Source organism: Mya arenaria, chromosome 7 (assembly GCF_026914265.1).
Source record: "Mya arenaria isolate MELC-2E11 chromosome 7, ASM2691426v1".
In the NCBI taxonomy this organism is placed as follows: domain Eukaryota; kingdom Metazoa; phylum Mollusca; class Bivalvia; order Myida; family Myidae; genus Mya; species Mya arenaria.
In genome coordinates, this window is record NC_069128.1 from 31,138,904 (window position 1) to 31,283,082 (window position 144,179).

General features: G+C 34.1%; 1 protein-coding gene across 3 annotated transcripts; it reads left to right on the forward strand.

Annotated features, from left to right (window-relative positions):
• The first annotated feature begins 53,125 nt into the window (after positions 1 to 53,125).
• LOC128239797 (dipeptidyl peptidase 4-like) lies at positions 53,126 to 114,209 on the forward strand. 3 transcript variants are annotated; one of them, XM_052956230.1, is made up of 26 exons: positions 53,126 to 53,374; positions 83,940 to 84,054; positions 86,044 to 86,139; positions 86,776 to 86,873; positions 87,851 to 87,925; positions 89,509 to 89,561; positions 90,651 to 90,726; positions 91,751 to 91,880; positions 95,323 to 95,483; positions 96,816 to 96,904; positions 97,402 to 97,531; positions 98,076 to 98,114; positions 98,977 to 99,078; positions 100,386 to 100,480; positions 100,995 to 101,045; positions 101,414 to 101,598; positions 103,509 to 103,607; positions 104,265 to 104,340; positions 104,977 to 105,171; positions 106,258 to 106,309; positions 107,805 to 107,904; positions 108,501 to 108,559; positions 109,977 to 110,049; positions 110,902 to 110,975; positions 112,476 to 112,566; positions 113,297 to 114,209. In XM_052956230.1, the coding sequence occupies exons 1-26, from the start codon at positions 53,282 to 53,284 to the stop codon at positions 113,380 to 113,382; spliced, it is 2,493 nt and encodes an 830-aa protein (XP_052812190.1). In that variant the 5' UTR covers positions 53,126 to 53,281; the 3' UTR covers positions 113,383 to 114,209. The 3 variants fall into 3 exon arrangements, with proteins under 3 accessions (XP_052812190.1, XP_052812191.1, XP_052812192.1); XM_052956231.1 differs by lacking the exon at positions 53,126 to 53,374 and adding an exon at positions 77,392 to 77,499; XM_052956232.1 differs by lacking the exon at positions 53,126 to 53,374 and adding an exon at positions 81,545 to 81,583.
• The last annotated feature ends 29,970 nt before the right edge of the window (positions 114,210 to 144,179 follow it).

Here is a 144,179-nt window from a genome sequence, read left to right on the forward strand (position 1 = left end):
ATGCGTTCGATCCCAAACCGAGAGACCCTTCTCATGGTCTCTCAAATGTACACCTGTACTGGCGTCTGCTCAGAAAACGTACAAGAGCGTGATTTTATAAGAACTCCGTTTTCGTCACAATGGAGCTTTAACAAATGAAATACTATAATTGATAGAGAATAGCGTTTTGATAAGAAATAAACCCGAAGTAAATACATTTTATTATATTCCTATGATGGCCTTTTGTAACAGTGCAGATTGAGGATAAACAACACATACTCTTCACTGTTGTCGTTACCTCATCTAGACATTTTAATGATGCAGTCTTCCAAATAACCATAATACAACACAAACGGGAAATGCTAAAACGAAGACAGTTTTGAGAATTCGTCAATATTGCTTTACGTACCCATCCCGACTTTTCAAGATATATAAACATATATATTATGCCAATGGAAACCACAGTGACAAACCAGGCTCGAATGCACTTTTAAAAGGAAGTTCAGTTTTAAGACAGTGCTTACATAGTTCTTACATCGCATAACAGATATTACAAGAACTTTGGGGCTATTTCATTGGCTAAAACTTTATTAAGTCGTTTTTTTGTAGACTATTACTTGTTTTTGCTAGTTTAAACTTATTTATTTTTTAACGATTGTAAAATAAGTAATTACAACATCATATTAATCACTCACGTTGGCATGACTTTACGCGAGAGTGTGGTCTTGTGTTGTTGGGGAAACCGGAGTACCAAGAGAAAACACACTTGTCCAAACTCATATGCGCCCGCGCCGGTAATCGAACCCGGGTCGCCTTGGTGAAAGGAGAGTGGGCTAGCCACTGCGCTTACCGGACAACCGTTTCTGTTGTTTAAAAAATGCTTTCTAAAATGTTCGTGTTTCATTTCCCCGGCCTTGATAAATTTGCATCCATTGCTTATGTTTACGCTTTTGAATATATTTAACTTGTTAAATTATGCCCCGTCATGTATTAATTTAATCATTTTCCGTAAAGCTCTGATGCTTTCGCGTAAAATATCAGATTACAGATAAACAACTCCAAATCTTTACTGTTTACATTGCATCATCGGATTAGTCCGTATACGTTATTTTAAAGACCCATTATTATAATAGTGTAATCATACTCGAAACGTTTTATTTATCTCCCTATATTTCCGAGCATATTTCAGTTCATTTTACTGGACTACTTAAATCAATTCTTTCCGATCCCAACAAAGCAAAACTCAAGGCAAAAATGAGATTTAATTCTCGACTAATTAATGGCATTTCCGTAACACAAGCATTAAACACTTTGAACAGCGGTAACAATTGATTATGATTTTATCACACAGGTCTATCGTATTGACAAAGCGTGCTTTTACACTCTACGAGTATTCGTTGTTTTTACTGTATTCAGAGTAGAATGCAATGAACACGTTGTCTTTTAGTGCCACCTCTTCACTTGTTGTCTCAAGGTTGTCCTAAATTGACACTAAAGGCATTAATGGATGTATTCCAAGTGTGTGTTAGTATCATAATGTCTGTACCTGATCAATTAAATCAGTCTTCTAAATCATTTATAATTGTGTCTGAATATTTAGGAGTTAATGGTAATTGAATGTGTGAACATAAGTACTTCCTACAATGTCTACAGGGAAAAATATGCGCACATAAAATAAACCGTGTTCCGTACGGTCAAAAAATGAGCCTAGTGGGTGCTTTTAAATGCGTACTTACATCTTTAAAATGTGAAATTATGGCATTATAACATTATTTAATGGAACCCCGAAAATGATGAAAATTCAGTTTAGAACAGACAATTCACTGTCATTGTATTATTAGTTTAGACTCTGGGAACCTCTCCAACATGTTGAATATACAAAAGGCAAAGCAAAACCGAAAAGGAAATGTATTTTGATTGAAATAATTTCAGTGTAGACATCCGAAGTCTTTATTATTTTACACTAATATATATTCACTAAAACTTATACACTATGAAAACCACAGGGTAATTTTGTGTTTTTGATTGCATACGAACCTAAGAACAAAACACGCAATGGTTAAGAGACAAACAAGACAATAAGATTTAATGATCCAATGTATTCTATGCACCATCTTAAGATATCTTAATTTCGATTCAATCTAATTCTGGATATGATAAGATATCTATTTCCAAAATAATCATTCGATTTGTCAGTTCAATTAAAAATGCTTTGTCAAAGTCATGTTGTGACACATGCAAATCGCAATTTAACTCAAGAACATAACAATGTTCGTTCGTACGCTCGTCAAGAAGATGGTCCCATATTGCATAATTTTTGTATGCAAATGATGAATGCAGGGACGTATCATCAAACATAAGTTGTTTACTCTTTGCCCATCACTGTATTTGTCTTTGAGTTGAAAATGCAATTTAAAGATTTCTTTGCCAAAGAATAATGTAATTTTAAAATCAATATAGCGTTTATTTCAATCAGTGCATGCGTAAGTAAAATAATGACATGTGTATGCTAGTAGATGTCAAATAACCTCAAGTATAAAATTATATATTAACACACAAATCTTCTAAAGCTACTAATCAATGAGTGCCATCATTTTGACTCTGCGTTATTGTTTCATGTTCGTGCATAATGTTTTATTATTTGAGTTTTCCTTGTTGTCACTGAGACAATTTCCTTAACATGCAAGCAAACGTTTTGATAATTTGTCTGAACTATTTCCAACACGAGAGCCACAGCAACGACCTCGCAGTATGAAATAACCAATTCCATATTTTGATAAAGAGATATTTGTTGCGTCAACTTCTTTCTAACATGGAAAGATATGAATGAAATATAAATATCTGTGATTTCACTGATAAAATATTATTTTACTAATACATACACGAATGCATTCTTTTTTAAGTCTGTTCTTTAAGATAACCGTTTATTTACTGAACGTCACTAGTATTGTTTAAGACAAGTCAGGTTCCCGTGAATAGCGTTAACGTATCTAATCCGGATTAGCAATTTAGTATGTAAACTTTATCGAACATGGATTACACAATATTATTAAGAAACCAAATTATCAAATAACAGGGATGATATCATTTTTCTAAACGCATCAAATACATTACAATAACAGTCCAAACTGGAACATGAGCCTCAAGGAGCTATATAACAAAGCGGTGAGGAAGTTTAACCAATGATGTGCAAGTGTTAAGAAACCGACGTATGTTGACCTGCAACTAATAAAATAAGGGATACTCAGTTTGTCATCATTAGAAATAAATACACCATGGACATTGTTGCCCTTGAGGTATGGTGTTTTTGATTGTATATGAATGAAATACATACAAAAGTAAAAGTGATAAATTAAAATGTTGATGAACTAGCTTCCCTTGTAATATTTCGGTCATTTCTTGATTAAGTGACAGGAAACTGATTCTGCTTATTTTTCAAGTGCACAACATATGTTTACCACTCACTTTTATATTCCTCTATATTTTAAGCACAATATCCCTTAACATTGGTATTAAAACAACATTTTTCATGTCTTGTGTCATCATGAAGATGGTTTGTGATGAATCAAGTGGAGGGAAATGAAATCATAACTATTGAATGGAAAACAATTATCAAAAAATGAACCATAGTAATTGTTGATAGTGTGTGACATAAAAATTAAATACGGTAATGCTAGACCGATATAAAGACCTTGAGATAGAATGCCATAACTTGCATATAAAATGGTGTGTAAACCATTAAAAGTTGTTCTCGTCGGGCCATATTTATGCAATAAATGTCATTACAAATATTTTATCACTATTTTTATGTAGTGGTGAATACATTTCAAAACCGATGCCTTGAGATATGCGTTATATGGAACTGGCATCAAGAATTCTTTCGTAAATGTGCTTATATCTCCATCAATCGTTGATGCTAGTGCCATGGTCAATTGTTGTTGAACACGAAACGCACTGATATCAGTTCGTAAAGAGAAATTTAAAGATAAATGATTGGTTATATTGATAAAAACGTAATTATAACGTTGTTATGACAGTTTAGCCATTAAAGACGTCATGCATCGACAGAAAGCGCAAATGACAATACTAAATAATTTAATGATAAGACAGGAACGAAGGGTTAACTTGACAATGATAGAAAACATGTCATTTCCTGTATAGAGGTTGAGAGTGATCTACTGGTGTCCACCTCTAGAGCAATAGGTGATATATTAAACTGACAGCAAAGGAACTTTTTGTCTTTGTCTCTCAAAATGAAGTTGTTTCTACCCAAAAACACGTTCGCGATGAATGACTCTATAAGATTTCCATTTTTGTCTTTGTAAAAACTACACCTGAAGAAAATTCATTTTATTATATTTATGTAGAACATGATGGCTTTTGCGAGTATTCAGAATGCAGATGAACAATTTGTGCACTTCACTGTTGATGTTGCTTCATCTAGACATTATTGTTCCAAAGTGATAATTCAAATAACGATTTTAATGAAACAGGGACTTGAATTACAGAACATAAAATGTCTTTGAATTTTCTCAATACTGATGTTCGTACTCATATACTTTATATTTTGTACAGACATAACCACATAATAAAATTAAAACCATAGAATATAATGCATATCATTTTTGTAGACTATTGCTTGTTTTTGTTGTTCAGAAAAATTGAGTTCTAAAATGATTGTGAAACTAACCGCCGAGCTTGGTGATATTATAGGTTCGTACATTCTGTGATTATGTTAACGCTTGTTAAAGATTTACTATACCCCTGTCATGAATTCATTTCATCATTTTCCGTAAACACATGATGCTATTACGTGAAACATCAGATTAAAGATAAACAACTCAAGTTCTCGACTATTGATGTTGCTTCATCTGATAAATCCGTCTTTGTTATATTAAAGATTCATTACTTTAATAGTGTAATCATGCGCGAAACGTTTAAGTTATATCTCTATATTTCAGGACAGATTTCTATTCAACGTAAATCAGTGCATTGTGATCATAACAAAGCTATACCCGCGGGTATAAAGCAGATTTAATTCTCGACTAATTCGTGTCATTTCCGTACCACGCTCATTAAACACTTTTAACAGCGGTAGTAATTGATATTTCATTGCGTCGGTCTATCGCGCTAACCTCACATGCTGTTAGACTTTACAAATATTTGTTGTAGCCAACACAATGTCTATGACTGCCAGTCCTCCACTGGTTAACTGAAGGTTATTTTACCGTGACTGTTAAAGCGTAAGTCGGGGTTTAATTGCAACAGCGGTAATAGACGTGCTGAAGTTTTGATAGCATCAGGACCGTACAAAAACACGAATTGGTCAAGATAGACCTACGATAATACGCATTTATGATCCCATATAACCAACCCAATATCGAACGCATTATTCTTTCTGAATCAATATATTTATGGAAAGATAATATATATTTTTTTTCAAAATAATAGTTAGATTTGGCAGTTCAAGAAATTTTACTTTGTTTCGGAATTAGAATGTTAAGTCATTTTGTGACACAGATATACAATTTAACTGATAATAAGGACCATAACATGTTTGTTCGTACGCTCGTCGAGAATGATCCCTTATTGTATATTTAAAAAAAATGATTCATGCAAGCATCAATTAAAAGTTATTTACTCTTTTAGCCTCATTGGATGTCGATCTATCAGTTTAAAATAGAATATTTTTCTTTCAAAACAATAATGTATGTTAATTTTAACATCAATATGGCATTGATTAATCGTAATCACCTGAAATGTGTATGCTTGTTAAGGTAAAATATCCTCAAATATGTATAGATATATCAAATACATCGATACAATTTCCTCCTTCAGGATTAAATCTATATTTTAATAAAACGATTGCCAAAATTTTGATTTTCAAGCATTGTTTTCTGTTCATACATCAGATTTTATCATAAGATGTTTAAATTTCAATTAGATTAAGTTGTTATGCTTATAAAAAAATAGCAACTCTTATAGAAATGTTAAAACATCAATTTGATGTAATTTATTTTAAGTTCCTAAACGAATCACAATGCCAACAAGATACACTTTTTGCTTTTCAAGCCCGCTCAAGACAAACAGTTAAATTCCATCGTCCTTTTCACGGCAACGACCTCGCAGTATAAATAACATAAAGCATGTTGTGATGATCGAGAGGGATTTGATGCGTCAACTTTTTTGCTTATGTGGACGGATACGACTACAATATAAATATCTGTTATTTCTCTGACATTTTTTTATAAAAAAGAAAATTACAAACGGATAAACAAAAGGTAAGATTTCAAAGTCTGCGTTTACCAATTATTGTGCGATACACGTTAGCTTGTCATGTTTGATCAAAACTTTTGAGACAGGACGGGTTATCGTGGCAAGGAACGGCGTTGTCGCATCTAATCTAGATTCAAAATCTAAACATTTATGACTTGTCGAACATGAATTGCAAAATATCATAAGGATCCAAATAATCAAAAAACTAAGATATCACTTCTCTAAATGCATCAAATAGAAAATGATTGTATATTAATGAATTACATAAAATAGATAAAGTGATCAATAAAAATATAAAGCTAGCATGACTTGTTATATTATGTAGAGTGCATATAAAATGTGACCACTCAGCCCTAAATCCTTATCACAGTATTCCTTAACATTGGAAGCAAAACATGTCGACATTATTTCATGTTGGTGTTTCATTCACCATAAAGATGTTTTGTATTATCAAACGTGAAGGGAAATGAGATTATGACTATTGCATGGGAAAACAATGATAAAAATAAAATTAAACCATATCAGTTGTTGGAAGTATGTGATCAACAAATTGATTATGGTTTTGCTTGACCGATATAACGAACATGAGCTATTCTGTCATTTATTAAATGCAAAATGGTGTGTAAACCATTAAAAGTTGTTCTCAAACAAGAACTTGGAGATGAACTGATGATGAATTGCTCCTCTGGATAATATGTTCGCCATAGCAAAAACCATTATTGTAAAATATCGCCAATCATATTACAATACCTCAAACAGAACGATGATATATGTACGGTCGTCGTGCCAGATTTATGCGATAAATGATCATTACAAATACTATGTCACTGTCCATATGTAATGGTGAATATATTCCGAAGAACACCGAAGCCTTAAGATGTACGTTGTATGGAACTTGCCACCAGTATTATTTTCTTAAATGTGCTTATTTCTTTATGATGCCTTTATGCTTGTGCCATGGTAAATTGGTGTTGAAAACTAAATTTATTGAAATCAGTCCGTAAATCGAATTAAGAGATAAATGATTGATTATTATATTGATGAAAATGTAATTGCTGTTACGACTGTTAAGACTGCTAAAGAGCACATGCATCGTCAGAAAGCGAGAATGAAAATCATGAATAATGTCATAAGACACGCAAAAAGGATTTAAATGAATATATAATAAAACTTAGTATTTTCTTCATAGGGGTTGAGGGTGATCTAGTGGTGTCCGCCCCATCCCAATACGTAATGGATTTCATCGATAGCAAGGGAGCTTTCTGACTTGGTCTCTTAAAATGAACCTGCCATGAAAAGCGTACCTACATCTCGAAAACGCCATGTAATGGCAATATAATACCATTTAAGGTAACCCCAATATTATAAAAATAAGATTAGAACTTTAAATTTAATTTACTCTATAATTACTTTGTACTCTGAAAACATCTCCGACACCTTTAAATAATTGTACAGGAAAACTTGAAATGATGTCCAAAATGCGAAAAGGAAACAGACAGCGCTTTCAATCTCTTGAATATATGACCAATAACATATAATACATTTGTACTTCTCGCAATTGAAACCACAGGGTCAAACTCAGCGGTAAAACATGTGGTGCACTTTTGATAGCGTAAGGATCGTACATCGAAACACTCAATGGTCGAGATAGACTCAAGACAATACAAATTAAAAGTCCCATATAACTGACGCAATAGCGAACAATCTTTTCTTTACGATTCATTTTTTTTTTAATATGATAATATGTTTTTCCAAAGTTATATTTAGAGATTCAGTTCACTTAAAATATCTTTTTTGTTGAAATTAAAATGTCAATTAGTTTCTGCTACAGAAGAAAATTATATCGTTAATGAAAATTTGATAGCAAGTCAAATAATCTTTAAAACGAATTGATGAGAAACCGACGGGAATAGAGTATTAAAGACAACAAACGAAGACAATGAAATTGTGTTGACTAAAAGGTCCTTCCTTTCATTACCTAACTCAAACAGTTCAAACGTACTACGTCAATATCGGTCTTCATGTAATAAACTTTACATTAGCAATACACTTGCGAGATGAAACAATGTTCAGTTATCCTAGTTCATCATATTAAAACTGTATCGGTTAATGTTAAGACTCTAGCTGAATTAAATGGATTGTATCTGTTATATTAAAATGCATATGTTTACATTACCCATTCAAGATAATAACAGACAGATATCAATAACAGTTTTAGGGCACTCAAAAAATAGATTTGTTTTTATTGTCTGAGCGGTGAACATCATTTTCAAAAGGTTAAATGACTGTGTCGGACTTGAAGCATTTCAACGCTTTTGCAATTCCATCTATTAGTGTTTTCTGTTCATGCACTATATTTTATCATAACCAGTTTGAATACCTTTAAGAAAATATAGAATCTTGTAAAGACACGGTAAAACATCAATTTGAAATAATTTATCATAAATTTCTTAGTTAATAGCATACACAATTGTGCTTTTCTAGCCCACCCAAGACTAATAACATCGTCTGATTCACGGAGACCATTTCCTTAACACACGAACAACCCTTTGATTAGTTACCTTATCTGTTTTCCACAAATGGCTTTGTATCCAAGAGAGTTACTGCAACGCCATCGCAGTATGAAAAAAACCAATAGCATATTGTGATCATCTTGAGAGATTTGTTGTGTCAACTTCCTTCTAATATAGAATGGTATGGATAAAATATTAATATCTGTGATTTCCCTGGTAGTTTTTATGAATTATATTTTGAATAACAGATACACAGAAGGCATGCTTTGTGGCTTAATTAACCGTATGTTCTAAACATAGAGCAACAGGACAAAAGTTAACAAGACATGTTTGATCAAAAGTGTTCATCCAGGACAGGATTTCGTGACTAAGAATAGCGTAATCGCATCTAATCTAGAATATTACAAGTATTTACAACTTGTCGAAAATGTATGACATAACGTCACAAAGGAGCCAAGTAATTTAAATAATTGAGAGGATATTTTTTTCAAAATGCATCAAATACATAACAATAAGAATCTTAACCCGGGCATGGGCTTCAAGGGACTAGATAATAAAGCACTGAGCAGGTTTAACCAAAGATGTGCGAGTGTTAAAAATCCGACGCATGTGGACTTACAACTGAGGAAAATAAGGGATCCTCACTTAGTCATCATCAGAAATAAATATACCAAGGAAATCGTTGACCTTGAGGTAAAGCTTTTTGATTTTTGATAATCAAATAAAATATTCTACTGTACTTTGAAAGTCTTAATCGTATGTAAAAAAAGGTCTTAGTTACTGAAATCAGTATCCCCTTAGAATTGGTATCAAAACAACATGATTTCATGTCATCTATCATCATGTAGATGATTGATTTTAATCACCAAACTGGGAGGTTATAAAGAAGATAGTTTTCATTGTATGACTGTTACATGAACTTTTCGTCTACACATCACTATAGCCATAGACTTTGAAAAGATGAGATCATAAACATATGATATAGCAAATTGTGGGTAGTATGTGACGTGCAATTTTATAAATATGATTTGCTTAACGGATAAATAAAGCTCGAATAATTCTAACATTTATTACACACAAAATGGTATGTAAATAATTAAAAGTATTCCTAAAAGATAATTTATCCTATGTCCTTATTTTTCAATAGCTAAAACTATGATTGTAAATTACCCCTTATCATATTTAAACCTTTGACAGAAAGAGAATAAGCGTACGGATGGCGTCGAGCCAGATAGTTGCGATAGTGATAATTATGTCTTTGTCCTACAAATGTAGTGGTCAATGCATTTCAGCACCTTTGCCTTTATTTTTTGTTATACGGAACTATAGTTCTTATATCGCATAACAGACGTTTATTGGCTTCAATTTTGTATAGTTGTCTTCGTTAACTACGACCTGTTGTGTTGTGTAGAAAAAGTGTTTTATGAAATGTTTGTGTTGGATATACCCGGCCTTGATCATTCTACATTCCTTGCCTATGTTAATTCGTATTCCATAAAGCTCTGATGCCTTTGCGTCAGATCAGGTTGCAGAACCACTCAAGATCTAAACATTTGACATAGCTTCATCTGATTAATCCGTCTTCATTATTTTAAAGACCAGTTATTATAATTATGTAGTAATGCGCAAAATGTTTAATTTATCTCCCTGTTTTTCCGGGCATATTTCAATACATTTTATTTTACTACGTTAATCAATTCCTTGTGATCCTAACAAAGCGAAACTCAAGGATAAAAAAAGAGTTAATTCTCGGCTAATTTAACTACTTTGAACAGCGGTAATAATTGATTGTTATGTCATCACATTGGTCTATCGTGCTGCCATAGCGTGCTGTTACACAATACGAGTATTCGTTGTTGTATTGTTTTCATATGAACGCGACGCACTATCATATGATCTTTTTTTTCCTTTCGATTTAATATATTTTTTGAATATGATAGTGTATTTATTTCGAAACTAATAGTGAGTTTTGCCAGTTCAATCAAAAAATCATTTTTAAATTTAAATGTAAAATTCATTTTGTGACCGATGCAATTTGCATTTTAACTGAAAATCCGGATGTTGCATGTTTGTTCAAACGCTCGTTAGTAGGGTGGTTGTAAACTATGCATAAACCTATCATTAATTATAAGTTGTTCACCATTTCCAGCTCGCTGAAATTGTCTTCGTGTTGAAAATGCAATTTTAAGGTTTCTTTGACCAAGAATATTGTATGATAATTTTAACTTCAATTATAGTCAATATACTATTTATTCCAGTTAAAACATGCTTAAGTAAAATGGTAACATGTGTATGCTGGTTTTAGTCAGACAAGCTCAAATATATATAGCTCAACACAATAACTAAAACAACATTTTAAATGATCGATTGTTATCATTTTACTTGTTGTTGTTTTTTTCGTGCATTGCATTTCATTATTAGGTGTTTAACTCTTCAACTAGTTTCACATGTTCTACTTCAGGAAAAAAAGAAGCGGATGAAAATCAATTTGATTGCATTTATTATGTTTTATTTAAAGAATACACTTTTGTTTCTTAAAGCCCACCCTAAACGAACACATTTTTTAATTAAATCATCATATTCACTTAGACAAGTTCCTTAGCACGTAAACAAACGCTTTGATAACTTGTCTGAACTATTACCAACAAATGGGGTTGCATCTACGAGAGCACAGCAACGACCTTGCAGTATGAAATAACCAATACCATATTGTTATTTTGAACAGGGATTTATTGCGTCTACTCTTTCTAAAATGGAAAGGTATGAATAAGATATGAATATCTGTGATTTTCCTGATTATTTTGTCTACATTGTTTTCATTACTTGCGTATACACAGAAGGCATGCTTTTAAAGTATGCGTTTGAAAAGCTGTATATTGATCAAACGTTCACTAGACTTTTTCGATCAGACATGTCCAGACAGGACCTGTTTCCCTAATTATGAATTGCGTTAACGTAAGTCAAATCTTTATTACTCATCAAACACGTATTACAAAATATCATAAACCTAATAATCAAATAACTGAGATGAGATCATTCTATAAATGCATCAACGCATCACAATAACAATCAAAACTCGGACATGACCTTTAAAGGAGGACCTAACGATGAACGCAAGAGTTTAATGAATCATGTGCGAGTGTTAAGAAACCAACGTGTGTGGACTTACAACAGACGAAAATCAGGGAACCTCAGTTAGTCATCATCAGGAATAAAAACACAAGGGAAATTGTTGACCTTGAGGTAAGGCATTTTGGTTTTATAATGATATTCTTATACACCAAATAGAAGAAATTATAAATGGAAAACCATAATGAAAGTGTTTGCCTTAAAGTATTTATCTTATTACTTGATAAAGTAACACACAAGCAGACGAAAATCAGATGTACAAAACTCAGGTCTCTGTGTCTAATATCCGAAAACACTTAGCATTGCTATCAAAACAATTTTATTCCATGTCTTTGTTCGTTTTGTAGATGTTTTGGATCATCAACATTGGAGAAATATTAGACTATTATTTTCATTGTATTATTGTTACATGAATATATTTCGTCTACATATTTTTTATGTCCTTTATGGCCATTGACTTGGGAAAATGAGAAAGATTAACAATAAACATAACAATTGCGGGTAGTATGTGACATACAAAATTAATTCGTTTTTTGATGAATTAATTCTGACATTTATTACAAACAAAGTGTTGTGTAAATCATTGCAAGTATTCCTCAGACAAGAACATGGAAAAGAACCGATGATAAATTACTCCACTTGGTAATAAGTGTTCCAATAGCAAAATCCATCATTGTGAAATATCGCCAATATATTACAATACCTTCAACAGAATGCGAACTTACGATCGGTCGTCACGTAAGATTTATGGGAATTGTAATGATTATGTTATTGTCATTGAAGTGGTCAGTGCCATTAAACACAAATGCGATGTACCTTAATTCCGTCAGTGTGCTTTTATCTTTATAACTTATGTGAAAAGCTACAGAAACAAGGTCAGTAGAAAAAAGTTTAAATATAAACCAGGTTTAATTGCACTGGGTAAACGCCAAAGACATAGAATACAAAAACAAAAAATCACAAACAAGAAACATGGAAGGACAGCATAAAACTCCGCAAACAGCACAGTGCATAATTATGAGAACATTAAATGTAAGTGCGTGGCGACGTTTCACAGCTTCCACACGGCACTCACAAAACTGCTATATCAATACTTATGTGAAAAACTACAGAAACAAGCTCTGCAACAAAAGGTGTAAACATTAACCCGGTTTAATGACACTGGGTAAACGCCAAAGACATAGAATACAAAAAAACAAAAAATCAAAAACATGGAAGAACAGCACAAAACTCCACAAACATAAAACCTTTATGTTACTGCCATAAACAACTAGAGTTGCATACAATATATATGGAAATTAATTTGGAAAACACATTAAGAGATAAATTATCGATTATAGAGATGAAAACAACGTTGGTGTTATATCTAATTTAGACATTTAACAAGGAACCATCGTCATAAATCATTTGAACTCCATACACTGGATACCTGTTTTCTACAACGGAAACGAACTAATGTTTGATTCGTGTATGCGTATGCACATTTGTCCTAATTGGGCTAAAACATATTAGTTTTAACTGATTAATACAAACAGGAGACAATATCGTGTTTATTTTATTTAAAAAAAAGAAATGAAATTCAAATTTTCTTTTGAAACCAGTGGCTTTCCAAGAAATATGCCTCTCAATATAGTTCACTTGTAGATCATCTTTGGATATTGATTCTCAATACCATGTGTTTGGACATAAAGGCCTAAAGTATTCCAAAGAATCATGACAATGCATGTTGACATCGATCGTTCTGATAGGTGTCCTCGGGATATTTATTATGTATATTTTCTAGAATAATTGCTATGTATGCCAAAATATTGACCTTTTATGTTTAATGTCGGATTGGAACTGCTATCTTAACAATTGCACTAAACTTCCTATACTGAAACCAAAAGTGTTCATTAAAATACCGAACACGTTTATTGTTCATGCCCATTTTGATTGATCATTATTTGATAAAGCCGATTTAAATCTAATCGTGTTTTTTTTTTAAATTAAACTCCTTTTTTATCTAGTTTTTCTAGATATTGTTAGGAATACATTCAATTTGCATCCCGCAATATGTTACATGGTATGGAGCAATTGCATAGCCATGTGTCTAGTATATTTTGATTGAAATTCTATGAGCTCGACAAGAATAAAAATTTTTTTATATATTCTAGGAGAGAATTCCTCTGGAAAGCAACAAATGACAGGTTTTTAGTGTGAACATGCACATTGACAACTTTATTTCGTACTCCGCAGAACCAAATAAAGCAGTCATTGGCTGTAAAGTTGTCCAAAATAAACGTTTACATAGAGCGAAAAGATATGCATCAACACACTCGAATGCACCATTTTATCCTCCCCGTAAGGTGTTGGAATGGTGTTCGTTTCGAATAAAGATGTTAAAATTCATATTTATTTATATACACCAGGTTAGCAAATGTTACATTTAAATCAGATAAAGCAAAATGCATCCAATGTCTGAGATATGTTTCAAATTGATTAAGTAGCATTGTTGTCTATGTTTGCGTCATTCGTTGTTACAATTTGTTATCTCTAATAATCAACATTTGTTCTTTAAGAATAATTCCTCTGAAATAATCAATGTCATTAAAATCCTAACAAATCCATACTCAAGGTCAAACAGCAGATAAGTTATAGACTAATTGATAGCATTTCCGTACCGAAATCATTTTGAACAGCGGTCATTATTGTTATTCATTCGGGTTTGACATTTGCGCTGACGTAACATGTTGTTATACACGACGATAATGCAATATCATTACCACATGGGAGTCAGATGGAAACGTTGTCATTATCTTTCACTTCATGACAATAGATTGCTTGACAAAGTCTTTAAAGACAATTGTTGGTTATTTGATTGTATGTACGTACCCTTATAACACTGCCGGGTCAGTTATATCAGTATAAAAGTCTAATTATAACAAGGTATTTTATGTTTGATGTACACAGAATATATACCGAAACAAGCTCTTTTTCTACGTCAAGTATCGCAAAATGGGTCAATTTCATAGATAACAACAAGACACACTGTAATAACATTTTCAAAAATCATCTCTAATTCATTTCTTTTACATTCTACTAAAAAGCAATTATGTTTTAACATATCTGAAACGTTTTAATTTTTGCCAATTGATAGTTCATTTAGTGCTTTATCATTATAAATAGCGTCTTTGTTACCTCGATCGCATTTATGTTTACATATATAAGTCAAGTTGAAAACAAGATGTCACTGTATGAACATTTTTGAAATATTATTGTTTGCCTCTTCAAAGGAAAACAAATCAACCTTTTTTCAAGTTAGTATCAATAATTTAAATTCACACAAAACATTTTTGAGGAAAAGCGAGGTGAGAACTGAACATTGATTCGTAGTAAAATGATTGACATGTTATTCTTATCCGCCTTTTATCCTTTATATTACTGATAAGCCATGCGTGCTGAAAGTTAACCCTCGGGGTGAAGTATTTCAAAGGGTGAACAAAATACTTCTTCTCCAAAACAACCCCACTGACATTTAAAGTTAATCCTAAGGACTCTGGTTAACTATAGTGTCGTTTTATTGAAAGTTATACAGTAAGTAAATCATTCAATCTTGTATAAGGTTTACAGTTTGATGCATTTTCTCAATTATAAATGCGAAGTTTGTACAAAATAATTTATTAAAAAATTGATGACTTAGTACGCGTAAAGGGACTCACGTTTGCCTTGAAATAATTTTGTTAAAGCCCTTGTGGCAAAACCATAAACACAATGATAATATTCAATGCTTGAAAGCTTTGAACATAAATAATGTATATTATAATGCCCCAATTTCTTGAACAATCTTAAATCAATTGTATTAGGTTCAAACTGAGCAAACTTTTTTGCTCATTTTGAAAATATGTGCGACTTAATAGTAATGGGGTGCATACCAACGCCGGTAAAGTCATGAAAAATTAGAAAACCGATGTCTTAACCACTAGGACCCATAAAATGGATAAATTGAAAACTTAAGAAAACGTTCAATACATCACGTTATAATGTCAATCAACCAATTACTTTTTAAGGAATCGCTAAATCCCGTGGAAAGAAGTATTCAAGATTCTGGTCTTCAAAGATCAATATCAGTATCTTAGTTTTGATACTCCTAATAATTTGCCGCACTTGATTTAGTCATAAAAAGTGCATCCTACGAAACATATGCGAGTCCTTTTACGCATATCACTAAAGGAAACTAAAACAATAATAACAATTTATAGTTCACTATATTTATTACCAATCTAACTAAGCTTACTAACCGACTGTCCTTTAATTCATATGTTCTTGCAAACCTCTGCCAAAATGCATAAATGAAGATATTAAAAGCCTTAATATCGTATGATTTCCCATTAATCGTTCCAATTGATCATATTCTTGAACCAAAGTGTTCTTTCTCTCAGCAATAAATGCATTGATTTCCTCAGGCGCCATATGATTATAGATGATAATTGTTTGTTTCAGGGTATTGATCGCATTACATTTCGCAGTGTGAGCACCAAAACCTATATTTCCAAATGGCGAATCTACCTTTTTGTAATATAAAGTTACAGAAAGATTGTCGTTTTCAGAAATGTGCTGCTAATTGTATGCTGACAAAATGAGTTTAAGAAATGACGTGGTTCAAATCGTGAAGACTTAAAAGGCGCGAACATATATAAAATGCGTAATTTAAATTTAACTGTTTATCTGTTTAACTTATATCTAGGAACTTTAACGAGGTACAGATCAAATAAAAGCGTGGCTAGAAGAATCAGAGTGTCAATGTGTTCTGATAAACTATTTATAAACAAGGTGTTTACTTTTTCAAACCCGTCTCAAAACGTTTACCACAACATTGACCTATTTCAAAGTATTTTCATGTGAATCGATTGGTTAAAGTTTTGGAACGAAAGAGACAAATTATAATGAGAAAGTCTTGATTTGTCTGCTACATTGTGTTTTATTATAAAGCTTCTTGGAACAACAACGATGTTATTGCATTTCACAAGATTATTATATTTACAAGAGTATTGTCATTATATTGTGGATATTTCTGTTACCCGGAAATTTAGAGCTGCTTTATCTGAAAGCTTAGGAGAATATCATATTCCTATCGCGTACTTGATATAAAATATTACAATTTTTTCATTCAGTGTTGCTAATAAAATCGTTGTATTGCGCTTGAAAATTGAAATGAATTGTTACTAAATGCCCAGACGCCTTGATATAGAGAAAAATAAGTCTGTTATTTCTTTCTGTATGTAGCTAACATGATCAAACTCTTTAAATAGTGTCGTCAACAAATGCCTTATTTTTATAAAGTAGTCGAATAATAAAAATGGGAGGTAATCCTCTTAATGCACAAGAATGTTCGCCACCATAATCAAAACGTGAACACGGACTTCAAAAGAATGTATAACAATGCATGACGAAGGTATGAAAACAACATTATTTCACGTCTTTTTTTATCTTTTAGATGTATTTTTGTTGGAATCATCTTGGGTGAAATGAGACTATACTGGGTGAGTACCTAAATCGGAACACTTTCAGCACTTTTTTGAAATATTTTTAGTTAGACTTGCACCAAAACTACAAAATTTCCCATCAGCATACTAGGATTTAAGACCGATTGGTTGATACAAATGGTATTTTTCAAGATACTACCTATCTGCCTGAAAAGTACTTTATTAACCGCACAATTAATGACTGCCAGTTTCGTCCTGGGAGTACCTAAAAATGGAACAGTTTTAATTTGTTATTTATTTGTATGTATTCTTTTAAAATTATTGCTCCATGATTTGTTTAAGTACATTAATAATTTATGTTATTCCCAGCTTGGTTTTTTGTCATTTTTGTCAGTAAAGTTTGATGATTTCAGTAAAAAACAGGCTGTACCAGTATTCTGTGATTGTGGCAAGCATGAAGTCTTTTCCCCGCGTGCCATGTATTGACGTTTGAACATGAAAGACTTTAACTGATAGCTGTATTTGAAATACTTACCGGAGAATCGTGTTCTTTGGAATTTATATCTAACACAAATGTCTTTATTGATTAAAATCGTAAATAAACTGATTTCGTTCGGAAAAAATACTTTTATAATGGGTGTTCCATATTTAGGTACTGTTCCGATTTAGGTACTCACCCAGTATGTTTTATTGATAAGCCATCAGTGATTTTTTTTTATTTTTAGCCGACTGATAAAACGAGTCTAGTACATTCTGACATTAATCACACACAAATTGGTGTGTAAATCATTTAAATATATTCCTCAGACATGAACAAGGTAAAGAATCAATTAAAATTGCCCCACTGGGTGAAAACTTTTCCAACAGCAAAGACTATTATAGTAAAATATAGCCAATTATATTACAATACATCCAACAGAAGGAGAATATACGTACGGTCGGCGCGCCAGATTTATGGGATAAATGGATATAATTTTGTCGTTGTCTTTGCAGTGGTCAATCGATTCTAACAACCTTAAAAAGAACTTGAAAAAAATGTTTATTCCGTCATTTTGCTTTTCGCCATCGATAATTAGTCCTTAGTATAAAACGTACGGAAATCAGTTATCAAGTATATTTATCAAATGCGTAGGTGGTGTTATGACTGTTTTAGACATCAAAGGGGAAAGCGCAAATGACACTCACGCATAATGTCGTAATAATATAGCCACGAACGATTCAATGGACAAAATAAGAAAATTAAGAAGTCTCTTCATACGAGTACAATTATCTATGCACATAGGTATCCGTCTCTAACCTAATCAAGTCCCACCAATGAAAAGTTTGCAGTTTTTCCAATATTGACACATGTAAACTAAAGAAACGGACTTGAGGGTGGTTCTATAAGATAACAGCTTTTGTCACAATCGAATAAAATAAAATATTGTTTTATAAAAAACTGGGCAAAAGTGAAATTCAAATTTTCTTAAATACCAGTAGCTTTCCGGGGAAGGAACTTCGCATTATATTTAACATCAAGCCCATCTGTGTATATTGGAACGCAATACCATATGTTTTGAACTGCAGGATCTGAACAATTTATTAAGTTTACTAATGAATAAGTATATAAGATCCGCCGTAACCGTTAAGTACATCTTAGATATAAAACAAGAAGTTTAGCTTTGATTGAAATGAATATAAAAGCGTTTATCTTTAATCGTTTTCATTTATTGTAAAGTATCGAGGGACGTGAAGAACATAATAAGTTAGTTAATGAACCGTTTAGTCGATGATATATGCTTCAGATTGATTAAGTCGGAATGTTTTCTATGTTTGCGTCGTTTGTTTTGACAGTTCGTAATCCCAATTGTTCAATTTGACGTCATTAAATGTCATGGTGCTCTTGTGTCTGTAATTGTTCAGTTGCAGTGCAATAGTTCATTGATTCAACCTTGATGCGGCAAATAAGCATTCTATATTTATATCAAAAAAGAAATGAAAGAGAAATATTTCCCTAAAAGCACATTAATAAGTTAACAATTTAGATGTTGATAAAAAATGAACATATATATAAAGTATCATGTATGACTAAGAGAAAATATGTTTGACAATGTAAGCCTAGTGAAGGATAATTATGTGGCATTATTATTTAATACCAAAACACCAGACACCCACAAAGACAAGCATGAAAACCAAATAAAGTAAAAATATGTTACATATTAATCAAAGACCGAGTCAACAAATATACCACAAACATACTATCAATGGAGTCTTTCAACTAAAGAATTCCTTTTTTTCAAAGGAATGAAGACAACGTTGATTTCTTCACATGCAAAACACATAACCAACTTAACTTCGAGAGTATGCGGTTGACATGCTTCATTGAGTTGAATAGTTTCAAGACAAAACTTGCTGATTCTAAAATACTGTCTTTTTCTCGCTGACATTTGAAGTGAACCTGACCCCTAGCTAAGCATATTTAATGGTATATAATTGCCTTTCCATACAAACAGAAACAACAGCTAAATTTTTATAGTTGTCCAATTTTGTTCAGAAGAAGACGCTTTATATCCCGAAGGTGCTTTTGATGTTATTAACCATATTGAAAATGGAGTGCTAAAGTTTGCAGTTGTTAAAGAATCTCGAAACATACGCCTATAATCTAATCATTTCATAATTACGTTCTAATCCTAAATTGGTTGACCTGACAAATATATTGCAGATAATCAACGCAAGCGATTCACTGTTGGCGTTGTCCCATACAATTATTTTGCCACTGTGATGGTGAATCAGTCAATACTATAATCATGTATTCATACGCATAAGCGTTTATATTTCCGGACATATTTTCATTCATTTTTCTGGACGACGTGAATCATGTCACTGTCATTTTATCAAAGCATCACTCAAGGAGAAACAGCAGATTTGTTACAGACTAATTGATGTCATTTCCGTGTAGCAAGCATTAAACAACAGCGGTAATTATTGTAAATTCTATCGCGCTGACGTAACATGTTTTTACACAAGACGATTACAGGGCATAATCACCACATCAAGAGTCAATTGAGATGGAACCGTTGTCCTTCAGTGTCACTCCTTTACTTGCTGACAATAGTTAGACTTCAATGACATTAGATACGTTATTCCACTGTTAATATGTACCCTTATAAAACAGCCAGATGAGTGAAATCAGTATAACATTAACATTAAAAGATTAAACCTCACTCTGAAAAAAAGTGTAACAATAAAGGATTCTGTGACTAGGAAATGTACAACATATTTGATATGGATTTGTAAAATGTGTACACATCTTGTCGTAAATGTATGCCAAAACATTTAAATCGGATCTATTATTAAATAAATAAGAAAATAGGTCCTCGCAATGCATAAAGTTCATCATCACCACGATCAAACTAGTGACATGAATTTTCAAACACTAAATAGCAAAGCACTACGGAGGTTTAACCAAAGATGTGCGAGTGTTCAAAAACCGACACATGTGGACTTGCAACTGAAGAAAAATGGGGATCCTCAGTTCGTCATCATCAGAAATAAATACACCAAGGAAGTAGTTGACCTTGAGGTTTGGCGTTATGTTTTTTTTAAGTTTCTGTAATTGACTTATATTTTGAAATATTCCAATATGAAACATCTTTGCATTGCTTGCTTCGGCAAATAAAGTATAATTATAAAAAACAAGAGTAACTCATAACATATTTGGACTGAAATTTAATAAACATGTTGTACAAAATAAATGAAACTGTTGATAAAAGAATGGACATCGAGTGCCAATTTACATTATGTAACATAATTTCATGTTCATTTTAGTTTTAATTGATGTTTGTGCTGTGTCGTTTGTGTTAACCAGGAATATGCAAATTACTAGCTAATGATATAATGTTCTGTACATTTAGTTAATAAATGATTGGACTTGTTTTCCAAAACGTTAACTTCAAAACCTTAATTAAATTAATAACGATACGTTTTGTTGTTTAACGTTTCTACATGTATTTACGATCCAACGTGTTTTATATGGTGTACGAATTTCGTATTTGAAATTTAATTTTAAGAGGCATGTATTATGTGTATTGACAATGTATTATGTACAAGTCGAACTACTCCTGTCTGCCTGTATTCATTTATGTTGTTCTGTTGCGTGTGTCTCCTTACACCTTGTGTCTCTAAACAATGCCATAGTCCGGGGTTCGACTACCTATGGTATTTATTGTACATTTGGATGCCTGGGGAACTCATAATGCTTTGGTATCTTTACAAGTGTTTCATAAGTAGAGAAATAATATATAGAAATAACACAAAAACGGACATGATTACTAACAAGCTTGTATCGACACTTAGTAGGGCGAAATTGGTCATTTCGTGTCGGGTTTCAATTGAAAATATAGTTACAAAACAAACTGCAATATCATGATCTTTGTCTATGGAGTTGTGTGCTGTTGTTCCATGTTTCTGGTTTGTGATTGTTTGTTTTTGTGGTCTATGTCTTTGGCGTTTACCCTGTGCCATTAAACGGATTTACGTTTAATATTTCGGCTACGAAGATTGTTTCTGAAGTTTTTTTCATATAGATACTATAATTTGTTTTGTTTATTTCGTTTACATATTACTTATCGATAAGAAATTATTTTCTTTCAAAATTTATTTAAACATTATGCTTTTGCCAATAGCTAGATTATTTATACTATTGGTCTCAACTAGGTAGCTTCTGTTGTATTATAAATAATAATAGTTTATTTTGTATATCAGTCGCATTTATATTTAAATAAATAGGTCAACTTGAAAACATGATAATTTTTGTTTTATCATTTTATGGATACTGTGGAAACATAATGTTTTGCTTTTTCAAACGATAACATCGACAACACAAACGCCACATTATTTAACTTACTGTAGCTTTTTGCATATATATTTACCATGATTACTAAATCACACAAAGCATAATGAGTAAAAGCGACATTGATTCGTTGGAAAATGTAGGACGTATAACTAATATCTTCGTTGTAAAATATGTGATATTTATTTCTTATCCATCTATTATCTTAAATATAACTGCTAATCAATGCGTGCTGAAAGTTAACCCTCGGGGTAGAGTATCTGTTAATGTTCTTACATTAAGGTCATTACAGGCAAAAACATTGATAAGGAAATAACAGTTCTGCGCTCCTTAAAACTTATGGGAATTTTCTTTGCAGCTTATACATGTAGGGCTTATTGGTATACTTTCTAGGTATTTCATTTAATTACTTTACAAAAAGAATTAACGCACACGCGAAAGATAATTTATAGAAAAACCTAAATACAGTCAAACCCTATTGGCCAGAACTCAGAACAAATACCACGAGCCTCTAAACATTTGATCCAAGTGAGAGTGCTTACCTTCAGGATAAAGAAATCGGTCATATACATCCAGTTCGAGCCATGTGAGTTCGAGCCAACGGGATTCGACTGTATGATATAAACATTTTGCGAAATACGATGCACAAACATTACCCTTAGCAGTACATCAATTTATAAAGAAAACAGTTCATGCTGACATTAAATATTTAAAGGATTAATCCGTGCCTTTGAATATTTTTGTTGAAACCTTTAAAGAGTTAAACCGCCAAAAAATAATAATACTCAATGGTTGATATTTTCTTATGCTCATACATCAGTTTATGTTGCTAATATGAATATATAACATTGCAAAATAAGGCTTTTGAACTGACAGGAAGTGGAGAATGTACTTCACAAACTATAGTATGAATAGATTTGTCATCGCCTTAAAATTAACTTGAACTATTTCCTTAGCACTAAATTTGAAGACAATCAAATATTACCAAATAACTGACATTTCATAAATTCATTTGTTCTGGTCTGCAGTGATGTTTACACTCTTACTAATCTACCAGCTGGTCTTTGATTGATATTGTCTTGCAACTGTGCCAAACGCATCAATGAAGACATCAAAGGTCTTAATATCGTCTGACTTCTCAAGATATTTCCAATATATCAAACTCTTGAACCACAGTGTTATTTTATTATTGATAACATGCGTTGATTTCCTCAGGAACCATATGGTATTTATTTCTTTACGAAGCAGTTTTTGGCTTTAAGTATAAATTAGTGAGAGATATAGACGATAATTTTTCAGCGTTATAATGCAATACAGTTCACCAAATGAGCACCAAAACCTATATTTTCCGAGTAAAGCCATATGTTTTAGTCTGCCATACCAATCTTACTAAGGTAATCTACCAGCTGGTTTATGATTGATATTGTCTTGTCAACTGTGCCAAATGCATTAATAAAGATATTAAGGGTTGATATTGTCTTATTTGTCAATTATATATCATATATATCAAATTCTATAACCAAGGGTTAAATTTATTATTACTAAATGCGTTGATTTCCTCAGTAGGCATCTGATTGTTTTTCATTATGAAGAAGATAATGACTATAATTATAATTTTTAGTGAGAGATATAGATGATATTTGTTCAGCGTTATATTGTCATACATAACACCGAATGCTTTACTTCCTCCGAGTTGCGACTTTATCTTTTTTATATTATACCTAATGAATATTTATAAAGTGACGAAACCTTCGTGTTTGATCAATGCGCTTCAAATTGTATGTGATCGAAGTGTCTTTTGGGAAATTAAGTCGTTCAAATTGTGTCCATCTCTTATACGTTTTGATGCACGCACGAATGGGCATATGTTTAGTACTAATTCCTTAAATCCTTATAGAATATAAATTTGGTAGGTAACGCTTGCAAGTTTGAGTTAGTTATGATAAGTTAGGATTAGTAGGGCATTAGTAGGGCATTAGTAGGGCAATAGTGGGTTTATTAGCACCTAACAAAGGTTGATATGTGAGAACGTCCATTCATTTGGACATGAAACCGGTGAACATTAAAAAAGTGAAAATATATAACAAAGTCCGTTAACAAAAATTAATGTATTTTGTAACAACCTATTTTCTAAGTTTCTGCAAAAATTTACTCAAGTTGAATACAACCTCCTGACTTATAAACCTCTGATATAACACAGAAAAGCACGACATTATAAAAGACTTAAAACTTCCTTTCCTTATTAAACTCATAGTGTATCATTTATTTATGATTTATATTGTAAGATTTTTTTTAACTTTCCTCGAAAACTGTAACTGTTTTTCATGTAAAACCGTCAAGAAAAAGCAATGATGTGTCTTTTAAATGTATCATATTGCACCGTTGTAAGATTGTTATCAGGATTACTTGTATTGTTATGTTATCTGAGACCTTAGAGCTGATTAATTTGACGGCTAAGGAGACTGTGAACAGCCTGGTGGTAATAAGAATTATATTCCTTATACAGTCTACAGTAAATATAAATTATCGATGTGACTTAATAATGGCTCGAATATTTCAAGAAACTGAACTAAATAAAGAAGTGTTAACTACTGGATGTCTTCATGAAATCTTATTAATATCATTGTATGTTTGTTTAATAAATGGTAAAGTCGTAAATATTTTTCAAGGAAAATAACTTGGGATAGTTTGTAGAAGAGTGTTAGACGTACCTCACTAGCAAGTGTCGGGAAGATAGCGGTCTATTTTATTGATATTTATATGTAAACTACAGAAACAGGTATGGTCGGTGCGACAAGCAAATTATCTATGATTTTTATAAACTTATTTTTATACCGCAGATTGATTCTGACAAATGCATCAACAATCATGTTTAAAACAGGGACATAATTATGCAATTCCTGCTTTAACATCGCACAATATACTTCATAAGACGTTTTTGGCTGATAAGATTGTATATAGATTTTGTTTAACCTTTTTTCTAGATTTTTTATTTGTGTTTGTTGTTCATAAAATATTCTCTGAATGTTGTTTCACCCTTGCCTGGTTAATTAATAGGACGCCCATCCAGGTTGACTTTAACCAAACACCTTAGTGATGTAGCAGGTACATGTACTTACATATTTTCTAGCGATAACACCATTTCGAACACTCATATTCGATATCCAGCTTGACTTGAACTGGAACCCGACCTCAGAGATATTAAGGTACACAGCGATAACACCATTTCGGACACTAATATTCAATATCAAGCTTAATTGTCAGAGGCTGATTTTGACTCTCTCACTCCTTAAATACTCCGATTAGAAACACCTCGGCTATTTTCCAAATAAAACAATCTCGGATGTATGCCAGTATACATATATCACTAGGAGTAGTTCGTAAAGTTATTAATTATAGTTTTAATCAATTATAGTATTTTACGTGTATTTTGTATTACTGGGATCATATTGTTTGCAAATGAAGTTAAATATTGCATAAATATTCTAGATTCCCAAAAGTAAATTCTTTAACGCGATCTTCTTGAAGCGTAGTTAAATCTGAAGAATTTTGACATTGTAAACCGTCCATATACATTCGAGGCTGTTTTCTATTGAAAATGGTCGAGGTGTTCCTGATGTTTATACTCTAACATATTCAATTTGATCAATTGTATGACTGTAATTTATACATTTCATGCCTTTTCTAAACCTCTGATGGTTTTGCGTGAGAATTGTTGATAAACAACTCAATTTCTTTACTTTGACGTTACCTCGTTTGATTTATCTATAATGCTCTCATCTCTTTCTTATATTACTTAAACAATCTACAGTAAATATGAATTATCGATGTGACTTAATAATGGCTCGAAAATTCCAAGAAACTAAACTAAATAAAGAAATGTATACTTCTGGATGTCTTCATGAAATTTTATTAATATCAGTGTATGTGTATTTCAAATATGGTAAAGCCGTAAATAGTTTTCCAAAAGAATGACTTGGGATAGTTTGTAGAAGTGCGAAAGACGCACCAGAATAGACGAAACTACACTGACCTCACTAGCAAGTGTTGGGAAGATAGCGGTCTATTTTATTGATATTTATATGAAAAAACATACAGAAACAGTTTATGAGACTGTTTATGAATAGGAATGGTCGGTGCGACACTTAAATTATCTATGATTTTTATACACTTATCTTTATACCGCAGATCCATTCTGACAAATGCATCAACAATCATGTTTAAAACAGGGACATAATTATGCAATTCCTTCTTTAACATCGCACAATATACTTCATAAGAGGTTTTTGGCTGATAAGCTAGTACATAGATTTAGTTTAATCTCTTTTCTAGACATTTTATTTGTTTTTGTTGTTCATGAAATATTCTCTGAATTTAATTTCACCCTTCCCTAGTAAATTAATAGGACGCTCATATCGAATATCCGGGTTGACTTTAACCCGACACCTTAGTGATGCAATAGGTACAAGTTAACATATTTTCTAGCGATAACACCATTTTGGGTGCACATATTGGATATCTAACTTGACCTTTACTTGACCCCGACCGTAGTGATATTAATAGTTACACAGCGATAACACTATTTCGGACACTAATATTCAATATCACGCTTAGTTGACAGATGCTGACTTTGACTCTCTCACTCCTTAAATACTCCGATTCGAAACACCTCAGCCATTTTCCATAGAAAACAATCTCGGATGTATGCCAGTATATATATATGTATACATATATCAGTAGGAGTAGTTCGTAAAGTAATTAATTATAGTTTTAATTAATTATAGGATTTTAAGGTGTATTTAGTATTACTGTGTTCAAATAGATTGCAAGTGAAGCTAAGTATTGCATAAATATTTTAGAATCCCAAGAGTAAATCCTTTAAGTTCAACTTCTATGTTGAAACCGCTACGCGATATACTTGAAGCGTAGTTAAATGTGAAGAATTCTGACATTTTAAACCGTCAACATACATCCGAGGTTGTTTTCAATTGAAATTCGCCGAGGTGGTCCAACATATTCAATTTGATCAATTGTATGACTGTAATTTATACATTTCAAGCAATTTTTGAATCCCTGATGATTTTGCGTGAGAATTGTAGATAAAAAAACTCAAGCTCTTCAATTTGACATTACCTCATTTGATTAATCTATCACTGTTCTCATTTGCTAAACGATTTTGTTCTCTTTATATTTTATAAGTGTTTCGTTAGGCGAATCAATTTAATGCAATTTCATACGATCAGTGCAAAGGATTACAAATGGGTAAAAAGTAAGATCTATTACAGTCTAATTGATGTTATTTCCGTAAAGCAAGCATTTAACTCTTTGAACAGCGATTATGATGATAATTTATTTGAGTATGTCTGTCGCGCTTAGGTAACAAGTTGTTATATTCTACGAGTATTTGAAGTGTTTTGTTTTGTGAGTCGAATGCAATGAACACGTTACCTTTGCGTGTCAGTTGTTCACGTGATTACTACAGGCCGTCCAACAATGACTGTAAAGGCGTTTGTCGGGCTATTACAACTGTGTTTAAGTATCCCAATAAATCAGTCAACTTAGTTTCAAATCCAATTATGGCAGTGTCAGAATTATAGGGAGTTTGGGATCAACTGTTTTGTGCAGGGAGCTGGGGATTTGTGTAGTATTGGAGTTAGTTTGGGCGTGAGGGGGCTCATAAACTAATCCGATAGAGAAAATGAATGGAATAATATTAATACAACTTTATGTAAGCCTTGTTTTTGTTATAACTTGTTAACTCTAAGGCCATTTTCTACATGTTAATAAAATTGTTTATCAATAAGAGGATACATTGCTAATAAAATGAAAAAAAAATGAAAAAGAAAACTTCTATAAAACAATATCCTTTTTTTACAACGATTTTCTGTAGTTCTGTATAACTGAACAAGACATTCTACAATTCATTTGAAAATCGTCCTGCCATAATATTCCTTATATATTATGTGTCTCCTTTGATGTTATAGCAGACCCTTCGCACGTTTTACCAACGAAACTGATTTTAGCATTGAAATGACGTAACCCTGAATTTTATTTCCGGAGACGACATTATTAATCAATTGCATTATTGAATTTGTGCATTTCCTCATACATAAACACAAATCAGCCGTTGAATTACTTAGGAATACTTTTTGGAGAAAAAGCAGAATGTACCTGACAAGGAAAGTAAATACCGTAAACAGTTGTTGCTTTTTAGTACCGGTGTATAAAATGCAGCACTCAACAGGCGACAACAGCATGATGATCAAAATACGACCTCTGGTGTTTTGACTGTTGGATATGGAAAAAATGGCCGGCATATAATAACTATACAAAACGTTACGTTCACCAAAGCGTTAAACCAAGCGGTCAACACTTATTGTACCTTTGTTTGATAGCATCAGGACAACGTTTAAAACGAATAATAAAAAAATATGGTCGTACGACAGGAAAGACAATACGGCTTTGTCCCGTATTATCAACGAACGTATATGTTTTTTAATCAGTGTTTCTGTGTTATATTATCTGTAAAGTATCTTGTGTCTGTTCAGATAAACTTAACTTGATATTCAAAATATATTTGTTTGTATCTCTTTTTAACAAGGTGATTCATACTTACTAACACTTTTTTATGTACGATTCTTAAATTACCCTATTTTTGCAAATTTTCATATAAGTTACTCAATTCTACATGTGGATATTTTTAATGTATTTCACCCAAGCTTAATTTTGTTTAGAGTGCAAACTAGAATATGTTGTGTGTGGATTTTTTTAAACTGTAAACTATACTGTATAATAAAACATAAAGAACATAGAATTCAATACTTTCATACTTTTAGGTTGTTTTTACTCTAAACGGAAACACTCACATATCGATATCATTTCTTAGAATTTCCTCACCACATCAAATCGTTAAGAGAAATGAATACACAACAAGACCTTCCCATGCAAATACTTTAAAGTCATCCTTTTATTCACGGATGCGTTTATATCATGATACGCCATGACACTGTTGCTGCACTATTTCCAACAAATGGTTCTGCATCCAAGACAGCCATAATGATAGAAGGACAGTATGAAATAACCAATACCATATTGTGATCTCCTATATAAGTGCTGTTTTGTGGCGCCAACTTCATTGTTATGTTAAAAAGGTGTTAATGAAATGTGTTTATATGTGATTTCCTTGTCATGACTGTTCTATAGACTATTTTGTTGTGATATGTGAATTGATGGCATGCCTTTAAAGACTTTGTTTGATACAATTGCATATGTACTGACCATATTACAAGACGACAGAGCTCACTAGATAGGCTTTGGTCGAATAGTGTTAAAGCAGAATTCCTTGACTATAAATTGTGTAACATATCTTATCTGGTTTCGTAAAATAGGCCTTCAACGTTGTTGTTATCGAATACCTAAAGGTAATACCCTGATAGAATAATCAAATAACTTGCAATGCATCAGATACATCACCACAACCAAAACGAGGACATGGATTTAAAAAGAATTGATAACAAAGCCCTGAGGAGGTTTAACCAAAGATGTGCGAATATTAAGAAACCGACATATGTGGACTTACAGCTGAAGAAAATAAGGGATCCCCAGCTGGTCATCATCAGAAATAAATACACCAAGGAAGTTGTTGACCTTGAGGTATGGCGTTTGTCTGTATATGATTTAAATGTACAATAGGAAAAGTAGAACACCTATGATAGTTTTTGCAACAATTACCCTAAAAGAACACTTAAATACACAGACATTTTAATGTGTTAGAAATATTAGAATGATTGAGAACATAACTACTACTACTTCAAAACAATAATGATGGATGACATTTCATTAGACATGTTTATAATACATTATAAGCACTGGTAAAAGAAATAAGCTCACGAAATAATAATAGCATATACCGAAATATTATTGACGGAAAAGTGGCCAAAAAGAGCCAAAATTAGATACGTATAGTAGAAGAAAGTACGATAGAAGAGGAGAAGTGAAGTGATCCGCATCGTGCGATTTTGGGCCTTCGGACATACATTTCCTATTATTATGTTTTAAGGTATTTGAATTAAATGACATTTCAGGAAGTAATTCTGAAAATTTCATGATATCACTTAAATTGCGTAAGATACGTGTTAACAAGTGACACCATGTATTGCGCATTTTGAATACTAAATTTGATATCATTCACATGACGTCGTTACGAAAGCAAATGACGTGCAACATTAACGTATCAATAAACAACTAGCTTATAATTTAAATCATTTTCTTAACACAGAATCTCTAAGGAACATTAATTAAGAAAAACATTATGATTCATTTTTGTATTTTTAATACATTGTGCCGATTTAAACACAGACTATGATGAATGCAATCAAAATTAGTCGGGACGGAATTCATAGTTGCTTTGGAAACATGAGTAAACTAATAGTCATAAATCGTCGAGAAAATGATGCACCAATGACAAACCTTTAAAAGAAAGAAGTTTTGAAGAAATTGATATACATTGAAAAAAAACATTATTTTGGCTTCGTTTGTAATTTCATTTGTAATAACAGGTGAAGGGTGGATAGTAATGAGAGGGGGGTGGTGTCTTTGTAACAAAAGAGTGGAGAGAGAAGGAAAAGAAGGGAAGGAATAAGGGATGATAGCTGGAGGGGGCAGAAGTGGAGAAGAAGGATAATAACAGAGGGTAAGGAGAGGGAGAGAAGGGGTGAAAGAAGAGGGCAATAATTAGGGATGAAATAAGGGAATAGTGTATGATAGAAGAGGAGAAAAATGTGGGATAAGGGGAGGGAATAAAAGATGATAAAAGAGAAAAAGAATGTGGGATCGAAGGTGAGAAGAAGGAAGGATGTAGGAGGGAACAAGGAATGGCAGAACAGGAGAAGACAGGAGGATAAAAGTGAAAGTGAGAACAGAAGAAGGGAAATTGAAGGACAGATGGGAGCGGATAAATAGGAAAATAATATAAAGCAGAGTTAAGAGGTAGGCAGGGGAGGAAAAGAGACAAGAGGAAAAATGGAGAAGATTGCTGATGAAAAGAGAGCTCTCAGAGTCAGGGAAAGACAGAAGAGATGACAGATCTCGTACCATGCACGACCACACGTACGAGTGGTGGCTCTGAGAGCCAGGCTCGAAAACCAGCATAGCTAGTTCGCGTACAAATTCGTCCCGGAGTTGATACCCAGGCAGTTCTTGTCACAATATAAATCTAATAGCTTTAAATTGCTGATTCCTATATCCCTTTCCGTGTAAATGATATTTGTATACATGTTCGCAGTTTTGCACAGAAAACAAACAGGTTATAATATCATATTTTTAGAGCATCGTTCTTGATCGATAATTCTCCAAAGTTCAGGGTTTTGTCCTATTTAAGCGATTCAGTTAAATTTGTATGTCTTCCGGTTTTGTTTTCGAAAGTCTATTTATAGTATTAATACACTTTATAAATAATCTATAAATAAATGTTATAGTAATAACAATGCCTTACTGTAACGCGTTTGGTCACTACAATAAATGGTGCGAAAAAATGGCCATGAACGAAAATAGCTTTGCCACTTAAGCTGAATAACGTTTATATAGTACCTGTTTATAATTAGGCCGTCTTTGAGACACTAGTCTGTCAACAACCTGAATGTCAACCAGTCATCAAATATTATCATGATTTTTTTTCTCTCAAATATACGCAAAATCATGGAACAATTTAAGACTAAACTTCACTTCATATTCGGCGCCTTAAGCAAGATCATGTGTGTAGCATGTCTCCATATAATGATAAATTATACATTTGAGTTGGGAATAAAATAAATGCTGCACGAACTACGTTGTTCTGTATATGGAAAACAAACTAATTATATTTCCGTCTGAGCGATACAACGAAATTGATACAGTTTGACACTCAAAGCACATAAAAGGGAGCATTAAGACTTTCTCAGACAAGATCATGGTAACAGAGCCGACTACAAATGGCTTCCCTGAGTGATATTCCTGCAGGTACATACGGTAAATTGCGACACATGTGTTCGATTTGATAGGGTTGAATATTTGAAATGGCGTCACAATGACACTATATTATGTGTCTCTCTCAATACTATAATTAACGCCTGTTAAATTCACAACATAATTCAACATAATTTCACAGAAATTATCCTAGATTGACCCTGTATCAAAATCACAAGATATTGCTTCATAAACAAGGATGGTGGCTTTTTACAGTAATTGAACTTAAAAATACTTAAACTTATTCACAGTAACAGAGTAAGGTATGAGCCTTCCTGACATTTTAAACAAATACATATTTTTCATGTTTTTGTACGCCCGTTTTAAAAACGGGTCGAATGTCAGTTTCACCTGTGGCAAACGTGTAGACGGCGTTCAGTATGTTGTCCGATAAATAACTTTTGAACCTTTTGTCTAATCATGTGAACAATATAGAACCACCATGACCCTTTTGTTTGATTTGATTTGTTTGCTTTCTGTGATCACTCAGAGAAATACATTTCGATATTACACTGTAAGGCCTAAAAAAATATCTTTGTTTCGGGTAACCCGACCCTACCTATAAAAATGCGCCGACCCTAACTATTTTTTTTTCGTTTCAGAGCAAAACAAATATTCGTTAGCGAATAGAGAGTTACGAAAGGCGGATAAATGCAGATTTTAATCAGAATTATTGTTTATATGATAAAACAAAGTCAGGCAATGACAGTAATGTGGGAAAGACTGCCATGTGCAAGAAAACACTCTGAACTTACGACAGATTTTGAAAAAAATAAATAAATAAATAAATAAAATAAATAAATAAAAATCCCTACCTGCCCTACCTAGAAATTTTGGGAAGGTTACCCGAAACAAACAATATTATTTTTTTGGCCTAATACAACAACTATGGTCTTTTTTAAACCCTGTCGAGTAAAATATTTCTCAAACGTAGTAGCAGTAGCAATACTAGTATTGGTTGTTATGTGATATATATAAATCATTTTAATGCTTGTCGACAATGTGCGTGCTGATAAATACCCATAGGATGCTCTTGAATAATTACTCCGTATGGTAAAACATCAATATAGCTTTTGATTAAGTCTCTTTAATGATAACAAATTACATTATTTCCCTTGTTCAACAACCGAAGTGCCATTATTTGATTACTAAACATTTCAATAGCGTATGCACGTAGTGGCCTATCAACCTCTATATGTCGGGCCTTACTTTATATTTCCTATCATCTATTTGCGTGTCCATAAAAACATTTCCTAAACGATGTCAGCATACGTATGTTTAAAATCAATATTTCGTAAACATTTAAATAGTTTTTAACATCCGTAAAATGATTGGTCGATTCTATCGTTTTTCATATCCTTAGTATTCTCAAAAAAACAAAGAAATCACTAGGGATTCTGGGAGGGAGACCCGTTGGATAACAAACATACACCTACAGATTGACAACAACCTTAGTTTAAGTATGTTTATATATAACCAGTTTAAACGTTTAACACGCCGTCAAACCAACTAAGTGGTAAATTGTTCAATAAAACACACAATAAGTAAACATTATCCTATGCAGTGATCTCCCTTGACCAACATATGTGATCTTGTGTAACAATTGCATGATTTCAACTATATCAGATTAAAAATGTTTATATATTTTTGTTTGCTCTTATTTATGCAATATTGTAAGTGTCTTCAATTAAGTAAACGTTTTTTATGTTCGTTTTTTGTTGTTGTTGTTTTTTTTTGTTTTTTTTATTTTCGAAAGGTATTTTAGACCTTTTCTATGAAGTCACGTGACTGTGATCATCTTCTTATCACGTGATTTGCATATTGGCAATAAATATTGTACGAAGAAAGGTATAGGCCACTGTGTGGAATTTGTTGGTCATATTCAATGACCACTATGATCCAACATGTATGCTATTAGAACATGGTCGTTATTCATTAGGCCTAAAAATATTGTTTGGTTAGGGTTACATCCTTTTCAAAAATAGGTAGGGTAGGAAGGCTTTTTTTATTTTTATTTTTTTTTATTTTATTAGGCTTTATATAAGAATGTCATTATGTCATTTTCATCATTGGAGAATGGTGTTTAAGTTATCTTCTATATAAGCAATTAAGGTTTTAAACTACATATTGAAAAGCAAAAAAAAAATAAAAAAAAATATTTTTTTTTTTAGTTTTTCATTTTTTTTTTCAAACTGACTATAAAAACGTTAGGGTCGGCGCCTATTCTGTAGGTAGGGTCGGGTAACCATTGAACATAAATGTGAATTTTTAAATTATACAAACCTTCATTAATATATTCCTGTCGTCAAAAATATTAACCAATCAATGTAATACAATTAATATGTTTACTTACATATTACAGGATTTTTAATCATCAAAAACATGTTTGCTCAGTTTGTGTGCACGCAAATAGTATAGATGATGCCTTTCCGCTCAGTTTGTATGTGAGCGAATAATATAATTAATGCTTTATGGCCGCCAAATACAAGATACAATGATCTCTTTTTAAAGTCGCGAATATGCAAACAAAACACATAAGCTCAATGAGCTGTTTTCCGACATAAATAACACACATACATAACATTTCAAAACATATCAATGACATGGTGAACTGGAATTTAAAAGCCTGGAAGTAAAAGCATATAGTTTTAGACAGGATCAAATCTGGAACAATTATTTATAAAAACCTTTTCGTAGTATATTCATGCAACAAATAATAAAAAGTAAAATAGAATATAATACTTTATACAATGATAACATCAACTAGTTTTCAACTGCCACTTGGCAGACAACGTTTATATTCTGTAGACACTGGCCATTATCACCATTGTTGTGGAAGAATATTATTTCACGGTGACATTATGTGACAAGCGTGTAATGGAAGGGGAGATATAAGAGACATTTACTGGAACAAAACACCAAAACAGGAAATAGTTGTTTATCTTTATAGCATAGGATTTCTTATGATTTCATATGCCTGTCATGGAAGTCCTTTCTTTTCGTTATTTATTGTTGTTTGTGAAATGGGGTTGTCGTTGCTGTGTACGTATTTATTTTTCTCTCTTTCCACAAATCTTGCAAATTGCAAAAAGGTCTTCATAATAACGGTATTAAATATAATATTGCATATTTTCGTTAATTTTTGTGCACTTTGCGGAAAAAATAAACGTTCATTTTTGACACGCATATTATTAACGATAGTTAGTCTTTAAGGCACACAATTGATGCAAAACAAATTAAATAAATGAATAAATCATGTTCAACTCGTTTGACTGTAATGATAAAAAAATGATTTTAGTACAGATTAAAAAATGTATGCCTTTATAAAATGTTCATTTTAATTGATAGCCTCAAATTCCCCAGTAAAATAGCGCACAAATATCGATTATATTGTTTATATCGGTTTTCTAAATCATATGCATTTCTTTGTTTTGATTATTAAAATCAAATGAAATAAACACGATAATTACAATTAAAAGAAACAAACATTTTTGGCATCAACTTATGTTGTGTGCCTTTAATAAAAATATTAAATTTCTAATTTCTTTATGTTTTATATTTGAGATTCTACTATACTGTTTGTGTTAAACACGTGTGACCAGTGTTAAATTTAACACATTTGAATATAAATGTGTGTGGGCCGATGGTCTTTAGCAAATAAACTACTGATCTTGAACTTGAAGTACCATCCCCCTCCAACCACAAATTGCGGAGCCACCCCTCATGGAAATGGCGTTTTTATTTGTTTCACTAGATGGGCTATCGTCCGCGTATCGTAAAAATATGCAATAGCGTAGGTGTCAGAACTAATGCAAAACAAAATAAAATAGATTAGAAATATGAAGATATCAATGCTCGATTATGCGGATGAATACAAATGAGTCGTGATGAATGATTTATAAAAGTAAAATGATTAATACGATAACACAATCGACAGGTATGTATCGCATGAGTTGTTTATCAGTACATTGAGGAGTTATAAAAGCAATCAGGAGATCATGAGACGTTATCAAACAATACTTATTTTAAATAAGTACTACCAGGGTATATTTATGTTGTAGAAGATAGTATAATCATGTGGTTGTTTGATCTTCGAGGTTTTTGCGACACATTTCGATGTCAATACAAATTAATGATCATTTGTTTAACATACTACACTATCAAACATCTTTTTTGAATAATATGTTGTGGAGTTCAATAAATATTTTAAATTTGTTTGCATAAAATATATTGAAGATGTAGTATGAAAAGTGTAAATCAAATATTTATGAGTATCTATGTTTTTTGTGTCGCCGTTTTTACATTACAAAACAACAATATACTTTACAATGCCATCGTTCATTTACCATTCTTTAAAAAAACAATCCAATCAACAAATGTTTGGGTCAATTACTTGAATATCTGTATATGGCATCGAGGTGGGGCGTTGACAGTGTAAGATGCCAATTAGGCCAAAAAAAATGTTTGTTTAGGGTAACCTTCCCAAAATTTCTAGGTAGGGTAGGTAGGAAATTATTTTTTTTCAAAATCTCTCGTTAGTTCAGAGTGTTTTCTTGCACATGGCAGTCTTTCCTACATTACTGTCATTGCCTGACTTTGTTTTATCGTATTAACAATAATTCTGATAAAAATCTGCATTTATCCGCCCTTCGTAACTCTCTATTCGCTAACGAATATTTTTTTTGCTCAGAAACGGAAAAAGATAGTTAGGGTCGGCGCATTTTTATAGGTAGGGTCAGGTTACCCGAAACGGACATATTTTTTTAGGCCTTATGACTATACCAGGTTTGTTGAATGTTTAGTGACCAGTTCCCGTATCGTCATCTACCTTCCCAGCAGAAATAAACAAAGTGCAAATTAAAATAAAAAGAAAAGTGTTATTATTCTTACATTTTTCAACACTCCGATTTTTTTAGGCGTGAGGTGGTTATTTTTTGTTTACTTTTAATTAACATAAAATCAATTTAGCATGGTCTTACATACAGCTACATATAGCTATCGTCGGCAACCACGGTGCTTTCTTCCATTTTACTCAACAAATATCATTTACAAAAATATGCTTGGGGCAAGAGAGACACCTCTCCTTCCAATGAAATAGCATGTTACAATTGCATACCCTTCAATAACCCGATATCGACTGTCTAGGCAGGCGAGCGATCAGTTGCAGTTTTAGTATGTGCAGTAAACTTGCGGACTTTGTCCAATTCTAGCTTTGACAACGTGAAAACATACCTATGTGTGTCTGTAGATTAGGGTGTGCTAAGTCATTTTCGTTGGCACGATGTTTCGAGAGAGTGTTGTCTTGTGTTATGGGGGAAACCGAAAAACTCGGAGAAAACCCACTTGAACGTATTGGTGACCACCAACCAAACTCACGTGTGGCCAATAACATAACATTTTGCAACAATAAAATTTTACCTAGCAATGTCTTGTAGTACTGATTGATGGATTACCTTTAATTAGCTTTGACGTTATAGCTATGACTAAGTATATTTAGGAGTGATTTTTATTTTGTCAGATAACGTGCCTTATCCCCGAGTAAAATACATTGATTATACCTTAAAATAGCTGTGGAAATAGCTCCCTCATTGCCGACAACATTAGACGTTATATTGCTTAAACAGCCAAAGGCTTTTGTCATTAAGAGTACTTAACAGTTTATCCTCTGGATCAACGCATTGATAATGTCTAAAAATAGATCTTGAAATTGCTCCCTTAATGCCTGCAACATATGACGTTATATTGCCTGAGCAGCCGAAGGCTTTCTTCATTAACCAATATCTCATATTCAGGAAACAAAATGCCATTTATATCAAGAATCTGTTTTAGTTTCAGTTTATGACCAAGGTCTTCTCTTTTTGGGGTAATCAGTATGTATCATAAAACGATTGGCACCAGTCTGAATTTTTATTCTATAGACACGTTTTCTTGATACGAGTTTGTTTTTTGTTTTTTTTTTAAATGTGGCAATCAAACATAACAAGCTCAGTTAACCTAACACTTTCTTTGTATTAAAGCTCAAGTCTCCAGTTAAGGAAAATGCTGACGGATTCTGTTTAGTTGTTTCTCACGTGTTTAAAGAAAGCAAATGCAAACTTTCCATATGTTCAATAAGTTGTTTTATAAAGTTGATTATTTTGATAGTGTAGGTACTTTTACGCAAACCATGGGGAAAGTTGTTTTTATTGCTTAATTAAACGATTGATACAGGTAGCCGGGCTGTGTCCGGCTTACATTGAATTAATGATTTAGTAAAACAGAAATAAACAATAACTTTTCTCTACGTGATCGTGTTGTTCATGGTTAAACGGCTTTTGAAAGGCAATTGAATATTCATTTCTCAGATTTATGCTTATATAGCACGAGATTCCCAGACGTCCTGTTGGAAATACACTACAAAGGTCTGTGGGCCAACATTTGTGTTAGCTTGTTAGACTGCGTGCCACAGTACATAATTACGGGAAGTGCTATAAAATAGCTTGAAATTAAGTTTGAAGCCAGCGGGTAGAACCATCCATCTTGCTAAAATGAATAAAGGAAAGGCCACAGGAGACTTATAGTATGATGTATAGATGAAATCAAATAACATGTTTTTTTGTATGATTTAAAATTGAAGTATTGGTCGAATGGTGCATGCCTATATACCAGCGAATACATTAAAGATGAGAGACACAAGATTGTTCAAAAATCGCCAAAAACAGTATTTTCTCAAAAAAGCCTACAATTGACAAAGCGAGCTCGTAGGAGGCCGATGATACATCACATTTTATGGTTGAAATAATAAACGAAACAATCGCATTGCTATCTCATTGCTGTTTCCCTAAAATAGCAGATAAAGCTTTCCCAGTTTAAATCATATCCGTTTATGAGAACAGATAAATATACCTACGCTATTTTTTTAAACTTACTGTGTTTTGCGTGGTAGACAACCCTAGTAAATTTCGAACTGCAAAAAATGCGCAAAAACTGCGAAAGTTGCATGTGTCGTAAGCGATATGATACATCAGTCAGTAAGATTCGATGCGTTGTACACAACGATGTCAATTTTATGTAAGTTTTTGACAATTTTCTTTTTCTCTTGCAATTCTTGTACCTGGTGTCTAGTCCCTTTAATATGCGTTAACTTCGCTGCCTTATTTGACTATATTTTCCAGAGACACATTGACGTTTATTAAGGAAGCATAACCATTACATTGTGCAAAGTAAATGGAATCTTCCGATTGCCTAACGATATTATATCATCAATTTGACAGGCGTGTAATGGATTTGTTGATATAAGAGACACCTAATCATACGAAATAGCAGGAAATGAAATAGTTGTAGAACATACATGGCAGGTTGTCATGGATTTCCAAAACCATGATATATTGTCAATGCGTTTTAGTGAAATGGTGTTATTGAAATGTTTTATAATTGTGCACATGTATATTGTTTTTCATATAAACATTGTCGAAGAGTTATGCTTTTGACGACGTTTTAGTAGGATGCTTGAAAATATATATTTACGAAAAACAGCATATGTATGTAAGATATGGATTATTTAAAAAGAAATATAATGCATATTTTATCTTTAATACTAAGTCGTATTGTTTCAATTTGTCTTCTGTTGTCAGTTGAATTTTAGTCAAAATGATATCCCGCCGTATAAAGGATTAGCCTACGTCTTTTACGAATAACAGAACAGAACAGAACAGAATGTTTGATTAATCATATACTCAGTATAGCTCATCGTTATAAACACAAAAACAAATATACACATTGCATGCTTGAAAGAAAAAACTGCGCAATTTTGCAATATATCATTTAAAAACAAGTTCTACAATATCGTGAAAAACTAAAGCTTATTTTAAAGCGACTGTATATGAAGATGTAGTTAAGGGCGATTTCATACATTCAAGTCTCGTATTTTCAAAAGCTTGGAAAACAACTGCTCGAACATACTTTTTATGTTATATAATGTATCAAGTATATTTTAACTGTCTGACTTTGTAATACGCACTTCACAGAAAAATTCACACACCTGACAAACCAAATTACCCCACCACGCCTGAAACGTAGCCAATAAAGAAGCGTCATGGTCTTCTCTCTTCATCTGGAAAACAACCAGTCTTTACGCAAAACACACTGAACTCTGCTGACAGTGAGGGGTGATTGAGAATCAATGTCTTGGCCAAAAATGTTTCTTAACCAATGTTAATTCAAATTTGACACGTTCGACCATTCGAGATGGTCACCGAGTAATGGGCGACCAGTGGAATTTGGTCATATGTTCATGCCCTGTTCAGTTAAAAAACAGAACAAAAAACGTGCATTAACTGTTATAATTTGGAGCTAAATGTTCATAAAGAGTTTGCGCTAAAATACGAGTAACTTATTTCTCCAAGCACAGGCGAATGAACGATGGTCTATGTCATTGGTGATCAAAACTTTATGAAGAGGCTCCCACGGGACGCTGGGTTTCAATGGGTGTTCCAAAAAGGGATATAAGAAAAGTAAAGTAAACTTAAAAAAAAAATCGATATAATCAAAATTTGTACAATATTCACGTGATTTTCTAACACCAAATCAGCGCCCGGTTGCCGTGTGCAATAAAATGTATTTCTCCCACCTCAGATAAGTAGATCCCGTAATTTAACAATGCTAGAAATTTTCATCTTGCCCACGGGCGAAGATAAAATGCCCGTATGGAACTCCTTTTTTATGGTCGCCGCATAGTAATTACCTCCCTTGTTGAAAACTGTCGTCTGTAGCATCATGGGAACCTTGTCTTATGGCAATATTTAGAACGCTAATTAATTATTTCTCGCTTCAAATGTTACCTTAAAACAGTTTTCACGCACCTTTCAAGAAATAATGCCTCACTCTACTTACAACTATTTGGCTATTAACATAATGTGTATCACTGTGCGCATATCCATGACAACTACGAATTATCGCATATCCATACGCAATTACTTTCACTAAGAGTTCCAGCGAAAAAAATACATTTTTACTTTATTTTGATTAACTGAGGTGGGAGAAAAGGCATCTACCATAGCCGCTCGTGTAAGATAGGTTCATTCCGACCCTTGCGCAGGGTGTTTTTCGAAAACTCGGTAAACCTCGTTTCGGCAAAACACCTTACGCTGGGGTCGGAATGAACCTATCTTACACTCTCGGCCATGGAAGATACAAATAGTCTCCATTAAGTACAAGCAAACGACATCATGTTTACACACTTTATATATATTAACAATAAAAACATCGTCAAATGAACAATTGATACGACCTAGATGTTACATATATCTGAATTGATTACTGTTTTCCTTTTTAACCTCTAATTGGCTCGACCGAACCCAAAACTTCAGTGAAAAGTTGTTAAATTGTTCGTTTTGATACAACCAAATTATTTAACACAAACGAGCAATACACACCATATGCTTAAAATGGAAAACATTATTATGCAATATTTGACCTAAGACAGTGAACCATAAATATAACGTCTCCTATCATAGATCTAATTAAAAGAACACACCTCCCATAAGAAATGTTTCATTTCAGTTGAGGCGCAAATAGTGGTAGCTTTCGTCGCCGCAAACTCAATATAACCCAGTGTATATTTTTTCGCATCGCGGTAATTTTGGTTTAATTTACTGTCGTTTTGCATGACGTTGACCAGTATATTATTGAACAAATCTCTTTTCAACTTGGTTACTTTTCATCGCACTCTCATTTCACAATTACAAACGTTTTTCGATAATGATTAATAGCTAATTTAAACAGTATTTTATTACCATATAACCTGACGATGAACCCTTAATAACGAAACCTTTGTCAACATGTCTGGTCTTGAACGTTTTTTAGCATTATAGTAGTTATGTTTTATATCAATATATTAAAGAAAAATTTCACTTCATTATGGTGGCTTTGTAAGCTTGTTAATGTAGGATATTCTGTTGTCACATTGCCATTTATTCCCGTAATGAACTCTACTTTATTTTTGATAGCTGAGAAATGCAATCATAAAGGACAAAATAGTTAATCAAAGTGCATGGAATAATAATAAATATAATCATAAATGTATATAATCGTTTAACAGGTGTGCCAATTATGTAGTAAACATTAACAGGTGATCCATACTAAAATGAACTCTGCTAATATATATGTTAGCACATCTGTAACGTTTTGCTAGGAAAGACATCATTTGAAAGCGCCTCAAATCGACAGTAGATAAACATGCCATTTAATGGCATTTGGTTTTAGTGGTTGGTTGGTTTGAATTACCTACGCTTTCTTCGTCAGTTATCAAACGTGTCGCTTCATACGTTTACCAAGTATGAACAACCCATGGTAAAACAGTTTAAATAAGAGATTATATCAGATACAATGGAGTGTGAAGGATTTGACAAGGAAGCACTGAAGAAGTTCAATGACAGGTGCAAAAGCTTAAAGACGCCAGCATGCCTTGACAGGAGGAAGATACGAGATCCCCAGATGGTGATTATAAGGAACAAATACACCAAGGAGATAGTGGACCTGGAGGTTGGTCATGTGTGATGTTCTGGAAAATTTGTATTTCACAGTTGTCTGGTAAATTGTCAGTCATTGTTGATTGGCAAGCAAACGGTATTATTTTTTCTTATAGGGGATTTGATTCTACCAAAATTGAAGGACGTTTGTGGGCGTATATTGAGCATAGTACATTCTTATTTGAAAATTGTCCTTCATATGTAAATGTTTTCTGTTCTCTAATTCCTCTGTGTAGATTAAACTCATATTGAATAGCGTACAGTTTGTTATGATATTGTTGTAATTTCAAATTGCGCTTTGATTTTAATAGCGCGACGTCATTTCATCAATGGTATTCATGGCCAGCACTTATTGCCAATTACGCTTTTTGACCAATGATTGTAGAAGTGCATACTATTTCACAAATTTTATAACGGGATAGTTACATATTTTTATTCGTGCAATCTGTAAGAAAACAGGTGGACACTCTTATAAATCACTCATAAATTCTTGAAAAGCATACATACATACCTTCCTGTGATCATGCAACATGAACATCACTCGGAACAATGCGATCAACCCTTAAATGGTATGATACTAATGCATTAAAACCTACTGGACAAACCTAAGCAGCCAAACACTGACTGTTTTTGTGTTAAAAATCACACTTTGCAGGCCGAAGCAATTATAGACAAGCATTTACTTTAAAGAAGTCGATGTAAAAATCTCGATGGATAACGCATAATCACGTTCAACTGCTTGCTAAAGGTTAAAAACCCGTCTTATTTGAACTGCACATTACACTGACACTGAAAAATAACAATTTTGGATGTACCACTAATAAGATTGACAGTCCTCAACAGACACAACTGAGAAAGCTTACGCGATGCATTGATTTCAAAAGCGATTGAAACCTTTTATTTTTATTTTGGGTGTGACTGTCCTAGTTTGACCAGTTTGAAAATACCTCTTCATCGGAGCAAAATTGCAATGTTAACATGTTACTGATTTCTGAACATTTCAGGGACGGCTTGCTCATTCACAAAACAAGTATATAACATCCAGATAAACACATGCTATTATGATCATAACTGAGGATGTACAATACTCGTCATTTAAAGAGAGAATAAATGCGATTAAAATAGACATTAAGGACAATGAGGTTAACTGACCCCTGAAGGAAATTAATCTTCAAAGACTTAAACATGTAAGAGACCGTAAACGGAGAATCTCTGATGCTTGGATTGTCTTGTTAGAATGAAAAAAACGGAAGTCTTTGTTCAGCAATGTTTATTATATACATTCGCCTAGTCCCTTTATAGATGAAACTTGACGTACACATCGAACAACACGCAATAAGTAATGACGTCATTATTTATATCGATATTGCGCTCCGAATTGATTAGCGCGACGTCATTTAACAAATTATATACCATGTACTAAATATCAGCTATTATTTACACACAAGTATGTTGGGGTTACAGTCCTTTAAGAACAAATACTATCTTGCAGGGGATATTCTTTAAGTTTAATCGTCATGGATGATTATTTAAGATGTAAGTATAGGTATTGATCGCATTTTCTCTTGCGTCTGTGCTGTATGAACGCAATAGGGCAAGCTCGCGCGCTTCATGGATTCGCTGACTTGCCCTATTGCGTTCATATAGCAGACACGCAAGAAAAAAACGACATATCCGTAAATATTCATGATCATTACTGAGGATGTATAATAATGAGGTTTTACAAAGTAACAGAATTGTATATGCTGTGCAAAACAGAGCAAAACGCCAGAAGATGTGCCCATTGAAAGGAAATTATGTATCAAAGAGGCAGACTGCAATTTCAAAGGAACAGTTGCCTTCACTTCAAATAAAAGGGATCCATATGATTGGATTGATCTGGATTATTCCGTGGCATTGTTCCTTGCTATAAATCTCCTGAATTCTTGATCAAGGCATGTTTATTTGTCCCTTAGTTAATAATCATCTTGTCTTTATGTGACACTGGTGACCAAACGTGATGTAAGAAAGTTTTGATTAGGTCCCTGGTGACATGACCTTGTTAACTATCATAATGATGAGAAGAAAAATTGCGTTATTTGCACTGCATTTAAATCCAGGTCCTAATCCACCGGTTTTTTTCCTGAAAAAAAAATGATAAAAAGTTTCTACTTACTGTTTTGACGGCTTTCTAAATGGTTGTAAACAAAACAAGATATTTGTTGTATTACATTTAACTTTTTCAACCGATATAAGTTCTTTAAAGTTCTGAATGTTTGCATTTGCCAGTTATATCTATTGACACATAATATTCGTAAATCATTATAATAATAATAATGGATATATATATATATATAAGCGGAGATGAAGTTTGTCCTTGAGAAACTTCACGCATATGATATTTTCGTTCATATTTTGGTATAATTTTTGGTTTATGCCATCTGCCAATTTTCAATTTTAATTAATATGAAGCAACAGGTAATCGTGTATATGTTGTAATTCCTTAGTTTGTATTGTGGTATTCGAATCAAGTGGGGTTTGTTTTTCCAGATTCATATTTACGAGGCGGGATCTTATTTTAAAAAGAAATGCATGGGAGACGAATATTACATCTCGGATCTAAATTCATTTATTATGTGCATGACTGTACATTTCACAAGCAAGATCTTATGGACCAGGCTCCTGTTTTTTTAAATAGCTTTGTCATCAAATTAAATTGTTTAAGTGTCATACTTCTTTGTGATTTATTTGTTTGAGCTAACATGTTGTCAGCTTCTGCATTGGGAACAAAGTCAGTGAAATAACAATGCTCAATTCACTCATTTAATTCTATGATTTTCCATAAAAATCCATTGATCAAACAGAGCCTTGGTTTTTTATGTCCATCACTTGCTTATTGGATAACTACAACAGTGCTACGATATCGTTGTACAGTTAAATTAGACAGCATTTTATCACCAATTTATATGAAATTGGGCCGATTTTTATGAGCTTCATTGCAATTCAAAATATTGTTTACAACATCTATTTTTAACAGGCTTATATATTTAGATGAACACGTACAAATGAAACAAGTGCCTCAAACGTTGTAAGTAATTCTGAAATAAGAATGTATACAACTTTTAGTTACAAAGCAGTTTAAATTTCAAAGTTAACAATGGTGACGTTGGCGTGGTTGTTAACTCTAACAAAGTTCTGACCAATCGGAACAATGCCTCATAAAAAACACACTTTTAATTAAAAATAGGTATGGCCTAATAATCGATCTAAATTTGATGTCAAATTCTTATAGTAAAGTTTATTTTTAATTGTTGCATTAACAGCTTGTTAATAGGGATGTTTTTTATTTAGAAACTGAATAAAAAAGAAAATATTAAGAATACAAATTTAGACAGTGTGCGCTGACTAATTAAAAGAACATAAAATGATACTCAGGATGAAATGATGTGCCAAATAGTTATTTGCAAGCACCTTATGTTACGTCATATAGACAATGCTATGACGTATAATAACACAAGTGTGACAAGTCCGCTATGACAGAATAATAGCAAAGAGCTTAAAAATAACATTCAAGATTTCAGTTTAAGCAATAGGCAGGTGCTGTTTTTGTAACATTCATTAATTCTGCATTTGTTCAAGATTTATGAGGACGTTGGTTTTGTCACATTTATTGTGAACAGTGATTTGTTTCATATTTTGTTTGATTTCTTTGGCTTTTTCGGTTGATTTCCTTAATGGGCAATTGTCGGTGATCATTCTTTACAATCACGACGCAGGGTAGGTGACATATTTGTTCTATCCAGTCAGGGAAATAGCTGCAAATCTAATTTTATAAAGCACGGAGATAACTAATTCCGTGAATAAAGAAAAGTTAGTATTCAGTTCACAAAAGGTTAAAAATGGATTATGAGAGATTAGACGGGGAAGCATTGAAGAAGTTCAATAAAAGGTGCAGAAGCCTAAAGAGGCCAGCATGCCTCGATAGGAGGAAGATACGAGATCCCCAGATGGTGATTATTAGGAACAAATACACAAAGGAGATAGTGGATCATGAGGTTGGTCATGTGTGATGTTTTTGAAAATGTGTAGCTCACAGTCTGGTAAATTATCTGTCATTGTAAATTGGAGAATAACGGTTAAATATTTCTTATAGCGGATTAGATTCTACCAACATTTTTGGACGAGTATGGGCGGTATTGAGTCTAGTGCATTCTTGTTTGAAAACTGTCCTTCATATGTAAATATTTCCTATTCTCTTATTCTACTCTGACGTTCATATTGTATGACATTGGTTAAATTCGTCATGTGTGATGTTCTGGAAAAAATTGTATTTCGCAGTTATTGCGTAAATAGTGTTATATTTCATATAACGGGGGATTGGTTGGTGTCTCTTATGCGGTCATATGGAAAATCTTCTTTGAAGTGTTATTGGGGACATGGTATAATAATTCTTATAGTGGTTTTGGTCGTAAGAAAATTGGAGGACGGGTTTGTTAAAGTCTTGTTCGGTCTTATTTGATTTTTTTTTCATATGTAAATGGTATAGTAATAAAGCCATGCCATATTATTGAAGCGTCATAGGGCGGTTCAGAATAAAACATTATATTAAATTTAAAAATAAACAAAGAAACTTGATTTTATAGAGGTCGACTGTTAGGTTAAAAACACTTTGATTAAAAAAATTGAACGTCTCTTTGTCAATATTATAAATCTTACAATTTGACTTTCAATTTTCTAAATGTGTGGACCTGAGAAAAGACTCCTTATAAAACAGACGAAATTAAGTATTCATGAATATTACTGAAAGAGTATAAATATCACCATGTTTTCAAGAAAAAAAAGTTTAAATGCAATTGCAAGCTGACATAAAATGCAAAAAGATATCCCCTTGAAGGAAATTATTCTTCAAAGAGACAAACTACAAGTTCAAAGAGACAGTTTCATTTTCTTCGAACATGAACATCTCAGAGTATCGATTGACTGGAAGAAAATGTCCCGCTCAATTGTCAAGCCATGCTTATTTATTCCTTATTTCAAAACATAAAAGCATACAATTTGTGAACAGATAAAAACAATAAAGTTAACAAATGTTTGTTTTTAATTAATAGCTACGTGGCCATATTTTTCTCTGTTTAAAAGTGCCAAAATATCGCTCATATTTTTAAATTTGTAGACAAATCATAAGCTGTTGTTTTTTGTTTTGTTTTGAACATCAAATTGAAATGAGTTTAGCATAATAATTAGGGATGCAAACGAATGGCAAAATTGATATTCGAATATTCGGTAATTCTTTCGATCGAATATTTGAATATTCGATTACCGAAATACATATTTTAGAAGATGAAGTAAACTACCATTTTACCACTGCAATTTTACCATACTTTGTCGTAGCCAGTACGCGCGGCGGACCCTGTTTTTCCCCAACTGAGCCTTCGAAATTCTCCATTTTTAGGAAGAAAAAAGCAATACATTATTAACAGACAAACAACAAAATCAAATATTTTCAATTCCGCCGCCTTTATATTTTTAAACAATGTGAAAGTAGATGGATTCCTTGTCAATTAATAATTCATAAAAATGATTTCGCGTCAACCTATACTGTGCGTATTTAACACGTGTCTTATCCATGAGGTCCAAGATGGCATGACATGATTTAAAGCAATGGGGTTAATGGTTCCAGCTTGAATGGAAACGTCATGAGGCAAAATCTGAGTGACATTGACATCCTCGAGAGTAGGGTATTACCTCCCGGATCAAAATTCAGGAGAAAGTGCTGAAGCAGTAGCCCTAATATTTAATTATTTTTGAACATGGGGTATTTGTGTTTTAGTTTTGTTGTATTGTAAAGTTGAATATTTCTAGTTTGTTTTTGTTTGGCCTTTGTGCTAATTTTGTTGAACATTAGGGTTACTTGTATTTCAGATTCCATTGTTTCATTATCAGTTGTAGGTTGCGAAAAATGTAATTGTTTCATGAAACAGACACTTTTTGTATGAATTTCTCAAGCTCAAGCGTACATGCTATGACTATCTGCGTTCTTTGAATACACTTGGAAATTTGGAAAACGACACTCAAATAACGAACTCTCAATAAAACGGAGGCACACTCGATATAAGAAGCTGATTACTTCTTCAAAATATCAATAGTTTTTTTAGCAATACTTTATGTATCTTCCATTACATTTCTTGTTTCATACAACAAATACAACTCAAACATATTGGTTCTTTAATAGCGGTTTGTTGTCACCTTATCTCAAAATATTATACCTCACATAAATTTGTCCCTTCTTTGTATATATAAACTCGATCGGTCCGTATATCACTGTATTTTGATTAAAATACAGTTTTGTGACGTCACCGGTCCATATTATATTTTTGGCCCGTCCGGACCTCGCCAAAAATGTGATATGGACCGCTGACGTAATACATTTGGTAAGTGCGGCTTGCTATTTTCACAACGGCGAAAAGTTGTGGCAAGAAAACATTATTAGCTTTGCTCAATAAAACACATTTAAATCGCCGCTTTAAAAATATTGAATTGTTGTGAAAAATGTTCGATATAATATAAGAAATATAACACACCACTTCACGCCATATGACATTATATGGACCGGTCAGTCAGCCCCCGAAGGTCCATAAACACCTTCGGTGGCTGACTGGCCGGTCCATATAATGCCATATGCCCCTGAGTGGTGTGTTATATTTCTTAATTATAGTATAACTACCGTTGAACACGTAATCAACAAACAACTAAATGATACGACAACCACAAGATCAGTTCAACAGACATCCATTATCGTTGACTGCTTTAATAGAAATTATTGTTTAGCCAATTAAACCGCTCATTCTGAAGAAATGTAAACCACTATTTAATTTGATAGGAAACAGTGTCAATGATAATGTCTCAGTTTCCAATTCCTAAACGAGTAATAATTAGTATTTTTGGTTGTATGAGAGAAAAAGCGTTGCTCAACATAAGGTTAATGATTGACAATCAGTATACATTACATATTTGTTCTCATTTAATTGGCAGTATTATCCGTTTATGAGGTTTCTTAGTGCCCTTTTGTGTTATCTGGGTTTTTATTATAAACTGTACCTATCTAGCTTATCTCCTGTCGGTCATCAATAATTACCCGTTAAGAATTGGAAAACAAATGTGATCTGTATAATTACGGTTTTTAATCGAGCACTTTATAGGACATAGTTTAGTGACGTATATAGATGTATAAATGTTCCTATATAGTTGGAAATCATCCTATTGTATTAGCATTAATATAAAACCATTATTTAACTGATTTTTTTAACTTTATGACATTTCCTTTTTACTGAAACTCGAAATGTTTCATTAATTTGAATCTTTATAGTGTCATTTAAATGTAGTAACATTGTCCTCGCCTAGTGTTTTAATATTATAAGTTAATAACATATATACCGGAAATTATATACGATACCCTCACATGTATACTCATTTGCATGGTTCAGTATGCAGTTGCAATGAATATCGCAAATGCAATTAAGGTTGTTGTTGCTGTTGTTGTTGTTGTTGTTGTTGTTGCTGCTGCTGCTGCTGTTGTTGTTGTTGTTGTAAAAACAACATATATACGGTATAACGGTACGTTACCTGAGAGCGATGCCTCTCAATTTTGATTCAGGTCATTGCTCAAGAAAGGAGCGCTCTTATAAAACGCTAGGTAGGATGGTGTGAATCTCTTAGTCCGCCCGGTTAGCTCAGTCGGTAGAGCGTTGGACTGTTAATCGGCCAACCCGAGTTCGATTCCCGGGCGGACCAGGTCACTCCTGTTGTGATTGGTTATGAAATCCTTTCTACGACCATTCGCACTGTACCACTGCCCCTGGCATGTACAGAAGTTGTCAGTTCCTTGCAGAAGTGAAGGCACCTAGGTACTGGTTCACCGCCCAGGATAGGTGTGCGGTGGTTGAACTGTCACTCTGGGACCCTTCAATGTGCTCACGCCGGGACCCGGAGTATAAACTACTAACACCACCATGTGAATCTCTTAACTTAAGCAAAACGCCGCTTGTGAATTACAAAAGGCATTGATATCATATTAGATACTCTTACTGTCTACGAAAAGGCTTGCTCACTTCGCACGCTTTAACCTTTATTATTAAGAAATAACCTGTTAATGTGTTCCACCTGTTACTTGTCAATTGCGAATATAATGAATATTTAAAACCGAAATTCTAAGAAATCGTGGGACACTCACACATATTTAATAATAAATTAAACATAACAATAAATGTGAGATCAAACAAGTGTGCAGCCAAATATAGGAAGTTTAGATTATGAAAGAGCACCCTTGTATGACTGTCAAAATACTAATTTGACAAAATACGGGCTTAATTTTAAAGTGTCTAGAAAAATAACTGAAACCAATAGCAGTTGTTGAAAATTTGTTAAATTTAGCAATTTGTAGAAGTTCTTAATTAGACACCCGCATTAGAGTTCTTTATTATAATATCGTTGCAATAGCATCTTCTTAGTTATATAGGTATACTTTTCCAAAGGTTGAATTAATTCATCTAAGGGTATTCGTGTATTTCTAAATGTATTATGGTTTGTACTGTATTATAATGAAACTTTGCGTCATTTTACAGTCATTATTTTATTTTTTCATTTGCTTCCCGGTGATTTATAGAGTAGTAAATAGTAATATAAAAATGATATTTCACTGTTTCAATCTGCGAAATAACATTTCGATTTTTTTCACTGTTTTGAAATTTGAACCCACTCTAACTTCAAAATCAAACATCATCGCGCATGTTGGACACAATTTCAATGACGTCATTTCCGAAATGAGGTTACGATCGTATACAATTTGACGCACTTGTCTGAAAATCTATAATTTAATGTCATTTTATATCCTTTTAGGCATATAATGTAAAGAACAATTTATGGTTTCAGTGTAAGATGACAATGTATTTCATCAGTTGATATCTAACTCGTGGCTACTCCTCTCGTGAAATATACCTTTTGGTAATCGTTCGGTGAAACATATTACGATATAACCCTGAAAAAAATATATAATATTTTTTAAACAATCCTTCTAATCACTACCGCTAACTGATTTAAGTGATTTAAGTGATCGGGCGTCGGAAACAAAACAAACATCAATACCAATAATATCTGTCATGTGTTCCCGTTCCGGATAGAAAAATCCGACCTGAGGGCACCTGCGTTGCCGGGTAACGAGGCTTGGTTACATGTAGTGTTTAATAGAAGAAATTGAAAGTATTACGTCACAGCGCGTGACTCATCTGGCATGGGGGGATGCCAGATGGAGTTTTCCAGCACGGCTGAATTCACCGGAAATGCCTATTCGGTGTGCTAGAATGATTTAACTTGATAGGTCAAAGCAAAACAATGTTGTAGAAGATAGGCAGGTGGGTTTCGATATCAAGGATGCCTAAAAATGTTCATTGGAAATTTGGGTACCAACCACACTTTCAGTTGAAAACTGTTAATCGGTTCATTGTTCGGGGTACCATTTCCAATTTCACGAGAACACTTAATTCAAATTCAAATTCAATCAATTGTCTTTCAATTACTGTAACGGATATTTAAGCAATAAAATGTGTGAATGCCTTGTAATTTCTCTTAAAACGCTGGAATCATTTCCGATAGTTTGTTTTTTTGCTTAACGAATAGAGCATTGACCAAATTGAAAGTGCTAAAAATGATCTACGAAATGCGAAATGAACTACATGAAATGAGCTAGTGTATCTTTTCTTTTAATTCCAACTGTTTTAAAGTTTTCGTGCGACTAGATTGTAGGCATGTTTTATGACGTTCGAACCTCTTCTTTTGAAAACTATACATATTTTCTCGTCATTATATCATATGTTTATATACATGTTTTTGACAAGTTGCATTACACATGCATGTCATATTTACTTATGAATAAAAGCTGTTATCATATAAAAACAGTGTTTAATCCGCTTAATTAAACCTTCGTTTGCTGCGGCGATTTTCTAATGACTAGTACCAGACATTGACAATTTGTTATAAGAACGTTTTTTCAAGATATATATATACATCGCAAAATATATAATCCTTTTAAAAAAAATACATGTATAGTCATAGCGATGGAAACGAAAGTGCATGTTAATTCAATTTTCATGTTCATGTATCAAATATTATAATGTTTATAATATAAAATATGAATACTTCTTTTTTGAAAAATATTTTGTACATTTAACTAATGTTTTAGCGTTACAGCTCAACAGTCATAATTTAACTTATAATTGGATTGTCAGGGAAAATAAAAAAATAAAATTGCATTGATTTGCTAATCAAAATATTATACTTGTTTGTTAAAAGTATGGAGTGTTATACACTAAGTCATCGTCATAGCCTACTGCACCTGCACATTTGAGGCATATAAAGAGGAAGTTTTATGGCTAATATAATGCGCTACTTAAAGCTGTTTATACCGGTAATGGATAGTCTTTAAACGTCTAGTGTGTGAATCGTGAATTCGATTCATATTTGTGTAAAATAAGATCATAACTTGAAAGTTAACGTTAGTTTTAAAGATCCTTATAATGGATTCAGGAGCTCTTTTTTGAAATCGTTATAATGGATTCAGGAAGAGTTGAAGGAATTTCGAACACATCGTTTAGTGATGGTTTAACTAAAGAGATAGCTGAACCACTTCACGAAGAAGATCATGTATGTTTTTCGTAATATCGATAAACTCATTGTTATTGCTTTAAATGACACACTTACTAGTATTATTGTTATTAGACAAACTATTGCTCTGGTTCGTGGGTTTGGTTTCGTTTTTGATGTATTTTTTTCTTAAAGTGACACTCTTATTCAAAATCAATAGATGCACATGTTTAACAAACATCAATTTTGACTGATAAGCCTTTAACTACTTACTAAATAATGAATTTATGGAAAACATGTTTAACTGATAACAATATTGTAACCGTGTATTTAATAGCTGAAAACGCACAAATATCAAATAATTGATGAATGCTAAAGATTTACTGTGAATAATTATCGTCTCATAGGGTAGAAATACCGTGTTTTCTGCACATTTCTTTCAAATTAAACTCGGTATCCTTCATAAGAACCATTGTTTTTGGCATTAATTCACCTTTTATGGTATATCTAAACAAATGTATTAATTGTGGTAAAAATCTTATTTAGGTGTAATAGTGCATCTTTAAATGACACACTTCCTAGTATGATTGTTATTAAACAAACGAAGGCTCTGGTTTGTTGGTTTGGGTTTCGTTTTTCATATATATTTTCTTTTCTTAAGGCTAGGCTATTGCATAAGCAATACTCAAAAGTTATAATTTTACCTTTTTTGTAAACTGATATTGAAAGTGGACAAAATTCATAAAATAAGCGTCCTATTTCAAAGCTGCACTCTCACAGATTTACCATTTTTACAACTTTTTTAAGTTTTGCCTTGGAAATAGCAAATTTTTGCGTAAAATTCTGCAAACCAATGATATATGATTGCTGACAAAAAATCAGATCGTAGATTTTCATATTTCCGTTCGGAATCGATCTATTTTTTTGTCAGCAGTCTTATATAACTGGTTTACATGGAATTTCGCAAACATTGGCTCGTTCCAAAACAAAAAATAAAATAGTTGTCAAAACGTTCAATCTGTGAGAGTGCAGCTTCCAACGGGCACATTTAAGATGCATGCCAAGCATTTTTGTGCATTATTGTTCTTAACTCGTTGACTTTTAAATGATTAAATAAAACAAGCATATGATTTGTATACAGAGAAAACAATATCAGTTTTTATATAAATAAATATAATAGATTTGTTTCCATTAATAGCTACGTGGCCACAATCTCCCTGGTTAGAAAAGCGCCAAAATATTGGTAATACTTTGATTATATAATAGTTAGATGGCATGAAGTAACATTTTAATAATTTAGAATAGGCGTAGTGAGCGTGACGACCGAGCTCTTCTTAATCATTTAAATAGTACTTCAGGTCACCCAACTGTCTTAAAATACACTCTCATTGGCTGACACATTGTCTTTGCAAAATTTGACGCAGGAAGTGTGTATCGGATAAGTGCTAGCAGGCGGACACTTAAACAACCGCGAAAGTTGAAATTTTTAATGACTGGGTCTAGTACTTAATGATTGCTTATATGCAATTCTGATTCTGTAAATCAGTGTATGTGTATTAAATCAGTGTATGTGTATCACGTGATACATGACGTCATAAATGAACCGTCGGAAAGCAATATTTTGCTTCAAATTAAGACTTTAAACAAAGATAACTTTATTCACCATTTTAAATGAAACATGGCGCAGTCTACGCCGCTAACGGAGCCCCGTCTTCAGTTTGTTTTTTAGACTCTTAAAACACTTCGACAAACCCTTTCACAAAACCTAATCAAACTACGGTAATAAAACGAAGGTGGAGCTCTTTGAGCGGCATAGACTGGCATTTGTTTCATTCAAGATGGTGAAGAAAAAGACAAGTTATCATTTATCGTTTTAAGTCATCATTGGATGCAAAATATTGCATTCCGACGTAGCATTTATGACCTAATTTATCACGTGGTTTACACACACTGTAAATGTAGGATGTATTCTAAATATGAATAACTATACTTCGAAACTAAAGATTGTAACTTATTGATCGTCATAGCTTACTGCACCTGTACTTTTGAAGCACGTCAACAGGATGTAATTTGTTATGCTACTTAAAGCTGTATAAACGTGCATATTCCATAAACGTTTAGAGTGCGATTCATTGATATCATTTGTTTAAATTTGAATTATTAACTGAGCTTAATATTAAATTCTAAAATCGTTTTGAATTCAGTATTGATTTAGGCAAGGATGAAGGATTTTCAAATGCAGCGTTTGATGGTGGTTTAAAAGAAGACATCTAGCTCTGAAGTTCTTCAGGAAGTAAAATTTGGTTTTTGTTTTCAAAATAACGTTAGTCTAAGTGTTACAGTAACTGTTTTAAAGGATATAGTTTTATTATGATAAAACAGATTTATAAACTGGTATTTTACTTTTTAATTTCGTTTTGGATATGCATTTCTGTAAGCTGTTATATAAGCAATGTTAACTCGAAAATCGTAATGGTGAAGACTAGAAAATCGTTGTGGTATACGACTATACCCCCAGCAGAGCTATTGAAAAAGTGTCTTCTTACTGTCGTAAGCGGACCTTGCACGAGAATTTCGAGTAACCCCACTAACCGATACATTGTATTTAGAAAGGCCATACTAATAATCTGATGTTTTTCTCCCACGTCAGATAAGTAGATCCATTAATTTAACCATGCTAGAAATTCTTATCTTGCCCACGGGCGAAGATAAAATGCCCGTATGGAACTTCTTTTAATGGTCACCACATTGTAATTACCTCCCTTGTTGAAGACTGTCATCTGTAGCGCATCATGGAAATCTTGTCTGGTGGCTATATTTAGAACGCGAGTTAATTATTTCTCGCTTCAAATGTCACCAGAAAACAGATTTCACGCACCTTTCAGGAAATAATGCTTCACTCTTTTTAGAACTATTTAAAGACCGATCAGACCATTTACATACTCTGAATCACTGCACGAATATCCATGACAACCACGAATTATCGCATATCCGTACGCAATTATTTTCACTAAGCACAAAAGAGTTCCGGCAAAAAAAATACATTTTTACTTAATTTTGCTTAACTGAGGTGGGAGAAAAAGCATCTACCATAGCTGCTCGTGTAAGATAGGTTCATCCCGACCCTCGCGCAGGGTGTTTTGCGGAAACTCGGTAAACCTCGTTCCCGCAAAACACCCTACGCTCGGGTCGGAATGAACCTATCTTACACTCTCGGCCATGGAAGATACTTATAATCTTTCTGAAAAATATTCCTAGTTATCTATTTACAAATCTGTATTTATTTATTTATGAATGCATTTATCTGCTCACTAATATATGCAATACACTTACCGTCGTATGTATCGGAATTATACGCGTTTTTTCCTTGTACTGTATCTTTTAAATATATAGAGGGTGACATACATTTCGATACGGTTACATTACTTAAAGATACTGGAACTGAGACTTTAAACATAAAAGGTATTTGTGGTTAATTTGAAATAAATGAATTAATATTACTATTGTTTCTATGCTAAAGCAGTACAAACATATTATGTTCTAACATGATTTGGGATTATTTATTGCAAATATCTAAAATTTACTTAAGATGCATCTGTAATACGGGCCCTGTTGTACTTCTAACATTCTTCTCAAAATACAGTCCAGCTTGTTATTCAAGCCACTGTATTCTTGGTAATTGTTGAGTATATAATCTTGTGAATTTTGTTATAAATAACATAATGCTCATTTTTGATAATAAATACCATTGGAATTGTAATAATTACTTTGAATTTCTTTTCTCATATATTCTCCTGTTTTATTATCTTTCCTCTTAAAAACTGACAGAGTATAGAATATCCATTATTCATCCAAAGCTTGTGTCACATTTACTGTATAACTTAAAACGTTAAACCTTTAGTTTATAATTGTTATTATTACAACACCTGGTATTTGTATGCCCAAAAGAGAAGTATATAGTTATCTGATCATCTGTCGGTTCATCCGTCCATTCCAACGGTTTCCGATCAATATCTGAAGAATGCTTAGGCTTAGGATTCTTAAACTTTGTAGGCAAGTTGAACATGACCGGCAAATTAAGCCTTTTGATTGTGAGGTCAGTTGGTCAAAGGTCAATGTCGTGATGACCTTCAGATTACCTTCAGCTGAAAATCGGTTTCCGATCAATATAAGAAGAACGCTTTGGCACTGGGACCTTAAACTTTCTGGGTAGATTGGTCATGGCCATTTAATGAAATATATTGAAAAGGTCAATGATTCTAAGATCAGGAACGTAGAGATCTTCAGTTGAAAATCGATTTACATTCAATACCTCGAGAACGCTTTGGCTCAGTGACCTTAAACTTGGTAGAATGATTGGTCATAACCAGCACAGGCAGAAGCAATAAAGCAAGATGTACAAGTAAGAATGCACAAATGTACAGATCAAGCTGGTGTAACCTTAAGAAGAATGATATGGCCCGGGGACCTCTTGTTTGCAGGTTGGACATGTTTAGCAGATGAATAGTATTGCTTTTGAGGTATGTGGGTCAAATGTCAATGTCGTTGTGACCAGAAGCAGAAAATACGCAATTTTCTATCAATAATTTAAAAAAAAAACCGCTTGATTAGACCTAAATAATTAGAACTTGGAAGAGATTCATCAAACATGACCAGCAAGCTTAGTTGTCGTCAGTTGATCAAAGGCCAAGGTCTTGGTTACATTGATATCATTCAAAAACATTCGAGGAATCTTTGATGCTTTGCAACAAAATTAGTCTTGTGTTCATTCGGGTTAAAAATACATTTCGCTGCTGCCCACTTATACTGCTCATGACCTATCGGGCATGGAAAGCATAAATAATGTTATCATATATATACAGTATTTGGTCTGTCATGTCAAGCACTTTTATCTTATATGATGAAATTATAGTCTTTGCTTGAGAGCACTTGTACGTTATAGCGAAAAGACAAATATCTATATATCATTCTTTTCTCCATACTTGAATATTTACAAATAGTAGAAATACATACTATGACTTTTGTACGCTTCTGTTTCGGTCAATATGTAGTTTTGCTTACGGCTATTAATCGAGGACGGTAATCAACAAAACTCACTAGCGGATTTAGATATGGGCGCTTCCGGCGCGCGCCCCCTCTAAAATCGTCAAAGTTTACTTTTTATGTCAATTTAGGAGATAAAAAATAATAAAATACGCATATAATGCATCATTTCCAACTACAAATTGTTATTTTTTCTTGATTGCTTAACCCCAATCCATATGCAAACAGTTTATGCCATATACTTTCGGTTCAGAGGGAGGGGTGCATGTCAAAAGGTTGCGCCCCTAAGTTACGCCCCCTCTAACGTTGATTCCTGGATCCGCCCCTGAAACTACATTTAGAATATAACCTATATTTTTTGCCAATGGAATTGCAGATAAGCAATCATAAAGTACAAGTCTGTATCATTAAATATTTCACCTTTTGCGGGTGTTTTAAGGTCCGCCTATTGTCATTTATCCGATAAACTTTCACTGCGTCAGATTTTGTGTTTACAATTTGCCAGCTAATGAGGTCGTGTTCTAAGTCACTTATATGGCCTGAAGTAATATCTTAATCATTAAGATTTTACTACATGTCATCTAACTATTACATGAATCAAACAGAAAAATGTTAATTAATTTGCAAATACAGTAATGTACATGTTATAGAATGTTTACATCCAAAAGAATCAGCGGCCAATCTAACTTGAGTGAACACAGGTAATTAAACTTATATAAAGTGAACCTGAGCTATTCGATGTACAATGATGTGACCTTCAAACGCCTGCTAACTCCATAATATTTTGACATAGAGGAAAAACATCAAAATATTTAAGAAATGAATTACGTGATTCGTGTCAATTTTGGGATATGAACGCAGTTGGGCTGATTCAAGTATAGTGTGTCCGAAGGACTCCATAAATGCATTATTTAATGAGTAGCGAAAGGTTTTTCACTCAAAATAATGTTTGTAATACATGCGTATGTTTTGATTTTAAATACGAGTGTTTCATAAAGTAGTTTCAAGCGCGACATACTAGAAGCTTAAAGATATGTAATAGCATTGATACTTTATGTAAATTAAGTTCATGATGTATTCACGAGCAGGAGTAATCTGCCGATGGTGTGGGTTTTACGTCATCTTATTTTACTATAATTTTACTATTACATGTAATTCTTTGAGATATTTTAGTTTATTGTAACACTGAAAAAATCAACCACAAATTTACCAGTATCTTCTTTACCTAAAGTAGCTGCAACTCAACACATTAAAACCTTCTACAAATCAATGCACCGGTCAATTGTAAAAACGGTCCCCAGGTCCTGGGGTTGAACGGGGGAATGGGCCGTGTTTTTACCTTCCAGTTGGTCCGGAAGTGTCAATTGAATGCGGTGGTTTTGTTTTCGCACCGAAAATAGCGGGATATGGTCCTTACCTAGGATGTCCCCGGGGTGCGAAGGCATTTGTCCCCGTAGCGGTTTGTGTCGGGGATTTTACCAAGGATTGGCTGGACCGAAAGTCAAAGTCACCGCTATTCCTGGGAGGGGAGGGGCATTGTAACATTTGACTAGTGTACGAACTTAAAGTGTTATAACGCTTAGGCCTAAACAAAAATATGTCCATTTCGGGTAACCCGACCCTACCTATGAAAATGCGCCGACCCTTACTATTTTTTCCGTTTCTGAGCAAAAAAAATATTCGTTAGCGAATAGAGAGTTACGAAGGGCGGAAAATGCAGATTTTAATCAGAATTATTGTTTATATGATAAAACAAAGTCAGGCAATGACAGTAATGTAGGAAAGACTGCCATGTGCAAGAAAACACTCTGAACTTACGACAGATTTTGAAAAAAAAAATAATAAAAAAGATAAAAAAATCCCTACCTACCCTACCTAGAAATTTTGGGAAGGTTACCCGAACCAAACAAATTTTTTTGGCCTTACTATAAATGCTATTCATGTGTATGCCATTGACAGTCATGTATGAACATGTTCATTGGTATACTTACCACACATAAATACAAATGATGTTTCTTTCAAATAATAATAATAACTTAAAAACTGCAGATTATGTTAACGTTGATACAGATGATATTTATAAATTGGAACATCAATATCCACCATCATTAAATGTGCAAATCCGCTTTTACTTGTACAACTGATCCAAGTGTTATATAGAAGGCTGCAGTTGTTGTATTGCTTTTTTTTATCCAATCTTAGGCCACAACAAATTGATCATTTGTTCGTCGGATTTGCCGCACCTAAAATTCGAAAAACGAAAAAAAAAAAAAAAAAACACTTTTTTTTTTGCGCCCGCACTTACTATTTGGCCGCGCATATTATTTATTTTTTTACTTCTGAATTTCCTCTATTTTCTGAAGTTTTTTTTACTTAAAATTTGAACCTGCAACGTCGACTTCGCCTTTTTTTGAAGGTATTTCCATGCTTTACATTCTCCGCGAGCAAACTTTCCTCGTGTCAGGACAAAATCAGGCCCGGGTAACCGCAAAACAGCCGATATTTGTTGACAGTCTTTTTTGTCGGGAATATTTTGCAGGACGCACCATTGTTATCTATTTCCGGTATTAATTTGCAGGATACTTTCAGTTTTCGTTAATGTAAAATGCACATTTTTAATTGAAAATCAGTGTCATAGTCAATGGATTATAGTCTTCAGTATACAACAACAGTTTCACAGCGTCGAAGGCAATAATTATTTATGTGTGTTTTAAGTAATTCATTGTTTTGTACTCAAAATTCAGTGTTAAATAATAACTAAATCAGATTTTGAGTGCAAAACTTATATTAAAATACACGGACACTCGACTTACAACAAATGAACATGTTTTCGTGAGTTATTTTTTAAATTCTAAAATGCATTTCTCAGTTTTATACTCGTAATTGATAAAAATAAAAGGACTTGTAAATGTTTCAGAAACAGTCTGTATTTATGCACCATTCAATTGTAACCATGACCCCCCCCCCCATAACCGGGGGTATACCGGAGATAGCCGGTGAAATGGGCCGTGTTTTCACCTTCCAGGTGGCCCCGCAGTGCCGTTGGTTTTACACGGGGTTGGCTGGACCGAAAGTCAAAGTCCCCGCTATTCCCCGGACCATGGGGGTCGTGGTTACAATTGACTAGTGCATTACACATACATGTACATGTACAGTATAAAAATAGCATCAGTAAAATCAGAAAATAAAACCTTTTATAAGTAAAATGACTGTTTTAATTTTCTCAATTCTTTGTTCTTATCCATTTGTTTTGTTTGATCGATTTGTAGTAAAGTGGCCTGTTATTAAAGTGGCCTGTTTCTTACGGGCATTGAAGCTATGGAGGGTGTCATGGTAAAGGCGAGGTCTTGAAAGGGAAACATCTTTATTCCACCACCTGCTCTAATATAATGACCGGTGCCACATTTGCAGATTTGTTTAATACTGTTTCAATTGTGTTGTCCCGCAATTTAATCGGCAGTGTCTTAAGTAATAGTAAAGCACTGGATCTTATTGCCATTTGTTATATATTGAGACAGATTTTCATGTGATACAATCAAAACCGTTTCATTTATATTTAAACTAAGAACCTGTGTTTGCAATTAAAAAAGCATTTCTTGACATATTGCATGATAAATTTAGTAAGAAATAAACTTTTTAATTTTTATTTTATTTTTCGCCTTGCGCTCGCCTCTGAATTGCCTTAAATTTAAAAAAAGAGTATTTTAATTTTTTTTTCGCTCGCTCGCTCCTACTTTTTCGGGGCAAAATCCGTAGAACAAATGATCAATTTGTTGTGGCCTTATGTTTATTCTGCAAAAGTCGTAAACCACCCACAGAGTATCTAATATATTTGTTTGTTGTTTGTGTTTATTTTATTTTTACCTTTAATTATGGGATGTCAATATTTTTTTTTAATCTATCGTATATTTAATTTGAAGAATCTGCAGTCAGACTATAAAGATTGTAATAATATTTTTTAGTATTTTAATTAAAACTATGCAAGTATACAAAATATAATATCGAACACTAAGCTAGTTAAGCGTTATTACTTATAAGTGTCCACTTAGCGAAATAAAATGCTTATGCAGCATTTCCTCCGCATTAAACAATTAACTTTGGTTAATACATACTGATAACCTCTAGTTGATATTACCTAACCACTGTAATTATTCCCCAGGGGTTGTTATATCTTTATCAATCCAGGCGCGTGTAGTTTGGTCAAAATTTGGATTACGCAGGTAGATGAAGGACACATTAATAACCCCTTCGCCCCTTACCCCACCCCCCCCCCTCCCCTTCGGGTTTAATTTCAGATTCGGAGGTTTTGGTATGACAAAAACTTTGGCCTGCCAAAATTTCATTTCGCAACTGCGTGTTTGTGTATAGGCAGCTACGCGTCTGAACTCTTTTAGGCCAATAAAAGGAAATGCTAGATTGTCATCCATTTTTTTAAATGGGGCGGGGTGTGACTTTTAAGTTGACTGTTTGACCGTTAAATTTGTGTTTATGTTCTTTTTTATTGCATAAAGGACCGTAATTATATTTGAGTTTTAGACGAACGGCGATCGTAACAAATTTGCTTTTTTTCACGTGAATGTAAAACATGGACACGGAAAGTATGAATTGACGCTGCTTTTTTAGTCAACAAAATTTAAGGGGCAAGGGAAAAAGAGTATGGGAGGGGGGGTGCGGGAGGGATGACAATCTAGCATTTTATCTATAGCCGCCTTAGTAGTAAAGATTACCTAATAGTCCACCCATGTATACTGAATGAAAAAGTTGCGATGTAAAATTAACAATTTTAGAATCATACAAGTGACCTCACAGCCTCCTATCACTTATGCAACTGATATTACAAGCGTTATCTAAATGCAAATAAACAACACTTACATTAAAGTAATAATTATCGGCCTGGTAAGCTATTGTAAAAGACGTATTGCTAGATATCTTGAAGATACGTGAGATATGTTCATTTTACGTAAATGGGCACAGATAAGACGATCGTTGGAATACTAGCAACTCAAACTTGTTTAAGCAATAAAATACCATCTCGTGTAAATAGAAAGGCTAAATGTGATAGACTTAAGAGCAGCTGTTATCGGGGGGTTCATATATTTTAAGCTAGTACTTTAACGCCTGTGTATGCACAGACACTTGCCAGCAGACGTTCATTGTGCTGGTTGGAGATGTTGTGTATATATTGTATTTGATTTGAAAGAAAGTTGGAAAGTTTTGTGTGTTTTTTTACATCAAAATGGCTAATGACAAGGATGAAGGATTTTCGAATGCAGCTTTTGAAGTTGGTACTTCGCAACCGAAAACTGAAGGGAAAGGGAATGTCAAAGTAATGTTTTAACTCTACCTTCATTTATAAAACACATCACAATTGCGTAGTAAAATTGGCAATTGTTTTTGAAAGGATTTGCACATAAATACCACAACAAAATAAGATAGATGTATTTAGAATTCATGTAAAGCTTTCGTTTTGTTTTATTACTTTATTTCATACCAGACAATAAGGCTGTATATAATTGAAACAGCTATTATTTTGTATCTCTGTATTTCGTCAGGGAATATTATATTATTAGTAGTAGTAATATGTTAACATTTTCCATGTAAAGAACCAAACGTAACCAGAATTCCTTTGTCAATGTTTTTACAGACTTTTAGGACAAAAAGTCTTAGGAATGAATAAAACTCAAATAATAGTATTTAGTGGTTCTAGAATAATAAATACCGCCGTTGGTCCCATACTAAGGTCTGGTTAGGTAGGCTACAGTGTTGCACCTATTATAAGGTGCAAGAAATATTTGTTTTTCTTTCCGCTTCCCGACCTACCCTTTTCTGACCGGCTCTTATTTTGTAATGACTATTCGACCCCCACCCCACCCTCCCCCCCTCCCCCCAAAAAAGAAACGTTATTTTTTTTCTTAATGTATATGCATCTCTTCGGTAGCTTATTGATTCGGTTGGACGCTTGTGACTTCGATTGAAATGCGCTGTATTAACTTTTAAAGGGACTGTACACCAGATTGGCACCAAAAAAAGTTGTTTATTTCTGTAACGAATCTCAGGACAATTATTTAATAAAATGTTTTACTCTTTGATATCATAATTGTAAAAAAACATACCAAAATGTAAACAAAAAATCGAGTCGGAGACCTGGGTTGGAACCGGTTTCGCCAACATTGCAGTCCAGTGTCGTATCAACTGTGCTACGAAGGATCACTCTGGCAATCTGGTGTACAGTCCCTTTAAAGTTGTACTGTGTCTTGAAAAGGCGAGGGGATATAGTAATGGTAGGCGCGATTCCGTGTGTGTGTGTGTGCGTGCGTGCGTCCGTCCGTCCCACATTCATTTCTTTTCATCTCCTCTTACATTTCTCATGCGATTTCTACCAAACTTTCACAGATTGATGATCATAAAGAGAAGCAGCGCATATTTTCTGGCTTTTGGGATTCGACCATTTTTGAAAGAGTTACTGCCCTTTGCTTATTTTACATTTAAAATTGGTTTCTTCGCAACTCCTCTTACGTTTTTCATGCGATTTCTACCAAACTTTCACAGATTGATGATCATAAAGTGACGCAGCGCATAATGTCTGGCTTTCGCGATTCGACTATTTTTGAAAGAGTTACTGCCCTTTGCTTATTTTACATTTAAAATTGGTTTCTTAGCAACTCCTCTTACGTTTTTCATGCGATTTCTACCAAACTGTCACAGATTGATGTCTATATAGTGATGCAGCGCATATTGTCGGGCTTTCGCGATTCGGCCATTTTTGAAAGAGTTATTGCCCTTTTCTTGCATTTGAAATTGGTGTCTTCACAACTCCTCTTACATTTTGTATGCAATTTCTACCAAACTTTCACAGATTGATGACTATATAGTGACGCAGCGCATATTGCCGGGCTTTCGCGATTCGGCCATTTTTGAAAGAGTTATTGCCCTTTTCTTACATTTGAAATTGGTGTCTTCACAACTCTTCTTACATTTTTCATGCAATTTCTACCAAACTTTCACAGATTGATGACTATATAGTGACACAGCGCATAATGTCTGGCTTTCGCGATTCGACCATTTTTGAAAGAGTTATTGCCCTTTCTTTATTTTACATTTGAAATTGGTGTCTTCGCAACTCCTTACATTTATGGCTATATAGTGACACAGCGCATATTGTCAGGCTTTTGCAATTTGACCTTTTTTGAAAGAGTTATTGCCCTTTCTTAATTTTACGCATTTCTTATGTTCCTGAGAAACTACCCAGGGGGGAGAATCGAGCTTAACCTTAGCATTCAAACAAGATGGCGGCGCCCATGTAAAAGGTGAGTTTTTCGGCGATTTAAAATTTTGGAAGCCAGTTTAGACACTGGCATATTGTGAAAAACCTGCTAGAGAAAATTCCACACCCATTGGTACTTAGATCTCCATGAAACATGCTGTAGTTTTGTCAAACATTCGGACATCGGCATCGACTCGAGAGGAAAACGAACTAAAAGGCACGGCTAAGGTTAGGATCCCTCGATAATATTGGCCTGTTTTGACGATTAGCAACACTATTCATGATTGTTGTGTCAATTGGTGCAATAAAAATGTGTATTGATCAAAAGTTATCCGTCTAGAAACCCGTAATGACGTATTTGCTTCAAAATTAGTATTTATGCACAATGCTAAGGAGCAGCGCACGCAAATAAGTGGCTAAGGTTAGGTGTCATTTATTGAGAGAGGCGTTCATTACCTACGGTAATTTTGTTTCCTGTTTGTATCAGTTCTTTCTGAGAGATTAAAGGTTTCCGTAACACTGTGCGACATCATCATTATCCAGATGAGGTATTTTGAAACTGCCAAATCTGATTTCGCTGTGTTTTCATCTAGATACAGTTGAGAAAAAACTACAGTGACGCGATGTTGTGGATGAAAATCGTCTATTTTGTAGTTTTTGGTGTACCTGTTTAAATTTGAGGATGCATTAAAACAAGTAATAAAGAAATATTCACATTCATATTTAATCAATCGTTACCAGAAGCGAAACTGATCGCACTTAATTAGTACTTAAATTGTCAACGGTAGATCGGTCTTGTCAAAAATGTTGACAAAATATTGTAATGATGATAAAGGTTTAAAGTAGATGAATGATGTTTCCTGTATACTCGTATTTGAAAATAATGTCTGGCTCGATCAAACATAGTTTAAACGGTTGCTGGCATAGGACGAATACTTTACAGGTTGTTAAATAGGGCCGATCTAGAACTGTTATGTTTGTTGTGTCACTAAACCCTAGTTTCTCCTGACATGATAATACTCTATTGTTTAGATCTTCATTTGTGATTTAAGACAGTCTTGCTGTACGTAAACGCAAACATGGCTAACGCTATTTAGCAACCCGAGACACAGCAGGATCCAGATGGCTCAAGACCACAGTTATCTGCCCCCCCCGTTGACCCAAGACCACAGTTATCTGCCCCCCGTTGACCAAGATCCGGATGTGAATACAGAAAAAAGAGTGCTTGTGTTCAAGTATCAATATTTTATTAAAATTGAATGAAAAAGAAGCAAAAAATGTTCTTTTTGCAGAGAACTTGACTGAATTTGACACTCTATTGCAGAAATTGATAGTATTCAATGTAAATATTGGAAAAATCATAGCTTGTGGAAGTCTGAAAATTAGTTGTTTGTAGCCGATTGACTCCCTGGCGGAAGGGTTATGTATTTGAACTCAATTTTGACAGTCGGGTCAATGGTCAACATGGTGTTTTCTTGTGATTATATTTTGTGTCTTGAATTGTTCTAGAGATGCCATGTTCTTGTTTTTCAATTGGGGTGTGTATAAAGTCAAAAGCCAGGTTAGTGTCTATATGAAACATATAGTAAAAATAACTGTGGTCTCACGCCAGATAATAAGATTCTAAACTTGTCTCGGAGGCAGAATCGGTAAATGCCACAAGTCGAGGGAGTGAACTGAATCTCCTTAGACCGAGCCTGGTACTGAACTGTTTTCCTCTGGCAGATTTGGCAAAATTAGTTCAAGGTCGGCATTATCCATTGATGAACTTTCCGCATCTGTCTGGCATTCAGGAGACGGTCCAAATAGAGGACGGGCGACATTCACTTTTTTCTTTGCAGGTGAAAAATGCCGAGCTGTGTATAACGGGCTCTTGTAGGGAGACTTAATTGGTGTTTTGGTCCATTTGCGCTTAGAAACATTTGATAGATTTAATACATCGCAAGTATATACCTGATGTCCGAAACCGTCGATGTTTTGTTTTTCTGGTATACCGCCCAAGAGACAACTTCTGGCGCACCATCTTTTACTTGTGTTTACACTGCAAAGAAAAAAGACACGTTTTAACTTATGAGGTTTGGTAACTTTTTTATAGTGTTACATACAAATAAATTTAAAAGGTGGTCTAGGAAGATTAATATTATTTGTTCAAGAGTCTGTTTATTAGATCATTAAGAACCTTCTACTTAAACATTACGGTTCAAAACAGACGATTTTCATCCACAACATCGCGTCACTGTAGTTTTTTCTCAACTGTATCTAGATGAAAACACAGCGAAATCAGATTTGGCAGTTTCAAAATACCTCATCTGGATAATGATGATGTCGCACAGTGTTACGGAAACCTTTAATCTCTCAGAAAGAACAGATACAAACAGGAAACAAAATTACCGTAGGTAATGAACGCCTCTCTCAATAAATGACACCTAACCTTAGCCACTTATTTGCGTGCACTGCTCCTTAGCATTGTGCATAAATACTAATTTTGAAGCAAATACGTCATTACGGGTTTCTAGACGGATAACTTTTGATCAATACACATTTATATTGCACCAACTTGACACAACAATCATGAATAGTGTTGCTAATCGTCAAAACAGGCCAATATTATCGAGGGATCCTAACCTTAGCCTTGCCTTTTAGTTCGTTTTCCTCTCGAGTCGATGCCGATGTCCGAATGTTTGACAAAACTACAGCATGTTTCATGGAGATCCAAGTACCAATGGGTGTGGAATTTTCTCTAGCAGGTTTTTTACAATATGCCAGTGTCTAAACTGGCTCCCAAAATTTTAAATCGCCGAAAAACTCACCTTTTACATGGGCGCCGCCATCTTGTTTGAATGCTAAGGTTAAGCTCGATTCTCCCCCCCTGCTACCCTTATCATTGATTAGCTTTCGTTACAAAAATGTCCCCATGAGGCTGGGGATATAGCTGTCTGTGACCGCTCTTGTTTAAATAGTAAACAAACACTGCACCGCGGGTTTATAACTTCAATCACAAGAGTAGTGGGTGACGTACCATGTTGTCAAGGACATCAGTTCTATATATAGTGTGTTGTATAAATGAATAGCGTCGTGAACGAGCACTTCGAAATTTATCCGAACGATAGTTTAATCACGGTTATAACGCTCCGCCATATTGTAACAGTTCCTTTTTGATAGTAACTATATAGACGAAAACACTTTCAATCATAGTATAACTAGTTCTCTTTGGGCCAATTGTTCAACACTTTGTTATAGTTAACAACTTTGTTAACGTCATCGTTGTTAACTTTCAAATCAATATTGTTCTGTCAGTTTCACAGGTACTCATATGATCTGCAGTGTTCCTAACAAAAGTTGAGGCAACTGTTTCAGCTGTATTTGTTTCATTGAAATATGTGAGCACATCAGCAAACAGTTCACCTTTAAAAGTTACCAACAATGTGCCGTTAATCCCGTTGTTAACTTTAACAAAGTTTTGAACATTCGAGCCATTTTAGTGACTTGAATATACTGTTGCTCCTTCAAGTTTTAGACCAACAGCGATCGTAACAAATTTCCCTTTTTTACGTGAATGTAAAACACCAACAAGAAAAGTATGAATTGACGCCACTTTTATAGGCAATACAATTTAAGGGGCAGCAGGAAAAGAGTAGAGGAGGGGGGCTGCGGGGGGATGACAATCTACTATTTAATCTATAGTCGCCTTAGTAATGAGAGTGAGAGTCATTATCGAATAATCCATGTATACTGTATGAAAAAGTTGCGATGTAAAATTAACAATTTTAGAAACATACAAGTGACCTCACAGCCTCATATCACTTAGGTAACTGATATTACAAGCGTTATCTAAATGCAAATAAACAACACCTATATTAAAGTAATAATTATCGGCCTGGTAAGCAATTGTAAAAGACGTATTGCTAGATATCTTGAAGATACGTGAGATATGTTCATTTTACATAAATGGGCACAGATAAGACGATCGTTGGAATACTAGCAACTCAAACTTGTTTAAACAATAAAATACCATCTCGAGTAAATATAAAGGCTAAATTTTATGGACTTAAGAGGGGCTGTTATCGGGTTCATATATTTTAAAGCTAGTACTTTAACGCCTGTGTATGCACAGACACTTGCCAGCAGACGTTCATTGTGCTGGTTAGCGATGTTGTGTATATATTGAATTTGATTTTAAAGAAAGTTGGAAAGTTTTGTGTGTTTTTTTACATCAAAATGATTTTCGAATGCAGCTGTTGAAGATGATACTTCGCAACCGAAAACTGAAGGGAAGGGGAATGGCAAAGTAATGTTTTAACTCTACCTTCATTTATAAAACACATCACAATTGCGTAGTAAAATTTGCAATTGTTTTTGAAAGGATTTGCACATAAATACCACAACAAAATAAGGATGTATTAAGAATTCATGTAAAGCTTTCGTTTTGTTTTATTACTTTATTTCATACCAGACAATAAGGCTGTATATAATTGAAACAGCTATTATTTTGTATCTCTGTATTTCGTCAGGGAATATTATATTATTAGTAGTAGTAATATGTTTACATTTTCCATGTAAAGAACCAAACATAACCAGAATTCCTTTGTCAATGTTTTTACAGACTTTTAGGACAAATAGTCTTAGTAATGAATAAAACTCAAATAATAGTATTTAGTGGTTCTAGAATAATAAATACCGCCGTTGGTCCCATACTAAGGTCTAGCTAGGTAGGCTACAGTGTTGCACCTATTATAAGGTGTAAGAAATATTTGATTTTTCATTCAGCTTCCCGACCGACCCTTTTCTGACCGGCTCTTATTTTGTAATGACTATTCGACCCCACCCTCCCCCCCCAAAAAAAAGAAAAAGAAACGTTATTTTTTTCTTAATGTATATGCATCTCTTCGGTAGCTAATTGATTCGGTTGGACGCTTGTGACTTTGATTGAAAGGTTCTGTATTAACTTTTAAAGGGACTGTACACCAGATTGGCACCAAAAAACAGTTTTTTTCTGTAACGAATCTCAGGACAATTATTTAATAAAATGTTTTACTGTTTGATATCATAATTGTAAAAAAAAAAACATACCAAAATGTAAACAAAAAATCGAGTCGGAGACCGGGTTGGAACCGGTTTCGCCAACATTGCAGTCCAGTGTCGTATCCACTGTGCTACAAAGGCTCACTCTGCCAATCTGGTGTACAGTCCCTTTAAAGTTGTACTGTGTGGGAAGGTTAAGTGAATGTCATATCAGGCGTTTGACAACGCTCCGGCTAAAACTTGAAGTAGTAATCAAAGATGCAATTTCTGCAATGTTATAAATTATTGTAGCGGTAACAACAACACACGTTTTTTATCCCCCGCCTTGAAAAGGCGAGGGAATATAGTAATGGTAGGCGCGATTCCGTGTGTGTGTGTGCGTGCGTGCGTCCGTCCGTCCGTCCGTCCCACATTCATTTCTTTGCATCTCCTCTTACATTTCTCATGCGATTTCTACCAAACTTTCACAGATTGATGATCATAAAGTGAAGCAGCGCATATTGTTGGGCTTTTAGGATTCGACCATTTTTGAAAGAGTTACTGCCCTTTGCTTTTTTTACATTTAAAATTGGTTTCTTCGCAACTCCTCTTACGTTTTTCATGCGATTTCTACCAAACGTTCACAGATTGATGATCATAAAGTGAAGCAGCGCATTATGTCTGGCTTTCGCGATTCGACCATTTTTGACAGAGTTACTGCCCTTTGCTTATTTTACATTTAAAATTGGTTTCTTCGCAACTCCTCTTACGTTTTTCATGCGATTTCTACCAACGTTCACAGATTGATGATCATAAAGTGAAGCAGCGCATATTGTCGGGATTGTCTGACTTGACCATTTTTGTAAGAGTTATTGCCCTTTGCTTATTTTACATTTAAAATTGGTTTCTTCGCAACTCCTCTTACGTTTTTCATGCGATTTCTACCAAACATTCACAGATTGATGATCATAAAGTGAAGCAGTGCATATTCTCTGGCTTTTGGGATTTGACCATTTTTGAAAGAGTTATTGCCCTTTGCTTATTTTACCTTTAAAATTGGTTTCTTCGCAACTCCTCTTACGTTTTTCATGCGATTTCTACCAAACTTTCACAGATTGATGACTATATAGTGACGCAGCGCATATTATCGGGCTTTCGCGATTCGGCCATTTTTGAAAGAGTTATTGCCCTTTTCTTACATTTGAAATTGGTGTCTTCACAACTCCTCTTACATTTTTCATGCAATTTCTACCAAACTTTCACAGATTGATGACTATATAGTGACGCAGCGCATATTGTTGGGCTTTCGCGATTCGGCCATTTTTGAAAGAGTAATTGCCCTTTTCTTACATTTGAAATTGGTGTCTTCACAACTCCTATTACATTTTTTATGCAATTTCTACCAAACTTTCACAGATTGATGACTATATAGTGACACAGTGCATAATGCCTGGCTTTCGCGATTCGACCATTTTTGAAAGAGTTATTGCCCTTTCTTTATTTTACATTTGAAATTGGTGTCTTCGCAACTCCTTACATTTATGACTATATGGTGACACAGCGCATATTGTCAGGCTTTTGCAATTTGACCTTTTTTGAAAGATTTATTGCCCTTTCTTAATTTTACGCATTTCTTATGTTCCTGAGAAACTACCCTTATCATTGATTGGCTTTCGTTACAAAAAATGTCCCCCTTGGGCGGGGAATATAGCTGTCTGTGACCGCTCTTGTTTAAATAGTAAACAAACACTGCACCGCGGGTTTATAACTTCAATCACAAGAGTAGTGGGTGACGTACCATGTTGTCAAGGACATCAGTTCAATAAATAGTGTGTTGTATAAATGAATATTGTCGTGAACGAGCACTTCGAAATTTATCCGAACGATAGTTAAATCACGGTTATAACGCTCCCCCATATTGTAACAGTTCCTTTTTGATAGTCACTATATAGACGAAAACACTTTCAATCATAGTATAACCTGTTGTCTTTGGGCCGATTGTTCAACACTTTGTTATAGTTAACAACTTTGTTAACGTCATCGTTGTTAACTTTCAAATCAATATTGTTCTGTCAATTTCACAGGTACTCATATGATCTGCAGTGTTCCTACCAAGAGTTGAGACAACTGTTTCAGCTGTATTTGTTTCATTGAAATATGTGAGCACATCAGCAAACAGTTCACCTTTAAAAGTTACCAATGATGTCGTTAATCCCGTTGTTAACTTTAACAAAGTTTTGAACATTCGAGCCATTTTAGTGACTTGAATATACTGTTGCTCCTTCAAGTTTTAGAAGAACAGCGATCGTAACAAATTTCCTTTTTTTTCACGTGAATGTAAAACACCGACAAGAAAAGTATGAATTGACGCCACTTTTATAGGCAATACAATTTAAGGGGCAGCAGGAAAAGAGTAGAGGAGGGGGGACTGCGGGGGATGACAATCTACTATTTAATCTATAGTCGCCTTAGTAGTAAGAATTAGGGTCATTATCTAATAATCCATGTATACTGTATGAAAATGTTGCGATGTAAAATTAACAATTTTAGAATCATACAAGTGACCTCACAACCTCCTCACTTATGCAACTGATATTACAAGCGTTATCTAAATGCAAATAAACAACACCTATATTAAAGTAATAATTATCGGCCTGGTAAGCAATTGTAAAAGACGTATTGCTAGATATCTTGAAGATACGTGAGATATGTTCATTTTACGTAAATGGGCACAGATAAGACGATCGTTGGAATACTAGCAACTCAAACTTGTTTAAGCAATAAAATACCATCTCGTGTAAATAGAAAGGCTAAATGTGATAGACTTAAGAGCAGCTGTTATCGGGGGTTCATATATTTTAAGCTAGTACTTTAATGCCTATGTATGCACAGACACTTGCCAGCAGACGTTCATTGTGCTGGTTAGCGATGTTGTGTATATATTGTATTTGATTTGAAAGAAAGTTGGAAAGTTGTGTGTGTTTTTATACATCAAAATGGCTAATGACAAGGATGAAGGATTTTCGAATGCAGCTTTTGAAGTTGGTACTTCGCAACCGAAAACTGAAGGGAAAGGGAATGGCAAAGTAATGTTTTAACTCTACCTTCATTTATAAAACACATCACAATTGCGTAGTAAAATTTGCAATTGTTTTTGAAAGGATTTGCACATAAATACCACAACAAAATAAGGATGTATTAAGAATTCATGTAAAGCTTTCGTTTTGTTTTATTACTTTATTTCATACCAGACAAAAAGGCTGTATATAATTGAAACAGCTATTATTTTGTATCTCTGTATTTCGTCAGGGAATATTATATTATTAGTAGTAGTAATATGTTTACATTTTCCATGTAAAGAACCAAACATAACCAGAATTCCTTTGTCAATGTTTTTACAGACTTTTAGGACAAATAGTCTTAGTAATGAATAAAACTCAAATAATAGTATTTAGTGGTTCTTGAATAATAAATACCGCCGTTGGTCCCATACTAAGGTCTGACTAGGTAGGCTACAGTGTTGCACCTATTATAAGGTGTAAGAAATATTTGTTTTTCTTTCCGCTTCCCGACCTACCCTTTTCTGACCGGCTCTTATTTTGCAATGACTATTCGACCCCCACCCCCCTCCCCCCACCCCCCCCCCAAAAAAAAAGAAACGTTATTTTTTTGTATATGCATCTCTTCGGTAGCTTATTGATTCGGTTGGACGCTTGTGACTGTGATTGAAAGGTGCTGTATTAACTTTTAAAGGGACTGTACACCAGATTGGCACCAAAAAAGTTTTTTTCTGTAACGAATCTCAGGACAATTATTTAATATAATGTTTTACTGTTTGATATCATAATTGTAAAAAAAAACATACCAAAATGTAAACAAAAAATCGAGTCGGAGACCGGGTTGGAACCGGTTTCGCCAACATTGCAGTCCAGTGTCGTATCCACTGTGCTACGAAGGCTCACTCTGCCAATCTGGTGTACAGTCCCTTTAAAGTTGTACTGTGTGGGAAGGTTAAGTGAATGTCATATCAGGCGTTTGACAACGCTCCGGCTAAAACTTGAAGTAGTAATCAAAGATGCAATTTCTGCAATGTTATAAATAATTGTAGCGGTAACAACAACACACGTTTTTATCCCCCGCCTTGAATAGGCGAGGGGATATAGTAATGGTAGGGGCGATTCCGTGTGTGTGTGTGTGTGTGCGTGCGTGCGTGCGTGCGTGCGTGCGTGCGTGCGTCCGTCCGTCCGTCCCACATTCATTTCTTTGCATCTCCTTTTACATTTCTCATGCGATTTCTACCAAACTTTCACAGATTGATGATCATAAAGTGAAGCAGCGCATTTTGTCTGGCTTTTAGGATTCGACCATATTTGAAAGAGTTACTGCCCTTTGATTTTTTACATTTAAAATTGGTTTCTTCGCAACTCCTTACATTTACGACTATATAGTGACACATAAAATGAAGCAGCACATATTCTCTGGCTTTTGCGATTCGGCCATTTTTGAAAGAGTTATTGCCCTTTTCTTACATTTGAAATTGGTGTCTTCACAACTCTTCTTACATTTTTCATGCAATTTCTACCAAACTTTCACCAATTGATGATCATAAAGTGACGAGCGCATAATGTCTGGCTTTCGCGATTCGACCATTTTTGAAAGAGTTACTGCCCTTTGCTTATTTTACATTTAAAATTGGTTTCTTCGCAACTCCTCTTACGTTTTTCATGCGATTTCTACCAAACGTTCACAGATTGATTATCATAAAGTGAAGCAGCGCATATTGTCGGGATTGCCTGACTTGACCATTTTTGAAAGAGTTATTGTCCTTTGCTTATTTTACATTTAAAATTGTTTTCTTCGCAACTCCTCTTAAGTTCTTTCATGCGATTTCTACCAAACTTTCACAGATTGATGATTATAAAGTGAAGCAGCGCATATTTTTAGGCTTTCCTGATTTGACCATTTGAAAGAGTAATTGCCCTTTGCTTACATTTGAAATTGGTTTCTTCACAACTCCTCTTACATTTTTCATGCAATTTCTACCAAACTTTCACAGATGGATGACTATATAGTGACGCAGCGCATATTGTCGGGCTTTCGCGATTCGGCTATTTTTGAAAGAGTTATTGCCCTTTACTAACATTTGAAATTGGTGTCTTCACAACTCCTATTACATTTTTTATGCAATTTCTACCAAACTTTCACAGATTGATGACTATATAGTGACACAGCGCATAATGTCTGGCTTTCGCGATTCGACCATTTTTGAAAGAGTTATTGCCCTTTCTTTATTTTACATTTGAAATTGGTGTCTTCGCAACTCCTTACATTTATGACTATATGGTGACACAGCGCATATTGTCAGGCTTTTGCAATTTGACCTTTTTTGAAAGATTTATTGCCCTTTCTTAATTTTGCGCATTTCTTATGTTCCTGAGAAACTACCCTTATCATTGATTGGCTTTCGTTACAAAAAATGTCCCCCTTGGGCGGGGAATATAGCTGTCTGTGACCGCTCTTGTTTAAATAGTAAACAAACACTGCACCGCGGGTTTATAACTTCAATCACAAGAGTAGTGGGTGACGTACCATGTTGTCAAGGACATCAGTTCAATAAATAGTGTGTTGTATAAATGAATATTGTCGTGAACGAGCACTTCGAAATTTATCCGAACGATAGTTAAATCACGGTTATAACGCTCCCCCATATTGTAACAGTTCCTTTTTGATAGTCACTATATAGACGAAAACACTTTCAATCATAGTATAACCTGTTGTCTTTGGGCCGATTGTTCAACACTTTGTTATAGTTAACAACTTTGTTAACGTCATCGTTGTTAACTTTCAAATCAATATTGTTCTGTCAATTTCACAGGTACTCATATGATCTGCAGTGTTCCTACCAAGAGTTGAGACAACTGTTTCAGCTGTATTTGTTTCATTGAAATATGTGAGCACATCAGCAAACAGTTCACCTTTAAAAGTTACCAATGATGTCGTTAATCCCGTTGTTAACTTTAACAAAGTTTTGAACATTCGAGCCATTTTAGTGACTTGAATATACTGTTGCTCCTTCAAGTTTTAGAAGAACAGCGATCGTAACAAATTTCCTTTTTTTTCACGTGAATGTAAAACACCGACAAGAAAAGTATGAATTGACGCCGCTTTTATAGGCAATACAATTTAAGGGGCAGCAGGAAAAGAGTAGAGGAGGGGGGACTGCGGGGGATGACAATCTACTATTTAATCTATAGTCGCCTTAGTAGTAAGAATTAGGGTCATTATCTAATAATCCATGTATACTGTATGAAAATGTTGCGATGTAAAATTAACAATTTTAGAATCATACAAGTGACCTCACAACCTCCTCACTTATGCAACTGATATTACAAGCGTTATCTAAATGCAAATAAACAACACCTATATTAAAGTAATAATTATCGGCCTGGTAAGCAATTGTAAAAGACGTATTGCTAGATATCTTGAAGATACGTGAGATATGTTCATTTTACGTAAATGGGCACAGATAAGACGATCGTTGGAATACTAGCAACTCAAACTTGTTTAAGCAATAAAATACCATCTCGTGTAAATAGAAAGGCTAAATGTGATAGACTTAAGAGCAGCTGTTATCGGGGGTTCATATATTTTAAGCTAGTACTTTAATGCCTATGTATGCACAGACACTTGCCAGCAAACGTTCATTGTGCTGGTTAGCGATGTTGTGTATATATTGAATTTGATTTGAAAGAAAGTTGGAAAGTTGTGTGTGTTTTAATACATCAAAATGGCTAATGACAAGGATGAAGGATGTTCGAATGCAGCTTTTGAAGTTGGTACTTCGCAACCGAAAACTGAAGGGAAAGGGAATGGCAAAGTAATGTTTTAACTCTACCTTCATTTATAAAACACATCACAATTGCGTAGTAAAATTTGCAATTGTTTTTGAAAGGATTTGCACATAAATACCACAACAAAATAAGGATGTATTAAGAATTCATGTAAAGCTTTCGTTTTGTTTTATTACTTTATTTCATACCAGACAATAAGGCTGTATATAATTGAAACAGCTATTATTTTGTATCTCTGTATTTCGTCAGGGAATATTATATTATTAGTAGTAGTAATATGTTTACATTTTCCATGTAAAGAACCAAACATAACCAGAATTCCTTTGTCAATGTTTTTACAGACTTTTAGGACAAATAGTCTTAGTAATGAATAAAACTCAAATAATAGTATTTAGTGGTTCTAGAATAATAAATACCGCCGTTGGTCCCATACTAAGGTCTGACTAGGTAGGCTACAGTGTTGCACCTATTATAAGGTGTAAGAAATATTTGTTTTTCTTTCCGCTTCCCGACCTACCCTTTTCTGACCGGCTCTTATTTTGCAATGACTATTCGACCCCCACCCCCCTCCCCCCACCCCCCCCCCCCAAAAAAAAAAGAAACGTTATTTTTTTGTATATGCATCTCTTCGGTAGCTTATTGATTCGGTTGGACGCTTGTGACTGTGATTGAAAGGTGCTGTATTAACTTTTAAAGGGACTGTACACCAGATTGGCACCAAAAAAGTTTTTTTCTGTAACGAATCTCAGGACAATTATTTAATATAATGTTTTACTCTTTGATATCATAATTGTAAAAAAAAAACATACCAAAATGTAAACAAAAAATCGAGTCGGAGACCGGGTTGGAACCGGTTTCGCCAACATTGCAGTCCAGTGTCGTATCCACTGTGCTACGAAGGCTCACTCTGCCAATCTGGTGTACAGTCCCTTTAAAGTTGTACTGTGTGGGAAGGTTAATTAAATGTCATATCAGGCGTTTGACAACGCTCCGGCTAAAACTTGAAGTAGTAATCAAAGATGCAATTTCTGCAATGTTATAAATAATTGTAGCGGTAACAACAACACACGTTTTTATCCCCCGCCTTGAATAGGCGAGGGGATATAGTAATGGTAGGGGCGATTCCGTGTGTGTGTGTGTGTGTGTGTGCGTGCGTGCGTGCGTGCGTCCGTGCGTGCGTGCGTCCGTCCGTCCGTCCGTCCCACATTCATTTCTTTGCATCTCCTTTTACATTTCTCATGCGATTTCTACCAAACTTTCACAGATTGATGATCATAAAGTGAAGCAGCGCATTTTGTCTGGCTTTTAGGATTCGACCATATTTGAAAGAGTTACTGCCCTTTGATTTTTTACATTTAAAATTGGTTTCTTCGCAACTCCTTACATTTACGACTATATAGTGACACATAAAATGAAGCAGCACATATTCTCTGGCTTTTGCGATTCGGCCATTTTTGAAAGAGTTATTGCCCTTTTCTTACATTTGAAATTGGTGTCTTCACAACTCTTCTTACATTTTTCATGCAATTTCTACCAAACTTTACAAATTGATGATCATAAAGTGACGAGCGCATAATGTCTGGCTTTCGCGATTCGACCATTTTTGAAAGAGTTACTGCCCTTTGCTTATTTTACATTTAAAATTGGTTTCTTCGCAACTCCTCTTACGTTTTTCATGCGATTTCTACCAAACGTTCACAGATTGATTATCATAAAGTGAAGCAGCGCATATTGTCGGGATTGCCTGACTTGACCATTTTTGAAAGAGTTATTGTCCTTTGCTTATTTTACATTTAAAATTGTTTTCTTCGCAACTCCTCTTAAGTTCTTTCATGCGATTTCTACCAAACTTTCACAGATTGATGATTATAAAGTGAAGCAGCGCATATTTTTGGGCTTTCCTGATTTGACCATTTGAAAGAGTAATTGCCCTTTGCTTACATTTAAAATTGGTTTCTTCACAACTCCTCTTACGTTTTTCATGCAATTTCTACCAAACTTTCACAGATGGATGACTATATAGTGACGCAGCGCATATTGTCGGGCTTTCGCGATTCGGCTATTTTTGAAAGAGTTATTGCCCTTTACTAACATTTGAAATTGGTGTCTTCACAACTCCTATTACATTTTTTATGCAATTTCTACCAAACTTTCACAGATTGATGACTATATAGTGACACAGCGCATAATGTCTGGCTTTCGCGATTCGATCATTTTTGAAAGAGTTATTGCCCTTTTTTATTTTACATTAGAAATTGGTGTCTTCGCAACTCCTTACATTTATGACTATATAGTGACACAGCGCATATTGTCAGGCTTTTGCAATTTGACCTTTTTTGAAAGAGTTATTGCCCTTTCTTAATTTTACGCATTTCTTATGTTCCTGAGAAACTATCCTTATCATTGATTGGCTTTCGTTACAAAACAATGTCCCCATGAGGCGGGGGATATAGCTGTCTGTGACCGCTCTTGTTTAAATATTAAACAAACACTGCACCACGGGTTTATACCTTCAATCACAAGAGTAGTGGGTGACGTACCATGTTGTCAAGGACATCAGTTCAATAAATAGTATGCTGTATAAATGAATAGCGTCGTGAACGAGCACTTCGAAATTTATCCGAACGATAGTTAAATCACGGTTATAACGCTCCTCCATCTTATAACAGTTCCTTTATGATAGTAACTATATATACGAAAACACTTTCAATCATAGTATAACTAGTTGTCTTTGGGCCAATTGTTCAACACTTTGTTATAGTTAACAACTTTGTTAACGTCATCGTTGTTAACTTTCAAATCAATATTGTTCTGTCAGTTTCACAGATACTCATATGATCTGCAGTGTTCCTAACAAAAGTTGAGACAACTGTTTCAGCTGTATTTGTTTCATTGAAATATGTGAGCACATCAGCAAACAGTTCACCTTTAAAAGTTACCAACAATGTGTCGTTAATCCCGTTGTTAACTTTAACAAAGTTTTAAACATTCGAGCCATTTTAGTGACTTGAATATACTGTTGCTCCTTCAAGTTGACTGTTACGGAGACCCCGAAGTGACATAAAGACGCAATTATTTTCCGTTGAAGTTATTATTTTATTTCGTAATACGTAGTTCGTTATAACGAAAACTTATTTTGTCATTACGGATTATTATCTTGATTAAATAGCCTAACATTTCTTTATTTGAAATGACTAAAATAGGTCGGGGCTCCTTAAAATGTTATAGGAGCGGATGTTATAAACTTTAACTTTAAACTGGGTATACCCTGATTTCGAGGGTAAGTAAGCCCCCCTCCTCCTCTCACCCCGTACTTAAACATAATCAGCAAATATAATATTACTGCCGATTGTCCATAGCACAGCTGTTGACGTGGTGGTAATCGTTAAGTTGTATTTACACTATTTACATGAAAAGGATTGTGCAGGTTTGCATTTGACATATATACTTGCTGTCTTTGTCATATTGTGTTCTGACATTGATAAGTGATATACTTGATCCTGATAAGAAACCGCATGGCATGGAAACGGCGTAAACTTATTTCAGAAGTAACAATCATTCCTGTCTGTTGTGTTAGATAGATAACGCAATTTTGAAATTACGGAAGTACAGTTTTCATTTTGTGTATTAACTATTGAAATATGAGTTGCGTATTATCTATTGAAATATGAGTTGTGGATAAACTATTCAAATATGAGTTGTGGATAAACTATTGAAATATGAGTTTGGTATTAACTATTGATATATGAGTTTGGTATTAACTATTGAAATATGAGTTGCGTATTAACTATTGAAATATGAGTTGTGGATAAAGTATTGAAATATGAGTTGTGGATAAACTATTCAATTATGAGTTGTGATTAAACTATTGAAATATGAGTTTGGTATTAACTATTGGAATATGAGTTGGGTATAAACTATGTGTTTTGTAATCTCATTTGCTAAGGCTTGTGGGTGTATCGTAATACGTTAACGTATTCCAACCTTGTTAAAGCTTTTTTGATAATTATAATTGTGTGAATTTATATGATGCCCTACTTCAGAAACTTTCGAAATTTGCGTAGTAACAGGAAATACGGGTTACAAATGGAGCGACTCGACGAAAGTAAGGTCAGATGATAGGATTATTTGTACTGCGTTTTGATCCGTTCGGAATTCCTTGGCATTTTTTTATCGAAAACAACTTCTGATGTTTGCCGGTACATCAGTAGAAGTAGTTCGTACAATTTTGAATTATATTATCAATTAAATGTGGTGGTTTACCGTGTATTTGTTTATCTAAGTTTAAATTTCTTGCCAGTGAAGTGTATTATTGCAAATATTTACGATTCCCATGAGTTAAGTCATTAAGTTTCACTGCTAAATTGAAATTACTACGCGATCTACTTGCAGCGTAGTTAAAATGTACAGATTTCTGACATTGTAAATCGTTCATTTACATCCGAGGTTGTTTTGGAAAGAAAAAGGCCGAGTGGTTCCGAATGAGTGGTGGACAGAGATATGTTATGATGTAAAAATATCCCATACACATTGTTTTACGTATAGAAACTGACCGAGAAGTTCCGAATGCGTGTTGATCCGGGATGTTGAATTCGACTCTAGTGTACTCTCTCAGATTCTGATTTCAAGAGGAGCTGGGTAAATGATATCAAAACCTGCAAAAATCTACGAGAATCGAATACGACATTTCGATATTTCTGATCAAAACGAAGAAATAATAATACTTTTATTATATACCGTAGTTGTTTAAATCATGTAAAATACGCATGATTTCGTATTAAAGGTCATTTTACTGACGCACTAATTTGTTTAATGACGTCATTTGAACATCGTGTAATGGCGTTATGTCAGAAGAGCGTAATACGGCCGTATACCTCGTGAACATCAAAAGTGAATATTTCACTCGTTGCTACGTCACTCTCGAAATATATTTTTTAGTGTTCACTCGGTGAAATATATTACAATCTTACATTGAAACAAACAATTATCCTATATATATTTACATCCGTACTTGATTTTCTGAACGATAAAAATTGAGCTCATTTTGCATGAACCGGTCGACCTTCGTGACCTATGTAGGCGGAGTTTGGCAACAAAGCAACGCTCTGATTGGGCGTAGTGATCTTACTACGATCTACTTTATTGCTAAATATAGCATGGCACATGTTCTGTTGGATGCCGGCTTGTTTACATGTTTCTTTTGATGTTTTACGAATAATTTAAATGAAAGCCATTATTTTCTAGAAATATCATTTGGAAAATGCTTTATTTTGCATTTGATAACCAAAGAACACGCATTGAACAAATAATAAAGACAAATTAAAATTGACACGGTTTTTACTACGGTTCGTCTGTAACAACTGTCAAAACAAACATGGCTGATGATTCTATATTCGGCGATTTCTTTCAAGGACAATTGTATTCGTTCGAACAAACATCTTAATATTGACAATTCGAGAAGACTAGCACATCACAGCACTTCAATATCTTTGCGAATGTTAAAAGACAACAAAAAAATGAAATTATGACGCTATAATTACCTTGAACTGGAAGTAATCCATAAAATCACCATGACCACATTTTTTATGCCCAGTCACATGGGTCATGCATATGTAAAACATGAGTTAAAATGTATCGAAAATTTCTTGAACATATTACAACAAAAATCATTATTACCTTCACATATTTTACAGAAACTACCAAATGATAAAAATAAATCTTTGATTATTTATTTCTTTCGGCAAATTACTTATGGAATATTTATTATGCGGAGGATAAAAAGAACGCCCAGCTAAAACACCAAGGGCGACAAGTGCTCTTACCATTTTCATTCGCTCTTCACGTTTTGTTCCCCTTTGTTGTAATTAAAGGCTTATTCTCAATCGCTATTAGGTCGAAAAAAAAAACAAATAAGAAGGAAAAATGTAAATATAAGTATTGATCCTTATTTTTTGTGCGGTCCATGCATATGCAAAATCGCGGCCGAGCGTTCATTCTGCATGAACGCACAAAAAATAAGAATCAATCCTTAAGTATACACCCTTGGTGGTGTTGACATTGGTATTGTTTCAAACGTGTATCTTCGGCAAAAATACGTTTAAGGGAAACAAAACACACTTGTCATTTGCCTACCAGACAGACAATGTAACAATTTCAACAAAAAAATAACACATACATTAAAATATTTCTATTTGAGTTTTCAAACACGTTTATCAGAGAAACGCAACAAATCTAGCGTGCAGATGACGTAAATTTCGTGATTTGGGCATTCGGTCATTGATATGTTGTCCCGTCAACACGGGCCCATATTTCAAAAATGTGATTGATATTCAGAAGTTATTTCACTGTTTTAAAAAGTGAGATATCAACTTACGTCGTGTTGATAACGACCCACGGTGAGATATCTTTAATCTTTCAGAACATATCTAGTAAACTTATTAATTACTCGTTTTTGTTATATTTTCAGGAGCTTGTGGGTCATACAGTACAGAAGAGAAACTGGAAAGGAATAGTTATCGCCCTGGTCGTCATCATTGCCGTGTGCGCGCTTATCGTTGCTACAATAATACTTCTCAATCCAAGTAAGTCCCAATTGAAATGAATCTTAGATAGGATTATTATACCTGACGGGACCTGCCAAAGTTAATTTATCATATACCCAGCTTGGGCAATTTCATACTGCCACACACTGACAGTACGGTTTTGACTAGATGACATAATTTTGTCACATAGCACGCATGTCAACATGAACTTTGACTTTAAAGTATGCAGGTTAGGTGTTTATAAAAGGAAGAAAATTCTTATCTCTATTGAAATGTGAAATGCTGAACGAAATTGTATCTAAAGTGCATTTTATTCCTCTGTTTTCTTCTTTCCACTGCATTACAATAAATGGAAACATAGGGGTTTGTAGCGAATCAAATATACATTTAGTAATGCTGTACATCGTTTAAAATATAGCCAGGCTTGATGTATTGCATAATGGTTAGCCGAAGATATTTTCTGTAGAAGAATTTCAATACTTTTTAGTATTTGCCCTACATTTTCAGCCAATCAGGGGCGCTGGTTTTTTTTTTAAAAGTCTAGTCTCTTATTTATGAAGAATCGTAACTTATTGCTGAAGACGACTCTTCATTATAAAGTAAATTGCTAAAACTGCGCATGCGCATATAGCCACGCCTACTATTTGCATATGCAAAGGCACAATTTCAGTGTCAACGCTGATTGAAATTACGTCACAATATCTTGCAGTTAATTGACAGGGTTTTTTGACAGACGCCTGAAGCTGATGCAATTTTGAAGGGGTTAATACTAAGTCGGTTAGAATTTACCCTTGAGGTCACACATGTCGCTGCGCTCAGCTCCCTAAGGTTACTTATTCACGCAGATATTACTTAATGAACTCAAACCCATACTTAAACATGTCTTATATTTGTCTGTTATGATATAATTCACATTCATCTACGGTTCACCTTTGTATGTTATCATGTTGAGATACTCGAAGTTTATCTGCTGTAACTATTTTGTACAACTCGCCGTGTGCGGGCATATCGTTACTGCCATTAATCTCGTGAGAACATTAACAATCTTCATCTTAAATGCCTAGTTCAAGGAATGTTTGGCATGGCAATTACCTGCTAATTGCACTAATGTCACAGTAGGGGCCAATTTCCTGTGTATTTGGTTATTGACTCTCGGTCATTTAGGGACCAATTCTATAATAAAACATCCAAACCTGCACAGCAGGACACTCAGATCGGAGATCTGATAAGAAAATTAGGCAATTAGATTAAGATCAATACACAGAGGTTTTGTACCATACACGATTTTTTTGAGGGGGGGGGGGGGTCACTTATAGAAGGATTATACTCGGCCTTTAAAATAACAGTGCACACGTCATTACTATGTTGCTGGTTTTAATGGAACGTTTTTGCTAATGCGAAAGGAATTTATTAATTATTGACAGTGTTATCAGTACCATTCCCAACTAATACATACACAATATGGTGTGCGGTAAGTGCAGTGGTTAGCACACTCGCTTCTCACCAATGCGTCCAGTGTTCGATTCCCGGCCTGGGCGCATGTGAGTTTTGCTTGTTGTCGCCAGGTTGGCAAGTGGGTTTCCTCTGGGTACTCCTAGTTTAAACACAACACAAGACCACATTGTCGTGTAGCATCGTGCCAAAGAAAGTGTTTAGTGTAATGTTGTATCACATTTGATGTAATACATGAAATTAAACTTAAACAAATAAGCCAGATTATATTTTGCTATTACATATACGAGTATACTCGTCTTTTCGATGAACGTCATTTAAATCATGGAGCCAACTTATCAACGAGTACGATCAAATTTTTCGAATCCTTTTATTTTTCGTTGTAAACAGATACATGTTCCATTCAAATATTGATGGTGGAAATATGTATACATTAAGTTTATTCAGTTTAAGAAGTTAAATATGTGGTGTTATTTTTCTGACACTCTTTGTATTTCATTAAATCCCGTGATTTAACGATATATATCGGACGATCTTTGATAAGATTTATTTAATATGTACTCTTTCTATTGACAGAGAATTCAAATGATCCACCGAAACCAAAGTTCACATTCGAAGATTTCATGTCGAAAAAATACGCTCCGAAGTACTTCTCCTATCAATGGATGAAAGGTATGTAGAATAATTGATCAAGTATGCATATTGCATAAATAGATGATTATTAATTATGGTACCTTATTTTATAAGTGACGTCTAGAAACAAGATCAATGAAAATGGGTAAATAGTGTAATTAATAAACATTTTTTATCAATAGTCTTAACCTGCCGGGTCTATCATTTTGTCATATCGCAAAAGCGTATCAAAAGTCAAGGGGCTGTTCCAATTAAGTTTCGCATTTTATTCGGATCTTAAATTATCTTCAATCTGTATATACGTAACAAAATCTTATACACTGATTCTTTCCTCAACTTCGTGGGCATTGTTTAAAAAAATACTTTTAGTTAAACGCACACAAATATCTAGCACAATAATGAGATTATTACAGAACGCAGTAATGATAAAAAAAATATTGTAAGCATTACTGAATAAATCACTTAAAGACACTTGTTTTCATAAAAACTGTCATTTCAATGACGCACTATTTTGTTTTATAAAGTCATTTTAATATCGCGCAATGATACATTTATGATGTGACATCATCAGAGTGCAATATGTCCGTATTGCACTGGTGTTGAATACGGACATGTATATGATACGATATGTATTGCTTGGGGATTTATAATGGGTATATAATAATTTTATTACAGGGGCTGCTGCATTATACTTCCGCAATGACGATGGTGCTGTACTACGCTACAATTGCTCAACTAATACGTCCGTCATGATAATGGACAACTCCACGTTTGTATGTATTTTTTCAACGAAAGCCCCCTCGTGATAATGGACAACTTCACCTTTGTATCATCAATAATGCAATAAGGGAGTTTGATTGATTTCCGCAATGAAACTTCTCCAGAAATCTGATTCTCACATACGTGCAGACACTTAAACTAATTTTTCACATAGAAAAAATATTCGATTTTAAACTGCGGAGGCAACTGACAGGGTTATTGAAGAGTATTTTATTGTAACATGCGATTTCGTTGTAAGAAGAGCTGTATCCCCTGCCTTATATTTATCATCGGAGCTCCTCGGCCATTTTATCGAAAACAACCTCGGATGTATACGGGTGTATATGTCTAAGTCCGTTGCAAGTAGATCGCGTGGTAATTCAATTTAGCAGTTAAAGTTTTTAATAATGACTTAACTCTTGGTAATCTTAATTATGTTTGCAGTAATAGACTTCACTGGCAATCAAATTTAAACTTTGATCAATACATACAAGATAAAACACTACATTTTAATAATGATATACAACATGTAATTCAAATATTTACAAACTACTAGAACTGATGTACCGGCATACATCCGAGCTTGCTTTCGATACAAATGCCCGAGGAGTTCGGAATGCATACGGATAAGAAATTCGGCGGAAGAATTGTTTTCATTATAGTACATTTTTAAAAGGGTGTTCCAAGTTCTTCATTTGTTTTATAAATTTTCATTATTATTTTATTCTGATAATAAGACTCTGTTAATAAGAGTATTTTCTATATCAAGACTTTGAATACAAGACAATTAAATGTATAAAATCCTCATTGTCAAAATAATATTTTGTCTTATGCTATTGTAAAAAAAAATTGTAAAAAAAAATATTGCACATTTGTTGATATTTTCTTTCAAATGCATGCATGTTTTTGTTTATAACGATGAGCTTTTTATGTTGAAGTTACGTAAACATATGTTCTGTTATGTTTTGTTTATTTTTCTCTTATGTTTCAGAAACAACTAGAAACATCAAGTTATACAATCTCACCCGATGAAACATTCGCCTTGCTGCCTTATGATATAAAACAAGTGAGGAATACGTAGAGATTTACACTCAAACCCAGTTGGATCGAACTCACATGGACCGTCGATAAAACCTCGAGCTTCGGAAAATTCGAGCCTAGCAGGAATACTTATATTCTTTAAAGAAAAAATCGGTCCTTTAAATCTAGTTCGAGCCAACGAGAAATTCGAGTCAAGCGAGTTCGAGCCAACCGGGTTCGACTGTATCTTGTAATTTTAAATTTAAATGTGTTTGTGTATTCGTGCTATAAAGAGTTCTTTGCTTTTAAAGGCATACAATATGGGTAAATGCAAATAATAATAATAATAATAATAATAATAATAATAATAATAATAATGCATTGTCTTGTTTAACTCATTTGACTAAAAAAAGCATATGATTAAGATACATATAAAAAATATTCCTTTAATTATTAATAAATTTAATATATAGCAATGTAGCCACAAATTCCCAATCTAAAATAGCACCAAAATATCGCTAATAATGTGTATCTGTACCTAAATACTATATAATTTTGTTTTGATTATTAAGGTCAAATGATTTAAACACGAAAGTGCATTATCATTAAAAACAACAACATTTATTGCATCCACCTAGTGTGCGCCTTTAAAGCTGCACTCTCGCAGATTTACCATTTTTACAACTTTTTTATTTTTTGTCTTGGAAAGAGCAAATTTTTGTGTAAATGTTTGCAAATCAATGATAAAAGATGGCTGACAAAAGATCAGATCGCAGTTTTTCATATTTCCGTTTGAAATTTAATGTTTTATGGCTAACGGTTTAAGTAAAATGCATAAAACATGAATTTTGAGAGGAAATATATAAATCTGCGATCTGATCTTTTGTCATTAGTCTTTTATCACTGATTTTCTGATATTTACGCAAAAACTACTTGTTCCAAGACAAAAAATAAAAAAAGTTGTCAAAACTTTCAATCTGTGAGAGTGCCGCTTTAAAAACAACAACATTTTTGTTTTTGCATCCACCTATATTCTTCGCCTTTAAACAAACATTTCCTAAAACAAGTGAAAAAGACGGAACACAATGCGCAACGTGGATTGTTTTGTAAAACGCCAAGACTTAATTAAGATTTTAGCACGGGTGGTGAAACTTACTGAATGACGTATTGCATCGTAAATGCAAAGATAAGGTATGATAGAACTATTTGACCTGGCCAACAGTAAAATGTAAATCTTTATTTAAGGGACTCACTCATGTTTTGTGAAATGCACTTTTTAACGAAATCAAGTGTGGCAAATCATTAGGAGCGTTAAAACGAAGATACTGACGGCTGGAACCCTTGTTCAAATATTGTCTTTGAAGTCCACGATTTTGAATAGCGTTAGTAACTCTTTTCAACAAAAAGCCTTGTTGGCCAGCGGTTTTGTTGTAAGTTTTCTAGACTGTTCCGGCGTAGGTTTGCTTACTACTAAGATCAGGTTTTAGTTATACTTGTGTTTGTAATTGTATTTTTTCGGCAATTTCGGTTTCAAAGTGTAAAATAAATATCATTCCAAAACATGAGCGAGTGTCTTTAATTTGTTTGCTCTTGTCGATGTTAAGTTTAATGTATATTTTGCTATTCCAGATATACAGACATTCTACAAAGGCTAAATACAAGATCTTCAATATAACTTCAAAGTAAGAACACATTCATATCATTCCTGGAATTCTTTAAAACATTTTGTTATGAATATGTTCGTAAACACTTATTAAAAATAACTTATTTCTCCATTTAGCTATGTATTTTGTTATTCTCCTTATTTTAGTATCTAACTGTTCATATGGTGTTATTGGCTCTATTAATTCAGACAATTCAGACAATTTGATTAAAAAACATTTGTTTTTAAATTTTAACCCAAGTTTTATTATGTCAGCGGTCTATAATAATATGTTTTGCCCGTCTGGACCTGTCCAAAAAAGATCGCACACGTCGTTCAACTGCTAAGTGCGGCTTTGCGATTTTTACAACGACGAAAAAAATGTCACAATTAAACAAAAACACTTCTAATGCGATTGAAAACATATTGAGTGGTAATAGAAATAGTGTTGATATATTGTAATATATATGACACACCACTACGGGCTATATCGCATTTAAAGGACCGGCCAGTCAGCCCCCGAAGATGAATGGACCATATACACCTTCGTGGGCTGACTCACCGGGCCTTATACTGTCATTCACTTATATATTTATCTATACATAAATATCATATACTTGTAAGTTTTACCGTTAAAGTCAAATGAGTTACACCAAATAATTCATTGAAAATAATACATTTCTTTTGTACATCCATCTATGAGTCGCACCTTTAAACCTGCACTCTTACAGATTGAACGTTTTAATCACTTTTTTATTGCTTGTCTTGGATCGAGCCAATTTTTGCAAAAATCCATGGAAACCAGTTATATAAGACTGCTGACAAAAAATTAGATCGCAGATTTTTATATTTAAGTTCAAAAATTGATGTTTTATGCATTTTTCTTAAACCTTTAGTAACGGTTTAAGCCGTAAAACATTAATTTTTGAACGGAAATATGATAATCTGCGATCTGATCTTTTGTCAGCAATCTTTTATCATTGGTTTGCTGATATTTACCCAAAAGTTTGCTCTTTATAAGACAACAAATAAAAAAAGTTGTAAAAATGGTAAATCTGTGAGAGTGCAGCTTTAAACATTAGCTATGAACGAATGTATAATTGACGTATTTATTACTTATTTTTTTAAGACAAGATACCAATCTTGAAGGACCAGATGGCTTAGAGTTCCAATATGTGTCCTGGTCTCCGACTTATAATGGATTAGTAAGTATTTTAATAATCTTAATCCATATATTAGTATATCATTTATGCATGCATCCTGTCTGAAGAAAGTGGTCTAAAATCTGTGTACACATCTTATGCAAAACATGTAATTATATGTAAATTAAATGTGTATTTTATTACAATACTTGTTATTAATAACAAGAACCTCAATTCAACAAGTTATTTCTACTTTGAATTGCTTTATTTGAGCAAATAAACTCTCAATGGCCAACCGATTATGTCCCTTTAATGATTGCAGACCTGTCTGTGTTGAGGGATAGCTTAGATTGAACGTTAATGGAATGAGGCTATTTTGGATAAAAGAATAGATGATGTAATTAGAGAACACTACTTTTCTGAACAAAAGTTCCAATCCATGTCATACGAAATTAACCGAGCTGCACTCTGCTGTCCACAAGTGAGAAGTTGATGTCTGTAAGCTCGTAAATCGGTATTAAAATCTAAATGAAGAGCGCTAAATTTAATGCTTATTAATTGAGTTAAAAAGGTTTAGAGTACATTGAAAACCTCTTAGTGATCGAAAGTATATGTTATCCAATGGGATGGCGATTTATTCTAATCTGTCGGAAATGAATTTGGGTGAAATAACTGCCAACCTATATCGATTTTTGATCAGGCAAATGGGTATCTTTAAACAGGTTGAATACAAAAGACAAATTATAATTTCAAACACTAATCTGGCAAGAAGATTCGAGACTTCATTTCCACTTATTTTGGTTGGTGCATACTAGTAGCCTTAAACCATTACGTTCTGATGCATTATAAATTCGTCAGGCGTTGTTCAACGTAATAGTGTATAATACTACTGACGTTGTTTAACGTGACGGTGTAATAAAAATCATCAGGCCTTGTTTAACGCGGGGGGGCGGGGGGGGGGCGGGGGGCGGTGGGGGCGGGGCAGAGTAGGTCAGGGCAGAGCAGGTCAGGGCAAGCAGGCAGGCAGTTGAAGAGACAGACATACAGACGTTGTTACCACACTCATTCACATATAATATCGTTGTAGGTGTTCGTTCAAAACAACGACATTTTCTACCGGCGAAATATGGACTTGTCGATTAAGGAGGCGTTTCGCGTGACCAACACGGGCGTGGTGGATAAGATATTCAACGGAGTCCCTGATTGGGTGTATGAAGGTGGGTTTAATGACGCATTTATAGTAAATGCTATTTTGTTTGTTTCCGATATAGGCCATGCTAAAAATTAAGATAATAGACCTATTGGTCCTATTTATGGTTTTGTTTTTATGCTATAAAAATATCACAATTATTTAAAATAAAGATTTTTGAATCACAGTATTACATACCTTATTTCGATATATCGTATTGTATCTCTCGGGTGGTTTTCAATATGCCACTTAAGTCAGTTTTATGATCATGCATCATTGACTACATTCACGGTATATGTCCATTATTTATATCGAGTAATCCGATTAGCTATATCGTTCTTAGATCCAATCAAGACCTGTTCTGAATTCCACCCCTGGCTAGTTTGGTATACAATATTACCCTAGATAGGGTTAAGATAGATATGGTGATTTAAGTTTTCCCTGATAAAATCAGCTCAAAGCCGCCATTACGCTTTAATTGCCTAGTGTAACCTTTCTGTATACCCCCCCCCCCCCCCAAAACAAAAAAAAAAAAAAAAAAAAAAAAAAAAAACACCACCTCTATCCAATTCCAGGGTATGACACACGGTTGTGTGTTGGTCATAACCGGTGTTGCCCTCTAGTGTCTATTATAATCAACCAGTTTTAAGATAAACGAATGTTGGCCAAACAAATAATGCTGACGTGTAAGTATGATTATAATCGCACTCGGGCTAGGCTCATTCGGCGAGTGTTCCGATAAGGCCTAAAAAAATAAATTGTGTGGTTCGGGTAACATGGTTCCCAAGAATAGGCAGGGTAGGTTGGGATTTTTTTTTAGTTTGGTACAGGTTTGTTTGCTTTCTTTTGTCCTTTTTCAACAGAATTTCAGTTATATAAGGACATTGCTGAGCATCGCTTCAGTTAGGTGGAGTGTCATTGCCAGTTTTGTTGTCATTCGTCACACACCTTCCGAAAACAAAACATATTTAAAATTAAATGTGACAATACTGACCAGCTTCAGCATCTCAAAAAAGTTTCTCTGCCATTCTCCAAGAAGTAAAGTAAGGAATAATTTATAATCTGTACAAATGGCATCAGACCCAGGTTTCAGTCCCAGTTTAAAGTCACATTTTGTCAGGCACCAGCCTATTTCAGAACTCCCAGTGTTTTATATTTCCTTTCAATATTAGTAGTAAGTTTGCCCTGCTGCTATTTTATTTAAACATTTTTTATGACTGCATCTGACAACATGACAAGTGAAATGAGTCATGCCTTGTCCTGCAGTGGTGGGTGGGGTATATTTAAATTAGACCGGCATTCAATCTTATGTGTGGGAAAAATTATACTATTATCCAGAGACATTTTGTTCCATTGTATATACCTTACTCTGAAGAGCGAAAAGTCGGAGAATTTCCCGATAAATTGTACGACAGGAATATCGTACAGCTGTTATTCATACAAACGGGTCCATGCCCCCTTGTCGGATGTTGACATGTCAATCTCGGATACAGATCCCGGCTCGAACAAAACATTATCACTACATCTTCGAAACTCATCTTGGGTGTTATGAGCTTAAACTCCCGACGTTCTGGAGTGGGTTTTTTTCGCAAGTCGCACCAAAAAAACAGTAGGGTCGGCGATATTTTCCAGGTAGGGTCGGGTGACCCGAACCACACAATTTATTTGTTTAGGCCTAAGAGTGTTAGTCATATTAGTTTGTTTTTTAGCATAGTGCACAGACAATCACAGGTTAGAGCTAACCTGTCTCTTGAACGTGCACCAGTGTATATCACAGTCACACGGGACGCCCATTTAACGTCCCTCCCGGACGACGATTAGTATTTGTTTAGTGGTGCGGCAGAGAATTGAGCATATGACTCCTGGATTGATAGTCAAGTATGTTACCACAAGACCACGGATCAGCCACGAACCAATGAATGACCGATGCAGCCCCTTTTATCAGAACAAAGTCCTAACAAACTATTCTTAAATTTGACTGCATACTGTGGATTTAACAAATACTAGTTTTGATTTAAAGGGACTATACACCAGATTGGCACCAAACTTGTCTGTAGCAAATCTCAGGATTATTATTAAATAAAATGGTTTACTCTTTGAAACCGGTCCCGCCAAAATTGCAGCCAAGTGTTATATCCACTGTGCTACGAAGGCTTACACTAAATCGTTGGAATATTTAAGCTATATACCTAACTTGGTTATATCACGTGATAATATCGACTAGCCAATCACGGATAAAAATGAATTCTACTAGGAATACATAGCTAGTAATCTTTTTTAGTGGTAAAATACACAAAAAAATGCGAATTATAAATTAATTGTAAACTATTTGGTACTTCAGTTAGTTAGTTTCAATGCATTGAACACAACGATACCAAGGTCAGTTTTCGACAATTTTCTCTTTCGTTTCGCTATTTCATCATACGGTGTATAGCGCCTTTAACAACCCAAACTTTCCTTTAACTATTTAGGGTTTGACATCCAGAATTTTTTAAACTAGGCCTTTAACCGTTCTTCTAAAACCTACTCTATTTTACCTCATTAAAATCACGATTTTCTCATATTTTCTAATTTGAGTTCCATGTTGCGCTTATAAAACTGTAATACCGAGGGACCATAGTCTCCATTAGCTGCTCTGTTACTAGATTTTGATAACACATTAAGTAATAATTTTACGTCAGGGACACATTTACAGTGATTGCAAGTGAGGCTGTTTTTGAGGTCAGATTCATGATCCTTTTGGGAGTAATTGTTGCACTATGCACGAAACGATTAAAAGAAGATCTGATATGCATGGCTTTTTAATACGGATTTTATTTGTTTGTTTTTTTGTAAATCAGTTTAAAATTTTGTGTTGAATGACCACGATTATGTGATCCTCTGTAGTTACATAATATTTTTGTGCTAATTTACAGCGCTAAATACATAAAATGTCGTTATATAGCGAAGCCAATTTCAACACTATTTATTAATGACGTGACGTCACATCACAGTCCAAGGTTTTAAAGGATGGACGGTGGGCTGTCACAATGGCCTTGAGGTCTGAGTGAGGAGAATCTTCTTTTCGAACGAGGTGTGAACGCAAAAAGCTGGTTCGAGACCACCCATCAAAAGGGTATTCCTGGGAAACTGGTTTACCAAGAGGCCTACCGCAAAGTTCTAGGTTATCGCACCCGTCTCTCTTTTATCTCACTCCGTTTCGCTAGTCTTTGAAGTGCAGTCACTTCTATCTCATGCCACTGGAATTTAACACAATTTAGGTCGTGATGGCGTCACGGGAGGGGTAGGGGGGGGGGGGGGTTCAAGCCAAAATGCAGCAAATAGGGCGGGCAGACCTTGATAAACTCAAATAAACAAGAAGTTATTTTTAGGCCTAATGATTTGTTACCATAACCACAAAGCCAATATCATTTGCTTTTCTTTGTTAGTACCATCATGATCATATTTACAATACGTTCTTTTCTTTTCAGAGGAAGTGCTTTCCATAGATAACGCCATATGGTGGTCACCAGACGGTGGCCATTTCCTGTACGCGTCTTTTAATGACAGCCAGATCGGGTTGTATGACCTCACGTATTATGGTCCGTTAACACAACAGTATGTCACAAACAAGCGACTGTTATATCCGAAGGTAGGTTAAGTGGGATTATATTGACACCATGTTCATTATTTTGACAAAGCACGTGTCACACGTATATACAAAGTCCCGAGAGCCGGACAAAACATCCAATGGACAGACCTCCAATGTCATTTTTTGACAAGGTTGACAAATCCTCTCAGATAATTTTGACGTGGTTGCTAAAACCTCAGAAATCATTTTAACAAGATGGACACAACATTCCGGATCTTTTTGTCGTGGTGGACAAAACATTCCTGATCTTTTTGTCGTGATGACCAAAACATTCCGGATCTTTTTGTCGTGGTGGACAAAACATCCCAAATCATTTTGTTACTTAACAGTTGTTAATTGTTATGATATAATTAAGATAAGATGTTGTGTCTCGATCACCTCATTTAATCCCAAAGCATTCCTTATCCTCGTAAATTCAAAAGAAATTTCTCAAAGGCAATGCAGTAAATTTAAGACATTATAAGAACTTTACCATCAGCGTTCCTTTAAATGTCAGGATGCAAAAACATTCGCAATGGTAACGTCGTTTGAATCTGTCTTGGAAATTTGCAGATGGGTTTTGAACGGTGTTGTTTGAGAATTCTAAAAAAATGATTTAAAATGTTCCAATTGTTTTACTTGCTTTATCTCAGGAGAATTAATGCTGTATTGAATTACTGTAAGGAGGGTTTTAACATAGTTGTGCTTAAGTGCATTCTCCAAATATCATTTAGAGAACGACATAATAATTCAAATTTTAGAATATTTTCTATTATTTTTGTTTTCTTATTGATGGTTAATACAAAACGACATGATAATCCAAATTTCGGAATATTTGCTAATAATTGTTTTTTTGTGATCCTATGATACTTTTAAAGATTAATACAGAACGACATGATATTTCATTCTTCTTCTTATTATATTTTGCTCTGACACTTTTCAAGTTTAATACAGAAATACATGATAATACATTTCTTCTTCTTCTTCTTCTTCTTCTTCTTCTTCTTCTTCTTCTTCTTCTTCTTCTTCTTCTTCTTCTTCTTCTTCTTCTTCTTCTTCTTTTTCTATGACACTATTGAAGGTTAATAATCCAAATTCTAAAATATTTTTCATTATTTATGTTTTCCTTTGACACGATTGAAGGTTGAACTAAATAAGAACATATATTTTGAAGTTGAATAACAATAACAATTGGATAAATTTTATTTTTGGCGCAAGATGATAATCACTGGTTTTCTAGATATATTTAAGGTGGCAGAAGCATGCGGAAACGTTATTTTTACAAGATTTAAAACATGCGATTTGCCATTTAATATCTGTATCGCATGAATACCTTTTTAAACTATTTTTCAGGCGGGCACAACCAACCCGACATTCACATTAAACATCTTCAACACCAACAACAATTCATCGTTGGAAATTCAGCCACCACAGATATTGCAGTAAGTATTTGTTTGCACAGTCCTACACATAAAAGAGATTGCTTAACATTACGTGTACGAAGCATCGGTTCACCTCGGCTATTTTCCATCGAGAACGACCACGGTGGTCATCTCCTACGAAGTGATCTCCCCTGACAAGCAGAATAGATTACTGCCTCCATGACCAAAAAGCCTAACCCATCTTATAACTTATATCCAAAATAGTCTTATACGATCGAACCCCGTTGGCTCGAACTCCCATGGACCAGCGTATATATCTCGAGCCTCGGAACTTCGAGCCAAGCGGGAAAGCTTACATTAAGTTGAAATAAATCGGTCCTTTACATACATTTCGAGCCAATGAATAATTCGAGCCAAGCGAGTTCCAGCCAACGGGGTTTGACTGTATATAACTATCAATATAGTCCTTCATACAACCATCACATCATTCTATCCTTTGTCTTTATAACTTGTCGAAACATCCCAACAAAATGACCCATATTTTTATATCTATACAGGGACCAAGACCATTATTTCACAACGGTCACGTGGGGGGATAATGACACGGTGTTGATCACGTGGATGAATCGGCATCAGAACATGACGCTCTTTACAGCATGTGACGCAGTAAATGGAACTTGCAAGGAGGTGAGATTGACCATGATATCCTATACATTGATATATTTGTAGTCTACATTCGTTATGTCGAAGTCCTTTGGAAATCGGAAAATACGTCGAGATAACGATAATTCGATATAACCAAAATATAAACTGTCTTATTTAACCACTTATATTTGAAATACGTTTGACATAACCTAAACATCGGAAAAACAGAGCTCGACATACCGAATTACGACTGTATTATACATAGATCATCGTAAGAATTGCGGATGTAAAAACTACGTGTATGACCTCTCCGTATTTGCATTTCTGAAGAAGTAATTCAAAAACATCTTAGATGTTGGTTTGTGTTGGGTTGATTTAGACATGTTTCTTATTTCGATTACATCGAATGTTCATTATCTCCAAGTATTATGGTCCGTATGACTTCGACATATCGATGTATCTGTCGTTTTATTGTATTTTCATAAAATAAATCATTTATTTTTATTAAATGTATGCAAATATAATGTTTTAAGACAAATACACTTCTCTTACGTTAATCCTTTTTATTATTATTATTAATTTTCAGAATTACCGTTTCCTGGCACCGTCTGGATGGTGTGAAGTGGTAGGTAAAATATGAATATTAAAATTATTCAGGGTGTGTAAGTCTATTTATACTGGCACTCGGGCAAGCTCCCTTCGCGAGTGTTCCGACAAGCGTGTAAGTCGTATTAGGTTTTTTAGAGCATAGTGCACAAACAGAATGTAAGCCTCGTTAGAGCTACCCTGGTTCAGTAACTTGCACCAGTGTAATGCACTGTCGAACGAGACCCTAATTTAACGTCCCCTCGGAAGACGATTAGCATGTGCATTTAGTGATGCGGTGGGGAATCGAAACAGCGACCCCTAGAATGACAGTCAAGTGTGTAACCACTAGACCACGTATCTGCCACCAATTTTTTCAGTCCGTATTTTGCCATTTTATTCCACAAACGTTTTATTTGAACTGAATCGTCCAATGAAAGAACGCCGATAACCATGTCGTCACATATTTTCCGAAATAAACTTATTGATACGTTCTAATTATTTCTATATGTAACTTTTATATTAATAGCTTGTATTGCCTCGACCTTCGTTCATCTAAAAAACAGTGTATGTATACCACGTGATAAATTACGTCATAAATGGGGCTCCGTTAGCGTAGTAGACTGCGATATGTTTTATTTAAAATGGTAAACAATAGTAAAGTTATTCTTGTTAAAAGTCTTCATTCGAAGCAAAATGTGCCTTCCGACGCAGCATTTATGACGTCATTGATCACGTGGTATACACACACTGAAACAAGGTCATTGTTAAAAGTTTGCTTATTTCTCTTGTCTTTGAAGTTGCCATTTGGTATGTGAGACTGTGTTTTATGTATCGTTACATATATGTTAAGTATATATTTGTAGTATTAAGACGAAACTGATAGTTTCGTTTCGTTTCAGTTCACCTCCCCCGTTTTCACCTCCGATGGACAAAACTTTTTCTTCATTTCGCCCCAACTGGAGGGCGAAGCTGGCCCGTTTAGACATGTTACTATGGTTAATGTGAGTATAGTTGGTAAACATGTGCATTAAAATGGCGCCGCTGTGAAGTGTGGGGCCTACACAGAATGAAATTTCGTTTCAGCTCATGGAAGGAGCTGTAATTAAGAAATTCCTTTCCAAAGTATTCTTTGTTGTATTTTTTCATACACAGTTGAACCTCGTTGGCTCGAACTCCCAGGGGCAGGCGAAACTACCTCGAAAAACTCGAGCCAAGCGGGCATGCTTGCCTTCAGTTAAAGCAATCGGCCCTTTATACCCTGTTTGAGCCAACGAGGTATTCGAGCCTAGTGAGTTCGAGCCAACGGGGTTTGACTGTAGTATATTTTATAAATGTTTTGTGTTTTAGTAGTTTCATTTGAGGTACTCGTTACATGCTTATGAACAAATCAATGGTATTTTCACTTCGTTAAAAGATGAATTCATGTACGAATCAATATGGGAATAAACGATTAGTACCAATATGCGATCGTATCTCAAATATCTATTTCAAAAGTAAAATATGTAATTAGTTATCTGGGATGGTATTCACAGAATTGCTTTGCAGTACATTCAGATCTGAGATCTGATCGACAGCAGATAGCGATAAAGATTAAGATCAGTACACAGAATATTGTATACTATACACGGATGGGAGGGGGGGGGGGGGTCTCACTTATAGAAGGCTGAAGTTAAGTCAATAGTTATACATCATTGGCTTTATATACAGTATAAGTCAGTTATTAATATCGAGTAATCCGATTAGCTACATCGTTCTTGGATTCAATAATGAGTAATATTGAATACAAGCCCTGGCCAAAATATCAGGAAATTACTCAATCAAAAGCTCAAGTCCCTTTATCAAATTACAGCATCATATGATTCAAAGTCGTTTATTTTTTACCCTTTTTCAAATCGCATTTTCTCATTCATTATGTTGCTAGAAAATTATAAATATTTTATAGAAAAAATTGAGAGCAAAATTTGTTCTAGAGTCCATTTTATTATTTTTAAAGTTTACCAAAGTACATTTTGTGCTCTAGAAATATTTTGTTTTAGAATATTGAGCAATCATGTAAATCAACATCACGTATTTGAGGATGTGCTTTTAAAAATGGTAAAGATTAGTAAATTTTAATAGTGTCATACTGTAATGTGGAAAAATGAGTTGAAATTGTGATTGAGATTTGACTTTTATATATAAGTATTTTCTTGATATTGGAGCCTGATGATGGTTCTGCAGATAATGCCTGTTTTCGACAGTAAGCTAATGTCACTCAATTAATATGTCAAAGCCATGGAAATGATGATTGTATATTTCTCTCCCACAGATACAAAGTGGCGGCTCCGTGTCACCAACATTCATAACCACTGGTCTGTTTGATGTGATATCGATAGTAAAATACATTCCCGCGACAGAAACAATGTAAGTTATACAACTCATCCAAAGTTCAAATCAAATGTTTTACCATCATTATACGGATAACATTTATCACATTACTTATGAAATGTTTAAATTTAATGATACACATTGTGTAGTTAAAAAATTCGGTTCAGCTGTACTATCATACTTTAAGGCCTAGTTTAAGGAATGTTTGGCATGATAATCCCCTGCTGTGCATCTCCTGCTAATTGCACTGGTGTCAGAGTAGGGGCCAATTACCTGTGTATTCGTTTCTTGGCTCAGGGCCATTTAGGGTCCACTCCATAATGAAACCCCTGAAACTGCACAGCAGAATACTCAGATTGGAGATCTGATAAGACAAAAAGGCAATAAGATTAAGATCAATTAACAGAGGTTGTGTACAAATACACGGTTTTAGGGTAGGGGGTCACTTATAGAAGGATTAAACTAGGCTTTTAAAGGTGGACTCTTTTAATTCCCAAATAAGATTTACCACAATCAATACAATCGTTGAAACATTGCATTTTATTTGCAGGTATTACTTAGCATACAGAACCGGCGATCCGACTTCTCGCCATTTATATAAGTAAGTATAATCACAAAGCCATCGAAAAGCCAGAATTATTAATAAAATATTTATTTTATTTACTTTTTGATTGGAAAAATGGTATGAATTCAATCGATATAGATATTTGGAGAAAAATTGTTTGTTTTAATTTAAGACCGTATTTTCATCAGTGAGCAGAAAAAGCTATAGTTCACGTGTGGCGTAACCATAATTCAAATACATGTAGTTACTTTTGGTGTTTAAGAGGTGAAATGTATTACAATCTAACACTGAAAACAACATGTCTCTCTTTTTATTATATGCCTTAAAGGATTATTAAATGACATTAAATACTTTTTTTATAAAAAGTAAAAGTCTACTTGTTATATATCATGTATTGTTTCAAGGATAACAACAGATACTGATGCGTCAAACTTCAAAAAGCCTGAGTGCGTCACGTGTCATCTAGCGCCAGATTGTGATTGGTTGTCAGCAAGTTTTTCAGACACCAGTGGCGGAGAGTTTTTCATGCTTCAGTGCCTTGGACCTTCAGTCCCAACAACACGGCTCTATTCCACAGCATCTGAAACAGGTTTCTGAGCATAACATCATGTCGATAAAAACCGGACAGTAACTTTTACTTTCTAGTCAATGAACGTGAATTTATTTTTCTGTTGTATTTTTCAAAAAACTGATTTAAACACCAGTTTTCAAAAGTGCTTATCTGTAGTAAAGTAAATTTCTAAATTAAAAATCAAATGATCACAGTCATGTTTAATTTAAGGAGTTTTATAAGGCCATTTTCTTACATTAATTTATGTTCCAACTTGAGTACAACGAAATGGATTTTTTTAACAATTACTCAAGTATATTTTGGACTCTAGATCTAGTATAATTTTTCTTTGAAATATTGTCAAAATCTAGATACCTGTACCAACTACTCCTTTCAAGTCATTTAACGTCAATTTTCAATGGGGTAAATATGAATATATTTTTCTTTTATATATTTTGCCCACGGATTTAAGTACCAATTTTCTAAAAGTGCTTATCAGTAAAATAAATTTCTAAATTCATAGTCAAATTAACACAGTCATGTTTAAGGAGTTTTAAGACCAATTTGAATACAACCTATTACAGCTAATGAAATTGCAGATACGCAATAATTAAGAACTAGTCTTAATCATTAAGAATTTCAATTTTTGCGGTTGTTCAAAGGCCACTCATCCGACACACAATCTTCAGATTTGGCGTTGATAATGCGTCAGCCAATGAGGTTGTATTCTAATTCTACGCTCACTCCGTCCATTCTTAATCATAAAAAATTAATTCATGTCATCCTACTATTACTTAATATGTGGAAAACACAGAAGTCCAAAGCCAGTCTTCGGGTAAGCTGAAGAAGAGCTTGCATGGTATATTTAAAACCAATGTTGCTTTCATGCCTTTAGATAAAAAAAACTGCGTTTTCTCAGTGAAATAGCCAAATTAAAATGTAAAATTGATGTTTTCGCTGTAAACTTAGGAGCGAAAATAACAACTTTAGGAACTAGTTTTAAAATCAATTGTAGTTACTTCACTTTGATCAACACTAAACTCATCACTTTTGAACACTATCATTTAGCCAAAAATAATAATTTTATATTCAAAAAGGTTGCATATGTTTAAATAACTTTATTTTCGGAATTAATCAACTGACCGTTAATCAGAAAAATGTAAATCATGTTAATCCAAACTTGAAGCTGAGATTAAGGACAATGGATTTCGTACAAAACATATTAAAGACGGAAACAACTGCTCGAACATATTATTATATCATACATCAAATATCTTTTTAAACTGTTTGACTTTGTAGTAGGAACTTTCCGAAAAATAAGGACAACAATAAACTGGTTTTTTCTCACCACGCCTCAAAATTTGGCATGAAACTAGTGTGGTCTTCACTCTTTATCTGGAAGAATCAGACTAATCTCTGACAATGAGGGGTGATTGAATATCCATGTATCATGAAACAAACACGAAAACCAATTTAAACATTTGTTTTTCAACAACAAATCTTTGAAATAAAATACGATCTTACACTGAAATAAACAAATATCATCTATTATACATATAAATCATGTTGTTTTTTTACGATTGTATTGTATTGAACAACTGAAGTGGTATAAACAGTAAGCAGAAAGCAAAATAAAAATAAATTATATATTTTTTCTCATATATTGTACTGTATTGAACAACTTTAATGCTATTTTCAACACGCAAAGACCAACATACATATTAACAATTTGTTATTTTCATATACAAGTATGCTTATGTCGAACTGTTTTCGTTGTTGTCGGTTAAGTTGTACACATTTTGTTTTTCGGCTATAACGAATGTTGGCTATCTCGAAGTATTTTACGAGGTCCCAACGACTTCGACATAACGAGTTTTGACTTTATTCGTATTGTTTTGAACCACTGAAATGTTATTTACATCAAGCAATAAATATTGAATGTTTTATAGTGGTATCCTTTGAGGACAATAAAGCAGTAGCTGAGGGTCTTGCCAAGTTGTCCATGCCGCGACCTAAGTACGTGAGAATACCCCTTCAGAACGGAGAATGTACGTTATATTTAATTATTGAAATTATATATTTAACAACGATTGTGCAGAAAGTTATGTTAACTTATACTAAGTCACTCTCGTTGGCACGATATTTCGCGAGAATGTGGTCTTGTCTTGTGGGGGAAACCGGAGTACCCGGAGAAAACTCCACTTGTCCGGCTTGGTGACCACAAACCAAACTCACTTGCGCCCAGGCCGGGAATCGAACATGAGTCGTCTTGGTGAGAAGCGAGTGCGCTAACCACTGCGCTAACCACTGCGCTAACCGAACAACGTATAATGTGTGTATTGATTTACTTGCTCTTTAAAAAACTAGATATAGAATTAAGTATCTTCTTCTTTAGGCAAATTAAACAGATGGGTTATCGAATTTTCATATGACTATTTAATCGCAAATCTACATTTGGTGTATTTTTTCCTTATTAAGGAAATAATACGATTGATTATTCAGTAAGTCATGTCGCCCCAATTCGAATTATTAAAGTTGTCGGCTTTTTTAATGTGCAATCGTATGTTCGAGGACCACTGTCAAGAACACATGTTGTTCATACTGGTCTTAAATTATACAATCAAGTGAATTATTGACTCCTGCTTTCTACAATTATGCCATAAAATGTAAGCTTGTCTTATGGAATAAATATTTCTATATTTCAGCCATGTGGGGAAAACTGCTGTTACCCGAGGGTCTTAAAGAGGATGAAATCATAAAATACAACATGCTCACAAACGTGTATGTGACCTTCATGCTATTTTTTGCATTATTTAGAATTCCACAAGTTGAATAAGGATATCGCATTTGTGACAGCTCTTATTTCTGCTGGTTATAGCTGAAGCAATTAAAAATCAAGGATATGACTTTAAATGTTTAAAATACAAGTTACAGTAGCTCAAATGGTGCAATCTGACGGGCTTTCAAATTCTAAAATATTATTTTTATAAACATTCCTACCAAATTTGATAAAGATTGGATAAAATGACTGAATTATGAAGCATACATTTAAGACGAGGATAATTTAACCATTTACAATTTAAGGGGCATGGCACTGGAACGATATGTTGTTATCTGGCTGTTATTTTGGAAACAGTCGTACATGTAATAGCAAACATACTTCGAGAATTTGAAACGTTAAAGGAATTTTTGTATAGGTGATAATCACGATAAACTATTATTACATATAGATCAAACTTAAGCAAGTAATTATAAGATGCGTGTTTGACGCTGAGGATAGTTCAAGCAATGGTTGACATAAGCACTACCTTACATGCATATTACATAAACTGTGATTTTCCGAGTCGTTTTCCCGACCGCGTATCAAAGTTGTAGTGAAGCCCTAATAATGAAGAAAAAAACATCTTTGTAATCCAGGTATGGTGGTCCCGACTCCCAAAAAGTTACCAAATCGTTCCAACTTGGATGGGAGGATTACTTGTCAAGTACTCACAACATTGTGATTGGCTTTCTAGACGCCCCAGGCTCAAGTGGGCGGGGCGATAAATGGCGACATGCTAACTACCGCAACCTTGGGACGACAGAGGTGGATGGTACCATTACTGCTGGCAGGTATATTTGAGCAATTTCAAGATAACGAGTATCTTCCATGGCCGCTCGTGTAAGAATATAAGTATCTTCCATGGCCAAAAGTGTAAGATAGGTTGATCCCATCCCGAGCGTAGGGTGTTTTGCGGAAACGAGGTTTACAGATCCAAATATTTGGCCATGCTTGTAATTTTTACCTTTGTTAACGGGCAAACATAAAAAGTACCTGTATGGAACTACGTGTTGTTGTCATTACGCAATTACCTCTCTTGTTGAAGGCCGTCGTCTGTAACATCAAGGTATAAGCCTTGTCTTGTGGCAATATTTAAAATCCGTATCAATTATTTCTCGCTTTAAAGAAAAACGCACAAGAAAAGTTTTCACGCTGCATTTAAGAAATAATTATGCGCTCTCCTCAGAACTATTTAAAAAACAATTTGACTATTAACATATTTGAATCACTGCACGCAAATATTTAAAAGCCACTTGTAATCACATATTTTAAAAGAATTATTTTCACTATCCACATAAAGGTTTCAGCGAAAAAATACGTTTTAATTTTGTTTAACTGATGTGGGATACAAAAGCATCTACCATGGCAGCTCGTGCAAGATAGGTTAATCCCAACCCTGGTACACAGTAAACTCGTATCCGTAAAACGCGCTGCACTCGGTTTGTGATGAACTTACCTTACACGAGGGGTAATGGAAGATACTTATTGTCTCACAGCCCAGAAAAGCAAATCCATACTTGGCCATGCTAGAAATCCTTACCATGCCAATAGACAATGATAAAGATGTACCTGTATCGAACTTTTTACTACGCACAAAAGAGTTCTAGCGGAATAAAACATATTTACTATATTTCGTATACTTGTGATTGGGAAAATCATCTAACATAGCTGCTCGTGTAAAATAGGCTCATACCAACCCGAATGCAGGTTTGGATGAACCTATATAATACAAGCTGTTATGGAATATATTTATAATGTTTATATTAAGTTATGCATGTATGACAAAAATTCTCTTAATAATTGTATTTCTTTCCATTATGGCGTTCGAAAAGTGTTCAGAAAAGTACATAATGAAACGTTATATTATTCTCTTGTAGATACTTCAACAGTCTTCGATACGTCAGTGATAGAACAGCGATATGGGGCTGGGTAAGGGTTTAGCCGATTTTGCAGAGTTTGAAATCAATCGCATTGGCGAATGTTGCATTATTTGAAGTCAATCGCGTTGGCGAATGTCTGTATACATGTAGTTTGAAGGTAATCGCGAAGGCGCATGTCCGCATAGTTTGGAGGCAATCGCGAAGGCGCATGTCCGCATAGTTTGGAGGCAATCGCGAAGGCGCATGTCGGCATAGTTTGAAGACAATCGCGTAGGCGCATGTCCGCATAGTTTGAAAGCAATCGCGAAGGCGCATGTCCGCATAGTTTGGAGGCAATCGCGAAGGCGCAAGTCGCGAAGGCGCATGTCCGCATAGTTTGAAGGCAATCGTGTAGGCGCATGTCCGCATAGTTTGAAGGCAATCGCGAAGGCGCATGTCCGCATAGTTTGAAGGCAATCGCGTAGGCGCATGTCCGCATAGTTTGAAGGCAATCGCGTAGGCGCATGTCCGCATAGTTTGAAGGCAATCGCGTAGGCGAATGCCCGCATAGTTTGAAGGCAATCGCGTAGGCGCATGCCCGCATAGTTTGAAGGCAATCGCGTAGGCGCATGCCCGCATAGTTTGAAGGCAATCGCGAAGGCGCATGCCCGCATAGTTTGAAGGCAATCGCGAAGGCGCATGTCCGCATAGTTTGAAGGTTATCGCATGTCCGCATAATTCGAAGGCAATCGCGTAGGCGCATGTCTGTATAGTTTGCAGGCAATCGCGTAGGCGCATGTCAGTATAGTTTGAAGGCAATCGCGTTGGCGCATGTCTGCATAGTTTGAAGGCAATCGCGTTGGCGCATGTCTGTATAGTTTGCAGTACATCGCGTTGGCGCATGTCTGTAAAGTTTGAAATCAATGGCGTTGGCACATGAATGCATAGTTTGAAGTCAAGCGCGTTGGCGCATGTCTGCAAAGTTTGAAATTAATGGCTTTGGTGCATGTCTGCATAGTTTGAAGTCCATCTCGTTGATACACATTTGCATAGTTTGAAGTCAATGACGTTGGCACATGTCTGCCTAGTTAAATTCAATCGCATAAGCTTTGTTTATATTTGCATGATTCAAAGGCAATCACGTTTATTTGCATATTTATTTGCATAGTCTAAGGTCCATCGCGTTGGCACATTTCTGCATAGTTTGAAGAAAATCGCGTTGGTACGTCTTTTCATATTGGAAGTTAATCGCGTCTGTATGTTTTTGCATAGTTCGAGGTGAATCGCCTTGGTATATGTCTGCATAGTTTGAATTCCATTACCTTATTTAAAAAAGGTTATTTCCCCTTAATGCCTTCCAATTCCTAACACCGCAAGGGGTTCCGTGGGTTCTTATTCATAAAACGGAGCTAAACAAAAAATAAAACCACCACCACGATGATGCGTGGTCATTGGTCAAGGGTTTGAATGAGGGTTTCATATATTGAGATAATGGTAAACTTTTTATGTTGGGAAGTTTTATTTGATAAAATTGATTAAGTTGGTATTTCTTTACTTTTCAACAGTCGTACGGCGGATTTTTGACCTCTATGGTGCTAGGTCAGGGGACGGGGACTTTCGACTGCGGAATGGCCGTGGCTCCCGTCACTGATTATAGATATTACGGTATATATCTTATTATTTTATAGATATAACGGTATAGAGTTCTTTTCATAATGATTCAGGTTTTAAAAATAGCATTATTGCTGTGCCTGGTCAAATTTTCATTTTTCTTTTAGTATATTATTAATACTTATGAAGTAAAAAACAACGTGTTTATCTATAGTTTTAAGTTAAAGATGCACTCTAACTCCCAAATAAGATTTACCACATTTAATAATATTGTGTTAATATTCCAAAAAGAATGAATACATGTCAAAAACAATGGTTCTTATGAAGGATACCGAGTTTAATTTGAACGAAATGAGCATAAAACACAGCATTTCTACCTTATGAGATTATAGTAGATCACAGTAAATCTTTTAGCATTCACCAATCATTTAATATTTTTGCACTTTCTGCTATTAAATACACGGTCACATTCTTCTTATCAGTAATTCATAAATGCATGATTAAGTAAATAGTAAAAGGTTTAGCAGTCAAAAATTATGTTTGTTATACATGTGTATGTATTGATTTTGAATAAGAGTCTCACTTTATTAAATTTCATTGAAATTAAATTCGTAATAATCATATTTTAATTCACAGTTAATTACTTTTAGATTCAATATATACGGAACGATATATGGGCCTACCCGATGATAATTTGGAGGCTTATAATGTAAGTATTAGAATAACCATAATTACAATTACATAAATAAAACCATTCTGATTGTTTCTTTGTCAAAACTCTTATGTTATGCACCAGTCGATTGTAACCACGCCCCCCAGGTCCGTGGAATAGTGGGGGATTTGACTTACGGTGTAGCCAAAGTAAAATACTCGCCCTTCGGGGACAAACTGCTGATAAAATCCCCGCCAAATGCCCCCGCTCTCCTGTGACATCCTAGGACAGGCTATTTCCCCCGCTATTTTCGCGAAAACAAAATCATCGCATTCACTCGACACCTCGGGGACACCTGGAAGGTAAAACACTGCCCATTTCCCCCGCGAATCCCTGGTATACCCCGGAACCCAGGGGGTTGGGGAGTGGTTACAAATGACTAGTGACTTATGCAATGTGAATATTTACATGTTCACACACATAATAACTTTACTGACAGCTAAATGGTAAATAATACAATTAATTGTCAGGACAAAAAAAACCCTGATACAACAATACATCATATGATGCTATTATTGCCTATATACTTTTTGGTGTTCGCTCGATTAAGTATTATAAGTATCTTCCATGGCCGAGAGTGTAAGATCTTACACGAGCGGCTATGGTAGATGCTTTTTCTCCCACCTCAGTTAAACAAAATAAAGTAAAAATGTATTTTTTTCGCTGGAACTCTTTTGTGCTTAGTGAAAGTAATTGCGTATGGATATGCGATAATTCGTAGTTGTCATGGATATGCGTACAGTGATACACATTATGTTAATAGCCAAATAGTTCTAAGGAGAGTGAAGCATTATTTCTTGAAAGGTGCGTGAAAACTGTTTTATGGTAACATTTGAAGCGAGAAATAATTAATTAGCGTTCTAAATAATGCCATAAGACAAGGTTTCCATGATTCTACAGACGACAGTTTTCAACAAGGGAGGTAATTACTATGCGGCGACCATAAAAAAGGAGTTCCATACGGGCATTTGATCTTCGCCCGTGGGCAAGATAAGAATTTCTAGCATTGTTAAATTATGGGATCTCTTTATCTGAGGTGGGAGAAATAAGGTGGGAGAGTGTAAGATCTTACACGAGCGGCTATGGTAGATGCTTTTTCTCCCGCCTCAGTTAAACAAAATAAAGTAAAAATGTATTTTTTTTCGCTGGAACTCTTTTGTGCTTAGTGAAAGTAATTGCGTATGGATATGCGATAATTCGTAGCATTGTTAAATTATGGGATCTCTTTATCTGAGGTGGGAGAAATAAGGTGGGAGAGTGTAAGATCTTATCTGAGGTGGGAGAAATTGCGATCCTGCAATGCAACAACCAATTATCCTCAATGCATAGGCCTTTATTTTTGAGATCGAGTAAAAAAGAATACTTTTTTATATATTATCTGTTTATTGAATAAAAATGCAAGTTCTATTTTCAGCGTGTAAATGTCTCCAGATATGCAGACAATTTCAAGAAAAGTAAATTCATGATTGTCCATGGAACCGGAGATGGTAAATATTGTGTTTGTATATTTGTTTGTATATTTGTTTATTAATTTGTTTGTATATTTGTTTGTTGTTTATTGTATTGAAAATATGACAGTGATAAAATATAGAAATATAAATGAAGCCAATTTGTTAAGAACAATTTGCAACGTTATTCCTACCAGACGTTTTTAAATCCCACCCAAATTTATATGAAGACACATTGCACGGTTAAAATAATACAAATGTTTGGTAGTGTATTTTTAGTAGGCATATTTTATTTCAAACTATTTATGATTTTTTTTGTAATTGTATAAACATATGTCAGTTCTATTTCAATTACAATATTTTTCGTAAACTGCGTACCCTTGTTGGTAGCTGGGAAGAGTTATTGGTCCCAGTTGGGAATGTACTTATTAGTGTAAATTGAACTTAAGTCAGGCATTTTTAATTTTTCGACCAAACCGGCCGACCCTTTTTGGCTGCCGACCCTACACTATTCTTGCTGTAGTGTTTTTTCATAATTTCTTATAAAAAATGGTCATTTCGTGAGTGAACATTGTAGAATTTGACCATTATAACGTAATATACCCGGATATAGGTCGGCTTGGTACATAATGCCGGTTCTCAAATATATATATATAATATAAAGATCAATTTTTGGCGTTAGTATGAATAAATGTACCAAAGGTTCATGAAGTTACGATAATCAGCGTATTGCCTTTATGAACTGTATACAGATATAATGCCACTAAAGCTACACCTAAGATAATTTAGTGAACCGAGACCCTGAAACAAATTGACGACTCTTCAAACAGAATTCTCCGTGTACAATGATGCAAATGAACCGATTCTGTTATGTTCTTCTTTTTCTTTCAGACAACGTTCATTTCCAAAACAGTGCTCAACTTGTACGTGCTTTAACGGAGGCCAATGTGTATTTCAGATCACAGGTTTGTACGTGAATAAAGCTGCACTCTCAGAGATTAAACGTTTTGAAATTATTGGTTTTTTTGTCTTTGAACGAGCCATTTCTTGCGAAATATCTGAAAACCAGTGATATAAGACTGCTGAATATATATCAGATTGCAGTTTTCATAATTACGTTCAAAAATTAATGATCTATGACTTAAAGTGATACCAACGCTTAACTAAGAAAAATGCAGGAATAATCATTTTTGTTATCTTAAATATGAAAATCTGCGATCTGATTTTTTGTCAGCAGCCTTTTATCATTGGTGTTCAGGTATTTAGTACTATTTACGCAAAAAATATACAGTCAAATCATGGTTTCTTCAATTGTTTATGATATGGAGGAATCGAATGCATTTTATTTAGTGTCCGATTTACTTATTTTATCAACACATTTCACATTGACTTTCATACACTTGCTGTGTATTCTATAAACGGAAAAAACTGACCTTTTTACATACAAGATGGCGATTTTTTTTTCAATTTACATGGTACATTGTATGTCGGTTACCCGCTCTGCAAATGCATGCTCGATATTAACGATATTTTCAAACTCAACGGATATTGTCAAATAGCATCATTTAGTGTGTGTATACCAAGTGCTAAATTAAGTCATAAATGCTACGTCGAAAGGCAAAATTTTGCTTCAAATATCTTTAATCAGATAACTTTACTATTTATTAGGGATGGCAACGAGTAGTAAAATTAATACTCGAGTACTCGGACAATCGTTCGATCGAGAGTACTCGGGTACTCGGAAAATTGATTATGTGTTCGCAAAGTCAATATTGTGTATTCATGTATCGTTCATGACGTATATTGTGCGTTGGTCGTATTATTGGTCATTTTCACCTTTAAAGTAAACTTTCATTACGTATTTTAACAAAAAAAAATATATAAAAAGAAAACACATGTTGTTTCAGGCTTTTAATTTGTCTTATTCGTTTTATTTTATGCAAGTTTGCACTGCAGAAATAAACAACAACCAGAAATACAATGTACGATTATTAATAGCATACATAAAAATAGTGAACAAAATTCAATACGAAGTTCAGTTGTTTACTCTACATGATAGTTTTTCGTACTGTGTAATTGTTGTTTACCCTGTTGTTTAAATAGTATTTATGCATCATTTTAAATGAAACGAGGCGCCGTCTACGCCGCTTACATAGCTCTGCCGTCGGTCTTTTACCATAGTTTATTGAGAGTTGAGTTTCTTAAACCACTTCGACCAACCTTTTCACAAAATCGCCGCCTGATGTATCACTGTAAACATTTGTTTGGAAACAAGTTTGTTAAAAGTGTTTCGGGAACTATTCACCTAATCAAACGTTGGTAAAAAAACGAAGGCGGGTCCTTTAAGCGGCATAGACTGCCCTTTGTTTCATTTGAAATGGTCAAAAAATGAAAAGTTACCTTTGAATATGTGTTGTTATCACATGGTATACACACACTGCCATTGCTATACACTATATTCACAGTTTTACACCGACCAGCAGCACTCTATAAACGGAGGCAACTCCCGCAAACATCTGTACAATACGCTAGAAGATTTCCTCCTCCAGTGCTTAGGTAAGAATTACACAATCGGAACACCTCGGCCATTTTCAATCGACGAGGAGTTCCGATTGAGAATGACAATGATGGATGGCAATGCATATGTATATGAGTAACAGGTTTAACTTTGTAAACATTGATAATTTTCGGGACAAGTTTAAGGTTTTGCGCATAAAAACTATGTTAACCTCCCGTTAAAATCGTATTCCAATATATCACGCCTCTAACATAAATGACGCAACGATATTGATCCAGGACTGGTCACGTGGTTACCCCATATGTTTCCATATTGGGTCACCAAATTTATATCGTACCAAAATGGCGTCTATTTTCCGATTTCAATGAATATTTCGATGAATAAATGAAACATTTAAACATGTAAATAGGTGATATATACATTACGGGGTTAGTAGATGACCCTATGTAGGATATATGGGGCAAAGGAAACCATATCGGGTCACCTACTAACCGAGTAACTTATAGTAACCTATGCAACCTCAACCATAATGGTGATGAACTTCACAATATCTTCAAATGTACCCACTTCAAAACTGAAAGAGATCGATTATTACCTTTAATAAGGAGAATACCTACTTATGTAATTTCCTTTAGATATATTATGTCAGGAAATGATTAAAAAAAAAAACTTTTGTATTTGAAACAGTGAAATATCACTTTTAGTTAAATAATAAATCCCTGTAAACCACCGGAAAACATATAATGACTACAATTTCACCATTTTCAGGCGGAACGCAGTCTCATATTGATGATTTGAACAACAAGAACGCCGCCGATTCCTCGACAAACACGGAAAAAGACGACTCCGAATGAGACAACAAAACGTATTTGGTTGTAGAACGTCAATCGTAACAACTCGGCCATCTCCGGCAAGCTTCGGATAATGACCGAGATGTTCCGATTGGTAAAACCGTGACAACTGTTACTCCATAAGTAATGAAAAGATGCAACGCCTAATAATGTTACGAAAACAAATTCATATAAAACAATAAACATTGATGAAATGAAGTATTAAAGCTGTTCTGTTAATTTTCATGGTGAAAATTTGCATTGAACAAGTGATCCGTGATTTCATATAAGGTTGTAGATGTTTACAACAGAAACATAATTATGTCATTTTAATGGTTTGCCGTATTTGTATGATTCGTTTTGTATCTGGTAGAAGTGAACTATGAAGGGTGCCTTTCACATGACTATAGAAAAAGAGAGATTTTTTTGTTAATAAGTATAAATAAGTTTGAAATTGTTATTTACAGTCGAATCTCTCTATGTCGAATTCTGTTATCTCGATGTTCTGGTTATGTCGATTTTTTTCGATTTATTTGGGTTTAGTTATACACTTTTTGTATTTCGGTTATATCGAATGTTCATTATCTCGAAGTAATTTCTCCGGGGTCTCAGCGACTTCTACAAATCGAGTTTTGACTGTAATTCATTATAAGGTAAAAACATGCATGTATATTGCATATTTTTAAGGTAATGTGAATTTTCAAGTTTGGTCAGCTTAAAAAGGTTGACTTAATAAAAGCATTCATATGTTAAATATATACGTATTTTTGTAAATTTATGTGTATAAAACAATAATCATTATATCATTTAACGTTTGTATAAAAAGTCGTTCATAAAATAAAACACATTCAAAATAACGTGTTTTTTATCAATATATTATGATGAAAAGGGATCTATGGTTTATCTACAAATGCACCATTGAATTTACGATGATGTTGAAGGTATTTACGCTGCTTTGGAAGACAAATGTATTGCGAAAAAAATATCGCAACTGAAATACATATCGATGGCCTTACTTCAAAATGCCGAAGCTGCATTTTTCTGTTTCGGAATTTTTGCATCACTAAAATCATCAAGGGCGACCCGCATCCAGTTGCAAAACGCCGGGTAAATAGTCCGATGAGAAAATGGTGTTGTCTCGTGCGATCAAAATTTTGAGCAATGATCGGACATCTCACGGAGAAGCAAAAAAATGCAAAACCGAGATCAAATACTCAAAACGTTGCTACTGAAAACATGGAATTTTCTAGCTTCGTCATTTGGAAGAGAGGCCATCGATATGGAAAAGAAGATATAGTTGACAAAAGTTGATAAGAAAAGTATTTTATATTTTGATATTCAGAATCCGAAAAAGAAAACAGCTCCAACTTCCACAAGGCGTTTCGACTTTATCTAGTCTTCATAGCGCGAAAGCAACTTGAACTATCATAAGATAGTTAACACTCTCGATGCAGATTGAATAGCGTTTAATACACCTACTAATTTTAAACCGGTGGTGGTGTGTGACCTTATTTATACTCACACTCGGGCCATGCCCATTCGGCGAGTGCTCCGTTTAGATTGTTAGTCATTTTAGTTTTTTTGAGCATAGTGCACAGACAAAATGTAATCCTGGTTCGTTAATGTGCACCAGTATATAGCACTATCACACGGGACCCTCATTTAACGGCCCTCCCGGAAGACGATTAGTATTTTTTAGTCATGCGACGGGGAATCAAACTTGCGACCGATGGATTGATAGTCAAGTGTGTTACCACTAGACCACGGATCCGCCACGGGTCCGCCACGAATTGCAATCCTGCTGTTGTTGTTGAGTTTATAAAGGTTTGCCCGCGCCCTATAGTGGCTGCATTATGGCTTGACCCCGTCACATCCACTAGTGTGACTGAAATATATTTTTGATGCTAAAGTAATTTTAATCCTAAGTGCATATTTGCAATTTATACCTGTCTGTATGTCTACATATCTGTCTACATTCCTTTCTCGTCTTTTTACACATTCGGAACACTTCTGCCATTTTCAATCGAAAACAACCTCCGATGTTTATGGAAGATTTACAATGTCAAAATTCTTTACATCCACATACGATGTAAGTAGATCGCGTAGTAATATCGATTAAGAAGTTAAATCTGAGGACCGATTTTTTAAAGTTTACGAACTATTTCTACTGATGTATCGGCAAACACCCGAGGTTGTTTTCTTTGACAAATGGCCGAGGAATTCCGATTGCCTTTTGCAGTGCGATCAGACAATAGCAGCAAATTTAATGACATCAGTGTTTCAATAGTAGTTTATTTGAGCCTCATCAATACACCTTAAAACGACATAATAGATATAGCTTTTAAAAAAAGGAAGTATTGTCACTCATTACACGAGTTATATGAGACTATATATCCACTAGTGTGACTGAAATATATTTTTGATGCTAAAGTAATTTTAATCCTAAGTGCATATTTGCAATTTATACCTGTCTGTATATATATATACACACACAACATTCAGGATCGATATATGTTCAACACACAGTATTGCACATATATATAATAAAAATAAAATACGACAAAAGAGTTATAAGAAACCTAGTAAGCATCTATATATTAAATTTTCAGTGACTTAAGAGATGCTAAAGTTATTAAAATATTTTATACAAATTATTTAATATCTAAAGCAAGGAAACAAGTCATCTATACAACAGTGTTTGAACTGAAAACTGTCATACTCCAAAATAAGGTATCCACAATTAATACAATTGTAAGTTACTGAATAAGATGAAAATATAAATCGAAAACAATGGTTCCTATAATGATTACGTGTTTAATTTGAACGAAAAGTGCTGGAAACACGGTATTTCTACCTATTGAGTTGATAGTTGATCACTGTTAATCTTTTAGCACTCACCAATCATTTAATATTTGTGTTCGGTTATTAAATACACGGTTTTAATCATTGTTTTCAGTAATTAATATTTTCCATAAATGCACTATTCAGTAAGTAGTTTAAACGTTTATCATTCAAAATGTATGTTTGTTATACACGTGTATGTATTTATTTTAAATACAAGTGTCACATCAAGAACAACTGCAAATAATGACGATAACATTTAACAGGAGTTGCATCATATTTTAATTCCTTTAATTCTTGTACTTAAAAATTAAAAGATATTATATTTCAGATGAAAAGCAAAGAATGGCGTGTTTATGCTTAGGTTTTATCTTTATCTTTCCGTAAATATATGGTTGTGCGTGAGAGTAAAGAATATTTTACAAAGGAATAATAGAAAATAGTGAAACAAATCAGTTTCACTTTTAGAAACAAATTATACTAATATTTGCATTTATCAGATTCAGGTAGCAAAATGTTCACAACTAATCAAACACTAATTGATTCAGGTACCCAAATGCTGAACGTTATCCAAATAATAATTGATTCAGGTACCCAAATGCTGAACGTTATCCAAACAATAATTGATTCAGGCACCCAAATGCTCAACGCTATCGAAATAATATTGATTTAGGTACCCAAATGCTCAACGCTATCGAAATAATACTTGATTCAGGCACCCAAATGATGAACGTTATCGAAAAAATACTTGATTCAGGCACCCAAATGCTAAACGTTATCGAAATAATAATTGATTCAGGTATCCAAATGCTCAACGATATCGAAAAAATAATTTATTCAGGTACCCAAATGCTCAACGCTATCGAAATAATAATTGATTCAGGTACCCAGATGCTCAAAGCTATCGGAATAATAATTGATTCAGGTACCCAAATGCTCAACGTTATCCAAATAATAATTGTTTCAGGCACCCAAATGCTCAGCGTTATCGAAATAATAATTGATTCAGGCACCCAAATGATGAACGTTATCGAAAAAATACTTGATTCAGGCACCCAAATGCTAAACGTTATCGAAATAATAATTGATTCAGGTATCCAAATGATGAACGTTATCGAAAAAATACTTGATTCAGGCACCCAAATGCTCAACGCTATCGAAATAATAATTGATTCAGGCACCCAACTGCTCAACATTATCGATATAATAATCGATTCAGGTACCCAACTGCTCAACGTTATCGATATAACAGTTGATTTAGGTACCCAAATGCACAACGCTATCGAAATAATAATTGATTCAGGTACCTAACAAGATCAACACTTTGAAACATTTATTGTTATAGGTATCCAAATTCTCAACTCTCTCAAAACAATAATTGTTTATGGTACCCAAATGATTGACACTATAACACAATAATTAATACAGGTATCCAAATGCTCAACATTATCGAAACAATAATAAATACAGGTACCCAAAGGCTCTACATTATCGAAACAATGATTAATACAGGTACGCAAATGCTCTACATTATCGAAACAATAATTAATACAGGTACGCAAATGCTCTACATTATCGAAACAATAATTAATACAGGTACGCAAATGCTCTACATTATCGAAACAATGATTAATACAGGTACCCAAATGCTCTACATTATCGAAACAATAATTAATACAGGTACCCAAATGCTCTATATTATCGAAACAATAATTAATACAAGCACCCAAATGCTCTACATTATCAAAACAATCATTAATACAGGTACGCAAATGCTCTACATTATCGAAACAATAATTAATACAGGCACCCAAATGCTCTACATTATCAAAACAATCATTAATACAGGTACGCAAATGCTCTACATTATCGAAACAATAATTAATACAGGCACCCAAATGCTCTACATTATCGAAACAATAATTAATACAGGTACCCAAATGCTCTACATTATCGAAACAATAATTAATTCAGGTACCCAAATGGTTAACAGTATCAAAACAATAATTAATACAGGTACCAAAATGCTCTTCATTATCGAAACAATAATAAATACAGGTACCCAAATGCTCTACATTATCGAAACAATATTAAATGCAGGTACCCAAATGCTCTTCATTATCGAAACAATAATAAATACAGGTACCCAAATGCTCAAAATAATCGAAACAATAATTGATTCGGGTACCCAAATGCTCAACATTATCATAACAGTAATTGTTTCAGCTAACTAAATGCTCAACATTATCGAAACAATATTTGTTTCAGGTATTTTATTGCTAAACAGTAATGAAATAATAATTGTTTCAGGTACCTAAATGATCAACACTTTTTTAAACAAAACAACTGATTCAGGTGGCAAAATTCTCAACACTATCGTAAAGAAGATGCTTAAATAACCAAAATGTTCAATACTGTCGAGACAATAATTGATACAGGACAGTCAGGCAGACAGAGTTGTTTATTGTCGTAAACATGTAAATAACAGTTTCTTGACAAAAAATGATATGTCGAATAATAATTATAGAAACTAAGAAGGAAAAGAGAAAAAACTACACATAAAACATAATATTGATTATTATTTTTATACAAATGGTAAATATCTATATTAAATGTAAATGCTTAGTATATGCAATACCAGGATAGTAGGGATTTGGGAGGCTAGTGTCATATCAAATTTATATATAGACTAGATTATATTATTTATCACAGAAATTCTTAAAAGAAATGCTTGTTTTATGAATTTAGTTAGATTTCTTATTTCGACTATATTTTGCGATTTCATTAATTCAACAAATTTGTACATACTTAGGATACAGGCTTCATATCAGTTTACGTTCATTAGTTGAATGTGGTTAAACACGATATATAACCTTTCAATATGATCACTTATGTCAGCATCTCTATGAAATCGGTATGTTTCCCACACCTGACGTGGGTGATCTGTGTTTCAAAGTCGTAAAGAACTACCACACCTATTTTAGAGAAAGTGTAAGTGTCGTTCAAATGCTCGCCGATATGTTTATAGCGGGAAGCTAGGGAATTCCGTTAGGCCCTACGCCGGTGAAGCTCGGAAACGCGATACTCGATAGTACGATGACGAAAACGCGAAATGACGAATCTGCGAAAGTGCCCACCGTATTCCTCTCTCGACATGGAATGGACAGGTGAACATGTTTAATAATGTATAATTAAACATATATTTTTTCAATATACAAGATCTATATCTTCTTATTAATATTGGTATGGCTAAATTTCGGCAACTCCAGTGATGATAAATTCAATAATGTAAACATGATGATGAAAAATGTGTATTTTTGAAAAGAATATAAAGAGGTTTTTTTAAAAAAAAAATTGTTTTACACAAGTTCCGTTTGATATAAATATAAACTAATGTAATCTATATATCACAAAAACCATTTATTTTGCGCAAGAAAATAACGTAGAAAATGTTTTTGTTTCTTTTGAATTGCAAACATAATTCTGTGAAATGTATGTTTAACATGCAACGCAATCCAATCAGGAAAAAAATCATACTTTAAACAGTCGTTTGCTTTAGCTTTGGTTTTTCTTTTTAGATTAAAAGGGATTCATTATCATTTTATCAACATGGAATGCATTGATATAATTTGGCATCATTGTGCGCCTTTAACTGATGAACTGTAATATAACAATGGAGATTAACTAACAAGGCACCTTCAGTCCTACGTATCATTATCGTCAAAAAGTCCAACAAAATCGATCACTTACGGCAATGCTGTTAAAATGGCTGAAAGACGTCTATACGTAAAATGACAAAATGACTAGTAACGTTTATGTTTCTTTATGTTTATGCAAAAATATTTTTCATATTATATTTACTTTGTGTTAATTTAGTAATTTGCAAAGAAAAAGGAAACACATGATGTTGTTAGCTTGCTCAATAAAGTATATAATTGTACTGCTCTCTTGTTTCTCTGGAGTAACCCCCTTTCCTTCAATTACAGATCAAACAGTATCTATTTATACGCGCATGCTTGGTTTGTTATATGGAAAGTGAGAGATGGCGGTAAATTCAAAACAATATGAAACCTAAAAATAGAAGGAATAATGTTTTTTTAATATCTATATTATTCACGGAATATTACAGTAGGACGTTATCTTGTGAAATGTACAAATTCCGATTTGGTGATTAAACAAGCACCCGTATCGACTGACAATCTTGACAGTTATGTTTTAACCAACCTAACGTTGTGCCCACAACTGAAAATAACCATATTCACTAATGTATTAACTCGTTAACTAACAGCCATTCAACGGTTAAACCTATTTACAATATGTTTCTCTTTGACGAGAATAGACTTACGTCTCAATTGCCTAATGAGTTTTTTTTTTATGTTTTTCTTTATCTGAACAGTAGTTTTAGAAACAGTACTGTATTTCGCAGTTATCGGCCTTATTAACAATACTACATTTATTCTAGTAATGCCAGCTAAAATATTTCAACGAGTCTCAAATGCTGACAAGTATCTCGAGTATTTTTCAAGACTTCAACGCATAGGAAGGCCTTATCAGTTATAAGAAACAACTTCACCTTTTTGTTATACATATAGCGTTAGGGTAAGAACAAAAGAGTATTAAAGACATAGCTTAAGCCTTCTTCAGGTCACCCCCCGCCACAAAAAAAAATATGTGTTCAGTACACAACCTCTGTGTATTGATCTAAATCTACTTGCCATGATCCCTCTTAACAGATCTCCGATCTGAGTATCCTGCTGTTCAGTTTGGGAGGTTTTATTTAAGAAATGTTACCGTTTGTAAAAAAAGTATACATGCTCCGGAAATATTATTAAGAATAATCCCACCGTATGATGTCATCTCTCAATTCATTTTGACAAAATGATTTGAGCATCCTGATTTATTTTAGTTTAAATGATTATTTGACCTTTTCAATTTCTTCTGTGTATTGTTATATTGCTTTATTTCCTATCTTTAAGTTAACAAACACACTATATTTTTTGTAATGCTTTTCTAGATACAACCTCTCAAACTTATATTTATACGTACATTTTCACAAAAGATCTCCTTAACATTTTTTTTTCCAGCCCAGATAAGTAGATCCAATCATTATGCTGGAGATCCTTATCTTGACCTCGATCAAAGATAAGAAAGAACACTTGTGTAAAATCATATTAGAATACATTTTGACTATAATCAGTTTAAAGATGCACTCTTACTCCCAAATAAGATGTACCGTAATTAATACAATTTTGTTTCAATTTACCGAAATGGATGATTAAGTATCCTAAACAGGGTTCTTAGAGAGAATAAGGTGTTTTATTTGAAAGAAAGTTGCACATTTTCTTCTGAGGTATTTCTACTTCTGAGATGATAGTTGATCACTGTAAATATTTTAGGTCTGACCACTCATATAATTCTTGTGCGTATTAAATGCACGGTTGCAATCCTGTTTTCCTTATTAAGTCTTCCCATCAATGCATTATTTCGTAATAATTTCGAGAGTAATTGTTGGTAATTTCGTAATATATTTTACCGAATGAACACCAAAAGCTATATTAAAGCGAGTGGGGTAAGCACGAGTTAGATATTACCTTTTATGTTTGACGATAATTATAATATCAGCACACACACACACACACACACACACACGCACACACACACACACACACACACACACACGCACGCATATATTTTTCAAATATACACTCTGTAATACACAAGCCCCCTACACAAGTAGTTATATGTTGTGAAACACTCGCCTCCTACGCCACATACAGGTTGTAAGCTTCTCTTTGGGGCGACCAGTGTTTGATCCCGGCTTGGCTGCATATGAGTTCGGTTGGTGGACACCAAGCCGAACAAGAGGGTTTTCTCCGGGTCATTCAAATCACCAGACCATAATCTCGTGTAACATCGTGCCACCGAGAATGACTTGGTATGAATTAATATTACTTCATTCACAATTGTTTTTAACCGTTCTCCTGCAGTGGGAACCCAGCTCTACCCTTCTACATAACCGTAGTTCTAAAGGTAGATCTCAATTGTGAAACATTGCCGAGGGGTTCTGTAGTGTTGGGACGTCGAATTTTTATCCACAGTTCATTTGTAAAGCTACGCCATTCCTTGTTGAACAAGGTCCCACAAATACAGTAAAGAACAAAATTGAAGGTAAAGTTACAATAGAGGAGCAGTGTAACAATGCTGTGCCATAGATTCGCTCTGGCCAAATATCGTGGTTGGGAGGTATCAATTGTGCTCTTAAATACTGTAAATATGGTGAACGGTAGTGTAGTTATCATAAAGAAGCCGGTAAGAATCAAAACCAGTTTGTATGTAGCTTTCCGTTTGGTTATATTGCCAAACATTCGGATTTCAGTATTTTCTGGATGAATTCTGCGAAGGTTTCTGTGTTGCACAACAAGCGTGATGATAATATTCAAGTTACAGAGAACTATGATCAGAAATGGTAAAACATTTAGGACTATTAAAACAATAATGTCCCAGTTTCCACTTTTGTAGAAGATTTGAAATCCTTTTGATGTCGTTGAACACGAATATTTCATTTCAGTGTTTGTTGTCGAGTTGTTGTTTGTATGTGATTCCGATAACTCTTTCCCAAATAAATAATGTGATGGCATCAATAAACACACAAAAAGACATGCCACTGAAGCAATGTATGCATTTTTCCTAGAAAATCGGGATCTTGCAATCACAGGGAATCTTGTCAGAAAGAACCTTTCCATCGTCAAAAGAGTTAGTAGCCATATTGAGTACCCTGCCGATGCGTGAATAAACCATTCAGATGTCTTGCACCAAAATTCAGAGAAGTCTCGAAAGCGGACCCCTGTCAATTCAATCTTCATTTCTGACACCGCTGATACCAAAAGAAACACCATATCCGACATAGCTAAGAACATCAGATACACACTTGTTGCATATTTTCTCATGCGTTTCCGCAGAAGTACAACTATGTTGAGAGCATTTCCACAAGTCCCTATGATAATCAAAAGTGTGGGGATAATTGCCCAAAGCCAATACTGTATATAACAATCCGTGAAATGATACGGCTCACATCTATCCATATTCGCTTATTTTGTATTTATTAACAGAACACACGTTTTTATTCTATTTGATGCATGGCTATATGAAAATTATCTTATTCTATTAGATTCTATCGCAGCTGAGGATGGATAATGGATATGACAGTACAACAGAAAGCACTGTCAATATATATCGCCATTTACATTGACGTCGTGCAGCGCAGAAAATATTTCCTATAAATAGTTCATCTACCATTTATACCTGGTGTATTGAAGAAGTTATAGCTTCCATGGGTAAAGGCTTACTAATGCAGCAGAAAAAATAAATAGTTCCTTCACATTTCGATAATATATGCTTCTATTGATTTATCATAAATGTAATTTGTTGATACTCTGTTTTGCATTAAATGCCAGAAAGTAAAGGCGGCATTGAGCATTGTATACTCTTTCTTGACAAGCATGGCAATCTTTTTCAGCATGTTGCAACATATCTGACGGGCCCCATTGCACAGATTAGTGAGAGGAGTCACATATGTTTACTGACATGGCTTTTTGTTGATAGTTCCCCGCGTAGAAAGAATATTCGCCCGAGGGTAATTATATTTTACTTGGGCAATAATCAACCAAAAGGGGCAATTACAAACCAATAAGCATGATCAAACATGTTTCATCCTGCATAATACATATCTATAGTCATTTTTCAAATATGTATTATAACCGGTTGGCGTGCTACCATGGAGACACATTCATCCTTGTATTTGTGAAAGGAAATCAAGGAAACATTTAAAGTATCAACTTACATTGTTTTACTGGAAAATTTCAAATATAGAAATATTTTAGCTTAGCTCTGATTATCCTCCCATAATCTAAACATTGAACTTGGGAGACATAACAATATTCAAAGACAAGATAGGAAATGTACACTGTAATTTAAATGATATTGAATATAAATTCCATTTTGTATTAGTTTGTCCAATGTATGATGATATAAGGCAGAATTATATTCCTAGATATTATGTCAGACATTCTAGTATGGTAAAAATTATATCATTACTCAATTCTGGCAATAAATATCTGTTAATAATATTAGCTATTTTTGTACCAATGCTTTTAAAATAAGAGAACGTTTAAATCACCCCTGAAGTCCTCCTCACATTCACTGCTGCTAAGTTAGTATTTTTAAGTTTGCTTGTTTTCTCTCGTGGTATAGTATAACTTGACTGTAAATAATAAAGAGAAAAAAAAATCATTTTGTACTTTCATGCATGCAATATTGATTTGATTATGAATTTTGAATTGGTTAGTTGTATTTATTTTTGTGTTTATAACGAAACGCTGTATATGCTTAAGTTGAATAAACATTCTGTTCGGTTCTCTTCTGTTGTGTCAATAATTTAAACCGGTTTTCATAAATGAATTGCGGAACAATATAGTATTTTATAAACAAGAAGTTTGAAATGTATTTTTTACGTCATCAAAAAATGTTTTTAAATGGCATAGCAGTAGCTATTAAAATGACGAGTAAATAGAGACAAAAAATAAACGTGTTTTCTGAATTTTTCATATATTTCTTGTTTTTACATCGGCTGATTTTGACCCTAGCCATTTCGCTGGAATAATTAACATTTCTCAGCTGATAAAGTAAAACAATACGATTCAACAAAACATTTCATTGTCTCTCTGCTTTTTTTTTAATTTTACCGAATGAAACTATCCCGTATGGTTCCAGGTAGAACTTGTTATTAGAACACGTGCCAAGTCATAAATGGTAAAACTATTTTTAATTTCATTGGATCGAAAGTTCCGTTTAAATCTTTTAAAAGCTCAAAGAATTATTAGAAAACACGGACACTGATATTTTAGAAGAACAATTGGAAAACACGAAGATTGATGCTGTAGAAGAAACATTAGAAATCCCGCACACTTCTTCTCTAGAAGACCAATTTGAGAACACGAAAACTGATATTGGTGCAGAATAATACTGTCAAAGAAACATTAGAAAACACAGAGAATGATACTGTAGCAGAAACATTACAAGACACAGAAACTGATACTGTACCAGAATTATTAGAAAACACAGAGACTGATACTGTAGCAGAAACATTACAAGACACAGAAACTGATACTGTACCAGAATTATTAGAAAACACAGAGACTGATACTGTAGCAGAAACATTACAAGACACAGAAACAGATACTGTAGCAGAATTATAAGGAAACACAGAGACTGATACTGTAGCAGAAACATTAGAAAACACAGAAACTGATACTTAGCAGAATTATATTAAGAACACAGAGACTGATACTGTAGCAGACTCATTACAAGACACAGAAACTGATACTGTACCAGAATTATTAGAAAACACAGAGACTGATACTGTAGCAGAAACATAACAAGACACAGAAACTGATACTGTAGCAGAATCATTAGAAAACACAGAGACTGATACTGTACCAGAAACATTAGAAGACACAGAAACTGATACTGTAGCAGAATTATAAGAAAACACAAAAGCTGAAATTGATAGCAGAATTTTTATAAGACACGGAAACTGATACTGTAAAAAAACATTATAAAACACAGAAACTGATACTGTAACAGAATCATTGGAAAACACAGAAACTGATACTGTAGAAGTAACATTAGAAGACACGGAAACTGATACTGTAGAAGACACACTAAAACTCGGAAGCTGAGACTGTAAAAGAAACATAAGCATAACTATTTTCAAGTTTTGTTGAATACATCAGGATTCTTTGAGGAGGTAAGATGGATTGATCGTTAACACCTCGTGTCTGACAGACTGTCGCGCAAGGTTAATGAATCATACTCCATTTTTCAAGTCAAATACTGGGCGTCTGGACGGGACGAAATTAAACTTTACAATTATATGATCGGATTAACACATAAGCGCACATGGGTAATTTCGCATAAAAGTAGATTCAATTATTATAAACTTTAGGCTAAAATGTGATTGGTGTTTCAAGAATGGTACTTTCTTCTTAGATCTACATTGTAGACACATTAGCACATTAAATACACAGTCACCCATCTGACACTCTGTGAGCTACGGATAATTACAAAGGAACTTGGAGAACGAATAATTAGCATGATTGGCTCTCTTGTTATTCTAATAGCAGTGGTTTTATTTGCAAGTCAGTGTATTAGTTTACTGGTGTGTTATGAGCAAAAATCTATATTCCAATTTCAATTTAGGAAATCATGTACACAATGGATCATTACAAAGAAACGCACTACGTTAGTTATGACCTGGGCATTCGATTACAATATTTCCTTGTGAGAATAATATGAAATTGCATATATTAAATGTCACAGGCTTAGAGAAATTATAAAAATACACTTATTTTCGTAATTTGATCTAGCAGTAACGCTGTATGCTTTAGGGATCGTTATAAACTAAAGGTGGGTTTCAAAAGTTGAAATAAAATTAGTACAGTCAAACCCCGTTGGTTCAGGGACCGGCGAAAATACCTATAGCTTCGGCAAATTCGAGCCAAGCTAGAATGCTTACCTTCAATATAAAGACATCGGTCCTTTACATACAGTTCGAGCCAACTAGGAATTCGAACCATGCGAGTTCGAGTCAACAGGTTTCGACTGTACTTCAAAAATTCATCTTGTATAACATTAAAAAAATTTATTAAAAAATCTTTCAATATCTATTTCTGACGCTCTTTGACATATACATATGAATATTTTTGAGGGAAATTTGCTTTTGAAGACAGAAGGTTTGGAACAATTTAAGTTGTTGCAAAACATTTGTTTTTAATCTAAATGCATTATCATGTGTAACTCATATTAAATTAATGGTAAAAAAACAACAATATAATTTTAGTACAGATGTAAATATATTAGCGAATTTTTCTAGCATTTTTACTTTGTGGCCACGTAGCTATTAGATATAAGACATTTATAAAGGTGAATATTTAATATCTTACCTGAATCATATGCGTTTTTAATCATTTAAGTCAAGTGAGTTAAAGATAAAAATGCAAAAGATTGGAAAGATATTGCATCAACCTTTAAAGCTGCACTCTCACAGATGTTTTCATTTTTTGTCGCGGAAGGGGCCAATTTTTGCGACAATCCATGGAAACCAGTTATATAAGACTCCTGACAAAACAACAGATCACAGATTGTTAAATTTAAGTTCAAAAATGATGGTTTATGCATTTTTCTTAACTCGTTAGTAACGGTTTAAGCCATAAAACATTAATTTTCGAACGGATATATCAAAATCTACGATCTGATTATTTGTCAACAATCTTTTATCATTGGTTTGCAGATTTTTATGCAAAAAATTGCTCATTCCAAGACAAAAAAATGATACAGGTACCAAGACACTCAACACAATCTAAACAACAATTGATTCAGGTACCCAGATGTTCAACACAATCTAAACAATAATTGATACAGGTACCCAGATGTTCAACACAATCTAAACAACAATTGATTCAGGTACCCAGATGTTCAACACAATCTAAACAATAATTGATACAGGTACCCAGATACTTCAACACTATCTAAACAATAATTGTTTCAGGTATCCAGATGTTCAACACAATCTAAACAATAATTGTTTCAGGTACCCAGATGTTCAACACAATCTAAACAATAATTGATACAGGTACCCAGATGTTCAACACAATATAAACAATAATTGTTACAGGTACCCAGATACTTCAACACAATCTAAACAATAATTGTTACAGGTACCCAGATGTTCAACACAATCTAAACAATAATTGTTACAGGTACCCAGATGTTCAATACAATCTAAACAATAATTGTTACAGGTACCTAGATGTTCAACACAATCTAAACAATAATTGATACAGGTACCCAGATACTTGAACACAATCTAAACAATAATTGATACAGGTACCCAGATACTTCAACACTATCTAAACAATAATTGTTTCAGGTATCCAGATGTTCAACACAATCTAAACAATAATTGTTTCAGGTACCCAGATGTTCAACACCATCTAAACAATAATTGATACAGGTACCCAGATGTTCAACACAATATAAACAATAATTGTTACAGGTACCCAGATACTTCAACACAATCTAAACAATAATTGTTACAGGTACCCAGATGTTCAACACAATCTAAACAATAATTGTTACAGGTACCCAGATGTTCAATACAATCTAAACAATAATTGATACAGGTACCCAGATGTTCAACATAATCTAAACAATAATTGTTACAGGTACCCAGATGTTCAACACAATCTAAAACAATAATTGATACAGGTAACCAAATGCTCAACACAATCTAAACAATAATTGATTCAGGTACCCAGATGTTCAACACAATCTTAACAATAATTGTTTCAGGTACCCAGATATTCAACACAAATTAACCATAATTGATACAGGTACCCAGACGTTCAACACAATCTAAACAATAATTGATACAGGTACCCAGATGTTCAACACAATCGAAACAATAATTGTTTCAGGTATTCAGATGTTCAACACAATATAAACAATAATTGATGCAGGTACCCAGATGTTCAACACAAATTAACCATAATTGATACAGGTATCCAGACGTTCAACACAAACTAAACAATAATTGTTACAGGTACCCAGATGTTCAACACAATCTAAACAATAATTGTTTCAGGTACCCAGATGTTCAACACAATCTAAACGATAATTGATTCAGGTTCCCAAATGCTGAACACTATCTAAACAATAGTTTATTCAGGTTCCCAAATGCTGAACACTATCTTAACAATAATTGTTTCAGGTACCCAAAGTCTGAACACTATCTTAACATTAATTGATTCAGGTACCCAAAGGCTGAACACTATCTTAACAATAGTTGATTGAGGAAACAAAATGCTGATCACTATCTAAACAATAGTTGATTCAGATTCCCAAATGCTGAACACTATCTGAACAATAATTGATTCAGGCACCCAAATGCTGAACACTATCTTAACAATAATTGATTCAGGTACCCAAATACTGAACACTATTGAAACAATAAATGATAAATTCAATAATATACATGACAATAATAATTGTACACGTGTATTTCTTAAAATGCTAGCTCTAGTAATTTAAAAATGTGTGTTCTACGATGCCCGTCGGTTATTAATAGTAACACATGTAAAATCAATATCACAGGCACCATGTACTTTTGGGCATGAAAAGGACGTAACAAATTGTTGTTATATTTAACTGAAAATAAACACACTCAACGCTTTTATCTAGGATATAATTTTAAAGACATAAAATGAAATGAAAGTTTAACATGCAATGCAAATGCAATGGGAAAAACTCGAGCATACTTTTAACAGTCTTTTGCTTTCTTCTTACTTTTAGAACTGTAAAAGAGAAGTTCTACCTGAGTTCAGCCGGTTAAATTACATCGAGTTATCAACGTCAAGACTCAATTAGGTGCAAGATACAAGCAAATTTAATAACGTCGGATATACAAAAAATTACAATACTATAGCTCGCAGAGCTATTCTCAAAAAAATTAGAAACAAATAACATACTTAGAATGCAACACAGAATTTCGAAGATAATAAATGCAATAACAATAAAAACAATAAAATTCATATAGTATGAGCAAAAACGTTAAGACATCAACTTATATCAGATTAAATGATTATGAATAAATCGATTCTTAAAAGATAAAACATTATAAACATACAGTTTAACATTAATCCTTTTAACTAGAACATTTGTTTATTAAGAATATGATTACAATACTATTCAGACGTTATGCTTATATATGAATTAAATATTGAAAAAAAAAACATAATTTGAACTAAAATCGAAAACAGGATATAATATTGATTCAAAAGCAGATTGCCAAATAAAATACAAACAAGCAGAGGAAAGCACATACTTTTGTAGACATACATTAATCTGAGAATATGACAAATGAAAAAAAGAATGCACTATAAAAATACAATTAAATGTAGGATAAATAGTGTATGTTTAACACTTCAACTCAACTCAACTCAACTCAATTTGAAGCAAAGGGTTAAAAAGAAAACAATGATACAAAGCATCAAGTCGGCGCGATAAAAATAGAAGAAAAACATGCATTAAGATCACCCCCAAAAATGTTATTTGAACAATTGTATTTTGCTATTTTGTAGACACCCTTTACTTTTACTAGTAAATTGAACGTGGATAAAAAAGACTATACACTATAAGGAAATTTAGGAATTTATTCTTTTGAATGACATTTGCAAAACAAACAATTATGCTAAATGTTATCTTTTTAAAACTTCCTTTGTCGCTCTTCGCCAAGGGAGATTACTGCGTAGGAGATTGAGAAATATATATGAATATTCTTGCGCTTTTAAGAGGGAGAATGTGTGGCCACGTAGCTATTATTTAAACGAAAACATTTATAAAGATGAATAAATTTTATCTTACCTAAAGAGATGGTGGTCAATTTAAAACAAATTGAAACCTTAAAAATAGAAAGTAAACCTATTTTTTATATCTATATTTTTCATGGAATATTACAGTGGGACGCTATCATGTGACATGTATCACTTTCTATTCTGTGATTAAACAAGCACCCATATCGACTGACACTCTTGACGGGTATGTGTTAACCAACCTAGTTCGTTGTGATACATGTAACCATAGTAATTCGTATACATCAACGTTGCGTTCACAACTGAAAATAACCATATGATATTTGATAATGTATTAACTTATTAACTTACAGCCATTCACCGGTCAGACCTCTTTACAATGTGTTTCTTTTGACGAGAATAGCCTTACGTCTAAAATGTCTGATGAAGCTTTCAATGTTTTTTTTCTTTATCTGAATAGTACGTTTAGAAACAGTAATGTCCTCGGCCTTCTTGTAACTATTATACTGGTTATGTCAGCTAAAATATCTTAACGAGTCTCAAATGTTGAGGATTATCTCCATTTTTTCAAGACATGTGATTGAACCAAAGGAAGGCCTACTCTGCTATAAAAACAAGTTAACTTATTGTATCACATGTATATCTAGTGTTAGGTTAAAGTATGTTATCTCTAGTAAAAAGTATACTTGCGCCGGATTTTTATGAAGACGAATCCCACCGTGTGAAAGGATCATTTAATTAATTATATTCTTTAATTTTCATCACATAGCCTCATGTGTAGTTTAAACGTTTTGTTAAGGCTTTGTAGATACAACCTCACAAACCTGCGTTTAAACGTTTATTTTCGCAAAAGATAGAAGAATAAATTTCCCCCCAGCCAAGATAAGTACACCCTGGTCATGCTAAATATCATTTTCTCCCACCTCAGATATTAAGTAGATCCAAAAATTTAGCCATGCTAGAAATTTTGTAAACAAGTAGCCGTATGGAACTCCTTTTTTATTGTCATCACACAATTACCTCCCTTGATGAAGAATGTGGTCAGTAGCATGATGGAAACCTTGTCTTGTCTTGTGTAATATTTAGAATGCTAATTTACTATTTCTCACTTCAAAGACACAATAACAAGTGTTCATGCACCATTTAAGAAATAATGCTGAACTCTCCTCAGAGCTATTTAAAGACCGATTTGACTATTAATTAAATCTTAATCACTGCGCGCATATCTATGACAACATGAATTATCATAGCCATAGCCGCTCGGTAAACCTCGTTTCCGCAAAACACCCTACGCTCGGGCTGGGATGAACCTATATTACACTCTCAGCCATGGAATATACTTATAATATTGTCCACGGGCAAAGATAGTACCCGTATTCAAAAAAAATATTAAAACACATTTCGACCATATTTTGTTTGACTGAGTTAGGCGAAATACCATCTACCATGACTGCTCGTTTAAGAGAGGTTCAACCAAAGCCTCGCGCAGGGTGTGGGAACTCGGTAAACCTTGTTTCCCCAAACACCCGACTCTCGGGTTAGGACGAAGCTATCATGGATGATACTTATAGTCCAGTACCACTGCGTGTTACAAGCTGGGTTTCAAAGGGTAGCAGTTTATTTGTAAAGTGTGCGCCTGTTGTGGTAAGTTAGGCAAAAAAGTGGTTTAGTAAGGGTTTTTTACTTTTATAAAAAAAACATGTAGGGTAGGAAGGTTTTTTATGTATTTTTATGTATTTGTATTTATTTTTAATGAGCTAAATTAAAGAAGTTTTTTTAATAATGGGGGAAGGGGAAATGCAGTATACTTAACCACGTTTATTTTTTATATTTTGGTTCTACATCAGAACCTGTCCATTATATATACCTTCAAGATACATGCGTATCAAGCATGCGTGTTTCGTACTTTAAGGTCTTTCATGAAAACGAAATTTAGAAGTATATTTTTTCATATCGGACAGGTGTTTCTTCTGAACAAAGCAGAATAAGAAATAGAGGGTAATTGTTTGTTACAGTGAAAGAGTGTTATATATTTTACCGAATGAGCAGCGAGTGGCGTAGTCACTAGTACAATATTCACTTTTAGTTTTCAAGATATTTACAATATCAGTACCCAAACACACATTTTTTTTCAAACGTACACTGTAATACACAGTACACCCCCCCCCATACCCAAGTAGTTCTAGGTTGTAAAAAACTCGCCTCCTAAGCAAACATACAGGTTGTAAGATCCTCTTTAATGCGACCGGGGCTCGATTTCGGCCTTTGCGCATGTGAGCTCGGTTGGTGGTCACCAAGCCGGATAAGTGGGTTTTCTCGGGGTCCTCCCAACCTCACCAGACCACATTCTCGCGTAACATCGTGCCAACGAAAATAACATGGTGTAAGATAATATTACTTCCTTTAGAATCGTTTTTGACCCTACTTCTGCGGTAGGGACCTACCTATAGATATGAGACAAACGCATTCTACATAACCGTAGTTCTAAAAGTGGCTCCCGATCTCAATTGTGAAACATTGCCGAGGGGTTCTGTAGTGTTGGGATGTCGAAATTTTATCCACAGTTCATTTGTAAAGCTCCGCCATTCCTTGTTGAACAAGGTCCCACAAATACAGTAAAGAACAAAATTGAAGGTAAAGTTACAATAGAGGAGCAGTGTAACAATGCTGTGCCATAGATTCGCTCTGGCCAAATATCGTGGTTGGGAGGTATCAATTGTGCTCTTAAATACTGTAAATATGGTGAACGGTAGTGTAGTTATCATAAAGAAGCCGGTTAGAATCAAAACCAGTTTGTATGTAGCTTTCCGTTTGGTTATGTTGCCAAACATTCTGATTTCAGTATTTTCTGGATCAATTCTGCGAAGGTGTCTGTGTTGCACAACAAGCGTGATGATAATATTCAAGTTACAGAGAACTATGATCAGAAATGGTAAAACATTTAGGACTATTAAAACAATAATGTCCCAGTTTCCACTTTTGTAGAAGATTTGAAATCCTTCTGATGTCGTTGAACACGAATATTTCATTTCAGTGTTTGTTGTCGAGTTGTTGTTTGTATGTGTTTCTGATAACTCTTTCCCAAAAAAATAATGTGATGGCATCAATACACACACGAAAAGACATGTCACTGAAGCAATGTATGCATTTTTCCTGGAAAGTCGGGATCTTGCAATCACAGGGAATCTTGTCAGAAAGAACCTTTCCATCGTCAAAAGAGTTAGTAGCCATATTGAGTACCCTGCCGATGCGTGAATAAACCATTCAGATGTCTTGCACCAAAATTCAGAGACGTCTCGAAAGCGGACCCCTGTCAATTCAATTTTCATTTCTGACACCGCTGATACCAAAAGAAACGCCATATCCGACATAGCTAAGAACATCAGATACACACTTGTTGCATATTTTCTCATGCGTTTCCGCAGAAGTACAACTATGTTGAGAGCATTTCCACAAGTCCCTATGAAAATCAAAAGGGTGGGGACAATTGCCCAAAGCCAATACTGTATATAACAATCCGTGAAATGATACGGCTCACATCTATCCATATTCGCTTATTTTGTATTTATTAAAAGAACACACGTTTTTATCCAATTTGATGCATGGCTATATGAAAATTATCTTATTCTATTAGATTCTATCGCAGCTGAGAATGGATAATGGATATGACAGTACAACAGAAAGCACTGTCAATATATATCGCCATTTACATTGACGTCGTGCAGCGCAGAAAATATTTCATATAAATAGTTCATCTACCATTTATACCTGGTGTATTGAAGAAGTTATAGCTTCCATGGGTAAAGCCTTAGTAATGCAGCAGAAAAAAAATAGTTCCTTCACATTTCGATAATATATGCTTCTATTGATTTATCATAAAGGTAATTTGTTGATACTCTGTTTTGCATTAAGTGCCAGAAAGTAAAGGCGGCATTGAGTTTCTTATGTATACTCTTTCTTGACAAGCATGGCACTCTTTTTCAGCATGTTGCAATAAATCTGACGGACCCCGTTGCACAGATTAGTGAGAGGAGTCACATATGTTTACTGACTTAAGTGTTTTATTTATAAAATAATAGATGGTTGATCATGGCTTTTGGTTGATAGTTCCCCGCGTAGAAAGAATATTTGCCCGAGGGTAATTATATTTCACTTGGGCAATTATCAACCAAAAGGGGCAATTACAAAACAATAAACATGGTCAAACATGTTTCATCCTGCATAATACATATCTATAGTCATTTGTCAAATATGTATTATAACCGGTTGGCGTGCTACCATGGAGACACATTCATCCTTGTATTTGTTAAAGGAAATCAAGTAAACATTTAAAGTATCAACTTTCATTGTTTTACTGGAAAATTTCAAATATAGAAATATTTTAGCTTAGCTCTGATTATCCTCCCATAATCTAAACATTGAACTTGGGAGACATAACAATATTCAAAGACAAGATAGGAAATGTACACTGTAATTTAAATGCTATTGAATATAAATTTCAATTGTATTAGTTTGTCCAATGTATAATGATAAAAGGCAGAATTATATTCCTAGATATTATGTCAGACATTCTAGTATGGTAAAAATTATATCATTACTCAATTCTGGCAATAAATCTCTGTGTGTAATATTAGCTGTTTTTGTACCAATGCTTTCAAAATAAGAGAACGTTTAAATCACCCCTGAAGTCCTCCTCACATTCACTGCTGCTAAATTAGTATTTTTAAGTTTGCTTGTTTTCTCTCGTGGTATAGTATAACTTGATTGTAAATAATAAAGAGAAAAATTATTCATTTTGTACTTTCATGCATGCAATATTGATTTGATTATGAATTTTGAATTGGTTAGTTGTATTTATTTTTGTGTTTATAACGAAAAGCTGTGCTTAAGTTAAATAAACATTCTGTTCGGTTCTCTTCTGTTGTGTCAATAATTTAAACCGGTTTTCATAAATGAAATGCGGAAAAATATAGTATTTTATAAACAAGAAGTTTGAAATGTATTAAAAAAAATTTAAGTCATAAAAAATTGTTTTTAAATGGCATAACAGTAGCTATTAAAATGACGAGTAAATAGAGACAAAAACAAACCTTTCCCACGTGTTTTCTCAATTCTTCATATATTTCTTGTTTTTACATCGGCTGATTTTGACCCTAGCCATTTCGTTGGAATAATTAACATTTCTCAATCGATAAAATACAACAATACGATTCAACAAAAAATTTCATCGTCTCTCTGCTTTTTTTAATTTTACCGAATGAAACTATCCCGTATGGTTCCAGGTAGAACTTGTTATTAGAACACGTGCCAAGTCATAAACGGTAAAACTATTTTTAATTTCCTTGCATCGAAAGTTCCGTTTAAATCTTTTAAAAGCTCAAAGAATCATTAGAAAACACGGACACTGATATTTTAGAAGAACAATTGGAAAACACGAAGATTGATGCTGTAGATGAAACATTAGAAATCCCGCACACTTCTTCTCTAGAAGACAAATTTGAGAACACGAAAACTGATATTGGTGCAGAAAGATTGAACATTTCGGAAACTGATAATATAACAGAATCATTATTAGAAAGCACACAAACTAATACTGTAGCAGAATCATTGGAAACACGGACACTGATCATGTAACAGAATCATTGGAAAACACGTAGCTTGATACTGAAGCAGAAAGATTGAAAATTTTGGAAACTGATACTGTAACAGAAACATTGGAAAACACAGAAACTGATACTGGAGCAGGAAGATTGAAAATTTCGAAAACTGAAACTGTAACAGCATCATTGGAAAACACGGACACTTATACTGCAGCAGAATCATTGGAGACCACAGAAACTAATACTGTAAAAGAAACATTAGAAAACACAGAGAATGATACTGTACCAGAAACATTACAAAACACAGAAACTGATACTGTAGCAGAATCATTAGAAAACACAGAGACTGATACTGTAGCAGAAACATTACAAGACACAGAAACTGATACTGTACCAGAATTATAAGAAAACACAGAGACTGATACTGTAGCAGAAACATTACAAGACACAGAAACTGATACTGTAGCAGAATTATAAGGAAACACAGAGTCTGATACTGTAGCAGAAACATTAGAAGATACATAAACTGATACTTAGCAGAATTATAAGAAAACACAGAGACTGATACTGTAGCAGACTCATTACAAGACACAGAAACTGATACTGTACCAGAATTATTAGAAAACACAGAGACTGATACTGTAGCATAAACATTACAAGACACAGAAACTGATACTGTAGCAGAATCATTAGGAAACACAGAGTCTGATACTGTAGCAGAAACATTAGAAGATACATAAACTGATACTTAGCAGAATTATAAGAAAACACAGAGACTGATACTGTAGCAGACTCATTACAAGACACAGAAACTGATACTGTACCAGAATTATTAGAAAACACAGAGACTGATACTGTAGCATAAACATTACAAGACACAGAAACTGATACTGTAGCAGAATCATTAGAAAACACACAGACTGAAATTGATAGCAGAATTTTTATAAGACACGGAAACTGATACTGTAAAAAAAATCATTAGAAAACACAGAAACTGATACTGTAACAGAATCATTGGAAAACACAGAAACTGATACTGTAGAAGTAACATTAGAAGACACGGAAACTGATACTGTAGAAGACACACTAAAACTCGGAAGCTGAGACTGTAAAAGAAACATAAGCATAACTATTTTCAAGTTTTGGTGAATACATCAGGATTCTTTGAGGAGGTAAGATGGATTGATCGTTAACACCTCGTGTCTGACAGACTGTCGCGCAAGGTTGATGAATCATACTCCATTTTTCAAGTCAAATACTGGGCGTCTGGACGGGACGAAATTAAACTTAACAATTATATGATCGGATTAAGACATAAGCGGACATGGGTGACTGCGCATAAAAGTAGATTCAATTATTATAAACTTTAGGCTAAAATGTGGTTGGTGTTTCTTCTTAGATCTACACTGTAGACACATTAGCACATTAAATACACAGTCACCCATCTGACACTCTGTGAGCTACGGATAATTACAAAGGAACTTGGAGAACGAATAATTAGCATGATTGGCTCTCTTGTTATTCTACTCTCAGTGGTTTTATTTGTAAGTCAGTGTATTAGTTTACTGGTGTGTTATGAGATAAAATCTATATTCTAATTTCAATTTAGGAAATCATGTACACAATGGATCATTACAAAGAAACGCACTACTTTATTCATGACTTGAGCATTACAATATTTCATTGTGAGAATAATATGAAATTGCATCTATTAAATGTCAAAGGCTTAGAGAAATTATAAAAATACACTTATTTTTTTCGTAATTTGATCTAGCAGTAACGCTGTATGCTTTAGGGATCGTTATAAACTAAAGGTGGGTTTGAAAAGTTGAAATAATATTAGTACAGTCAAACCCCGTTGGATCAGGGACCGGCGAAAATACCTCGAGCTTCGGCAAATTCGAGCCAAGCTGGAATGCTTACCTTCAATATAAAGACATCGGTCCTTTACATACAGTTCGAGCCAACTAGGAATTCGAGCCATGCGAGTTCGAGCCAATAAGTTTCGACTGTACTTCAAAAAATCATCTTGTATAACATTAAATAATTTTTATTAAAAAATCTTTCTATATCTATTTCTGACGCTCTTTGACATATACATATGAATATTTTTGAGGGAAATTTGCTTATGAAGACAGAAGGTTTGGAACAATTTAAGTTTTTGAAAAACATTTGTTTTTAATCTAAATACATTATCATGTGTAACTCCTCATTTTAAATTAATGATAAAAAACAACAATATAATTTTAGTACAGATGTAAATATATAAGCGAATTTTTCTAGCATTTTTACTTTGTGGCCACGTAGCTATTATATATAAGACATTTATAAAGGTTAATATTTAATATCTTACCTCAATCATATGCGTTTTTTAATCATTTAAGTCAAGTGAGTTAAAGATAAAAATGCATAAGAATAAAAAGATATTGCATCAACCTTTAATACAGTTTAAACTTATTAAGTCAAATATTCATCATTCATTTCATATTAGTGAGGTTACTTTTATCTTGTTTCGAAGAGATTTTGTTTTTATAGAAGCTAATAAATAATTCAGTTAAAAATTAATATCTCGACATAAGCAGAACATCGATATTACAGAGTTCGACAAAGCGTGATTTGACTGTATACTTGTTTGAGGGCAGTTGGTATCCATCGCGAAGTAGCAGTAGCCGCCATTTTCATTTATGTTTTCCATGGCAAATATTGGCAGACTGTCCACTGAACTATTGAACTCGTCCAATTTATACCCAGTGTAGGTAATAAATGTCTTCAGACTAATATACATTTTAACCCTAGAATAATTAATCATTTGTACATATCCCTAATATTAAAGGTTTATTAATTTATAACACAAAATATAACAAGACTAATAATGCTGAACTTCAGCCTTTGTTGCCTTATAACGATAGAGAAATATCTTGAAGCAGCAAGTTGAAACATCATTGGCCGGTTGCTCAACTTTAAGGTATCTAGGTCATATGAATAATGAAAAAAAGATAGATGTACTGATCTCCAATTATGGAGTGCATGATTCAGCGTTACAACAAATGACAAAGACAAGACCTGGTACAACATTTAATAGATAAATAATACTTTGCCTAAAATAGCGGCGATGCCAGTACCTGACAGATATTCAACACAATCTAAACAATAATTGTTTCAGGAACCCAGATGTTCAACACAATATAAACAATAACTGATTCAGGTACCCAGATGTACAACACAATCTAAACAATAATTGTTTCAGGAACCCAGATGTTCAACACTATCTAAACAATGATTGATACAGGTACCCAGATACTTCAACACTATCTAAACAATAATTGTTTCAGGTACCCATATACTTCAACACTATCAAAACAATAATTGTTTCAGGTACCCAGATGTTCAACAAAATCTAAACAATAATTGTTAAAGGTACCCAGATACTTCAACACAATCTAAACAATAATTGATTCAGGTACCCAGATGTACAACACAATCTAAACAATAATTGATACAGGTACCCAGATACTTCAACACTATCTAAACAATAATTGATTCAGGTACCCAGATACTTCAACACAATCTAAACAATAATTGATACAGGTACCCAGATACTTCAACACAATCTAAACAATAATTGATTCAGGTACCCAGATACTTCAACACTATCTAAACAATAATTGTTTCAGGTACCCAGATACTCAACACAATCTAAACAATAACTGATTCAGGTACCCAGATGTACAACACAATCTAAACAATAACTGATTCAGGTACCCAGATGTACAACACAATCTAAACAATAACTGATACAGGTACCCAGATGTACAACACAATCTAAACAATAACTGATACAGGTACCCAGATGTACAACACAATCTAAACAATAATTGATTCAGGTACCCAGATGTTCAACACAATCTAAACAATAACTGATACAGGTACCCAGATACTACAACACAATCTAAACAATAATTGATTCAGGTACCCAGATGTACAACACAATCTAAACAATAATTGATACAGGTACCCAGATACTTCAACACAATCTAAACAATAATTGTTTCAGGTACCCAGATGTTCAACACAATCTAAACAATAACTGATTCAGGTACCCAGATAATCAACACAATCTAAACAATAATTGTTTCAGGTACCCAGACACTCAACACAATCTAAACAATAATTGATTCAGGTACCCAGATACTCAACACAATCTAAACAATAACTGATACAGGTACCCAGATGTTCAACACAATCTAAACAATAACTGATACAGGTACCCAGACACTCAACACAATCTAAACAATAATTGATTCAGGTACCCAGATACTCAACACAATCTAAACAATAATTGTTTCAGATACCCAGACACTCAACACAATCTAAACAATAACTGATTCAGGTACCCAGATACTCAACACAATCTAAACAATAATTGTTTCAGGTACCCAGACACTCAACACAATCTAAACAATAACTGATTCAGGTACCCAGACACTCAACACAATCTAAACAATAACTGATACAGGTACCCAGATAATCAACACAATCTAAACAATAATTGTTTCAGGTACCCAGACACTCAACACAATCTAAACAATAATTGTTTCAGGTACCCAGATACTCAACACAATCTAAACAATAACTGATACAGGTACCCAGATACTCAACACAATCTTAACAATAATTGTTTCAGGTACCCAGACACTCAACACAATCTAAACAATAATTGATTCAGGTACCCAGATACTCAACACAATCTAAACAATAATTGATTCAGGTACCCAGATACTCAACACAATCTAAACAATAATTGTTTCATGTACCCAGACACTCAACACAATCTAAACAATAACTGATACAGGTACCCAGATAATCAACACAATCTAAACAATAATTGATTCCGGTACCCAGACACTTAACACAATCTAAACAATAATTGATTCAGGTACCCAGATACTCAACACAATCTAAACAATAATTGTTTCAGATACCCAGACACTCAACACAATCTAAACAATAACTGATTCAGGTACCAAGATACTCAACACAATCTAAACAATAACTGATACAGGTACCCAGATGTACAACATAATCTAAACAATAATTGTTTCAGATACCCAGACACTCAACACAATCTAAACAATAACTGATTCAGGTACCCAGACACTCAACACAATCTAAACAATAACTGATTCAGGTACCCAGATACTCAACACAATCTAAACAATAACTGATACAGGTACCCAGATAATCAACACAATCTAAACAATAACTGATACAGGTACCCAGATGTACAACACAATCTAAACAATAACTGATTCAGGTACCCAGATAATCAACACAATCTAAACAATAACTGATTCAGGTACCCAGATAATCAACACAATCTAAACAATAATTGTTTCAGGTACCCAGACACTCAACACAATCTAAACAATAACTGATTCAGGTACCCAGATAATCAACACAATCTAAACAATAACTGATACAGGTACCCAGATGTACAACACAATCTAAACAATAACTGATTCAGGTACCCTGATACTCAACACAATCTAAACAATAACTGATTCAGGTACCCAGATAATCAACACAATCTAAACAATAATTGTTTCAGGTACCCAGACACTCAACATAATCTAAACAATAATTGTTTCAGATACCCAGACACTCAACACAATCTAAACAATAACTGATTCAGGTACCCAGATACTCAACACAATCTAAACAATAATTGTTTCAGATACCCAGACACTCAACACAATCTAAACAATAACTGATTCAGGTACCCAGATACTCAACACAATCTAAACAATAATTGTTTCAGGTACCCAGATGATCAACACAATCTAAACAATAACTGATTCAGGTACCCAGATAATCAACACAATCTAAACAATAACTGATACAGGTACCCAGATAATCAACACAATCTAAACAATAACTGATTCAGGTACCCAGATAATCAACACAATCTAAACAATAACTGATACAGGTACCCAGATGTACAACACAATCTAAACAATAACTGATACAGGTACCCAGATGTTCAACACAATCTAAACAATAATTGTTTCAGGTACCCAGACACTCAACACAATCTAAACAATAACTGATTCAGGTACCCAGATACTCAACACAATCTAAACAATAACTGATTCAGGTACCCAGATACTCAACACAATCTAAACAATAATTGTTTCAGGTACCCAGACACTCAACACAATCTAAACAATAACTGATACAGGTACCCAGATAATCAACACAATCTAAACAATAATTGTTTCAGGTACCCAGACACTCAACACAATCTAAACAATAACTGATTCAGGTACCCAGATACTCAACACAATCTAAACAATAACTGATTCAGGTACCCAGACACTCAACACAATCTAAACAATAACTGATTCAGGTACCCAGATAATCAACACAATCTAAACAATAATTGTTTCAGGTACCCAGACACTCAACACAATCTAAACAATAACTGATTCAAGTACCCAGATAATCAACACAATCTAAACAATAATTGTTTCAGGTACCCAGAAACTCAACACAATCTAAACAATAACTGATACAGGTACCCAGATGATCAACACAATCTAAACAATAACTGATTCAGGTACCCAGATAATCAACACAATCTAAACAATAATTGATACAGGTACCCAGATAATCAACACAATCTAAACAATAACTGATTCAGGTACCCAGATACTCAACACAATCTAAACAATAATTGTTTCAGGTACCCAGACACTCAACACAATCTAAACAATAACTGATTCAGGTACCCAGATACTCAACACAATCTAAACAATAATTGTTTCAGGTACCCAGATAATCAACACAATCTAAACAATAACTGATTCAGGTACCCAGATAATCAACACAATCTAAACAATAATTGATACAGGTACCCAGATAATCAACACAATCTAAACAATAACTGATTCAGGTACCCAGATACTCAACACAATCTAAACAATAATTGTTTCAGGTACCCAGACACTCAACACAATCTAAACAATAACTGATACAGGTACCCAGATAATCAACACAATCTAAACAATAATTGTTTCAGGTACCCAGACACTCAACACAATCTAAACAATAACTGATGCAGGTACCCAGATAATCAACACAATCTAAACAATAATTGTTTCAGGTACCCAGATACTCAACACAATCTAAACAATAATTGTTTCAGGTACCCAGACACTCAACACAATCTAAACAATAACTGATACAGGTACCCAGATGTACAACACAATCTAAACAATAACTGATACAGGTACCCAGATAATCAACACAATCTAAACAATAATTGTTTCAGGTACCCAGACACTCAACACAATCTAAACAATAACTGATTCAGGTACCCAGACACTCAACACAATCTAAACAATAATTGATTCAGGTACCCAGACACTCAACACAATCTAAACAATAACTGATACAGGTACCCAGACACTCAACACAATCTAAACAATAACTGATTCAGGTACCCAGACACTCAACACAATCTAAACAATAACTGATACAGGTACCCAGACACTCATCACAATCTAAACAATAACTGATACAGGTACCCAGACACTCAACACAATCTAAACAATAACTGATACAGGTACCCAGACACTCAACACAATCTAAACAATAACTGATACAGGTACCCAGACACTCAACACAATCTAAACAATAACTGATACAGGTACCCAGACACTCAACACAATCTAAAGAATAACTGATTCAGGTACCCAGACACTCAACACAATCTAAACAATAACTGATACAGGTACCCAGACACTCAACACAATCTAAACAATAACTGATACAGGTACCCAGACACTCATGACAATCTAAACAATAATTGATTCAGGTCCCAGAAACTCAACACAATCTAAACAATAATTGATTCAGGTACCCAGACACTCAACACAATCTAAACAATAACTGA

What these genes read in the sequence shown, in the direction of transcription:
- LOC128239797 (XM_052956230.1), top strand. Translation starts at nt 53,282, where the DNA reads ATGGATTCAGGAAGAGTTGAAGGAATTTCGAACACATCGTTTAGTGAT. An exon ending in CAGCCACCACAGATATTGCA is followed by an intron (nt 96,905 to 97,401) that starts GTAAGTATTTGT and finishes ATATCTATACAG; the next exon opens with GGACCAAGACCATTATTTCA. An exon ending in GGTACCATTACTGCTGGCAG is followed by an intron (nt 105,172 to 106,257) that starts GTATATTTGAGC and finishes ATTCTCTTGTAG; the next exon opens with ATACTTCAACAGTCTTCGAT.